The sequence below is a fragment of the Tachypleus tridentatus genome, unplaced genomic scaffold (assembly GCF_004210375.1).
Source record: "Tachypleus tridentatus isolate NWPU-2018 unplaced genomic scaffold, ASM421037v1 Hic_cluster_2, whole genome shotgun sequence".
NCBI lineage: Eukaryota > Metazoa > Arthropoda > Merostomata > Xiphosura > Limulidae > Tachypleus > Tachypleus tridentatus.
The window spans coordinates 12,447,527-12,591,705 of NW_027467782.1; the positions used below are offsets into that span (position 1 = coordinate 12,447,527).

Below are 144,179 nucleotides of genomic sequence, written 5' to 3' on the forward strand. Positions count from 1 at the left end.
AGTTACTAGACATAACAATATGTAAGGATTTTTAAGAGTACCAGAAAGTTTGAATATCTGTAGATCTGAGTAACTAGACACATCATAATGTAGGGATGTTGTAGAGTAAGAACAAGTTTGTATAACTGTAAACCTGAGTTACTAAACATAACAATATGTAAGGATTTTTAAGAGTACCAGAAAGTTTGAATATCTGTTGATCTGAGTAACTAGACACGTCATAATGTAAGGATGTTGTAGAGTAAGAACAAGTTTGTATAACTGTAAACCTGAGTTACTAGACACAACAATATGTAAGGATTTTAAGAGTACCAGAAAGTTTGAATATCTGTAGATCTGAGTAACTAGACACATCATAATGTAGGGATGTTGTAGAGTAAAAACAAGTTTGTATAACTGTAAACCTGAGTTACTAGATACAACAATATGTAAGGATTTTTAAGAGTACCAGAAATTTTGAATATCTGTAGATCTGAGTAACTAGACACATCATAATGTAGGGATGTTGTAGAGTAAGAACAAGTTTGTATAACTGTAAACCTGAGTTACTAGACACAACAATATGTAAGGATTTTTAAGAGTACCAGAAAGTTTGAATATCTGTAGATCTGAGTAACTAGACACATCATAATGTAGGGATGTTGTAGAGTAAGAACAAGTTTGTATAACTGTAAACTTGAGTTACTAGACATAACAACATGTAACGATGTTGTAGAGAGATAACACATTTGTATAACTAAAGAGCAGAGTGACCAGACATAATAGAATGTAAGGATGTAGATTTATTAGAAAAAGTTTAGATAATTGTGCAACTGACTGACTAGATACAACAGTATGGAAGGAAGTTTTAGTTTAACAACTAGTTTCGATAACTGTACAGCTTAGTGTGTTGACAAAATGGGAAGCAAGGATGTTGTACTGATAACTTTAGAGTTGAGTGAATAGACACAACAACATGTAAGGATGTTGTTCAGTTAGAACAAGTTTGTTTAACTGTACTACTGAGTGAATAAATACAACAACATTTAATAATATTGTAGAGTAAGAACAAATTTGTACAACTATAGTCCTGAGTTACTTGACATAATAACATGCAAGGATGTTGTAGAGTAAGGACACGTTTAGATTTTTGTAGATCTCTGTGACTAGACACGACAACATGTAAGGATGTCGTACAGTAAGAATAAGTTTATTTAACTGTATAGCTCAGGGATCACCAAATTTTTTTTACAGGGGGCCAGAATACTTGGGGAATGAGAAGCGTTGGCCACATGATTATTATGTTCAACACTCATAAGCTAGAACGAAAGCTCTCTGTAAAAGACTTAACACTAAGTTTAGGATGCCACATTAGCCATGTGGTAGTAGCATGCAATACACACATATAATAAAAAACAAACAGAAATACAACCAACATTTTTATTTACCAAAACGTTATCAAAGAAGGTCACATTAGCAAAAGCAATTGTCACATCGCACACAGTGAGTACATATCTGAATTTCACTAAGCCGCAAAAATGTTAGTGAGATTTATGAAATTGGCGTTTGGCTTTCAAAATATCCTCAATTTTCGGTTCTGAATTGCTATATCTAATCATTAGAATTGCTTTCAAATGTTCATCAGTGAACCTTGATCGAAGTACCGACTTCACATACTTCATTTTTGAAAATGCTTGTTCACAGACATAAGTTGTTCCGAACACTGATGCCATACCAGATGCGAAATTCTTCAGCTTTCGAAAATCATCTTCAGGAATGTAGTTGTAAAATGCAATAAGTTGTCTCTCTCTGTGATTTGCTTTGAACAAGTCATTTTCTTACAAATCCATGACCTCCTGCTAAAGTCCCACTGTCACGTCATCAATGACACAATCAAAAGGATTCTGAAAAAAGAAGTGGATCGGCTCTATATTTCTCGATAATAAATATATACATTTCTATTCTCAGCTTATAAAAACGAGACAAGACTTTACCGCAGCTGAGCCACCTCACCGCCGTGTGATAAAACAAGTGAATTTCTTCAAGAAACGCCTTGAACTAGCGATGATTAAGTGCATGACACCGTATGCAGTTCACTGCAGAAATGACTGAAACCAGACCCTTCTTTACTCCAGCCATGTTTTTTCCTCCATCAACTGTTCATCTCTAAGCTGATTCCACTGAAGGTTATAGTCTTGCAAAGTTGTATGCACTTCCATGAAAATGTCCTCTTCAGTTGTTCTTTCGTGCATGCTGCAAACTGATGTCAACTCTTCCGTGATCTGAAAGTCCAAATTAACTCCACGAATGAACAAGAGAAATTGTGACGTACTTGAGAGATCAGTAGACTCATCCTGTGCCAGAGAATACCATAGGGAGTTTTTAGCTTTTTGGCGTATCTGTAATGCGATGTTCTCTCCAAGTTCTTCTGCTCTCCGTACAACTGAAGTTGCTGAAAGGCTGATACTTTCAAAGAAATTGGCATTTTCAGGACACGGCTCATTTGCTGCTTCCATCCTACACTCTTTGATGAAGTTGCCGTCAGTAAAAGGTTTTCCTCTCTCTGCCATCCTATGCACTATTTTGTAACTTGTACGAGTGACAGATTCATTTTCAGTAAACTTTCTCGTGAGGAGATTCTTTCGAAATTCAAAAACACGTTTCATGGATTCAAATGTCTCAGAATGGATATTTCCTATACATTTTAACTATGTTGATAGATGTTTTGTTTCATAGTAACGCCAAAGATTGTACTCTCTTAAAACGGCAACACTTTGCATATCACACAAGTAGCTTTCTGTTTTCTTGTTTCCACAAAGAAGTGCTTTTCTCCCCATTCATCATTGAAAGCATGACACTCAAAGTCCACTTTTCTTCTTTTAAAAGCAGTCATGAAAAAAAAACAGGGTCTGAAAATGAAAAACACAGATCGCTGTGAGAAAAGTATTGTACTGGTCCAAGAACGCACAAACAAAATATATTGAAAGGTACCTTTGCCACGACACTTACCTGAGAATTTTTATTTTTTTATTTTTATTTTTCATTTTATTTTATTTATTTTTTTAAATGGTTATTACTAGTAGTAGTTGCATTTTCTCCATGGAGAAAACCAAAAAGAAGAAAAAGGAGAAAAATACAAAAAAATATGTATATTAAAGGAAAATAAAAAAAGAAATATATATATGCGTGTATATATATATGAAAAATAAAAAAAATAAAAATGTAAATAAAAAAAAGTACAGAAAATGTATTGAAAAAAAGAAAGAAATAACTAAAGGAAAAAAAAAACTTTTCTTGCTCGTCCATGCATAAACTGTGCCCTGAAATGGCCTGAGTATGGAGTTATACTTTATTTTGGCCCAAAGCTATTATAAAACTAATCCCTGAAAGACAGACGCCATCAACGTTCGAAAGGGAGGAAGAGGTCTGATGTACCTAACCCTCCTGGGTATTTAACATCAATACCCAAATACCTGCTCAGCGAGACTTACCTAAGAACGAGTTACGAAAAGCGCATAACACGAATACTGAGAGAAATGAGCTTGCTGAAGCGGTAACCTAAGCCCGCTGAATTTACAAGACGAGTCGAGGGTTAAGTCTGTACTTGTTTTCGAAATCCTAATGCTTTTATAGATACGTGCCTCGTTATGAATAAACTGGAAGCAAGGACGAAAGAAGAATTTTCCTATTAGTTAATAAAATGCGCGTGACAGCCTTGTTTCTTTTTATCATAACGTCTTGTGTTTGCTAGCTTAAAGTGACCATCGGTGTGATTTATTTTGTTATGACAGTAGAACATTTGATGAAATGCCCCTATTTATTTCCGGCCTGGTATGGCCAAGCGCGTAAGGCGTGCGACTCGTAATCCGAGGGTTGCGGGTTCGCGCCAGCGTCGCGCTAAACATGCTCGCCCTCCCAGCCGTGGGGGCGTTATAATGTTACGATTAATCCCACTATTCGTTAATTAAAGAGTATCCCAAGAGTTGGCGGTGGGTGGTGATGACTAGCTGCCTTCCCTCTAGTCTTACACTGCTAAATTAGGGACAGATAGCCCTCGAGTAGCTTTGTGCAAAATTCCAAAACAAACAAACATTTTATTTCCAAGCTGCTAGCGGGCCGGACAAAATGACCTTGAGAGCCGTTGTTTGGTGACCCCTGGTATAGTTTATTGGCCAAACACATAAGTAGGTAAGGATGTTATAGTTTAATTGTACAGCGTATTGACCAGACGCAGTAGAATGTAAGGATAATGGTTCAGCTGCGTGAATAGACACAACATCATACGAGAGCTGTTTCACTGTGTCGGTATTTGGGTATTGATGTTAAATACCCAGGAGGGTGAGGTACATTTGACCTTTTCCTCCCTCCCGAACGATTATAGCGTCTGTTTTTAGGTTTGTTTGTTTTTTAATATAGCTTTGGGCTAGAGTAAAAGTATAACATCATACTCAGGTCCATTTCAGGGTTCGATTCCCCTCGGTGCGCTCAGCAGAGAGCCTGATGTGGCTTTGATATAAGAAGACACACACAGTACTAGAATTTATTTGGCCCGGCATGGCCTAGCGCGTAAGGCGTGCGACTCGTAATCCGAGGGTCGCGGGTTCGCGCCCGCGTCGCGCTAAACATGCTCGCCCTCCCAGCCGTGGGGGTGTATAATGTGACGGTCAATCCCACTATTCGTTGGTAAAAGAGTAGCCCAAGAGTTGGCGGTGGGTGGTGATGACTAGCTGCCTTCCCTCTAGTCTTACACTGCTAAATTAGGGACGGCTAGCACAGATAGCCCTCGTGTAGCTTTGTGCGAAATTCCCAAACAAACAAAACCATTTCAGGGCTCAGTCCAAGAAGTTTTTTTGTTTTTTTTTCCTTTATTATTTCTCTTGTGTTTTTTCGTTTTTTATTTTTTTTTGTATTTTCATATATATATATATATATATTTTGTATTTTTCTCCTTTTTCTTCATAGAGAGAATGCTACTACTACTTGTAGTAACACACACAAAAAAAAGAAAAGAAAAAAGAAAGTAATAATAATAATTATTATTTAATACTTGAATAATAATTCAATAAGAGAGGAAAAAAATAATAATGATTAAAAAAAAGAAAAATAATAATTATAATAATAAAAAGGAACAAGGACTAAGCGTCTAGTGCATAGTGGCCAGCTTGTGTTACATTTCTTAAATATATGTTAAAAGGGGAGAGGTATTTAGGACTATTTACATCATGTACGTGATATCTGTCGAGATCACGCATTAAGTCATTTTTATGCCAATTCTTATTGAAATATTTTTGAGAATTATGCAAGAGTCTTTCAGATATTGTGTCTATGTTTGCATACTTGTGCATGAATGTGGTTGAGGTGCTACGTGGTACTTTATATGCTGAAGTTAGTACTGAATTTTGTATACGTTGAAGTTTCTGTACATGTGTGGGTGCTATGTTAATCCAAGCAGGTGATGCATATTCTATTGTTGGTCTAATGTACGTTTTGTAGATTTTAAGTATGTTGTCTGGTATTGTTCCTTGGATTTTACCTGAAAGACTTCTTGCATAGTTTGCTCTTTTCCAGATTCGTATCAGTATATTTTTAATATGTGGTAACCACGTTAATTTTGAATCATAGGTTAGACCTAGAAATTTAGCAGAAGTAGCAGTCAGTAAAAGTGATCCATTCATATAGAGTTTTGGTGGATTTTTTTTCAGCTTATTCAGTCTGCTGAATAATATGACTTGGGTTTTTGGAATATTGATTTTGATTCTGTATTTCTGGCAGTATTTTTCGATGTTATTTAGGACTGGTTGTAGGTTCGTTGCTGCTATTGACGGAGTGGGGGCACTTTTCCAGACTGCTACATCGTCAGCGAACTGTGATGCATAACCTAAATTTAGGTCTGACAGAGGCATATTACTCACGTACATGATAAATAACATAGGGCTAACAACCCCTCCCTGCGGGACTCCTGCTTCGGGTGAAAAGGACCCTGAGTGGGCCCCATTTACATTTACTTTACACATTCTGTTTTCCAGGAAGTTGGACAGCCAGCGAATAGTTTCCTGGGAGTAATGCCATTTCAAGTAATCTATGACGTAAACCATTATGCCACACTGTGTCAAAAGCTTTCTCAATGTCGAGAAAGCAAGCTACAGTGCATTTGTTTTTGTTGAAACTGTCGGTAATTAATTCTGTAAGTCGAATCAGGTGGTCTGTAGTTTGGCGTTTTTTTCGAAATCCGTTTTGAATTTCTGGTAATTTTGAATTTTCTTCTAAGTAAACTGACAGACGATTACTAATTATCCTCTCTAATACTTTGCCAATACAACTGGTTAAGCTAATCGGGCGGTAGTTGTTTGGTTTATTCGCTGGCTTTCTTTCTTTCTAGAACATTAATATTATTGCTTCCTTCCAAGAAACGGGGATATATCCTGCTGATAGTGATAGATTAAATAACGCTGTTAGGTGTTCATATAATCTCTGAGTGCCTTGTTTTAGGAAGATAGCTTGAATACCATCTTCTCCAGGGGCTTTGTTTTTTGTGTTGTTAATAGCAGTTACGACTTCTGTTACAGTGATATGTTTTATCAGTTGACGAGTGCTCCAGTCTTTTGTTTTTTTGGTGTGTAATAGTGTTGACTGGAAATTTAGGTGTAAAAATGCTTCTGTTTTGATCAATAAAGTTGGTAACTGTATTATAAAAGTATCTGTTCATGTCTGGTTCATGTCATCTGAAGTTGGCTTTTCCAGTCCTGGTTTCGAGTTATTTGGCGTCACGGCCATTTTCTAATTTTGTATCGAACTAGTTTTACTTTAAATCGTAAAAAGACATCATGTTAAAAAAAAAACAGTCTAATTTGTAAATACTTAAATCGCGTTAAAAAGGCCAATGACCTGAAAAACACTAAAAACATTTGTAAGATGGACATTGTCATCATTGCCAATGACACTTTTCAGTATCAGGAATAAACCTTGGGACAAAATATGTCTTAAAATGGTGCCGTCGTTGACAAATCGGAGAGTTGTCCGAAATAAAATTGTAGTACGTAACAGTACAAACTTTTGTTTTCAATTTACAAACCTCTTGAAGAGGTCTCATAATCACATATATTACATACAAAACAAATACAAAAATCAAATACACAGTTACATACAATTGAATGCACCTGATACTATCATATATGTAATTGCTCATATTAAAGGACACACAATCATGTAACGTTATGAACAAGGACGAACAAGTTTAGAATAAAATTGAAAGAAAGAATTGACATCATTATGAATAACATACCTGGAATAATCAAAACTTATTTTTTTTCTTAACTGACTTTTATAAAATGACAACAGATTTAAATGGATATTTTTGGCTAAACAAATTTTCTTAACAGTCACAATGCAATATTTAGCTAATGTAATCAAACACATACACTGTAGGCTGTCATCTTTTCTTAATCCTTCTAGGAAGCCCTGTACAAGAATTCGACGTTTCTGATTCATTGGTACTGATTTTTGTATGATAAAGGAAATAGCGTCGAATACTAATGTCCATAAGGGTTGAACCATTGGACACAGGCAATATAAATGTCTCACTGTTTCAGTTTCTTTCCCACAAAGTGTACATAAGCCAGTATCATGTTTTTCATATGAACAAGTTTATTGTTCGTTATTAAAGCATTGTGATAAAATAAATAATCTACATCAACAAAACAAGCCTTTGAATAGGTGATAAGTATGTTTATGTATTTTTTTCCAGTTGGTATCTCTTAAAATATCTTTCCATGCAGTAATTTCTTCAGTAGCGGGGATGGAGTTCCGGTACATTAACTTAATCGGTTTTTTAACAGGAAGATCATTTAAGTGGATAACATTTTCACCATATGAATCACACATCTCGAAAATAAACTTTGTTGTACCTGTAATTGTGTGAATCTCTCTTTCAACCAAGTCTTCCCATTCTTCTGGAATAGTATCATATAACTTTTTGTAATACTGTCTAACGTGAACAGGTATCACACTTTCAGATACATCCTGACAATAGTTTTTAAAGGAAACCAACGAGGGACAAATTCGTAAATGAAGTCCCTTAAGCGAATTAGTCCCGCGCTAATAATTTTTTTATTATAGAATGTGCTTAATCTCATAGTGGGAACAAAAACATTGAGAAACAGTGGTTGCCGGAAAACAACTTATGTGTTATTTGGGAAGATTCGACGACACCTATCGAGCGTTTTACATGACTCTAATACTTCTCAATAAAATGTAGGAGCATTCATCTTGTGTTGTGGGAGAATGTCACAACACCACACATCGTGCCCAAGATTTAAATCACCATATTTGCTTAAAAGATGGGCAAAGAGGATAAACAGAGATGGAAGTGTGTTATAATCTGTTGATCTGAAGAACCATTTAAACCTAAACGCCGCCTTTTTCATCTTGACGTCTGTTAAATTGAGATCACCTTTGTCTTTCGAAGATACCAAAATATCATAACGCACTTTATGTACTCCACCATCCCATATGAACCGTAAAATATCATGTTTAATTGTCAGATAAATCCTGTTTTCCATCGGCAAGACCAGAGGTCACTAAACTACAGCCCTCGACGTCATTTTGTCCGGCCCGCCAGCAACTAGCCGCTTGGAAATAAAAAGTGACATTTCATCAAATGTCCGACTGTCATAACAAAATAAATGACACCGATGGTCACTTCAAGCTGACAAACATAAGACGTTATGATAAAAAGAAACAAGGCTGTCACGCGCATTTTTTTAACTAATAGGAAACTTCTTTCGTCCTTGCTTCCCGTTTATTCATATCGAGGCACGTATCAAAGAAAGCATTCGGATTTCGAAAACAAGTACAGACTAAACCCTCGTCCTATCGACTCGTCTTGTAAATTCAGCAGCCGAGGGTTACCGCTTCAGCAAGCTCATTTCTCTTATAAGTCGGGTTATGCGCTTTTCGAAACTCGTTCTTAGGTAAGTGTCGTGGCAAACGCACGTTTCAATATATTTTGTTTGTGCGTTCTTGGACCAGTACAATACTTTTCTCACAGCGTTCTGTGTTTTTCATTTTCAGATCCTGTTGTTTTTTTTTTTCATCCATCGTTATGGCTGCTTTTAAAATAAAAAAAAGTGGACTCTGAGTGTCGTGCTTTCAATGAAGAATGGGCAGAAAAGTACTTCTTTGTGGAAACAAAAAAACCAGAAAGCTACTTGTGTGATATGCACAGAAAGTGTTGCCGTTTTGAGAGAGTACAATCTTCGGCGTCACTATGAAACAAAACATCTATCAACATAGTTAAAAAGTACAGGTAATTTCCATTCTGAGACATCTGAATCTATGAAACGTGTTTTTGAATCTCGAAAGAATCTCCTCACGAGAAAGTTTGCTGAAAATGAATCTGTCACTCGTACAAGTTACAAAATAGTGCATAGGATGGCAGAGAGAGGAAAACCTTTTACTGACGGCAACTTCATCAAAGAGTGTAGGATGGAAGCAGCAAATGAGCCGTGTCCTGAAAATGCCAATTTCTTTGAAAGTATCAGCCTTTCAGCAACTTCAGTTGTACGGAGAGCAGAAGAACTTGGAGAGAACATCGCATTACAGATACGCCAAAAAGCTAAAAACTCCCTATGGTATTCTCTGGCACAGGATGAGTCTACTGATCTCTCGAGTACGTCACAACTTCTCGTGTTCATTAGTGGAATTAAGTTGGACTTTCAGATCACGGAAGAGTTGGCATCCGTTTGCAGCAAGCACGGAAGAACAACTGGAGAAGACATTTTTATGGAAGTGCATAAAACTTTGCAAGACTAAAACCTTCAGTGGAATAGCTTAGAGTTGTAATAGTTGATGGAGGAAAAACACGGCTAAGTGAAGAAGGGTCTGGTGGGACTGATCAGGAAACAGTTGGAAGACCTTCAACTCCCAAGCGCTCTGTTCATACACTGCATCATACATCAGCAAGCACTCCGTGGAAAAGACTTAGATATTTCTTGCGTACTGAAACAAGTCATTTCTGCAGTGAATTTCATTCGGGGTAATGCACTTAATCATCGCCAGTTCAAGGTGTTTCTTGAAGAAAATGATTCGGATTTCTATGACTTGCCTTATCACACGGCGGTGAGGTGGCTCAGCTGCGGTAAAGTCTTGTCTCGTTTTTATAAGCTGAGAAGAGAAATATATATATTTATTATCGAGAAATATGGAGCCGATCCACTTCTGTCGAATCCAACCTGGTTGTCAAAGTTGTCAATTTTGATTGACATCACATCCCACATGAATGAATTGAACTTGAAACTAAAGGGGAAGAATAACCTTGTCTGTGATCTCTTTAGAATCATTAAAGGATATCGGAGAAAGCTGTCATTGTTTGAAGCACATTTGGAAGGAGGAAACCTCTCTCATTTTCAGTGTTTCAATGAGTTTCATGCTGGAATTACAGAAGATGTCAACCTGGAGTTTCAGAAAAAGGTTATTGGTGATTTAAATAAGCATTTAAATGCATTTAAGTGATTTTACAGAGATTTTCGAATATCGTCAGAATCGAAAGTGACATTCTCCTTTTTCAGAATCTTTTTGATTATGTCACTGATGACGTGCCACTGGAACTACTGTAGGGGATCATCGATTTGCAAGGAAATGACATGTTGAAAACAAAACACAGAGAGAGGCAACTTATTAAATTTTACAGCTGCATACCTGAAGATGATTTTCCAAAGCTGAAGCAGTTCGAATCTGTTATGGCATTAATGTTCGGAACAACTTATGTCTGTGAACAAGCATTTTCAAAAATGAAGTATGTGAAGTCGGTACGTCGATCAAGGTTGACCAATAAACATTTGAAAGCAATTCTAATGATTGGATGCAGCAATTAAAAACCGAATATTGAAGATATTTCGAAAGATAAACGCCAATTTCATAAATCTCACTAACATTTTTGTAGCTTAGTGAAATTCAGATATGTAGTCACTATGTGCGATGTGACAATTGTTTTTGATAATGTCACCTTCTTTGATAACCTTTCGATAAATAAAAATGTTGGTTGTATTTCTGTTTGTTTTTTATTATATGTGTGTTTTGCATGCTACTACCACATGGCTAATGTGGCATCCTAAACTTAGTGTTAAGTCTTTTACAGAGAGCTTTCGTTCTAACTTATGAGTATTGAACATAATGATCATGTGGCCCGCGCTTCTCATTCCCCAAGTAATCTGGCTCCCTGTGAAAAAAGTTTGGAGACCCTGTTACAAGTAATAGGCCTACTTAGGATCACGCTGAGCGTCTCTCGACAAGTAATTGTTCTCCCTACGTAACTTTGACTTTAGTTTGTTTTTGAATTTCGCACAAGGCTGCTCGAGGGCTATCTGTACTAACCGTCCCTAACTTAGCAGTGTAAGACTAGAGGGAAGGCAGCTAGTCATCCCCACCCACCGCCAACTCTTGGGCTACTCTTTTACCAACGAATAGTGGGATTGTCAGTAACATTATAACGCCCCCACGGTTGAAAGGGCAAGCATGTTTGGGATGTGAACCCGCGACCCTCAGATTACGAGTCGCACGCCTTAACACGCTTGGCCATGCCGGGCCTATAAGTAAATGATAAAACTATCTTACGACCTACTCCACTAATGTGATAATTAATATCACTAATATCTAAACCTCTGCGAATAAAAATCGCAACACCTTTTCTATGTAATTCAGTATGGTCAGAGATAATATCCCCTCCCCAATGTAAGTTAACTTGGTCAAAATAAGTATCATACCAAAATGTTTCCTGTAAACAAATAATATCATATTTTCTCTTTTTAAGAAAGGTTACAACTTTTTCTAGCATAAACATATCAGATAACCCGTTAACATTAACAGTGCATAATTTTAAATGGAAAATAACATTGTGTTAATAATATCTTTCTGATTATGTTTCCAGCTATTCTTGAGACGAGCCTGTTTTATTTTGTATTTTCTTGTGGTTATTTTCCTCAGTCGATAGCCTTTTTCTTGTTGCATTCTCGTACTCCATAACATTATCTTCTTTTCCACTTTCGGTAGAAATTACAACTTCTGATTCTGTAACAGTGGCGGGAACACTCTCCAACGGTTTTTCTTGTCTCGTGCTCTCTACATACGATTGTACGTTAGTAACTTGAGTGATTAAAACAGGCGAGTCCACTTCTACTCCGGACGCAATGGGGGTGTCGGTGAATTCAGGAAGCTTTTCTTTTTCGATATTAGTAAGTTGATTATTATCGTTAGTGCAATCTCGCGAAAAATGTCTGATCTCTCCACATTTCTGATATTTACGTTTAGGACACCTGCTGTACAAATGATCATCGGCCATACATCTATTAGACACTTTTACCTGATCATTGTGTTTTATCTGATAGAATGCAGCCTTTCTAACTGGATCTATAAGGCGTCTAGCATACGGTAAGGGATGATACACGTGTTGGTAACTGAACGTGTACATGTCTAACTCCTGTATATATACCATTAATACGTTTCCACACAATCGGACCTTTTAGAGTGCAACCTTGTTCGATTAATTTGTCCTTAATATGATTGTCCGTTATGTATTCTTGTACTTGAAAGAATGAAACAGTTACAACTTTGTTAGCGACACCAAGTACTTCTCAAACCTGACCGTTAATAAAAACATTATCATCAATTCTTGTTGCTCTGTCAACGTTACATTATGTTTATATATATTATTGTTTCGTTTCAAAATGTTCCTTATGAGTTTCTCGATAACTAATAAGGCTTGTTTCTGTCTTGAAAAAGAAAGGTTACTCGGAACGTCGCCATGACTGAAAAAATAATAAAAAATGTTATTGTATATAAGAGGATTTATATATCAATGAAAAAATAATTAAAAAATTAAAGTCATTTTAAAATTATCACAAAATATGAACTATTGGTTAATAAATAACTAGTTCAACAACCACCGCACGTGCAATAACTGATAGTCCAAGAACAATTGTTAAGCGTTACTGTATCATAACAACAAAACGGAAATTCGAAAAAGAACAATAATTCGAATAATGAGAAAAGTTTAAACCTCAAAAGTGTAAACACAAGAAATTATCGATATTAAATTAAGTGGAAGTAAAAACAAAACAAACAAATCTTATTAATACTTCTTAATAAAGAAGGTAAAAACAAAATGATTTGTATTTTACAAAATTCTCTAGAAGGAATTAGCCGGTAAAAATATACCTTAAATTTTATAAGTAAGCAGTTGCTGACTTGGGCTCAAGTAAAAATGCCTAATATAACTAAATTAATGTAATATAACATTCTCATCGTAATCTTCCCATAATCTCGACAAACGTTTACAGTTTTTTTTTCCATTAAATACATACCTATATATATATATATATAAGACCATGCAACGTTTCGACTTTATACTTAGGTCGTCATGATCCTTTCAGTTTAATCTTTGGTGAAATTGGAAGAAAAATCTTTAACATTTCTGAACGTTTTTCTTTTGACATCATAATATTATTATTCTTACGTTCGCTCAAAGTCTTAATTACTTTGAGGTGAAAGGTACTAGCAGTTTCGGCAACAATGTAAGTATAGTTATTGACATATGCGTATCACACTTGTTTCTGTAAAATTTTTCGTGTGCACTTATATGTACCACTACATTCCTTTATCAATAATATTAGCATGATATCCACAGAAGTAGTTAAACTTCAAAACTATTCCAAACACGAATCATGAAATTATCAAGTTACCAGAGAAATCAACATTTATTAATTTAATTATTGTGGTGATACCTCATAATTTTTATATATATATATAAATGTAAATCTCACAAATGTTTTCCTAACTTACATAGGATTACAGTACAACAACAAACACTGGGCATGAGAGGCTCCGCTTCTTAATATTATGGACAAAAGACATTATATGTATAAAAACTGTTTATGTATATCTAAAGAGACGAAGAGGAGTCACTGAGCGTTAATTTCCTCCCCCTCGTTGAAGTTGTAGATAATCTTTGGATTGTGATAAGGAGAATTAACTACTTAAATTATTTAAATATTTCTTCAAGACCCTGGTGTGTCTATTAGACGTACTTGTGTGGTTTATTGAATTCTATAAAAACTATTAAATAAAATAGTTATGTTGTAAATAATTACTTTCTGCAAGATATTTAACTTGAGCAAACCTTCTATCTTAATTTTATACCAACGTATATATGTGATATTAACATGAATTCTCAGCTATGAAATGTTCAAAACATTTCACTGTAATTATTTTAAGACACAGTTAAATATGCTTGTCTTTGTTGTAGATTTAAATACTGATTTTATTTATTCCTAAATCGTTTTAAAAACGTTCCGATTATTGTATATTTTTAAAACTACAAATTTTGTTTTGTTTTGATTTGAATAACAAAGTACACAGTTTGCCTCTGCACTGTGCCATTCGGGACATACAGGGTTTTAAGAAAGGAAAGGCCTTGATGGCGAAATGTAACTTCGTTTGTTCGAAAGTGAAATGACTTATCTAACCATACATTATCTTGTTCCATAAAATAATATCTATTCTCTTATCATAATTCAGCCTCGTAATTCAAATAACATACAAAATGATAAATCATTCTTTTCAAAATTAAAAAAGTTCTATAGTTGCTACAGAAATTGTTCACAAACATCTTTTCTTCTAATATCGTATCATCAGTTGAGCTTGTACTTCTCAGTTTATACCTAAAATCATATCCTTACTGAAATAAATCCCTCTATGAGTTAAACAGTTAGAAAGAATTGAAAACTTACATGACGCGTTTTCATCAGTAAACCATGGCATTGGGAAGGTAAGTAGTGGCAATGGTATACATCACGGCAACCGAGATTGGGAAAGAGCGATTGGCTAAAATCAATAAAAACGCGTTTTTACTCAAGTTAGAAGAGCAAATTGTTTCAATTTTATTTTAAATTATTGTGCTTTTCCTGCTTTGTGGCTAAGGGTGCCATGTAACACTCATATAAATAAATATATTCACAACCATTACTAATTGCGTTGGAACTGTACCTTAAAATAAAAATAAAAATTTGTAACTTTCATTAAGATGTACAAAATGGAATAAATTAAAAAGATGTTGATAGATATTAATATGAAGTTTTTAATGTTTGGAAATACAAATGGAAGTTTATTTTCCACATTATTTTAATTCAGTGGTACAATTTTCCCGTCGAGGCTGTTTATGGTTGTTAGGGCGTGAAATAAATATATATTCGTTTCTTATATGAGTATAAACGTAATACACAATCTATGGTAACGACACAAGGATGAATGTCTAGATACTGCCTCTTCTGTAACTCCTGGTGGTGTCATTCATTAGTCGCTGTTTCTATGCAGCGCACTTTTTTTACACAAAGTTATCCCTTTTCCACTTTATCTTTCTTTCAATATTTATCAAACATCTACAGATAACGACTTTCGAGAGTTCATTTTAACAGTTCATTAATACAGAAGTTCACGGAAGATGTCTGCAAATTAATTTATGTTTGTGAATACATGTTATAAAGGGCCTGTCGTGTTCATTTAAACGTGGGTTGAATGTTTCGTCTTGGTGAAACCATACCTTGTCTGGCATGCAGTGTATATAGGCATGGCAGTTACTTATCATTTGCTTTGAGGAAATGTTGGTAATTTTCTCGTTTTTGTGGACCTAAGACTGGGTCAATTTTATACGCCATTTTCACTTGAAACTCTCTACGATTCAGCTTTGGATTCTCGAAACTGAGAAAAGATGTTCGGATATATAGACTGTTACCATGATTTTAAAATAAAAAGCCTTTGTTTAAGGGTATTTAAACAACTAAGATTAAAAATACTTTTCCATCACTCAGGGCAATATTAAATAAAAAATTCAATATCCAAAATTTATTCTTGTTAGCTTGGTACATTCCAAATGTTTAATTAAATGTTATTAAGCGTATATGGTAGTGGTAAATAGTAAACATGTTTAACATATTCAAAACAGGAGATAAATACTTGTACAGCAACAGGAGATAAATACTTGTACAGCAACAGGAGATCTGCTCAAGGTTGATGTTGTCGACATTGAACGAAGGTTTCCATCAATCTCGTCTTATAATAACTGCTTGAATGATGATAAAAATGAAAATATTCAATTTCAACATAACTATATTCAACAACAGATAACAACTTACATAAAACGTAAGAGTGGGGATAAGCCTCCTCTGACGGTTTAGAGTAAAATTCCTGTATTTCTTGGGGATGTTGATCAAAAACAAAAATGTTTCTTCAGTTATTCTAAGCATGAAACAACAACTGGAAGCCTACTATATTATTAAATACATTTTTTTAAACCTAGAACCTTAGGGATTTTGAAGAATAGTGTATAATAATATTACGAACCTAAAGAGACATGATAAATAGTGTAGTGACAAAATCTATAATAGGCCTAATACTAATGTGTTATGACAAGAATTAGTTATAATGAAAACGTTTTGGAAAAGGCATTCATACCATAAATATTGTTGTTAGATTTATAAAATGCAAGCTTCTTCCACCAAGAACAGCATTCAATCAGCGAGTATTAGCTTAACCACCAGTCTCTTGGTAGTACAGAGATAAGTCTACAGATTTCCAACGCTACAATCATGGACTCGATTCTACTTGGTAGAATTAACAGATAGCCGAAAGTGGTTTTGCTAAATGAAAACCCACATTTCCCCTTAACCATAACGTTATGTGAGAAAAGTTCGATAAAACGTAAATACTGTAGGGTAGTTTGTGTGTTTCAAGAGTTAATAATATTATTTGAAGGGTAAATTAGACCTAAAATTAGCCTAAAAGTTTCTCTCTTTCTTTTGGATTAATCCATCGCCGAGTATGTATTATTTAATTTTGTTTGATAAGCACTGTACAGTTTTATTATTTTCATAACATTTGTTATAGTACTACAAATATTAACAAATGAACTTTTACAGTATGTATAAACATTTATTGGATTTCTCCTCTTCAGGTAATGCTGGAATAATATACATTATTGAACTTTGGTCTTTTAACAAATGTAGAAGTTACATATGTTAAAACAAACTGTTTTGTGCTTATGGTCAACTCATAGGCTACCTACCGACTAATGACAGAGTTGACCATGATTTTGTAACACCCCAAAAGCTGATAGCGTGAGTTTTGATTGACATGGCGTTTCGGATTGAGAGTCCAGCACCGAAACCTCCAGGGCATTAAATGCCCAATGAATACATTTTATTATATCAAAGTATTTCCCAAGCAAACGTATTTGGTATAATTCAATATCAAAATAGCCTATTTAATACAATTTTGCATACAAAAGTGGGCCTATTTTGTGTGTATCTAATATAAATGTTTAGAATCTGACGTCATTTGTGCTCGTGGATACTCAGCTAGATTGTTTGTTTGTTTTTTGAATTTCGCGCAAAGCTACTCGAGGACTATGTGCGCTAACCGTCCTTAATTTAGTAGTGTAAGACTAAAGGGAAGGCAACTAGTAATCACCACCCACCGCAAACTCTTGGGCTACACTTTTACCAACGAATACTGGGATTGACAGTCACATTATAATGCCCCCACGTCTGAGCATGTTTGGTACGACGGAGATGCGACCCTCAGATTACGACCTTAACCCAGCTGGCCATGCCGGGCCAAATACTCAGCTATTACTACTAGAACTTCCGAATCTCAAATTAAATAAATCAAGCAGTTTTTATTAAAAATATATTATTTTATATTGGCATATTTTATATTTATTTAGAGTTGTAATTTTCTAATACCTTATATATTTGTCATATAATATTTAATATTATGACGCATCGCTAGATATTTTAATGCCTGGTATAACTATGCCTTATAAAGAGAAATGCGATGCAGGATACAGTGAGCATAAGTACATACGTGTATAAAACAATGATGATTATAGAACGACGATTACTTAAGAAAACATGTTGAGAAATTTGTCGCTATATGTTTAGTCTGTAAGGAGACGTGCTGTCGATTTCAATAAAAAGTTTATTCAAGCTATGGATTAAAAGAAACATGTCGAGAAACTGTTTAGTTTCTAATGAGGTCAGTAAAGGGGTTATGCAAGCTATGGACGAACCAGGAAGAAACTGTTTAGTTTCTAATGAGGTCAGTAAAGGGGTTATGCAAGCTATGGAAGAACCAGGAAGAAACTGTTTAGTTTCTAATGAGGTCAGTAAAGGGTTATGCAAGCTATGGACGAACCAGGAAGAAACTGTTTAGTTTCTAATGAGGTCAGTAAAGGGGTTATGCAAGCTATGGACGAACCAGGAAGAAACTGTTTAGTTTCTAATGAGGTCAGTAAAGGGGTTATGCAAGCTATGGAAGAACCAGGAAGAAACTGTTTAGTTTCTAATGAGGTCAGTAAAGGGGTTATGCAAGCTATGGACGAGTGGAACCAGGAAGAAACTTTGGCAGCTTTACAGCGCTACAGTAACAGCTATAGCTACAAATGATTGATAAGTAACAAACTTCCTAAAATAGACGTCAGCCAAACGTATAAATAACAGTATAGTGACGGTCACTCCCACTATTCGTTGGTAAAAGAATAGCGCAAGAGTTGGCGGTGGGTGGTGATGACTAGCTGCTTTCCCTCTAGTCTTACACTGCTAAATTAGGGACAGATAGCTCTCGAGTAGCTTTGCGCGAAATTCAAAAACAAAAACAAACGAAGAGCATTGCTCTCTCCTGAGAAAGAACCTGCTTCAAGACTCCAAAAAGGCTCTCTCCCCAGGAAAAGAAGTTGTCTCTACTTCTATACGAGTTTCTTATTCAACATGTCTTTTACTGTAATGGGACATCAGACTGTTTTTCCCTTGAACTCTCTGTAAGTATTTAATGCCATTATTTCTAAGCATCGGTTATCATCTTAAGTATTATGAAATTAATGAATGTTTTGCAAAAGTGTTATTAAAATAGTCAAAGTTAATCTACTCAAGAAAATGTTTTTTTGTTGTTGTAACTATTAAGCTTATAAAAGTTAATAAAAGAAGTGTTATTGAAATCTTAGTCTCAGAGTTCTTTGTTTTAACTGTAAAGTTTCGAGTTAGTGCATTCTTACTTAAAAACAAATAAATCACACCACGAAGAATTAGCCGAAGCTCATACTGCCGGCCTGATCCAATCACTACATTACAATTACAAGGTTTGTGTTTCTACATTTTACACAATATGTAATTTAAAATAGTTTTATAATTAAAATTTCTACATTGGTAATCACATTAATACATTTTTTCATTTAAAATTGAAATTCCTATCATAATATAAACCTATTTTTACCCCTACTAGGTCTTTAACATTTACAGCGAATTATATGTTGAAAAATGCAAGCAGACGTAACAGTTTAAAAATTCAAGAATAGACAAATCTAAATTGCCAGCCCACTGATCACAAGAACGTGCTAATGGAGTTGGACAAAACGTGGATAAAACCAACTTGGTACAACATGACATCACATCACAATAATCAAATGAAAAATTTATATTTAAACTTTAATAACTTAAAACTAAAATTCGATTATTGCATGTCTGTCAAATTCTTGTTTGTGGATATTATTACAAATTTGATTTTCTGATGTTTTATAACTTTCATATTGTCGAAATTGTAAAACAGGGATTTTAAAAATAATTCTATAATTAAATTGATAATGAATAAATTTAAAATTATGAGACATTTATTTTACTAAAAACAATTGTTACTGATTGGAAGTAGCTACTTATATATGTATGTTTATAAATAAAACAAAGTTTTTGTGGTAAACTCAAATTTTACTTGAAACGCTGAGTGTAGGTTATCATCAACAAGAAACTTGCAGTGGTGTAACACCAGACTTTGTTTGTAATATTTCTTTCTTGCACTGTCTTATAAGTACTACAGCTACATAACATTCACTGTATGGAAAATAGTTCCATTTTGTAAACTTATGTGATCAGTATGTCAAAAAAACAACAACAATTCATCATATTTTTCATATAGGGGTTGAAGTATCTTTTGTGGTTAATATGGTTAATGTTAAGAGTGCAGGCCTAAGGCAAACATATAGAGTGCTGTGTAACATTTACACAGAAAGAAATGATACAATCTTTTTTTTCAAAATTAGCTTCTTGAGCCTTCAATAAAGCGAAATCTGGAACATTTTTTAAAAAGTTTAATCGTTTATCGAGCTCAAGCTTGATCAGTATGAGTCGGTGTGTACAATCATCAATAGTGTTGGTTCATTCGATGTTTATATGGTAACCATGAATTGTCAGAAAATGTATTACTTCGTTATAGGATTTTGAATCAAGAAGAGAGACAAAACATACCTTGGAATAGGACTTATTTCCACTGTTTTTTCATAGGTTTTCAGTTTTTAATTTAAAGACACAAGTACTTAATCAGTTAAATTAATTTGTTATTATGTTTAACAAAACAGATTATAAAATAATGAGGTCATTGGGAATATAACAATAAAAGAAAGAGCGAGATTGTTTATTTTATATCCTTTATACAATTTTGGATTATTTAACAATTATCTTTAGCTAGTTTGTTTGTTTGTTTTGGAATTTCGTACAAGGCTACTCGAGGGCTATCTGTGCTACTTCAGCTAGTACAAATCTGTAGTTGACAGGTCACGGATAGCCCACTGTGTAGTTTTGTTCTGTTTGTTTTTTTGAATTTCGCACAAAGCTACTCGAGGGCTATCTGTGCTAGCCGTCCCTAATTTAGTAGTGTAAGACTAGAGGGAAGGCAGCTAGTCATCATCACCCGCCGCCAACTCTTGGGCTACAATAAAGAATATTGTATGAGGTAGGACCATGAGAAGCTTTGAGATTCATTCGATTGTGAATCTGGATTGAGAATTCGATTCGTTAGCTGGGTTCTGATTTGATACTTTCAAATCTACACAGCTTGCGATAAACTTTGGAATTTAGATTATTACAGATTAGTTTGTTTAGATTGTTACTGAAACATGCTACTGATTGTCACAGTTGAAGCATTTACTTAAAGACAATGCACGAAAGAATTACTGAGCAAAGTTATCACAGCATTTGAGTGAAATACTTGTATGTTGAACACATTAATTCTGTAATCGTTAATGTGTAGAACATAGGTAGTACTATTCTGAAATATTATTTTGTGCAAACGCATGCTTGTGATCCACATTTGTTTTTATTTATGTAACGTGCATTTTTTGGCTAGCTACTTTCTAGCAGAACTGAAATTATTTTTTAAACAAAAAAAAGGAAAAAATATAAATTTGTACTTACCAGGGAAGTGTTCTTGAATACGATTTTAACTTATCAAAAATTACATAAAAATAGACGTTTGTTGTAATTAATGTATAAATAAATGTTTATTTTTTAGAATTATGGTGGTCCCCCGCTAGTACAGCGGTATGTCTTCAGATGTACAACGCTAAAATCAGGGGTTCGATTCCCCTCGGTGTTCTGACCAGGTAGCCCGATGTTGCTTTGCTATAAGAAAAACAAACAAACAAAATTATGGTGTTCTTCGAATGGCATTATCATAAATAAAATTTTGATAGGAATAAAAATTACATACTAAGTTATAAAGACGGATGAAATGTTTAAAGAGCCCAAGACCATTTCGATAAAAAGCTGTTAAAAAGAAAAAATGGTCTTGAGATAATATAATGTGAATTAGGGAGTATAACTATGAATAGAATAGTCTCAACAGTGGTATGAAAGAAAAGGATCTCGTTGATCAGTTTGTAAAGACATCCAGCAATGTGTTGTCGCTAGTGGCTGAACAACTATGATTTTGTATGTACAGAAATACTGCATACAAGCCTAAAGATATTATAATGCCATTGTTTGTATCATTTGTTAGGTCCCGTTTGAAGTATTTTGTTTATTCTTGAGTTTCTTACCTCCAAAAGGACAATGGATTGTTGAAAAGGCTGCTGATATGATGTCTTGGGTGGTATTTAGATTGATTTAGTGGATAAGACAGTCTTTATTGCTATGTTATAATAAATCGATTTTCGAAGCTTATCAAGCCATTACAGTCCATGTACTCACATCCAGTTTGGCTTATCTCACCACAATGCATCATAAAAAATAGATTTGTGACGTAGTTCCCATAGCAATGGTTCTGTCATGAGGCTGCCACTCCTCCGTGAGAACTTTCCATAAGTCAACCAGTGTGAAAGAACAACGGTTTTCTAGGGTCTGTTTAAATGGTCTGATCGTATAGAAATCTACATGCATTGTATCCAACGATTTCATCTCTACGTCTTCATATGGAGTATAAATATATGTTTCATTTTATAGCTGCTTTGAAGTACACGACGATTAATATATCGTTGAAGCAAAATGTGCACATGTAACTTGTGTCAGTTTTCCAGACAAAGATTCTGTTTGATTATGTTGCATACTGTTACCTAGGGCACACAGAGGGCTCTTAATAGTCTCTGACCTTAGTGTTCTTTGATCCTCTACTACAACAAGATGCAGCACTTTGTTTATCATGGCTACCCAGCTTGTTGTAGACTTTTTTCTCGATGGATCTGGTATCCTAAGCTGATCCATATTGTTTTCATTTTACAATGTCCTTAAGAACAAAGGATATATCCATTTTGAAAATATAAAATTCTTTATTCTGAACAAGATATAGTTGTATAAACATTTTAAGTCTTAAAAGATTGTCACGTACCCTAACTGAAATGACCTGTTTTTCGTGTAATAATACAATATAACGCCAAACAATTTTTTATACACCGTTTCACCGGAATTTTATATTGATTATAGTTTTCGCATGAATGGTGATTTGCATATTTAAAACTATTTTAATATAACGTACTCAACAATGAATACAAAGCAAAACATGAATTGTATGAAAATTGGTAGCCTTGAGAAACATTGCTTTAATTTTTTTAATTCGATCGTTTAGTGCATGAGGTTAAAATGTAATTAGCAATTTGATCAAGTATTCTTCTCTTCCTAACTCGTAAGCCTCTTTTAATCGTAGCAAATATTTTGTTTGTAATATAGCTATTGTATTAGCGTTACTAATCTGAGTATTTCTTTCAATTATGTTAAGACTAATGCAGAAGCAGATATTTTACTTGAAAGAAATAGTATTTTACTAACTTCTTTGTAAGGTTTGGTTTGTTTTGAAATTCACGCGAAGCTACACGAGGGCTATCGGTAGTCGTTCCCAATTTAGTAGTGTAAGAGTAGAAAGGAGGCAGCTAGTCACTACCACCCACTGCCAACTCTTGGGTTACTCTTTACTAACGAATAGTGAGATTGACCGTCACAATATAACACCCCCACGGCTGAAAAGGGCGAGCATGTTAGATGTGATGGGGACTCAAACCTGCGACTCTCGGAATACGAGTCGAGTGCCTTAGCTTGTCTAAGTTGAGCTAGCTAACCAATTTATCTACGAAACATATTTCATAGGGTTATAAGCTGGCGTATTTAAATATTTATACCACATCTATATATAAAAACAGCGAAAGAGAACTATTTCAAAACCATAACATCACGGTAAGTAAAGTGAACCGATGCCTAAGGCACTTTTATTAATTTCTAATTATGATTTAATATTAACCAGATACTTAACTTATTTTCGTCTATAGTTGTTTAAAATATGAATAAAATTATGCAGATTCTTGTTTCCACGATCATATTTTAATCTTTTCCTTATTTTTCTGATGTTACATTTAATATAATATTTACTTCTTGTTCGCTCTTTTGTAAATATTGTGTGTGTGTTACCTTATAGCAAAGCCACATCGGGCTATCTGCTGAGTCCACCAAGGTGAATCGAACCACTGATTTGTAAATATTATATCGCTGAGTGTAAAAGCTATTATAAGAGAAGAAAATAATGAAAGACAGAATAATGTTACCAACCTTCGTAAGAAGTAATAAGTTTCAGAGAATGCACGAGTTATGAAGCGTTTAGCTCGAATAGTTTAAAACTAGATTCAGGTTTATTCTAAGTTAGTTTTAATAGCAAATATGTATTATCGCATGTATGGTTTTATTCTTCAGACTACAAACTTTTCTATCACATCAATTTGAGGTATAAATCAAAAAGTAGTTTTTTTTTTAATTTCGCGCAAAGCCACATGAAAGCTATCTGCGCTAACCGTTCCTAATTTAGCAGTGTAAGACTAAATGGAAGTCAACTAGTCATCACCACCCACCACCAACTCTTTCACCAACGAATAGTGGAATAAACCGTCACATTATAACGCACCCATGTCTGAAAAGGCGAGCATGTTTGGTGTGAAGGGGATTTGAAATCGCTCCCCTCGAATTACGAGTCGAGTGTCTCCACAACCTGGCCATGCCGGGCCCTATTAAAAAGTAGGAACACTTCTAAAAATATTACAAACTGATACTGAAGTCACAGAACTCAGAATGAAGTACAGTAACAATTATATTTATTTAATAATCAATAACATTAACAATTTATTTGAACATAAACGCATCATAAAGTTCCTTAGCGTACTATTATTTGTAAAAAATGAATTACATTGGTATTATAGCAATATTAGTTTGGGATTTACTAAATACACCAAGGAGAATTCGAATCAATGAACACGAAAATGGTCAATGTAGTTACCAATGTCGTAAACAACGACCTTCATCCTTAGGGTGACGTGACAGACAGCTAAATAAAGTTGTGAACACGGGAAATTTGCATATTTGCCGGTAGATGGCAGCAGATAACCTTTGCTAATCTATAACCCATTGTTATTATTTTGCTATTAATTCGGTTTAAAAGAAATGATAAATCTCTGCAATGATGTGTCACAACAACGTTGTTTTCATGCCCACAACTCGCAGTGTATGGGAATTAAAGTTTTAATACCCATACCAACCGTACAAACATCCAACACTTTTACAGATTATTTTTAAATAAAACTTAAGTGTAGTTAGGAGTTTGATTGTGAAACAGTTAACTTCTTATCTCCAAATAAAATATTAGTAACGTAGGTTGAGGTCCCATTTTAAAAAAGGTCAAACTAGGCTAGACTCATTTTCATGCATCTGTGATAAGTTTTTTTCTTAAATGATTTTAGACAAAGATATAAGAATACACACATCTCATTATATACATATATAAAGACAGAAAGGTTCCCCTCGATGGTTTTGAATTTCACCAAAAGAAAAACAGTTTCATCATTAAAGTAGAACATTTATTCTTGTTGGTTCTGAAGTGGGAAACTTTCACCATTAGCAGTGTCTCATTAAACCTTACAAAAACATCATGTAGTATTTTATAATGAGACAAGTTTCATTTTAATCTAGAAAAATTCGTCAAGTTGGGTGTTTCTTGTTTTGACAGACTGTAATGATAACTATATGTCAACTCTTTAACATACGCGTAGATAGACAGACAGACAAATATCTAGATAGATAGACAAACAGACAGCTAGATAGACAATTAAACAGACGGAATTACAGACAGGCGATTAACTACACGGACATACAGATAGATAGACAATTAAAGAAACGGATGTAGAAACAAATAGACAATTAAACAGATTATGTACAGCTACACAATGAAACAGAGATGCGCAGATAGAAAATTAAACAGATGGATGTAGAAACAGACAATTAACTAGACAGATGTACTGATAGATAAACAATTAAACAGGCGTATGCACTGACAAATAGACAATTAAACAGACGGAGGTGCAGACAGATAACAGAATAAATTTATTATAATCTTTGTTTACATAATTATAAAGTAATACACATATATATTTTGTAAATTTTAGGTCAATTTAATGTTTTTTTTATTTATAACAGCTCTTTTATTCTAGAGTTGCACTTTATAAAAACAAATGGAAGATATAGAGAAACTTTAAATCATGTAATACAACATGCGTAGCTATTGTATTCACTTCATATCAAGTACTTTGTTTCGTTCATGAGTATCGGCATACTTTAAAACACAAAAGGCACCTCTACGAGTTTCATTAGTACTTCTAAAATCATTACTGCAACATTCTATATATAAGGAGACTTTTTCGATATCCCATATAAGCCCTGTACAAGTATCGTTACACGAGGTTAGGTCCCACTGGCGTTTTCTTAGGTCTCACTACTTCTTTCTTGTATAATTCTTATTAGGAACTAAACAAGTACCTTTACACCTGTACGAGTATCTTTACATCTGTTTAAATCAGTTGTACCTGTACAAGTATTTTTACGTCTGCTCAAGTCAGCTTTAGATCTGTTTATATCAAGTCATACCAAAACAACCCCACTATAACACACAAAACAACCCCATTATAACACACAAAAGAATCCCATTATGATGCCCTTTTGTGCTACCTCAGCAAGTATTTTTATTGGTTAACAAAAATACAGATTGGGGTATTGGTCTGTACTAAGTGGCACCACTACGTATTGATTACTATATATTGAGTGGCACCATTAGGTATTAGGATGTGTTATCCTAAACTGAGTAGCACCACCACCAAGTATGAATTGCTCTATACTGAGTGGCACCATTAGGTATTAAGGAATACTGTCCTGTATTGAGTTACACCACTGGATATCAGGGTGTTATTACCCTACAGAGAATAACAGTACTAATCACTTGATTCAGAGGTCATTATGCTGTAGCAGCAATTTGTTGGGAAGACATTTTACTTCATTTGTAAGTTCATCTTCTGTCAGACTGAACAGTTCCATTCCCCCTCTTACCTGTGCGGCCAGAGCTTTCCTTCTTTACTTCATTGTTCTAGATACTGCTCTGTTCCACGCTGTCCAAACCTGTAAAAAAACGTTCCAGAAGCTCTTCTATACTGAACGGTCCGTTCTCGGTTCTCCTTCGTTTCACGTGGTTCCAGATACTTCTCTGTACCGGATAGTTCCAGATTCAAATGTTCAAAGAAACATTCTCGAAATTTCCATGAAAATGTTCATGCACAGTAATGCTAGCAGTGTTTAGGACTTTAGATTTAAATGTGTTTTACAAACAGTTAGGTATAACCAACAGCATGGAGATAAAAATTGGCTATTTTTGTCGTTAATTAATAACTTGTTTATTTCTCAATTCAGCCTCAAACGTGGCTGTTTCTAATTGAAAGTACACACAGTTTATTACTGAATTGACATACCAAGCCTAAACAAAACGTGTTACTTGTTTATACGAAACTAATGACTATACGCTATAGACGTTTGTTCTAGGAGAGAGTCTCTGCCTTTTTTAGGTTATCCCGGTATGGTCAGGTGATTACGACAATCAACTCGCAACTGAGGGTCGTGGGTTAGAATCCCCTTCACATCAAACATGCTCATCCTTTCAGCTGTGGAGGTGGTACAATGTAACGTTCAATCCCGCCATTCGTTGATAAAAGAGTAACCTAAGAAGTGACGTTAGGCGGTGATGACTAGCTGCCTTCCATCTAGTAACTAAACTAATGCTATATTAGGGACGGCTAGTGAACTTTTCTTGGTATTTAGAGTGTTGTTTATACTATTGTTAAGTAATAAAAATTATATTTATAACATCGAACTCTATTTTAAGTTATTTAATGTTATGTTTCATGTTTTATTATTAGTATTTGAACGTACTTTTGTCATTCATTTTGTTTCTGACCCTTTTTTTTGTCATGAAAACAGCCTGTCATGATAGCCTTATTCTGACCTCTCTTCCGAATGAAAAGGATTAGATGAGTCTGGGAGAGCTGGTTCGAAGATTATTTAACATTCTTCTTGTATTCTACGTGTGATGTGAAACGGAAAGTTAATGAGGATCCTTTCAGCTTACGAGACTCCTGAACGTTATATAAAGATCTCATTATTCATTATTTAAAAAAGATTTTCACAAGAAGAGCTTTCTCCTCGTCTTGAGCAATCACCAGGACTTACGTAATACTGAAATATTTACATCGTAATGCGTTATTAAATCCCCTCGCAAATTAAAGTCACCAACACGTGTCTTTTGACAACGAAACTTCCATGTAAAAGTCGAGCCTTGTCACAATATTAATAGTTCTTCTTGTTATTCTAATAGACTCAGATAATCATCGAGGCTTAAACTGAGATTATCGAGGAAGAATATCAGTTCTAAAGAAAGAACTTACGTGTGACTTGAGGACCTAGTTAAAAAACCATAAAACTCAAACCTACACTTCCCTGAATTTCTCCCACACAGTTTTTCTCCTAGTATTGAGTTTTAAGAATCTCTTATTAGTATTACTGGTATACTATAATTTCCCTGTTATGTTTTCTTGTATTTGTTTGTTTTTCTTGACTGAAACTTGAAAGTTAGGGACATTGAAATTTACTGAGTTACAACGTTAAATTCCAGGTTTAGTTCCCGCAGTAGAAAAAAAAATGTGCAGATAACTAATCGTGTAGTTTTGTGCTGTAAACAAACCAATATATATTTCCCCAACTGAATAGTGATAATTTTACGGTCTTCAATCCTAAAATCCGCGGTTCGATTCCTCGCTGTGGACAGAGAGAAGGTAACTCATTGAGTAAATTTACGCTAAAACAACAGCAGGAAATCCATCTCACAAGGATCTGAGTAAATAACCTAATTAATGCATCACAGTCATTTAAAAAAACACTGATTAAAAATAATAACAATAATATATATATATATAAAGTAACTACTGCCAAGTTAGAAACACTATCGTAATTATGCACACAGAATTTAACTACGCTGTCGGTCTTGGAAACGTATGGCGATTTCCACACTTGTGTTATGAAAATGGTGGAGGTATGTGTCTTGTGGTTTAATCCAACATAATATACATGAAACCTTTACTTTACTAAATGTTAAATCGATGGTTGTGATAGATTATATGTTGTTGTTTGTTATTTAGGGGCATTTTTGTTTCCCTACCTCATCTGTTTAGTCTTGTGTGCTGTTCCTCTATTCTTCCTGGAAGTGGCCATTGGTCAGTACCTCAGCGTTGGTGGTATCGGGGTCTGGAATTTAGTTCCTATCTTTAAAGGTAGCTATTGTTGTTTACTTCTAGTGCCTTAGTATTTTTCACCTTTTCCGGATATATATAACTCATACTTACGTCTCAAATATGTCAACAGTTCTAACATTATGTAATCTATACTTTCACAACGAAGGTAGTCGTTGTACAGAGCCCATCACATATTCTTTTACCAACGAATATATATAAATGTTATTGTTATTACATTTATATATACATGTTATTGTCATTATACTCAGATTTAAATGTTATTGTTATGATATTAATATACTAGTGTTATTATTATTACATTTATATACGATATAAACACTAGTAAATATTTATGTTAGATGTTAAAGGTTGTTGGACAGAACCAATGGCATATTCTTTTACCAACGAATAGTGGGATTAACCGTACATTTTAATGCCCCTGACGCTGAAGACAAACACTAACAACCAGGCTAGGCAACAAATAAAACTTCCCATCTAATGTAACTGTAGTTTACGTCTTTAGTGAAAACAGTGTCATTGTTAATCAGTAACTGTCAAGCGACTTTTTTTTCGTTTATTTGCTATCAAGCTCTAATACTAGTTAATAATTCTTTAATCAAAACGTAACGAAACTAAATTAGTGTTAAATTTAAAGAAGTGAACTCTTTGTAATCAGTATTAATTTATCGTATTAATGTTATTAGGTCTGGGTGACAGCAGGAACGCAAGTGTTTTTCACCTTTGGTATTGGTTTCGGTTCCGTCGTAACTCTTGGAAGCTACAACAAGTTTAGCCACAACTTCTTCCGGTAACAAAAAAACAAACAAACTCTTAATACATTTTTTTTATTTGATTATTTAACAATGATTCGCACAAAAATGTTCAATATAATAATTCTCTGTACTCTGTATTCGTTATTCTTTCAATAGCTATTATTGTACACTTTGAACACATTCATTATTGTTTCTGTATCTTTATTTCTAGAGACGGATATATTCTATATATTGTTAACCCTGCTACCAGCATATTTGCTGGTACTATGATATTTTCCGTCCTCGGTCACATGGTCTACATGAAAGGCGACGGGGACTGAAGTTGCTGACGTTGTGAAGTCCGGTAAGATAATTCAGTCTTCTAGTGCTTCAGTTGTTTAGATAAACACTAAAAGCTCTGTTTCTGTACTAAATCAACGTATAACAGAATATTTCAGAACAAACCTTATTAATATTTTCTTGAATCTTGTTTCTAAAACATTTAAAATGAAACGTTTTTGGTAAGTTACAGTGTATCAACATCTTAATATAAACTGAGTATTATCAGACAGTGACCTGCTGTGTTATTTTCAGAGTACAAACACGCTCTTCAGGTCCAGGGTTAGCTTTCCTTGTTTATCCAGAAGTTGTTCTACAGTTGTCACCTCCCCCCCTTTATGGTCAATTGTGTCCTTACTCATGCTGTTAATTCTTGGAATTGACAGCCAGGTGAGCATATAATATGTTGATGTGTGTTATTTGATAGCCAGGTGAGCATATAATATGTTGATGTGTGTTATTTGATAGTCAGGTGAGCATATAATGTGTTGATGTGTGTTAATGTACGTCAACATTGTGAAATATTCAGAGACTAAACACTGTCTTTCGTTTTTGTTTCAAATTTATACGTTTCTGTTATCGTTTGCTTGGTGGGAGTTTTAACGTCTTGTGCGTGGTTCAACGTATGGAATCTCCTTGGAAGTGAAATAAACAATTTCAGCAGTATAAAAACGTGAGTAACGTTAACGTGCGGGTGTTATTTAGTACGTTCGTTACATTTTACCCAATTACACATTTAAACGAAGAACAAGAGATTTTCGAGAGAACCGATAGGTATGGGGGAAACAATTAGCAAGTTGCGACTGTTTTTGGGGATTTAGAAATTCTGCCAATCCCTCAATGAACGTAAGGCTAGTACGTGAAATTTGTAAAACTTGTAGTTGATGAAATGAAAGGATATCATTGTCATTAATTTCACTAACACCTGAGTAGTAACAGGAGCTAACGGTAGAAGCTTCGAACTGTTTTACTCCATGACTCCCATATATTATTCCCTGGTGTGCGTGTAACATACAGAAACTTATAACTTAAAACGTCCTCTCACGCAAGATGAAGTATTACGTAATCAAACTAAATAATAACACGTGTGTTTGAAACTTTATTATATAAAACATTAATTCACTAAATATATATACACTGCTGGCCAAAATCTTAAGGCCAAGGAACATCAGGAGAAATATGCATTTTGGGTTGTTAGACTCAACCACTTATTTGAGTAGAACTTCAAAAAATGAAAATAAGAAAAGGGAAAATAAAAATAAAAAACTTTTTATTTAGCATTTAATAGGGAAAATGTGAACATTATGAAATTAACCTAAATACTAGCTGGTCAAAAGTTTAAGACCATACCAAAAAGAAGTCCTAAACAGGGTAGGAAATGCCCAATAAGTGGTCTCAGTAGTGAGTTGCACGGCCGTCATTGCGAATAACTGCAAACATTCGCTTTGGCATGGTCGATATAAGATTTCGCAGAAGGCTGGCTGGTATATTATTCCAAGTGGTGAAGATGGCTTGACGAATATCATGCACTGTTTGAAATTGACGTCTATTTCTATAGATTTTCCTTGTCATCTACCCCCAAACATTTTCAATTTGGGTTCAGTTCGGGCGAGCACGCTGGATGGTCCCAAAGAATCATGGGCATTGTGGATTGCAGCGTTGTTCTGCTGAAAGACCCAGTTATTTCCACACAAGCGGGGCCTTCAGTCAATAAGGATGCTCTCTCCAACATGCCAATGTAGCCAGCTGCTGTTTGACGCCCCTGTATAACCTGAAGCTCTATTGTTCCATGGAAGGAGAAAGATTATGATGGAACCTCCTCCACTGTGTCGTGTAGAAAATTTCTCTGGTGGGATATCCTTATTGTGCCAGTAACGTTGGAAGCCATCTGGACCATCTAGGTTAACTTTTTCTCATAGAAAACAAACCATTCTTCCACTTTTCTACGTCCCGTGTTTGGTGCTTTTCAGCAAAGTGTAACCGAGCTGTTTCGTGGTGTGGAAGGAGGCTTGACCTTTAAAGACGTTTACGATATTTAAAGCCCTTCTCTCGTAGATGCTGTCTTATTGTTCTTGAGCTGCATTCTCTGTCCGTAAGGATCTTAATCTGGTTCGACGATCGACTATTGTCTTGCCGGACAACCCGTCGAATCCTCCTGCTCAACGCCGGCGAAATGGTCTTGGCTGACCACTTAAAATTCTCCTTCCGTATCCCTCAGGATCTTTTAAGAAATTTGCAACAGCAGTTTTACTGCGCCCAGTCTCACCAGCGATGGCATGTTGAGAGATACCTTAATTTTGCAGCTCGACAATGCTGCCACGTTCAGACTTTGTCAACCTTTTCACCTTTGTCATGTTTTTACCCAATGTGTGACACAGGAGATGTGAGTGGGAAATGTTGACAATGCTATTGCTTGAACACAAATGACTAAATCGCGACCCCCCTTGGGGTTCGCGAAGCTTTGGCAGGGGAGTCACGTAACCTTGTTAGAAGTAGCTTGGGATAACATTAATTTTATTTCATCAATTACATTTTCATGCTCTTACATTTTTTTTCGTTTCGGTGCAAAGCAAAACGTGTGCTATGTTAGTTCAATGTCATTAGGTGATATTATGGGTGTATGTATGCGTGCCTGTGAGTGAATGTGCCTGTGTGAATGTGTATGTGTCTGCAACTGTATGTATGTGTGTACTAGTGAGTAGCGAGTATGTGAGTGTACTCGCATGTACGTATGCTTGTGTCTTTAGCTGTGATTAAGTGTGTGTGTGCTCGCTGTCGACACGTGAGTCACATGTCCGTTGCTGATTGGTGGATGACGAATCGCGCGACTGGCCACGCTCCCTTCCCTCCCAATACTTACCCCATCATTACTCTACCTGCACCCCCCACAAGTAGTCAGTGTAAGATCTGCAGTTTCCAAAGCGTTCATTATTCAACACTTTTATTTTATTTTAACAAGGAGATAAGTAAGCAGTAGAGGTGAGTTGTGTTCATGGCTAAACGGCGCAGATACTCAGATGCTACCTCAACATTGGCTTCACCACTGTGCTCGCCAACGACAGCATCGAGAAACCACAGTGTGTTTTGTGCCATGCTGTCCTGAGTACAGAGTCAATGAAACCATCAAAACTCAAGCGTCATCTCGAGATGAAACATCCAGAACACGCAAAGAAGGGTTTGGATTTCTTCAAACGGCATGAACGGTGTCTTAAAAGCCAAAGAATCGATAGAAGTGGGTCGTTTCAGCAGCAGAGTGCAGCCGTAGTGGAAGCTTCATATGAGATTGCATTCGAAATTGCTAAATAAAAAAAAGCCTCACACGATTGGAGAAACACTTCTTAAACCCTGCATGATGAAAGCAGTAAATCTTATTCTTGGAGAAGCCAGTGCAAAGAAGATGCAGCAAGTATCCCTGTCAAATAATACTATACAGAGGCGCATTTCTAAAATGTCTATGGATGTGAAGGAACAGGTTTTGACTGAAATCAAGGGTTCCCCTTTCAGCTCAACGAGTCAACAGATGTAAGTTCATGTTCTCAGTTGCTTGTCTTCGTGAGATGCATTAATTCAGGTGACATCAAAGACGAATTCTTATTCTGCAGTGCACTTGAAACAACAAGAAAAGCTGATGATGTCATGGAAAAGTTTCAATTTTGTTTTTTCAAGACGAAGATCTTCAATAGGAAAACGTGTGTGGGGTTTGTACGGATGGGGCACCGGCTATGCTGGGATCGAAATCAGGATTCCAGTCGAGAGTGAAGAAGCTAGCACCTCAAGCAAAGGGCATCCACTGCATGATTCACCGATATGCTCTCGCCAGTAAGACTCTCCCTGCCTCTCTGCAGGAAGTGCTTGAATCTGTAATTAAAATTGTAAATTATGTGAAGACTCAATCACTCAACACTCGCCTATTCAAAGAACTATGCAAAGACATGAATGCTGACCACGAAGTCCTTCTCTTCTACACAGCAGTACGTTGGTTGTCGAAAGAAAACGTTATTAATCGTGTCTTTGAAATGAAAGATGAAATAAAGCTATTCCTGGAGACTCAAGAAAGGAAAGATCTTGTAGCTCACTTCGAAGATGAAGCATGGAACAAAAAGGTTGCGTAACTAGCTAACATTTTTGACCAGCTGAACAAGCTCAATTTGAAGCTTGAAGGAAGGGAAACACATGTTCTCCTTTTTCAAGATAGTCTTCGGGCTTTTGTTTCCAAACTGTAGAACTGGTGTCGGAAAACCAATCTTGGAAATATCGCTATGTTTGAAAAACTTTGTGGAGTGACGGATGAGTCTCAGATCCAACTGGATCAGTTCCTCAAGGATGAGATAACCGAACATCTTCAGTCTCTAGAAAAGGAAGTCGAGCGTTACTTCCCTGAGCTATCACAGGAACAGGAGGCTCTGGTAAGGAACCCATTTTGTACTGAACTTGATGTATACAGCATCCCAGATGATATCCAAGATGAATTTCTGGATCTAAGGAACAACTCTTCAGCTCGTGATCTCTTCAAGGTGAAATCCGTGACTCAGTTCTGGTGCGCTATGTATCAGTCATACTCCAAAGTCAGCATGATAGCTTTACGTGTCCTTGTTCCATTTGCTTCTACCTACTTGTGTGAGGCAGGATTTTCCACTCTTGTCAATATAAAAACAAAGAATAGGAACAGATTGGATGTTGGAGATGACATGAGACTGGCTCTAACAAACGCTCGGCCACGAATTTCAAAGCTTGCTGCTGAAATGCAACATCAGGCATCTCACTAGCTGGGTTGGATAGCTGTTCAAACCTATGTTAATATTATTTTAAGAAATATATGTTCTTTTTGTGAATTCAGGTTGGACCAATGAGATTTAATTTGCTAATAAATAATTACATAATTTTAAAATATTTTTTAGATGTTTCTTTCCCTCTCCTTCACAGAAAATGAAAGAAAAATTAAGCTGCTGATAGTAAGCCCTAAGTAGGGGGTCACATGGGTTTCAAACTTTTAGGTAAGGGGTCGCGAGTGCCAAAAGGTTGGGAACCCCTGCTCTATATAGATACGCTTTTAATTTCCTGTTCATGTAATTCAAGTGTCTGGTTTAATGAATTCATTATAGTCATCTGTTCACCTATTAAATGAATCATTTCTCTGGATACTTGTCTTTGATGTCATACTTTCTTGTTTAATTCACGTAAATCATCTGTGGTTGCAGTTCCTAACAAAACTTTCAGGACATTTCCACCTGCCTCTAGTAAACCACGTTTCTGTTGAGTCAGATCTGAAATCTAAACGCTATCTTTAATATCCTTTTATCCTAATAACAAATCTTCTATCTCAACAAGATATCGTCTAACTAAGATCTTATACTTCTGAATTAATCCTTCCTGTAAAATCCTCACTAAACGTAAAATACAACACGCAAAACAACTTACAGGCTCATTTTTATTTTGTTTTATGAAACAATTTTTTGCTATGTAGCCAGCCTCACCCCATTTAAAACACTACAAGTCCTCGCACTTATTTTGTCCGTCTCGCCAGTTTACTGTTTCATTTGTACTCTTACTTATCATACTTATTACAGACTGCTTGTGCCTGTATATCTGTTGCTCTCTTGTTTCCTCGATTAAATCTAATAAGGTTGCTCGTGGGGTATTGGAATCATTAACATCACTCTGAGCTCTATCACTAAGCGACCTTCGCTCATACTCAGACTTTAGTGTATCTTGGATAATCATCTAATCTAAGTTCTACGTAATCTATTACCTTGGTCTTGTAGCTTATGTCCAAACACTCGAACAGACTCGCCTTTTTCTTGATTCATATTTCGTAATTGTGCCATGATTGTGCTTGGCCTTTCTCTTCTCGTTTACCATATTCCTCTGTCAGCATACGTGTTACAAACTGAAAATCTACAGTTTCACGCAATGCCTCAATGAAACGTTTTGCTTTTCCTGCTGTTCTTAGTCTCAAAATGTCTGATTTCTGTGCGTCAGTCCAACCAGATATTCTAAGAACTTCATTTAATGCATCTACAAAACTTTCGACATCTTCGTCGAGCTTACAGTGAAAAAAAGATATCGTGCACGTTAAGTGTGTAGTGCCTTACGAACCTACTTGAGTGAGTGGATCTGACACAGCTTCCACATTATCATCATTCCTTCTGGTAGTAGTAGTGTCTAGTGTCTTACGAACCTGCTTGAGTGGGTGGATCTGACACAGCTTCCACATTATCATCAGCCCTTCTGGTAGTGGTAGTGTCTAGTGTCTCACAAACCTACTTGAGTGAGTGGATCTGGCGCAGCTTCCACATTATCATCAGCCCCTCTGGTAAGAGTAGTGTCTAGTGCCTCATGAACCTACTTGAGTGGGTGTATCTGATACAGCTTCTACATTATCATCAGCCCTTCTGGTAGTAGTGGTGTCTATGCCAGCAGTAGCCACAGTTACTTATTTAATTTTATTTTCTACTTACCCCACTTAAAGAACCTTAAGCTAACTTCTCTACCTCGACTTCTTTCTTTATTTTACCCAACCTGTTGTTATTTACTCCAAAATTATCCTCCAAGACTTCACCAATCACGTAACGGTGAGGAGGCAGGCCAGTGTTTGAATTAGCTTAGCTGTTGGAACTTCGACTGATAGTACATGTTGTTACACGACTTATTTATTTTTAAGTGAGGATGTAGTGGGTGAGTGGAGCACACAGATACTAACTCGAGACTAACTGCCCTCCTCTAGTCTTACACTGCTAAATTAGGCACGGGTAGTGCACATAGCCCACCTTTAGTTTTGCGTGAAATTCAAACCAAACCACGTCGATAGAACAGCAGAATTAGTTGTCATAAAATGGTTAATAAAGAGAAATTATTGTTAATCAAGAGCTTGAAACCATTGATGTTGAATATAAGCACAGTTGGGATTTCAAAGGTATTAAAGATACACCGCTGATGTATTTTCAAGGTAGTTGATGGGGGGAATAATCTTCCAAAACTGATATTTCTCAAGTACAGTTGACGAACTAACCGATAGATTGGACTAGATATTTGTTTTTAGTATTTTAAACGATTTATCTACTGAGCAATTAAGAAAGATAAATTAGAAGCGGAAATACTAAATATATTAAAATCCTGTATGGATATAGATTGACGTACCATAGCGAGTAGAAGACAACTAAAACACAATTTATAGATACATAACATTGAGTAGGAAGATGTCCAATGACTTTGTACTTAGTTATCGAATATCCAGTACGTTAGCTCAGTAGACAAACCACTTGGCCTTTGTACGGAATATCCAGGGTTCAATACCAATCTTACTAGTAAGCGATGTAGGGGTGAAGTTTGTAGAGCACTTGCATAATGTACGACAGATAATATGACATAAAAATGAAATCACCACACCAAGAAGCTTTATTCCAATTACAGGACGAGACTTTATTTCAGTAACACACAAACTAAAACATATAAAATCATAAATTCATTTGAAAAATGAAACTTGAATAAAATTCTGTACTTCTTCAGACAGAACAGTGTAAAAATAATACATATAGTGTCTTCTTCACAGATAATTATTGAATAATCAAGTATATGTTGATAAACCAGGAAGCTACGGACGAAAAGAAAAGACAGAAATACATCACTTCTAATTGCACTACAGTTGGTCAGCTGCAGAAATGATACACGTAAAGCAATGTTTCTAATATTGTATTTTTATATTGCACTGATTTCTGATTTGAGTGGCAATGAAAATATGGTGAATAATGGGAGATTTTTAATTTTATATTATTGGACTAAGTGAGAAATAGAAACCAGTATAAATAAAGAGAGCCAGCAAAATCATAATAAACAAATTTTATCATGAACCACAGCAGTGTTTCATAAAATGGATCACAACAAAACCGTATAGAATGTGACGACGAAAACACCTTAAATAGTAAATATTCAATCCAGTTCAAACACTTTAAACCCTTTGTTGTTTATAACTAAGACTATACCTATATAAAAATTTGTAAAAAAGAAAAGCAGTACAAAACGACCCATTTAAAAATGTTATATATAAGGTGAAAGAAGAATTATCAGCCCATAACAGATAAATATATTTATATGTAACATGTAGATATTAAATGCTTTCTACATTATACACTTGGTCACCTCTAGTGGCACAGCGGTGCATCTACTAATTTATAACGCTAGAAACCGAGTTTCGATACCCATAGAGCCCATGTAATTTTGTGCTTAATTCTAAACAAACAGTCGGTGTTTTTAAGAAGCCAGCCCCTATATTATACATGAAGAGAAGTAGTAAATAAATCAATACACATGATATCAACTTTTATTTCACACATCGTAGAATAATTACTTTAAAAGACAAGAAGAAATATTTATAGTTACATTTTAGTCTTACATGTTTTATTTGAAAGACTGCTGTCGTACTTATAAAATGTTATACTCACGTAGTGGAGGTTGTGTCTTGTATATAGTTTTCCTTTACTATATATACATAATGTCGTTACACGGCAGCTATTAATGTTCACTATATTTTCAAACAAATCTCCATCTGCAGTTTAACATTTTATATTTCAAACAAATGCGATCAAATAGTCAATAGTGCAGTAAATAATCACGAACCGTATCAACTAGGTATTAGTTATGTTTATTATCATTACAATGTATAAAGTTTGCTACCTTACCCAGTAAGCCTTTGCCCATAATCCAGTATACAAAATAAGATAAATAAAAACTGAGAATTTACAAATCTGCAAATAGACGCCATAAAAGGATTAGGAAAGAAAGGTCATTTTGAAAACACCAAATATAATTAAAGGTAAAAGCATGGAACCAAAATAAGGGTTTCTAGTTTCAGTAAATAATGTTTACAGCATCTCCAATCCGGTTTCCTTGTTTTGTTTACAATCAATATTTGCATATTTTTAAATTCCCATTTTCATATTTATTTTGTCTTAACAAGTACAGCAAAAAATATAGTTTATTTGCCACAAAAGACAGTCGTTTTTACTGGAGAGTTCTGTTTGAAGTTCTTGTGAATGTTTGAGAGAAAATCATCAGTAAGATTGGCTGTATTGAGCTACTCTTCAGATTCAGTTTGTTAGTATTGTGTTTCAGACAGTAAATATCACGTTGCTCAGTCTCCTTGATAACGTAAAATTTGTCCAGAATGACTATCACTACGCATATTTTTATTTATTTGTGGTTGTTCAGCCGTCCGTAATTTTGAAGTTAATACACTACAAATGAGGCAGCTTGTTAATATCATCCTCCGTGAACTCTTGAACAACTCTTTACCATGGAATATAAAGATGAAAATTCACAATATAAACTTTAGAGACAACAAGGGACTTGTGCAAAGCACTAAATAAATATAAATTAAACTCTACTTAAAAAGTAGCTTTTGTAAGATAAATATTAATTTTAAAGATAAATATATGTATATATACACTTTTTGTAAATGTAACCAAGAAAACCGGAACTACATCGTTCTTGGTCATTTCAGTCAGAATTAATGATATTAATTTCCAATAATAATGTTGACGTTATAGATAAAAATCAAGGATGAGATGGACAAAGTGAATTATAAAGAAAACCAGCAACTCTGAGTGAGGAAATAACCACTGTAAGTACTTAAGGAAGACAGAAAAAACAAAGAGGTTTTTTTCTAGACTGACTCAAGTTAATCGCTATTAAAGAGTTTGAATATTGACCTTGTAACTGGTATAGTGGAGGACGTTGTTTGACTGACATTAGAAAGTGAACAACCGTCAGACAATTATCCTTTCACTAATCACTGAAAAAAACCTAACGGAAATACAGTTTCCTACATGGCAAGAAGTCAAAACATCAGAGAAATGCCCTGCAAGAATGTTCTTTTGAAACGTGAATATGTCCAGCATGGCCAGGTGGCTGGGGCGGTCGACTTCTAATCTGAGGGTTGCGGGTTCGAGTCTCCGTCGAACCAAACATGGTTGTCCTTTCAGCTGTGGGAGCGTTACAATGTGATGGTCAATCCCACTATTTGTTGGTAAAAGAGTAGCCCAAGAGTTGGCGGTGGGTGGTGATGACCAGCTGCCTTCCCTCTAGTTTTACAGTGCTAAATTAGGGACAGCTAGCTCAGATAACCCTCATGTAGCTTTGCGCGAAATTCAAAACAAACCAAACCACGTCAATTTAACTATGCCTGCAACTGTATTTTTCCATATTCAGATATGAAGAAACGAAAGAACAGCTTCAATAATGTTTTAACATTTAAAGTGTTAAACTCAAACAACAATTAATTGACATAATTTTTGTTTAATGAATTATTTTATTTCACTTTCCCTTACTGGCTTCACACATTACTGGGAACTATAGAAAAACTTCAGGCTCTTTGCATGAGAGCGTATGTGTGTGTTTTCTTACAGCAAAGCCACATCGAGCTATCTGCTGAGCCCACCGAGAGGAATCGATCCCCTGATTGCATGAGGGAAATTTACATATTTTCAATGTACAATATTGTTGTACATTATTGGTTCATATAGATTTGAGTTATAGAAACACATGTGAAACACTGAGCGACATATTCTAATTTATTGTGGTTTCAAAGAAAAAATCTTATGTTTGGTTAAGTAATAAAAACTGAATCGTGTTCTGTTAGGAACTTGTTATCATTCATGTGGAAATGCTGTTACAGCTAAAATATTCTTCTTTAACAGACGATATTCCAATTTATGGTTGCTTAGAACCAAATTCTAATTGGTTAACGTTGACAATGTTTTAATATCTTAACAAAACATATTTAGCATTCTTTCAAATTGTATACGAAACATTTCTATCAAACCATCTAACAAATATTATGTAAAACCTAATCATATGTCACAGAGGACAAAGAAACTTCCTTCTGTCAAGAACAAATAAACAAAAAACATGAAAAAGGTCACAATGATTTGTGGAGGAAACTGGAAGAGATGTTTCATTTTACAATATTTCATTTAAAGGTGAGGACAGAAGTTTAGTTAAAATAATTTATTTGCTATTCATTGAATTTGAATGTTATTTAAGAAAAAAAAATGGCTTTTTAGGGTTTTGCAAAAGGGATTTATTTACACGTAATATTTGAAATTAAAATATATTAATAAGTTTTACTTTTCGCAAAATTGTAAAAATTATATTTAAAAGTTTGAAATAACGACAACTCTCTTAAACATGGACTTCAGTTTAAAATAAAATGCATTAGTAGGTATTTAATTCGTTGTTTTAGGCCAATCTATCTTTTCTATTACTAGAGGTCTTGTACTTTCCTAAAAATGATGATTTCTTCAATTGTAAAATAAAAGTTTATTTAGTACTTGTAGAAGAAAGTTCGTTAATTCTAAACTAGTTTTGTAGATACATATAAAATAATATTACACTGTCTTCACAAAAGGTATAGCACATAGGTGGAGAAAGATAAGGCTGATTATTTTATTCCTATAAGTGAACACTACACTCTTTGTTCCTCGGTGGTTTAACTAAAAGTTTACGGACCTACATTATCAAATTACACTGCTAAATTAGGGGCGGCTAGTGCAGATAGCCCTCATGTAACTTTGCGCGAAATTCAAAACAAATAATTACAGTGAAATATATCGAAACAGTTTAACTGTTTATTCGCTAACTGAGAAAGTTGTTAATACATATAGAGAACTCGATGAAACAAACATCGGAATTCCTCAGGATATCGTCTGCAGTTTGTGATTTGGTTCTATTTATCTCTCCCGTTTTTGTTTCTCTTTTATATTTGGTTGGATTTATACAAAGTTTCGTCTAAAGTATGATATTATAGTTTGCGTTTAGTGGTGTGAGTCCGTAGATATACCGCTGGGGTCTCACTGACTGGTTAATACATCAGAAACCTTTTGACGTATTAACTATATTACTACTGTTTGACGAGAGGCCTCTTTAACAACTGAGATGACATATGTAATGTGCCTAACGTATAACATATTCTCCTTTGCTTTCAGTTATGCGTTCTTATAATTACCATAACATGAAAAGTACTGAAATTTTAATATATTAACTGGAAATAACCAGTCTCAGGATATAAGAAATTATATGAACTGATTTCGCAGTTTTGTTAAACTGAAATAAGTTTTCCATAATTTAAAATTTATTATTTTAACTTGCTATTTTCATTTTTCATATAAAAGTTTGTTCTACTGTTACAATGTCCACTACTATACAAACACCGATGTCTAGAGATAAACGTTGTCAAACGTTGTGTGTGTGTTTATTATATATTTGTATATTAGTCACAAGAAAACATTATTTTGGTTTCACAAAAACTAACGTTTTGCACAACTATTATAAGTATCTGCTATTTTTAAAACAAAATTTATAAGCTATTAAACTTTCTGTATAAAGTCTCATATTTTTATAAATATTTTAATTCCATTACACGTCTACTATGTCATGTTTTCAGTTTTGAGGTACCGTGGTATCTGTTCCAATAAAGATGATTCAGTATGTGAAAACGTTAAAATACCCTGTAGTAACATAAAATTAATTACTAAACCAATCTCGGTTCTCGACTGCCTGTGATATTTGTGATTGGTCGGTAGCAATAAGGTTATACAAACAATGTATTTTATTGGCTGATTCACTGTGATGGCCCGGCATGTCCAAGCGTGTTAAGGCGTGCGACTCGTAATCTGAGGGTCGCGGGTTCACATCCCGGTCGCGCCAAACATGCTCGCCCTCCCAGCCGTGAGGGCGTTATAATGTGACAATCAATCCCACTATTCGTTGGTAAAAGAGTAGCCCAAGAGTTGGCGGTGGATGGTGATGACTAGCTGCCTTCCCTCTAGCCTTACACTGCTAAATTAGGGACGGCTAGCATAGATAGCCCTCGAGTAGCTTTGTGCAAAATTCCAAAACAAACAAACAAACAATTCACTGTGATAATTACCTGCTCCTAATATTATTGTATATGCATTTTGTTATTCAACAAAATGAAAACCACACAATACATAAATGAAGTTTACACTTATGCAATTTTTAATTTAATTGTCTGTCTAACAGTCGTGTCTTTAAAATAATCAAACCATTGAATATTATGGTAAAAATCAAGCACTTTTCTGTGGCATATAAAATGGAAGCTAAATCAAACCTCGTTTAAAAATATCAGAACAGGGTAAACAGATATTACAAATATATTTCTTTACCAATCATGTTGCCTATAAAACAAAAAATCTGATGAACCTCAAAATAACAGTAAAATCAGAGGAACCATTCCATTAGTTGATAACAGATGTAAGAATGGAACAATCTATTAACCAGGGTATCCAACAAATTTCACAAATGATTTAAAATTACTTCTAAAAAACAACAATAAAAATGTCCATAAGTTTCTTAGTCCACAGTCAGTATCACATATCAAGACATAAATGTTTCAGCTCAATGTTTATAAAAAAGGTTCTATTATTTTATAGTATTATAAACTTATACACCTTGTTTCCTTTTCTGTAGGCCCAGCATGGCCAGGTGGGTTAAGGCGTTTGACTCGTAATGTGAGGGTCGCGGATTCGAATCCCGGTCGTACCAAACATTCTCGCCCTTTTATCCGTGGGGGCATTATAAAGGCACGGTCAATCCCACTACTCGTTGGTAAAAAGAGTAGCCCAAGAGTTGGTGGTGAGTGATGATGACTAGCTGCCTTCCTTCTAGTCTTACACTGCTAAATTAAGGACGGCTAGTGCAGATAGACCTTGAGTGGCTTTGTGCAAAATTCAAGAAACTAATATGAACTGTTTGTTTCTTTCTGTAATGTGAGCAGATTTGATGCTACCTGTTTGATTTCAAAAGGTATGAAACCAAACCTGATACAGATCCCTTACAAGGTTTAACAGAGGATGAGGAAATAGTAGAAGAACAATGTGAGGATAAAAGATGTATGTAAAACTGTAGAAAGATGTTTAGGATGATGAAATGTGGGTTGTGTTGATGTGTGTTTTACTTGTAATAACTTATTTATTATAATTGAATTTTTATTATTAATAACTTTATATTAATAATATTGTAGTCCTCCAATGGTAAGTTTCTTGAAATCTATAACGTAATGTTCTCTACAGTAGTTATTTTATAAATTGTAAAGGGATGTTTTAATTAGCACTTGAAAGAAACATACATTGGAAATAAAATAAAACATCTTCAAACAAATATTTATCTGATTATGAAATGGAAAGAAGAGGTCTCACCCTGTGTTCAAAACATCAAATAATTGGAAAAACATCACACTAGTAAACAAATCATCATTCATTAATGTTCAGATTTTTTAAATGTAAAGAACAAAAACATTTAAGTTATGTAGCTAACAATGGTTTTCAAGTAATATTAACACCTTTTGTGTTAATTGAAAGGAGAGTTGAAAAATAATCTATATATATATATATCATTGTAAAAGAAATAATGGTGTGTGTAACTACTTCTTATTGACAAGTTAGTATTCTTATGTTAGCTTCTCTTGAACTATGTTGAGTCTAACATGTTTCTGACAATTCAACAGGAACTGATATAGAAATACATTACGTTTAATCCTGTTAACAGGTGGTTAACGTCTATTGATGTGTTAAACAGTTTTTTACCAAGTTTAAATATTTTTTCATGTTGCACAATGTTAAGAAGATAAATAGCCACTACCAAGTTAAGCATCAGTTTTTTTTAATAAATATGAGTCATACTAAACAGCTAGTACAAAATGTAAACAGCAATTCTTGTTTAACAAACTTTACACATACAATTAATTGGTACTACTTCTGAGCAACAGTTCCTGTTGAACAAAAAATGACACATGCTAATCAGCTGTTATCAAACTTGAATAGCAGTTATTATTGAACAAAATTTATGCATATTAAACAGCTGTTTCTAGAAAACAATTCTGGGACTTGTTAATGAACAGTGTGTTATCACCTGTTAAATTTGTATTGGCTTAGCTGAGTTTAAATTAATTATTACAGATACCATTCTCAGATCCTTTTACACAGTCAAGATGCGTGTACTCAGAGAATATAATATGGCTATAATTGCTTGGTATGAAAAATTTATGTTTTATTAAAGTTTTAACATTGTGAATATGGATTAATAAAATAAGTATAAGATTGAGTCGTCATGAGTACCTTACCATAATTGTCTCACATCTAATGTAAGATAAACATACTTTGTCAAGTGACAAAATTAAAACCATGTAACTTGTATAATAAAGTTACAAGAAAGAGGCTACATCAACACTGTGAAATAATAAAATATGTTTTATATTTGGTTACGGTTTTGTTAGCATTCATTTATTATTCCTTCTATTGTCTAGTTTATCTCTGAATTTTAATTGCATTAAAATAATAGCTTACCTTCTAAATGATCATGTTTAATTTGAGTACACATGCATGTAATATGAAACTGGCATCAGTTTTCCCTGGTGGTGATGTACAGATATCATAAACGTTGTACATTAAGAAAATTACAGTTTCATGGTTTGTAATCTTGTGATCTAACAAGTGAATGAAAATCTTACATTGAGCTTTCACAAGTTAGTTCACAAGATATTGATGAAGAATATTATTACTGATTATTACTAATTGTTGTTAGTGATTTTGTGATTACGTCTGTTGCTTTTTTACTCCTGATTCATTTATTCATTGAAATATTTATTATTCTGAATTTATATATTGTATTGTTCATTAACATTAATTTCAAGTCCTAGCCTCACACATATTCATTTACTGTGTGGTAAGTTATCAACTTTGTATTTCAGTAATTTAAAAATCACCTTTTGGATTTCTGTGATTGTCAAAGTATTATTTTTTTTGTTCTATTCTGGTTGTAGTGGCAAATTACTCTATACCATTGCAACATCTTTTTCTACTGATGTCTTTTTCCAAAACAACATTACTTCCTCTCACCCAAAGCTATTTCAGTCCTGGTTTGCCCTTTAAGCATTGCTATAAAAATGTTTGCTATCAGTGCACCAGTCTTTTCTACTCCTTTATTTTCTTACCATTTCAGAACATGTGCTGATCATGTGACCACCCTCCATCAATCATATTGTGTCATTTATTACTGGCATTGCTAACTACTTCTGCCACTCTAGCACTATGCTAACTTTCTCAGTTGGCATTCTATTGTATAGACATGTGTTTTTTAAATCATTCTTCATGTAACAAACTTTGGACCATGACTGATCACAAATTAATATCACTTTTAACTTGTGTTTGATTTCTATTGTTTCTACTTGTTTGTTTTAGATAAACTTCTATTTTTTAATTTGTTAATATGAATTTGAGATTTAACCCTTTTGCCCTGGGTATCCTTTACTGTGCATGAAACAAAGTTTTAGTGTCTTATGTTCACAATTTATTAATGAACTTTTTTGACATCATTAAATGAATTAACAGAGTGTAAAGTTTCAACTAATAATCTATATTTTAATACTTTAAGTTTTATAATCTTAATTTTGCAGGGCAATATTTAAAAAATACTGTGTTTCTCCGAGTGTGACACTTTTTCTAGACATCTTTTCTCATCTGTTTTATCCATCACACATTCATAAAGTACAAAATTAAAGTTACTCACTATAAAATCTTGATTGCTCAGACAAAACATAATTTTTCATAATTTTCAATTTTGTATGGTTACAAAGCTGTCATAGAATATCAGACCCCTCTTACTGCACCCACCTGTCACATCCTCTTTTTGTTAATAGTTGTTTTTTACATTTTACCTGTAACTAATAGAATATCAAGGTTTGATCTATTCTATGACATTTTGTATTAAGTTACAGACAAGTGTCAGTTTCTCTTACAATACAACATTTGTTACCATCGGAATCATGACAGGTAACTTGGGTGAATTTGTAACAGCTTTTGTTGCATAGTTAGAAAGCCAGAAATATTGTAATTGTTTGAGAAACTTATCTTCCTTTTGCATGTTATTAGTCTATGTTCTTTGTATTCGTTAATTAACAAAATATTTCGTACATTGCAATCATTACTATAAAAATATGCTTAAGTGTTCTCAACATTTGACACCAAGAAAAAAAATTAATTGGGTAAGTACTTTATTTCTTGTTTTTCCTGTTTATTCTTTATTCAATACTCTAAAGGTAATTAAAATGTAAAAATAGGGATTTTGTAAGGTTAGTTAAGATTAGATTAGGTGAAATAAATAATAATAATGTAATAAAAATGTTTTACAAGACAAGAATGCAAGCAACTAGGTAGTAAGTAGTTCATGGGTAGTGTAATTCAATAACATAATGAGAGCTACGTGCATATTGAGTGATGCAACTTATAATGGCACGAATAGTAGTTACAGTTCAAAGGGTAGTCAAACGGGGAGAAAAGTAAAGTTTAATTGTAAATGGATGTATACTGTTATGAGTATAGTTTCATATTACAATTTGAAATCATTCTAGAAAGAAAAGTAGAGTAATTTTAATGTATTTTATATTTTTTGGACAAAGTCTCCCACTCTCACCTCTAGAAGCAGAGACAGAACCTTCTGCAACTGTAATTAATGAGAACAGAGGCATCTATTTTACTCCAACATCATGAAAAGATCCCATGTGAGATGGACCTGTTCCAACCAATTAGTTTATTATTTTATCTATCAATACCTATCTGGGAAAAGCTGATGATTTTGATATTATGGGTATCACTGAGACTGGGTTAACTTTGAACAATTTTAGCACTTTTTATTTGAAAAGCTCGTCATATAATAATAAATAAGTTTAAGTCACAAACTAGAAACATTCCAGGTTTTCAACAGCAACTCCGGACGATCCTTACTTGCATATCTACTGTTTCTGTGTCTGCTGTTTGCTTCAATCCTTTTTTTTTTCACTGTCCTCCTTAGGCCACTGGGCATCAAAACCGGCACCAAATCCCACGTGCAGCAGTCTGTCAAAGTTGTTTAACTCATGACGTCATGGTTTTCTTGTCGAGAATAAACGACCTTACAGAGAAACAAACCAAGCATGAGTTGTTGCTAAGGGTAGAGTTAACAACAACGATTTGTTCTCAAGTTCCACATAACTGTTTCAGTAAGTCGGTCAATTAGAACATAGAAAAAGCTGACGAAAATAAATAACAGGTTAAATAATCATCAAGTTTCTCACGATACAAGTTAGTGATTTGATTACGATTGGTTTTGCATCAAGGGCTGTCATGGACTGATGATTGTGGCTCTCAACTCACAATGTGCAAGTTGAAGGTTCGAATCCCGTCACTCAATGTAGGATATCAAGATTTAGCACATATGATAGAAGAGAGGACCACAGAAATTGAGATGGAAAACTATAAAGACAACATCCAATCTTTGTGAATGTTAGCATGCTCAGAGACTATAATAGCTTCATTCTGAAACTTATACACTCATACCCTGTAAAGACGTCATCAACATCAATAAATACGTGGAGATTAGTTCACCCAATCATAATCTTTCTGCAGCACATTATTTGTTCTACTTTTAAACTCTCTAAAGTTTATTGTATCTTAATTAACTAACGTGTGGGAATGTCAAGTTTCCAAAAATATGATGCGTCTGTGAAAGTTTCTGTCATTATCCGAAGCGTAATTCAACCATCTGCTGTTTGTTTTGTTACGAGAAAGTTTCTTTAATTACGTTATGCTTTGGAATGAACTACAACCATAATGCTCGTTTACAAAGAAAATAACAATAACTTAATCAGGAGACTAATTACTTTGTTGTTGTTTTTTCAAAACAAATTTTACCAAACAACCAGATTGTAAACAGCCAAATTGTAAACAACCAGATTGTAAACAGCCAATTGCGTCAACATTATTCTTTATTGATTCCTCCAGATATATTTTCTAGAAACTTACAAAAGTAAAGTAGACATTTGGCAGATAAATTTATTTCTATAATTTCAACACGGCTCATTCTAACAGCATCAGATACAGTTTGGTAGAGTTTTACTTTGGGGTAGACAGTAAGTGTTAGTTAATATTGTTTAGAGAGAAACGTCTAACCTGATTGGAGGGCCCCGGCATGGCTAGGCAGGTTATGGCGTTCGACTCGTAATCTGAGGGTCACGGGTTCGCATCCCCGTCGTACCAAATATGCTAGCCTTTTCAGCCGTGGGAGCGTTATAAAGTGACCGTCAATCCCACTATTCGTTGGTAAAAGAGTAGCCCAAGAGTTGGCGGTGGGTGTTGATGACTAGCTGCCTTCCCTCTAGTCTTACACTGCTAAATTAAGAATAACTAGCGCAGATAGCCCTCGTGTAGCTTTGCGTGAAAATTCAAAACAAGCAAACCTAATTGGAGAATATAGCAAAACTTTTCATTTAGTTTCATGAAGGATTACAAAAGAACTTCTGAGCTAACTCCAAGAACACAATAAAATTACTGAGCTATCTATTTCAGTCATTGGTTATTAATATCACGTTTTATGGGAACTGATATTTTAAAAAAAAGTATTCTTACCCAAAAATTGAAAATGAAACTTTTAATACCATACACACCGGTTGTGCATTTTCACTTCCGTATGGAACATGTTATGGAGTCTAATAATTGTAAAATGTATTAAAATGATGGCGAGGAAGTTAGAGCACGTGGCTCCTTATGTGAAGTTCACGAGCTCGAAATCTCGTCCCAGCCAAACATGCTTGCCCTTTTCAGCCATTATAATGGGGACACTATAATGTTATACTCAATTTCATTACTCGTTGGTAAAAAAGTAAGTAAAAGCTGGCGATGGGTAGTGATAACTTGATACCTTCCCTAGCTGTGTTTCATTGCTAAATTCGGGACAGTTAGCGTAGACAATACTGGCGTACTTTTGCGCGAAATTCCGAACAAACAAACGTACATTTTAGAATATGACCAGTGGGACTGCTGCCCTCTATCGGAAACTTTTGAAGTTCTCTTATTAAGGAAAATTCATTTCGTCTTAGCTTTTGATACCGTATTCTATCTTATTTCATTCCTTGCAATCAAATTGGGAAGAGTTTCAGTATAATATAATTCTGGAATTGTTTTTCGTTTTTGCGATATTTATGATTTACTAATTTTTGTTTCCATTCGAAAGTGAATAAATGTCTAATTTACAGTGTAGAGAAAGAAACTTGGTTCCCAAAAATAAAATTTCGATTTTTTAAATCTAGAAACTGAAGATAATTTTAAAGAGGTATAAAATAAAAACATGTTCATGTGACGTGTAAGTTTTCGTGATTTAACTACAATTTTTAAAATGTTATAAAATACTTTATAATTACTCTTCTTTTTCATTTATTCCGGCAGATGGCGGGAAACTAGTGATTTAACTATAATTTTTAAAAGGTTATAAAATATTTTATCATTATTTTTCTTTCTGATTTATTCCAGTAGAAGGCGAGAAAAATACTACCTTGTATGATTACCTAAAATTTAATTATTATTATACATCTAATTTTTTATTAGTGTACCTAAATAATAAAACTTACTAAATACTAAATCATTTCGTCAGGATGCCGTTGTCAGGATACTCCTACTAAGGACTAGTTTTTGTCATGACCGAGGTTCGATCCTGTGTTTTCTTATACAGAAGGGTTGAAGATATATCAGTACGTATGCATATAATAAAATTAAATTGTTATAAACATGTAAATTAGAAATTATAGCAACAAACAGTAATTCATGTTGAAAAAATTAAAGTCTACGTGATCTGATGTTTTTATCAAAAATATTACACAAAATACATTAGAGTTTTTATCTAGAAATATCAATAAATAATGTACATTTGAAAGTTTATAATAATTAATTTCATCATCCCCCACGAGTGGCACAGCGGAATGTCTGCTGACTCACATCGCAAGTCTGAGGATTGCGTGTTCAAATCCTCGTCACATTAAACATGTTCGCCTTTTCAGCGGTAGGGGCGTTATAATGTAACGGTCAATCCCACTATTTGTTTGTAAACAGTAGCCCAAGCGTTGGCGGTGATGACTAACTGCCTTCCCTCTGGTCATACACTGCTAAATTAAGGACGGCTAGCGCAGGTAGCCCTCGTGTAGCTTTGCGCGAAATTTAAAACAAATAAAAAAAATATAAAAAATAGGGTTTCGATACCCGTGGTGGGCGGAGCACAGAGAGCCCATTTGGTACCTCTTTGCTTAAATCTATTCAAACAAACAATAAGTTTGAAAAAAAAAAAGCTTTAGGTCTTTCGTCGTGGTTATCTTGGTAAAAATATTATTAATTGCGTGGTTCAAACGGTCTAATTTTGTGCTTTAAAAATAAACAATTATAACAATAAAGAAAGAGAAAAAAAAGTTTTATTATCAGCATACTCCGCCATCTTGTGCTAGATTATGTTAAACTTTAGATAAAATTCAAAATTGTTTATGATTAGGTTTCATAACTGATAAAAGTAGTTTAATTTTCTATGTTTTCTATTGTAATTTCAGAATGTGGGAGAGAATAAAAATTGAAAAAAAAACTTAACTCATTTATCATTTCTATAAATGACATCGTCCATAAAATATTCTAAAATGGAATAATCATTGTGTCTTCACCAGTTTAGAAGGTGGACGGAGGATCATGTTTTTCTACTGTTCTCTATTCCCGCATAAAATTATTTTCCTAGTTCAAGCTTCTAATCGCCAGTCCATTTACTGATTTCATCAAGCCAAACAAGGTTCTATCTATATCTGTCTTTTTTTCTTTCCATTTAATTGTGTCCTGAGTAAACCTTCCATTTCTTAAATAATAGGCCCATAAGTAATTTTGTATTTCTGTGTAGTAAAATGAAACAGCAAAGGTTAATTTTGAATTTCAATAGCATCTGGTAAGTCGTGAAAATTGTTAATGAATATAAAACTAAAGTACAAGTAATGGTAAAATGGTGCAGGATGAATGTATCAAGTTTGGACAACGTGTTGGCCTTTACAACTTGTGGAAAACAAACAAACAAATATTATATATATTACATGTTTAATTAATTCTCACGAAGAAATAGAGGAACTATGAAAATGAGATATTTGAAACGATTAGTAAAATATATGAACAACACGATGTTTTTAATACTGTCAAAGCAATGAAGTAAGCATGTCACCGTAACCTTCGCAAAAGGGAGTCCGCGGGGCTCGACAGACTTAAGGACTGTCAACAAGGACAATAAACATGTGAAGTCCATCTTTTATATCTCTCCAGCGGTACAACGGCATGTCTTCACACTTATAAATCTAGATGTACGTGGTGGGCGGAGCACAGATGATTCATTGTGTAGTTTCGTGCTTATTTATCAATAAACCATCTTTTGTTGTACACTGACTGTGTCGGAGTTCACGTATCTGTTTTTTTTTTCATGCTTGTTTAAAGGAACGTTCTTCATAAGCAATTAATGTTCATAGAATATAATTTTTATATGTTATTATACTTAATTCTAAGACTATAGGAAAAACTGGTTTAGCAGCAACTTTGAATGTACAGATAAATATATTTTATGATGGTTCAAATTATATTTGCATATATAAATAGTAGTAACGTTGTAAATTACATCAAACGTATTTAGGTGGTTAAATTAGCGCTAAATAACAATTAACGAAAGTTGGTTAAAAAATTCAAAATCGCGATGCGTGTATAAAAAATAAAAATACAGATCATGAACTCGGGATGAAAAATTGACAGCCTTACTGTGAAGGTTTGTTTGTTTTGAAATTTCGCGCAAAACTACATGAGGGCTACCTGCGTTAGCTGTTACTAATTTAGTAGTGTAAGCTCTTGGGTTTACTCTTTACCAACGAATAGTGGGATTCATCGTCATATAATACGCTACCACGGCTGAAAGGGTGAGAATGTTTGGAGCGACGGGGATTCGAACCCGCGACCCTCATATTATGAGTCGAACGCCTTAACCCACCTGGCTGTGCCGGGCATTTACTGTAAAGGACGCTAGACTCGCAATCGTGGGTTCGAATCTCCGCCCCACCTAACTTGTTCACCTTTTTAACCTTGTGAGCGTTATATGTGGTAGCCACTCCCACTATTTAGTGATAAAAGAGTAGCCCAAGAGTTGGCGGTAGGTGGTGATGACTAGCTGCCTTCCCTCTAGTCTTACACTGCAAAATTAGGGAGGGCTAGGGTAGATGGCCCCCGTGCAGCTTTGCGCGATATTCAAAACAAACCAAATCATAACGGAAATTACCCGTAGTGACAACACAAAATACATTACTCACGATGGTATAAAATACCTAGATCTGCGTCACCAAAGTTTATGCATAAATATTCAAACATGTCAATAATAGTAGATAGACTGCTACGAAGAACAATAAAACATTTTGATAAAAATTGGAGAAAAAATGAACTATTATGTGAGATCGATAGATTGAATATTCGCGCAAAGCTACTCAAGAGTTATCTGCGCTAGCCGTCCCTAATTTAGTAGTGTAAGACTAGAGGGAAGGCAGCCCGTTATCACCACCCACCGCCAACTCTTGGGCTACTCTTTTACCAACGAATAGTGGGATTGACTGATACATTATAACGCCCCCCACGGCTGAAAGAGCGAGGATGTTGGTACGACCGGGATTCGAACCCGCAACCTTCGGATTACGGGTCGAACGCCTCAACACGCTTGGCCATGTCGAGCCGGTATACATTAGATTAATAACTAATAATTAAAGAAATAAAATAAAAACAGGCCACCTATGAACTAAACATCACATTAGTGAGGAACTTGAAAATAAACATTGAAAGGTAATTTACGTAAATATTTTTAGCTGATCCCCTATTATGGAAGTGCGATTGATGGAACTGTAAAGAGAAATGATATCAGTGATGTCGAGAAACCCACTTGTTGAGAAATTTATATGCAAAAACGGCTCGTTTGGGTTGAGAAAATATTTTACATATTTCTATGTTTTTGCATATAAAAAAAGAGAAATGATATGTTCTTACCAAATACATTGGTGAATGATGCATGAACATTGCACTGATAGGGGCCTGAGCAAGTGCGGGTTACTCTGGCTCTCATGTAATATTTATTGACACATTAAACAGTTCAGATAAACAAAGAAAAGGAAGAGGCCAAGTGCACTTGACCCTTCTGGGTATATATTAATACCCAAACGACGAGAGAGAGTGAATCGTCCGCAGTAATAGATACGTGTGTGTACAGGGTGTCCCAAAATATGTATACACACTTGAGTGATTATAAATACAATGTTTATTAAGATATATCTAGGTTTTATAATCCAAGTTTAAGAAGACAACTGTAGAATCTTTTGAGTTATCGCAGGTGTTCGAACTGATGACCGTTCTGATCCGGGCACCGCTGATAGCGCGGTGAGATTTAACGAATCATTTTATTTGGTACTTGGGCGCATTCTCTTTCAACTGCTTCTCTCAGTTCATTGATGTTTGCAGGTTTTGTGTTACAAACCTTATCTTTGACGTATCCCCATAAAAAAAAAGTCCAGAGATGTTAGGTCTGGTGAACGGGGGGGTAATTCACTGCTACCTCTTGGCCCAATCCATCTGTTCGGCAAAGTTTTGTCAAGATAGGCCCTCACATTACGATGGTAGTGGGGAGGTGCTCCATCTTGCTGGAAAAAAAAAACTCCTCATCTCCAAATTGCTCTCGAATGCGTGACACGCTAGATTCTTGCAACAAGTTCAAATAAACGAGACCAGTGTTTGTGTTTTCGAAAAAAAAAATGGTCTAGTTATGCCCAACGCTGATAATCCACACCACACTGTTAACCAGTGGTAAGTTTACGTGGTGTTCAACCGTAACAGGCGGGTTCTGATGAGCCCAGTAGGTGCAATTGTGGCGATTAACTGAGCCACTTAACTTGAATGCGGCCTCATCGCTACAGACAATCTTTTTTGGAAGCTGTGCATCCTCTACAGTTTTTGTCAGGTACCACTCACCAAATCCAGTCAGAATCATCTTCATTGAGGGTGTGGACTAATGCTGGAATAAAACTTTTCCAATGAGCGTGCTTCAATATGCGATGGACGCTCGATTTTGGGATTCCTGTTTGCCGAATAGATTTTCTTGGAGATCGGTGGAGACTTTCCCACAGCTCTGCTTCTCGTGTGGAACTGGTGGACGACTGCAAGCTTCCAGAATGCCCTTTATGGACGTCTTGAACAGTTCCATTTGCTTGAAACGTGTCTCTAATACGAGTAATGGTGAGTGGATATGTTTGAAATTCCTTTCTAAAACCGTCTTTACACTTCAGCTACGTTCTCACACTTCCAGTAACACTTTAAGATAACTTTCCTTTTATCAAAGCTTAGTTTTACTTCTTCCATTACTTCAAATCCGTTGTATCTGTAAAATAAGAAAGTTTGAGTTATAATCATTTAAAGTGTGTATACATGTTTTTGGGACACTCTGCATATATCCAAAACACATGTAATACAAACACACAGTAAATAATAATCTAAGCATAATAAAATTATTTATCAAGAAGCAAACACAACAATTTAAATAAATTATTAAATAAGCCCATAAGAAATAACAACAGGGAGCAGCTGGCATGGCTATTAACACTTTTATTGTTTGTTTTTAAATTTCGCGAAAAACCTACGCGAAAGCTATGTGCGCCCGCCGTTCCTGATTTAGCAGCGTAAGACAGGAGGAAAGGCAACTAGTCGTCACTACCCACCGCCAACTCTTGGGCTACTCTTTTCCAACGAATAGTGGGATTGACCGTCACATTATAACGCTCCCACGGGTGAAAAAGCGAGGATGTTGGTGCGACTAGGATTCGAACCCGCGATCATCAGACTACGAGTCAAACGTCTTAACCACCTGGCTATACCGGGACAAAAGATTGGAAACGTGAAAAACAGGATTCTTTCTGAATTTAAAATTTTCTCAAAATACTTTCATTAAAATGTTTGTAAGTATGAAATGCTCCTTGTTTTGGGGACCTTACGTATGACGAGTTTGTATAAATTTATCTTTAATTTTAAACGATTTGCTTCACCAATATATAATTCACCACAATTTAACCAATATTCTGAAGAATATGTTATGTTTGTTGAATTGCAGTTTAGCAAATTATTAAGAAAAAACAAAAATGTCTTTATTATTTTATTTATTGTTTTTATAGTTTTCATACACCGAAATTATACAAATGTATTTCTTTCTTTCGCAACAGAAAAAAAAAATCTTCATGACGGAAACCCCACTTGAAATAAAAATGTATCTCAGAACGGCTGGTATGGGTATTAATACTTTTATTGATAAGGAGAAAACAACGTTCCGAGGTCATCGTCAGGTTAACAAAGATAACTTAAGAAGGTAGAAACGTTGTTTTCTGCTTATCAATAAAAGGGCCCGACATGGCCAGATGGGTTAAGGCGTTCTGAGGGTCGCGAGTTCGAATCCCACTCGCACCAATACATGCTTGCTTTTTCAGCCGTGGGGGCATTATAATGTTACAGTCAATCCCACTATTCATTGGTAAAGGAGTAGCTCAAGGGTTGGCGGTGGGTAGTGATGACTACCTGTTTTCCCTCTAGTCTTAAGGCCTGGCATGGCCGAGCGCGTAAGGCGTGTGACTCATAATCCGAGGGTCGCGGGTTCGTGCCCGCGTCGCGCTAAAACATGCTCGCCCTCCCAGCCGTGGGGTTGTATATAGTGACGGTCAATCCCACTATTCGTTGGTAAAAGAATAGCCTAAGAGTTGGCGGTGGGTAGTGATGAGTAGCTGCCTTCCCTCTATTTTTACACTGCTAAATTAGGGACGGCTAGCACAGATAGCCCTCGAGTAGCTTTGTGCGAAATTCAAAAACAAACAAACAAACCCTCTAGTCTTAGATGATTTATATTGTAAATTCTCTGTATTTTCAAATATTTTTCATTATGCATTTAGTATCATTTTACAATTATATTAAGAACTTTAATGTCTCATAATCTAGTTATATCAAATCCCATACTTAAATTTATCTTTAAAAAAATCATTGTGTACGAGACATATCTATACCACTATTAAATAGTATTTCATAAGTGTAAGTAGTTTTACTATACAAATTATCAAGAAAACCTTTAGATATGGGATTGAGAATGAACTTTCAGCTTCATTTATAATAAGATATTATGAAACTGTATTTATTTCTATCTTTTAACACGTTTAATTATTTGCATATCGACCCATCTCTTTGTACAGTTCATCTGTGTCTTTCTCACATTGCAGGCTAGTCCTCGAAAGAACAAAGCCAACAATAGACAAGAGGTAATACTTTTTTCACATTCCTCGCATCTCTGTTTATTGTTCAAATAACAATACCAGTGGTATTTTACTTACTGACTGATAAAAGAAATATGCAAACAATTCACAACACAAGTATAATAATGTATTTTAGATTTTAAAACTACTAATTAGAACACTATGTTTCTCTTCCCATTTATTCAAATGACATACGAACAATGTGAAATATTATATCGTGGTCAATGTTGCTTATTACACCATATAGTTAAACAATAAACAATGAAAGAAAACTGTACTTTTTAAAACAAGTGTTGGTCACAATGAATAACATTGTAAAATGTCTTCAATATTACATCTTTAACCAATTATAAATATTATACTTCAACCAGTAAGAATATACACATTTAGTTTATGTAATGTAGATTGTGCTTAATAGTATTTTTCATATATTATAGTAAATAATTCAGAAAGACAAATAAACATAAAATGATATTTAAAATATATTACTTTTATACTTTTATCATATTATTAAAGTTATTTGTAGAAATAAAATAAATAACAAATGTCCACACAATAATTTAACAGCTCATGTTCTAATAATTAATAATCTTATTTACTGAATGTAATTCACATTTCACTAGATGTCAGGGCAGTTTAGGTGTATGATGTCACCCTTATAGTGTTTTCAAGTTGTACATAAATTATTTATCTATTGAAAACACTATAAGGGTGACATCATACACCTAAACTAATAAAAAGTAAATAATAAAACAAAAAAAATTATTTTTATCAAATAACGTGACACTTTAGTCAATTAAAAGTGTTTGTAAAATAGAAATTGGCCTATAAACTTAGTTTACACCATTGTGTTATTTAGTAGTAAATCATATATTAAGACGTTCTTTTGCTTAATGTTTCAAGTGGGGTAAAACCCAACAGCTATGTGGGTATGCGTGGTACTATACTTTTATGGCTTAGGGTCCGTATAGTGTCCTCCCTATTAATTGTATGACCCTGGCATGTGGTCATCAGTTGCATACCCACACAGTGAGTTGGGGAAGACCTCTAAATATTCTAAAAGTAGAAAGAAAACATATCTTTTATTTGTTAGACTCCGTTATTTAAAGTACGGTAACATTTATTGATGTTGAAATTGGAATTTTAGGATTTTCGTTATACGCCACTGCAAGGGAACAGTTCAATTTGTTCTTTCTTATTAACTGAGAAGCTCCGGAAAGGGGCTATCTGTGTTTAGCACACATTTAGTATCTAAACTTGTTTTCAAGCATTGTAAGTCCACATACATACCACCGTGCTACTGGGAAGACTGGTTTCCTCAATCATTTTTTACGCTAAGAAATATCTTCCGTAAGATGACAAACTATGCCACAAAAACGCTTGTGAACTTTCGTTCCAAACAAATGTGATGTCAAAGAGTCATTTTACATGTACTGCATGATAACAGTAGAGTCACAAATTAATTATAAAACACGAAGTACAAGTTCAAGACAGGAATAAGAAACTTTCACCATTATACTTAACTAAATGTTTTCAAACGGAACTTACTGGCTCATATCAACTTACTTCAGTTGAAAAGAAAATCTCTATAAGGTCCGGCATAGCCAGGTGGGTTAAGGCGTTCGACTTGTAAACCACGGGTTCGAATCCCCGTCGCACCAAATATACTAACCCTTACAGCCGTGTGGGCTTGCTGCCTTCCCTCTATTCTTACACTGCACAATTACGGACGGCTAGCGCAGATAGCCCTCGAATAGCTTTGCGCAAAATTTAGAAACAAACAAAACTTCTACGTCCTTCAATTCACGTTTTGTTGAAACAAATAAGTAGAAGGAAATGAGAACAAAAAGGTTAAAAAACATAAAATCCCATGTATGGTATTATACCCAGACGTACGCCTATGCCACTGGGGGGAGTTACTTAACATTAAGAAAATCATTTGTTTTAAAAATTTATGTCAGGCCAGGACATGAGATTAATAAACCTCACTCGTGTATCACCTGTTGTGGTGGACACAGAACACTAGATTTCCTACCCTTGTGATGACGTTTGTCCATAGTTGTTCTTTATTCGGCAGTCTCTCTCGCACCTTCTAAGCCTGATATACATGCACCACAGAAAAGCTTCGTGATGTGTTTACTGGCGCCGCCTACCTGCAGTAGTGCTCAACAACACAAGTGTTTAAAATAGTTTCTATTTGCTGGTGTTTATGGATATTTTTCAGGCACTAAAGTAACTCTTGGCATACTGTCCATTGTGATAATTCACTCCTAACTACAAATAGGCTCCAAGGCCTTTATTCTGAGACGCATATCAACAATACAATAAAAAATACTTTGGCGTAGAGGTCGCACCAACTAGAACGAGAAATCTGAAGCCCAGACACGTGAATATATTATAGTGGTATTATTATTGCTACTATTGTAGTTATTTCTTGGTAATCGCAGAGCTATACAGTAGGCTATCTATTCTGTGTTCATGGAGGGGACTGGAACGACAAATTTTAGCCTTATAAACCTCATATTTGTCTTCTATCCAGCGAGAAATATAATACATGCATTCAACTAATATTTATAACAACAGATAAAAATTAAATGTTCTTTCAAGATTTTCTTTTGTGAAAGTATTGCAAATAAACATTCTTTACAAGGTCCCTTGGTGGGTTAGTGGTAAAATTACAGACTTACAACGCAAAATCCGAGGTTAAGTTCTCTTCAGTAAATACGGTGGAAAGTTTATTAGAACTTTGCTTAATTAGCCAATCAAATGCCATCTCTGATGGGATGACGGTGTGGCTATCCACTTAAAATTTGGGATTAGAGACCTCCGTCAATGGACAAAACATATAACCCTATATTTTTTCAAGCAAAGCTCTGGAGGCTAACCGTTATATCTGAGGTTTAAAATATTAATTTATTCGATTTTTGTGTTGGACAGAGTACAGATACTGCACTGCGACACTTTGCGCTTAACAACAAACACTTCCAGCTGTGAAACAAGACCAGATGTCGTTATTACTCGATAACTTCTTAATGATTTAGTAACTGTTTTTTGTGATTTTGATCAAAACAGAGGTCGAAAATCTTCTCTCATAATGTGTGACCTGCTATCTAGTGAGTAAAATAAAACGTAATGACTACATCTGTTTGTTTTTTAGAGATCATACCCTTGTAAAATAGGAAATAAAACATATGGAATGGTAGTTATTCGTAAAATTTCTATGAGGTATATGTAAAACGAAATAAATTTGCTAATCAACGTAATGATTTAAATCGTTTTAAACACTGTCCATCTACACTATCACTTTACTTGTTTACGTACTTTTTACTGTACCTAATATTTTGTTTTTGGATACATTTATAGCAATTCTACGAATAACCAACGATTTATACTTTTTGTTAAAAATGTGATTTTACCCTTTGTATTAAAATTAGATTCTGTTTAGTTTCATCAAGGTTCGTGTTATGATTGCCAATTGTTTCTTCTGCTGCATACCTTGACCACTGAGAATGTTTCGTTTTTTATTTTTAACACGCTTCAAAGTATCTAGTTATCTCATGATGTTCCTGTTGAACTTGTGTTGCCATACACATGATGTCAACATCTTTACATCTGGCCTTCTTCCATTGGTACTGCTCTTGCTGTGATGGAGACGTTACTCTCAGATTAGTAAAGCTCAAACGAATCTTCTCAAGGCCAGATGGTTGGGTCATCTTGAATCTTCCTTTAATATTCCGTTTGACTTGACATTAGCAAAGTATGGTTTAAAATGCTTTGTGGTTTGGTTCCTTTCCTCTCTTGACGTTCTTTGGTTTGATGTTTTTGTCTTCTCATTATATTATGAACGATTTTTTGTTACAGTCCTGCTTATATTATACCTAATTTGTAATTTCTTTATCAACAGGTCTTACCTCTTATGCGGTATGTCGGTGTTGCATTTCCCCCTGGAGAAAAGTTGTATATGGATTATTGATCGTCTTAGCATTTTATTTGAGGAAAGATAGGGCTGAGCTTGTCTCGTGGCTCGCTCTACATTTATATTCTGATAATAGGTATCTTGAGATTTCGTGTATCAGGATAAAATGTTTATCACTACTGTTTATCTTATCTGTGTAATGTCTGTTTTGGGATGGCAATCCCTGTTTGTCCTTTCTTTCACTACTCGTTGGGTGTGGAACTCAGGGTTTTTTAGCTCTCTACTTTCCTTGTTGTTTCCCATGTACTTGGATTCTCTTCTCCAGTATTTCCAGCTGTTCATCATTGTCAGAGAGGTTAGTGGTTTTGATGTTTTGTCATTGTAGAATCATTTTCTTTATCATTTACTGGTCTCTCGACATTTTCACTAAACTGGGGAACATCAACTTTATCAGTTGATTACTTTTGCAACATCAACTGATTTTACAGTAACTCCAATTAATGAATTATTTTATATGGCATAATTTATAAATACTCATAGGTAATTGATTATATTGATTAATCAAGTTAATTTTCCAGTTCTATAAATTATCATTTATACAACTGAATATAGCTAAGAACTACGGAACTTGGTCTTAGGAAAATTTAACTATCACGCTTGCTGCTATAGTTTGCTTACTTATAGCCATTCAAGAATTTGTGCAACTTCATTCAGAAACTGTATATTTTTGCCAATGCTAACAATTATTACCTTTTGCTAATATAATCAAGTCCGTTTTGCAGAACTGCCTTATTACTAGTCAAATTTTCTTCTAGTCTTCCATTGCAGTCAACAGCAGTGCTCGTGACACTCTCAACACTAAGTCCACTGTGCTCACCGTAGTCACTCAACTCTTCTTCTTCGACTCCATGCTCAGTTATACTACCACTGGTGCAATTAGCTGTGTCACTGCTGTTCTTCTAAGTCTGACTCAGAATGACCTGAATCATTGTTTTCATAACACACAGAAATTAGTTAGCAATTGATAATGACAAATTTTTTGTCGTACGTTTATTCGACCAAACACATGAACTGGTTTGAAATGATTAAAAAAGGCCACTGATTTTATACTTTACATAGAACATGAATGATAAGAACTTGGAGGTCATAAACAGCACAAGTACGTCGTATACCATACACCTAAATATATCAAAATAATATCAGGATTTCCTAAAGCCTTTTGAGATGTTGACCCCTTTAGAAATTTATAAAGCGGTCACTGATTCTCAAATTCTTAGAACATAAATTCGAAGTGAAACTTCAAAATATAATCAACTTTTATGATGCAATCATTAGGAAACATAAAATGTGAAAAAGAATGAGGTTTTCTCTAAAAGTTGCCTGATGAATATTGGACTGTAGGGTTCAGAGTTTGAGTCTCTGAAGTTTCTAACATTAAACCTATTTCTCTGTCTCTTCAGAAGTCCAACCATTTACATGACTAATTGCAGTTTTAACAACATACAAACTTGGAGAGTCATACAGCACTTAGATGCATAGGCCAACTTTAGCACAGGAGTTCTTTCTGTCCTCCTATCAACACTTAAGTCCTTATTCACCCCTTTACAGTCTCACCAAACCAAGGGGATCAATATCAACCAGTCTGGGAAACCCTAATTTTCATGATAAAGAATTTTGACACACATTTGAGAAATTACAAAGTTTTATATTTAAATATCCATAACAAAGATATAAATGAAAAATATAAAGTTATTATTGAAATAAACCTCAAAAATGTGACAAGAAAAAACAAAGAAATAATAATATCTGATCTATTAGAAGTCATAAAAATGAAGAAGATAAATTGGAACTATTTTAAACTGTTCTGGTCATCGTTATGACGAAGTCCAAAACTTGATAAATACCATTAATAACTTTAATCCAACATGAGGTTGTTTGACATAAACTATTGCAAAACATAAATTATTTTCAGAGTAAAAAAGTCTCTGTCATAAAGAACGTAATAATATTGAACAATTTTATACAGAAATAATACAATCTGTTAGACACTTTAAAATATATACTTACAATATTTAAAAATACCATGCAATGCATCTGAGATAAATAATAATGATACGATAAAATCTGTGTCACTAAAGTTACTAATGACCAGACAATATTTTTTATAGTAAAGCTGTATTTTATACAAACAAAATTGAAAATTACCAATCCTGAACTTTTTTTTAAATAAAAATATCATATTAACATTATTGTGAGATATCTAACCAGTCACAAGTTGAAATGGTGAAATGTATTAAAATCTTGAAGAATATTTATCTGGGAAATGTAATGTGACATCGTGGTTATCGTTAAGCTTCCACAAAGCTTTGTTAGCATTTAATCACTATGTTGTACAGCATAACTGTCACAGTTTTACATTTTAACATAAAGGGTGTTTTACCATTTCACTATGAATAATTTACAATTATAATATTTTAAGTACTTCTGGATATGAAATTTCATTATCTTGACTTCCAAATCACTTTTATAGTATTTAGTGCAAACTACAGACAAATACCCAAATTCAAACCTACAGCTTTATATAATTACATTTTCATGTTTACAAAATACAATTTCATGAAAGTTCTTAAATGGTGTCACATCTGTGCTAAAGTACAAACATTTAAACCTAATGGCTCAGAAGAGCTAATTTGACAAATTATAAACTGTGCCCAAGTACAACTGGTCACAGTGATGACCCTGTAAATATTTTCTGAAAACTGTGAAAACAGAACAGCTACATTTGTACAGATAGTTGGTGCTTTATTGACACAGTTTTGCAGGCCTGATAAAAGATATGAATATTCAATCATAATGAAAATAAATACATTTTTTATTGAGATTTGTTGTATACCTTCTTCAGTAATTAATACTTTTCAAATTTTCTGGCTCTTTCTGTTACAAAGATTTATTCATAACCTACCATCATGAACTTTAACAAAGGTATCACCACCAAAGTGGTCAGAGTAGTTAAAAATATGTTTGCTAACCATATTCTTAGACTTGACCAATCTATCTTCACAAAATAACACGTTGTTTTACTATTCTTTGATTGTTTGTTTAAACAGAGTATTTGTGATGAAACTTAGTTGAATGGACGATAACTGCTGTAAAATCACAAGTGTAGAGGATGACATTTTGAAGTCTTCCACTTGAAGACCAGAGGTGGAAGACTTTCCAAATGTTATCATCTACACTTGTTTTTCTCCAACAGGCAGTTGTCATCTATTCATGTAAGTTTCATCAAGTTATTTTACTTGTGTTATTTACATACAATAAACCTAACAAAATAAATAAGGATTTGAATCAAAATAATATATTGGTGTTACCTTCACTACCCTCTAAATTTAACTAATGTCTGGTCGTAAGAGAAACTTTTCATAGCTTTCAAACAGATATAATTTAATACAAAAAACACCTTTTAACAATTAGAAACACACCTAAAGAAACTAAAAATAAAAGTATCAGATCTCTAGTTTAGTTTTATGTTTACTAAACTTTTCACAAGATTCCTCTGTTCATCTCTGAGGACCTCTGCTTAAATATTTTACTTGCTTCACACTGATGGAAACAGTTTATAATATGCTCCATCTAATGGCATTCAAACCTTATTTGTAGCTATATTCTTTATGCTTTTCTTCATTGTAGTTCAGACTACATGCTGTGACATTATAAAAGGGTGGAATTGAAAAACTGTAATAATAAAAATAAGGAAAGAAACATAAAATGTTTAATTATGTATTTAAAGTATGATAGTTTATTTATCTATAAACCAATGTTTTGGGATGGAATGAAAATTTGAAAATAATTTAAAGTTGCACCATTTACAAGAGATTCCCCTCAAAGCTGTATGCAAACAAGTGTTTACATTTTTTAAATTTTCTTTCCAATTTTTATTTAAAAAATGTTACAAAATGATAAAATAACCAATTCTAAAGTATTTTTGAGTTAGAAAATGTTGAATTAGAGTTTTCTATGATAACTATATTGGGTAAAAATCTTTTTACCTTTTACTAATTGAACTGGCGTGTGTGTTTTTCTCATAGCAAAGCCACATTGTGCTATCTGCTGAGTCCACCGAGGGGAATTGAATCACTAATTTTAACATTGTAAATCTGTAGAGTTACCGCTGTACCAGCGAGGCACAAGAGAACTGATAGTTATCTACTTTTATTTCATGTAGTAGTTAAATTAAAATAAACAAATTTTAACACCTTCACTTAATTCTGAATCTTCCTGACTAGTACTACACCTTCACTTAATTCTGAATCTTCCTGACTAGTACTACACCTTCACTTAATTCTGAATCTTCCTGACTAGTACTACTTTGTTTTCTTCTCATAGACACTCGGCGACAAAGATCGTTCCTTGATTTTCTTTAGAAACCTCTGAAAAATAAACAAAGAAGAAGAAAGAAAGAAAATTATTTTTCAATGGCACGAAAATAACAAAATTTACTAGCAATAAACAAAACAGGTTTTTTTTCCAGTATGTCACTGTCCAAAGTTACAAAGTTCCTTTAAATAAGAGTAAATATGCATAAATTGTGTGTTTGTTTTGAATTTTGTGCAAAGTTACTTGAGGGCTATCTGAAGTAGCAGTCCTAATTTAGCAGTGCAAGACTAGATAGAAGGCAACTAGTCATCACCACCCACTACTAACTCTCGGGCTACTATTTTACCAACAAATAGTGGGATTGAGTCTCACATTATAACAACCTCATGACTGAAAGGGTGAGCATGTTTGGTGTGACGGGGATTCAAACCCGCGACTCTCGTGTTATGAGTTGAGTGCCTTAACCACCTGGCCATGCCAGACCAAATATGCAAGGGATCTTCAAGTCAATAGACAGGACTTAAGTATTTTATCACAGAATTACACGATCCTGACCATTATATATCACACTGATTACAAATATCCCAGAACATTTTAACAAGCATCTCAAAATCTTTGGACCATCAGTTTTATTTGGTAGTCTCCACAAGGGGAAGTTTTAAGGTGTTAAACAGTTTTAAGAATTTCCAAAGACTAACTACCACATAACATTAATTTTTTTAAATGCATGTGACAATCATTCTCTTGTAATTCCATTGTTGGTTAGGGTGGTATTACTTGCATTTGAATATCACTCTTATACATTCTAAATTACTTTTTGTGTTATTACTTACTTACACAGGACCTCATGATTATAAAGAGAGCAACATGCCTACCTTAAGCTACAGGTTCAGTATGAGAAGTTAATTTTTTATTAATGGAAGCTCCTTGAAAAAGGCATACAAAAGAGATGATGAGTTAATAGTGTGAAACTGTCCTCGTTTTCTTGTAAGGAAATTTTTTATTGGAAGTAAAAAAACTGATATATAAAATATTTTACAGACTCATCTTGTGTTATCCCTATTACTAACAGTAAACCTTCTTGAATTTACAATTGAAGGCAAAGAGAGCTTTGAGAACATGGCTGTATCATGCTAAAAATATCCCTGGAAAAATGTTAATTTACTTTATTCAGTGAACTTTCTTCAAAGATAATAACAGCTGGGGCAAAATCTTGCTATTTGCCAATCAGCTATTTAAAGGGGAAGATATACATACAAACGTGATCACCAAATGGGAATGACTAGGGTTGTAAAATTTGTACAAGGATTATAACATAGGATGGGAAATCAAAAGATGGAATCTCTAACAGAAAAGTGTAAAAATGTCTTAACTGAAGATAAATAGCAATGTATAAATAAACTTCTGTTTAATCCAGATTGTTAAATCCTCATTCTTCATAATGAACATTATGAAATGATTCAAGCAAATAACTCAAAATATTCAAATATCCTGTATCATGTTAAAAATTCAGTAAATTTTCTTTTTCCTTCACAACCACTGTACTTAATATCACATTAGGACATATGATTGCATGAACAAAAGAAAGAGGAACACTAAAAAATTTATCAGACAAGGATACATTGCTACAGCTGTACCAAACTATCCTTAAAACATCTCAAACTGAATGTTATGAAATAAAATATAATGCCACAATAATAATGTATGTTGAATAAAGTTGTAATGTTTACTTCCATAAAAATAATTTTACGTCATTATAAGCAGAAGTATCAAATGAGAGGAACATCTTGATAGTATATCATAAAAATTGTCTTCTTATTTTAGTTGTTAAAAACAAACAGTAACAAAGGCTGTAGATTATATTCATCACGTTTTATGACCTACAAATGAAATGATGTCTGACAAAAGTACTTGAGGGAGAAGTATATGTATCTAGAGTTGCATAGTAAATGTTACTACAAAGAACTGTGACTATACAGCAATATCTGTAAGTCACACACAGCCTATAATAAAACAATCTACAAAACATTTTTTGGAAACTATGTACTAGTCATTTTGTTAACAACTGTATTATTATTTCTTAACTTCAAAAACAACAACCAACATCTTATTGAAGTATGCTTGTTTGTTATTGGATAAAACAACATAGTTTCATATAATATAGTACTCTTAAATACATACAAATTACTGTTTAAAACATTAAAAATTAACACCAGCTAACAAAACAACACTAAGTATACAATTAACTTTTAATGTATTCTATCCATTCATCCATCCAATATTTTCAGAAACCAAAACAAGTAATAAATATACTGTGTACATAAACATGTAAATATTGCTCTATATACAACTCAAGCAAAAAAATGGTGTTATTAAATAGGATAAATTTACCAATAACTTATAAACTGATTTTATGGAAATTGTTTAGTTTGCACACAAAAGGCACTTGAAAACTATCTCCCAAAAACTCAGCAACAAAGGTATAAACAGATAAGTTACAATAAACTATTTTGTGGAAAACAAATGTAACCCACAAACAAAAAAAACATACAATGTAAAACACAGATAAATATCCTTCTCAGTTACTGAACAAAAAAACATTCCACAAAACTTGATTTCTTCAAACTGAAAAACATCAACATCTAACACAACCAGAAAAATAAGTATGTTATACAGTTTCTTTGTAGCAGTTATAAGTTTATAATGATTAATAAAATATTTTCCAAACACACACACACACAAAAATAGTTCTGACTTGTTTTATTTGAAGTCTACTTATAAATATTATGTTTTAAAGTTGGTTTCTCTGATCAATTTTTTATCATTTACACAAAAGCAAAAGCATGACAATATTATCAAATTTTATAACCTTTTAACTAGTGTTAAAATCCCCAATTGAGTTAAATGGTTTTAGCTGTTTCCAGAAGTGTAAAACTAAGCATAAAGAAGCACTTCATAGTTCAAAACATCAAAGCAATATACACATATTTACACTAATTATTCATGTCCACAGTAACATACTATTCTGAAAAAAAAATTGCCTACAGTCAAAACAAAGTAATACAAAAGGCTGGGACAAGAAACAACTAAATGTTGAACATTCAAGAGTAAGCAGTTTGAATCATGATGTGACCATTGAAGTCCAACCTGACAAAATGGATTGTAAACAACTAAGAGTTTTTTGTGAAAACATTTAAGAAACACAGAGGCTGATACCTTACAGAAGTTTCCACCCTTCATGATGGTTATTAGCTTACAAATATTTTGAACCCTTAAGACAACTAATGGTCACAGAAAATGTTAACCCTTATCACTAATCTCTGTAACTGTTGAAGGCCTGTGCAAGGGAACTTGCACTATCATTAACAAATTGTTTTATATTAGTTAAAAGGCCACTCTGACTTTTTTTCACAACAAATAACAAAAACAAAACATGATAATTTTTTACTCACTATCTAAACATGGCTATCTTTTGTTAGAATTTTATATTGCTCTGTACCTTTTTTATTTGTCTGAATCTCTTGAGTTTCTTATATGATTCACAATAGGTATTCCATGAATTAAAAAAACAACAACATGATATAGTACTATACTTGTACTAACATAAATTAATATGTAAATCATGAGTACTAAGTCTTCTGTTTACAATCAGTAACAGGAGTAATGTTACAAAAATTCTTCTTCATTAACAAATGTTTACTAGTAGTTCTAGTGTTGTAAACATCTACAAGTTTGGGACCTTCAAAATTGGAATTTCATGTAACAAACAAATTAAACAAACAGAAGCAGAAACAGTATAGTGCTAGAGAGAAAAAAAAACCCTTAATGTTTAATTACATCTCTCCCATGAGCAGTCAAATTTATAAATGAAAAAGCATGAATGAATGATATATGAAAAAAATGGATCTTAAAAAAGTATGTATTATTCACACAAACAAAGTAAATTATATTACACTTAATGACTATTAACTGCAATGGACTATTACTGAAAAAAATGGATCTTAACAATTTTTCATGAAGTATGTATTATTCACACAAACAAAGTAAATTATATTACCTTATTATTAACTGCAATGGACTATTCCACTAAAACCTCTTTGCAAAGGAAAAGTATTTAACTACACCATCTACCAGATAGTGGGTTTTATTTAATGTAAAGTACAAAAACTGTTGAAAATTATACCCCATAATAACCTGATGATGTATCATTCATTATGAGCCTAAAATGCACAGTACAACATAGCTAATAATTATTTTATCTAATTAGTCAATTACAATTCAACCAGTAGCATACTTATATGACAAGTAAAATGTACAACTTTAAATGTTTCATAAAAGTTAAGCACAACTAACTTCTTTCAGTGTCAAATTATTAGAGAAACATGTCAAACATTATTCCCATTTTTAAGATTCTTTAAAAGTCCTTTTCCCATTTGTAGACTATCCTACCAAACATTTCTTACAAGCATGAGATGTGCGAGATTTATTTCAAAATAAACTGAACACTGGCTTTCAAATACGCAGCACGTAAATATGTTTAATATTGAGTAAAAACCAGCTGCCAGCTCTAAGTGTCTGATGTAAGTAGAGGATGAAAAGTCTGTTTATACAATGACAAACAAATTATACTACTTTGTAATATTACTACAGACATATTTGTCTTGTATATGTAACAAATAAACTGAATTATTCTATAGTAGTAACATCATATGCTCTTCTGCATTAGTTTGGTAAACAACTTTGTCAAATTATTTAGCACCACAAAACAGTCACCTTATAGCAACATCAAGGTACAGCACAGTGACAATCATTTAGCCACTTTTTCATGGTTGTAGTACTGTTTGTTTGTTTTTAGCATCTCCCACTACATTAGAGTATTACCATATTAGCACATAACCATTTTTTATTCCCTTGTCATAATACTGTGATTTTCTAGTGTCTGGGACCACACTTGAGAAACTGTATTAAGTACCATTCTAAAAATCTCATAAAGGCCCTTGGTGTTTGTTTTGAAAACACATCTTTACAGATATTGTTTATGACTCTCTTAACACAACTATATCAGTGTGTTGAATCATAAAGAAGACAGTTTAGATCTATCATAGCTGCTATTTATTATACTACAAGGTTTGTTTATATTCTAATATCTGTATGTAACTTTACAATTAGTTGTTGAGTTATATTCAGAAAACACGAGGAATTCAGTTGTGTCACAACAACAGTTTATAAGATGATTCAAGTTCATTTTCTACTATCTATATATTACCTTGAGACCAAACAGTTATGAGCTAGCTATTAAATCAAATGGAAAATTAGAACAGAACTATTACATGTACCACAATAGCAACATGTTAATTTACCTAGTGATTTCTTGAAATGTCTACATTCATACTATAATGAAGTTTTTTTCCCTAAATTTCTAAATCAGCTAGAAACCTTATGAATTTTATTTTTTTATATTAGAAAATATTTCAGTGTTTGTCTTATATTGTAATATTTTACTTATAATTTCACTCAAGGTATAATTATTAATAGACTAATACACTAAAATCTGCCAGACAACACTGACCCGTGTTTAATGTCTTTTTTTATTATTTGTGTTATGATTACAATTTAATTATAATATCAAACTTCCCTCAGAATCACACTTTCCTATTCTATAACACAATAAATGGGCTAAACAAAAAGTGATTTAAAACTGAGAAATAAAGCAACACATGGGTCAAATAATTTTAATAATTTAGTGTTATAAACGTTTTTGTCTCTCACAAAATTTTAAAACTATATAGCCAAACAATTAAAAACTGGTCAATATATTTTGTTAGAAATAAGTAGAAAGTGCACTTCTTGGCCTAATTTCCTTGTAAGGCAAATATTAATATGGTAAGCTCTGCTGCTAGAACTATCCATTTTTAACAAAACTGTGGTAATGATGAGAATCTTTATATTTTATTAATGTTAACTGAAAGCCTGGTTCACTCACTTCTCAGAATAATTGATATCAATGTTCTTGACATTGAACAGTCACATTTTACTAATTCATTAAACACACAAAAAACTGAATGGATACTTTCCATCAAGCCAGTAATTATAGGAAACCAAAATATGTAACAAAGGGAAGAATTAAGTACAATTATACTAATCACTGTTTGATGTTAACTGTCTGAGCTGTTTTAGGGCAGTTTCTACCAACTTCTTCTTGTCTGCTTCTCTCACCCTTAAGGGAGTAAAGAACATTAATTCACACTAAAAGTATGGATAGGTCAAATTAATAATATTTTAAAAAATTAGTAAATTATATTATCCTTTTCATTTACAAGCCTGAACAAGACCTACCTAAAAAAAATAAGACCCTTTAAAAAATGTTGCATTATTTTAAACTTGTATTTTTTAGCAATAATTTTATTTCTAAAACAACTTGAAAGGTAGTTATACACTTTTCATAAATAAATAAACATTGCAATTGGTACAAAAGCATGCATTATAAAATATAAAGTGTAAACACACCATTGTAAAGTAAAAAAAACAAACAAACTTTTTATCTTTATAACACAAATTTGCCCTAAACAATGTTCTAGGTAACACTGCATAACAAATCATTTGCTACAATAGAAAACTCAAGTGATTATTTGGTAATTAAATAGTTTTGGTTTCAGACACGTAATCAGAATTTGTCCATCACCTCCAGATTTTAAGATACTGTAGTATCTCACTACTTTATCAACAATATGTGTAATACCATACAATCAGTTCAGTTCAATAGGTTTATACTGTGAAATTAAGTTTACATAGAAAGTTTAATGAACAAAAGGAATAAATTTTTTGATAACTTCAGACAGTAACTGTATTGGTGTAAAACTCCATATATATTGTTCATGTGTGCTGCTTGTTCTTGATAAAATTATAATGACTTGCACCAATTTTGCTTCATTCCCATGTTCACCTTTTCTGCCCAGGAACATTTGAGGAGTCCCTCAACAGAGCTTAAAATGGGCAGAGTGATACACCTCTCTCTCAACTGCTTTTCACTCACTCACTCAGTTGGTTACTTTGTCTGGCTCTGTGCACACTCAAAACAAAATCCATCTTCCTCACATCATACCTGTGATATAATCAAATAAAATCAAAATTTTGTTTTTAAAATATTTTAAACTAGTTCTCTAAACATAATTCCTTTATACTTTTTAGAAAATTAGTTCATGTACTGACTGCTTTCACTTCTAGTAAAGTCCAAAAACCACCTAAACAGTTTATGCTACATTTGTGTTGTACAGTTTCCAAATCTGGCTTCACACAGTGGCTAAATAAAAGAAGAACAATTGTGTCATTGACAATTTCAATGATACAGTGTGAGCCCAAAGATCATCTAACTTACTGTTATTTTTGCATTAATATTTCTGGATATTCAGACAAAACTAAACAATACACTAAATATCCAGAGATTGCATCTGTGATGAAACCAGTATCTCATGGGGATGATTTTCTTGTGTCACATCCAGCAGCAAAGTGGGAAATAGAAGTTATACTGCAAAAAAGACAATGAATCATCTTTACTTCCTTCATTTAATAATTTTACCCCCTGTGGCATCTCAGCATAAACTGCCTCATCTGATCACACAAGATGAACTAAATGATCAGATTTGTGACTTGTTTTATACTGAAACAGCATGGGGAACTTTCATTTACGGCAATGGAATTTATCATAAAAGTCTTGCTTCTCACTACAGCATGCAAGATACTTTGTGTTTCTGTACAAATGTTGATGCACTAATTGAAGAATCAAGTACTGATTATACTCTCAAGAAAGAAAACATTTTACCAATTCATCTAAAGTTAGTGTGAAAATTGTGCTTTTACATAATGGGAACACTAAGCCATTGGTTCCTGTTATTAATGCTGTGAACATAGTAGAACATGCAGCTTATTCCTGAAGCAATCAAATATCCACTTCTGCTAAGTCTATAAAGCGAGTAAACCAAACACTGTAGCTTTTTGTCTGTCTGGGATAGCCAATATCATAAAATTAATTAAAAAAAACGGAATGGCCAGTGAGAGAATTACGTTCCAGGAAAACAGAAAGTTGAGTTCCAACTTTCAGTGAATCATCAAGATATGTTTCTTTCATCACTCCATCTATCTTATAAGTTTCAAAAAGTTAGTGAAGTAAAAACTAAAAGGTGGTATCTTTGTTGGGCCACAGATTTGGGAAGTGCTGATGAATGGTGATTTTGAAACACTACTCAGTCAGAAAGAACTTACTGCTAGGAAATCACTCAAACTGGTTGTTAAAGTTTTCTTAGGAATTTACAGAGATGAAAACTATGTTGTGATGATTAATGATATCCCTGAGAACTAGAGGAAAACTGGGTCCAAGATGTCACTAAATTTACACTTCTCACATTTTTAATTAAGCTTATTATCAAATATCTAGGTGCAGTGAGCAATAATCTTGGTGAGCACTTCCCTCAAGTTATGTCTATAATAGAACAGTAATATCAAGAAAGACAGTGGAATACTGTGATGATGGAAGATTACTGTTGATTCTTATAGCATGAAACTAAAAACATACATAAAAGATACAACAAGTCTGTCAGGTATTTTGTAAAAAGAAATAAAAAATAATACCATGATGAAAGTTTTAAATATAGCTTAAGTGTATTTTCAGTATATAATTACATGTTGTTTTTGAACATTCTTAAATGCAATTTTCAATAAATAAATAAAGTTATCAGAGTGTTATTTTCATAATATATAAGAATATTTAGAATAAACCTAACATAGCTCAAAAACTAGAGGTGATCAGTAATATTCAACAATTTTTAGAATCAGGATCAACAAACTACTCATGAACAGTTGTATTTTTATTGTGGTAGAGAAGCTTCTTTTGTGCACAGTGTAACTTCTAAACATATAATTACTGTGCAAAATTACTCAAACACTTATATGCTTTACATATTTCTACAAATTACTTTCATTGAATGACTTAAGGATATTTCAACACACAAACAAAAAACATGAATTTTATCTCCTAACTAAAAGCTGGTAGTTAAAACCATATGTAACTTCTGTTATAAAGAAGCTTACACATAGAACAACCTTAAATATAAAATTTTCAAAATTACTTACAGATCAACCTATACAAAATATATACTTCATGATATTCCTACAAGTATCTATATTCTTAGTTATGCCAACTAACAAGACATGCTTTAACAGATATGAGGTGTTCTTTCATTATAAAAAGCCTAGACACCTAGTTATCATAAAAAAAGGTGAGGAAAACTATTGTATTTATATGCAAGAAAGTATCAATTAATTGTGCAAATTTGTGGTAAGCACTGTTAAATATATGAATAAACAAACATTCTGAATTTTAGTGGTTTTCTCCTAAATGAAACTAATTATGGTTAAATTAACTAACACATTCATGATCATTAACTTCAAAATGTAAAATAGAATTTTAGTTATGAACATTATACCATAAATTTAAGATTTTATTTCTATCTACCTCAGAAAAATAATATATTGATAATATTTATCTACTTTGTATTCAATGTTTTATTACTCTCACATTATACGTGGAGATGAAAATCTAAGAATGTTTATTTAATTTGAAGCATTGGAACCTATCATCTTGTGAATATGTGCAAATTGTATGCATGTATGATTAACTGACTACACAACAGACATTCAACTATTATTAAACTCTAGACAGTTAAAACTGATTCATTAATAATTATGGTATTAATACAGAGAATTCTCAGGTTATGTTTAATATATTACAATGATAAAAAACATCTATGGAGAGAAACTTTTTGGTAATAAAATCTACAACTGTTTCCAACTTCTGATCAAAACAAAATACCTACATAGTTCAAATAAAAATTAAATGAGTAATGAATATTATGTACATCTAACATATCACCATACTAATGATGATCAGAAGGGTGTCATGGAACCCTCAATGCAAGCAAAGTTTTTGCTATAATCCCAAACACAAGATTCAGCTGCTTAGAAGGTTTAGTTTTGTTCTAAACACATACCTTAAGATAACAATGCAAAATAATCCTCATAAACAAATATATATATATCAAACAATTTAACCAATACTAAAAATAAACTAACATTAAAGAAAGAAAAAATAAAACATTACTTTATTCAGAGTCTACAACTATTTATCATCTTACCTTCATTCTTTCTAAATTTGTATTTACACCTGTTAAAGGCTAGTTGAGAAACTAAATAAGACTTAACTTTTAATTTAAAAAATGAAACTTGACATCTTGCAGGACACGTCTTGGAGTAAGACATCAATAGTATCAGGTATCTTAAGGGCAACATATGACTAGGTAACTAAACATACAACTTTTAAGGTGGCTATATGTTTTCATTTTCCTTTTTTAAAAATCAAAACATGCATAATAATTATTGGAAAGACTAACAATTTATAATAAAGCAGTATAGAGTGACATTTAAAATTAACTTTGATTACTTTTATGTTCCACTTACTTTTCAAGCAGAACTACAGCAACTTGTGGGTTTACCCTTCAATACTTACTATTTTCTTGTCCATAGTCATGAAAGTAGGTTGCCCAGTCCCATGTCATGAAAAGATCTAGAAGTTATAAGAAAATATAACTAGAAAAATTCTACAAGAAAAATTCCAGTGCACCAAAATAAAGTAAACTGTTATATGTAAATTAACTAACAAAAATTACAAGAAGAAGGAATTGTACACCGTAAGTCAGAAAGTAATAATAAGAAATCAGTTTTAGTGAAAGGAGACTGATGGACTCTGTGACTAAACTAAAATAATTGGAAGATGTGATATCGAAAAATATATGTAACTATTTTACGTAGTGGAGTTTCCACAGTTAATACATCTTTAATTATATTTATTTGTTTGTTTTTGAATTTCATGCAATGCTACATGAGGGCTATCTGCATTAGCCATCCCTAATTTAGAAGTGTAAAACTAGACAGAAGTCAGCTAGCTATCCCTAATTTAACAGTGTAAGACTAGATGGAAGTCAGCTAGCTATCCCTAATTTAACAGTGTAAGACTAGATGGAAGTCAGCTAGCTATCCATAATTTAACAGTGTAAGACTGGAGGGAAGTCAGCTAGCTATCCCTAATTTAACAGTGTAAGACTAGACGGAAGTCAGCTAGCTATCCATAATTTAACAGTGTAAGACTGGAGGGAAGTCAGCTAGCTATCCCTAATTTAACAGTGTAAGACTGGAGGGAATTACGTACTTTACATTCACACTTAGACACAACTAGCTATCATCTAATCTTAACATTAGTAACGGAAGGTGTATTTAATGGGCTAAATATAAGCATTGGGTGTAAAACATTATTGTAACAAAGGCTTAGTTGAAACACTACTCCACTGAAACCCTTGGTAATTTTTATCTTACTTTTGTCTATACCTCAATGTTAATAAACAACTGAAAAAAATATAAATAAAATGCTATCTAACTTATCATGGTGCAATAAGTGAGCCTAGGGTATTATTTGTTTTATAATTAAGCTTAAAAATGTACTGTGCAATAACTTACTCTAAGCTCAATAAAGACAAAATATCAATTCTAAATCTATATAATTTCTGAATTAAATTGTTTTGTTCTATCACCAAAGTTAACAAGAAAAAACAAACAAACCAATATGTATATTAAACATTCACAACATAAATACCATAGTTGACCTAACAATATCAATTGGTAGTTTTGTTACAAAACAATGATATAAATTGTAGACCATTACTATTAAAACAAAGAAGCATGACACAAACTGTTTATTATATATATTAACACCAGAGGGACATTTAGAGTGTTCCTTCTACCACACACATTATACTCTTTAACACTGTAACTACCTGACAGCCATAAAGCTTCTTATTTCCAAAGAATGCAACATGTAGATCTTCAATGTTTTCAGTTTACTAAAATGTTTAGTTAAAATAAAGTTATTTCAATTTTAAGTCTATCTCATGCTACGTTTATCATTTTTATAAAGTACTTCATAACTTAATGTTTCATGAAAAATTCAAAATCTTCCTATTAACAGTAAGCAGCGCCAATCTTTATACATATACTCAAAAGGTGATATACAAAACTAACTTTTATCTCTGTATTTCTATAGACTGATGGAACTTTTAGGTGAATAGGTCTATTCAGATACCAATAACTATTTTGAATCTATTCAATGTTACACAGCGTGGCTTTCAAATGCATCACTAAACTTTTGGAAAAGAAATATCAATAACTAACATACTGAGCAAGAGCAAGAATTTAAACTGAACAAAATACACTATTCATTTCAAGCAGGCCAAACTAGCCTAACAATCCTTTGACTGTTTATGTACATGTAAAACTGAATGAGTGCTTAAATCTTTATCAGTACAACATATAACCCAATAAAGGTGACATAAAATATCTTAACTCGATTGACTATTCCTTTTTTAGGATAATAAAGAGCAATGATTAGTAGGGCACATTACAAGTACAAATGTTGATGTCATTTATGTAAATAATAACAGAAAACATTCCTGTCATGTTTAGATGTACATAAAAGAATGTGTGCATTACATGAAAGATGGCAGTGACAACAGTTTAAAAAATGTTAAAACAGGTTTCACAGAATAGAAAAATAAAAAGGAACGGGTATTACAGAAAATGATAATGTAAATAAATGTATCGGAAACAATACTAATATATGGAAAATAGAAAAATTAATAAAAATATAGGTGATATTAATATACAGGTAACAAAAACTAATATACGGGAAATAAAAAAATGAATAGAAATATTGGTGATATTAGTATATAGGAAACAATCCTAATATACGGGAAATAGAAGCTGAGCCTTAAATACAGTACTGTAGTCCATATATAGAACAAGCAAAGCAGTGACAGCACCAGATCAGACCAACTTAATGTCAGCAAACTTGTTCCTGTGAATACCAACATGACCAGTTATCCAGAAAAACTGGATGTGAATAGAAGATAGAAGAAAAATAGGCCAGCCAGTGTTGAATATTGTGAAAATAAGGTGAGAATTAACACAAAGCGATTCTCTGACCAGTAGAGAGTGAAGAGAGTTGGTATAAATAGAACAGTGAGTGTACTGTGTAGCTTCGATATCATTCAGAACAAAAGAAATGCCATATAACTTGACAGTGAACACAGAAACTGTAGAGTGGATATTGTACAAAACCACCTAGCTGCAACAAACCATGGCAGATCCAATAGACTTAACTGATTTTAAACCATCTGTATAACTGGGAATGAAAGAATGGTTCAAAAGATGTTTGGCAATGAAAACAGTACAACCAAATGCAAGTATCAACCTTCCTCAGATGACTCAGAGAAAGGCAACAGGCAGAGGTGGTAATAAAACATAGTGTGGTGGGCTGATTGATGGAAAAAGCAACATCAATCTGTGACATACTGAACTCAGTCAGCTTCACCTAAATATGAAGACCAAAGGGAAGAATGGCAGACTGTATATTCCCAAAAAGTATAACCAGTAGAACCCAGTGTACAGACTCTGAACTGGAGACATATGGAAAGACCCTGTTCAAGGCTGAAGTCTCAGATGGTGAATAGGGTACAGCATCTTCAAGGCCAAGGTCCTGGCAGAAACTTAAATAAGAGACAAATAGTTCAGTTTTGAACAAAAAATCAATCTGCTCCACAAGAGGTGGAAGAAGGGATCTGGATGTTGAAGATATTCAGTGCCGTTGTACACTTTGTATTTCAGTCGGTTGGTTAAGTTTTACTTCTGTGTATATTTAACAATTACATCATTATATTGGGTCAGAAAGGCATTGTAAAGTAATAAAATCAAAAGCAGCCAATCAGGAAATGTTTAGAAAACTGAGGCTGTGCAAAAATAAAAATTGTTATTGCATTTTCACAATCTGCAATTATTTTGTATGTCCAACATTTGTTTCACTACTTTCATTACAGTTGGTGTTATGGTGGTGAAGATGAGAGAGCAAGTTTAAAGTTCTATGAAAAATAAATAAAATGATATTCATTAAGATGGTATTATAAGTAAGGTAAATTAAACATAAAAACCATGAAATGAGCACAATTAATTTTATTCTTAGCATGAAAAATCACACTTTACACAGAATTACTTGACAGAGAATTCACAAATTAATGGATGAATGTTTTATGAAAGCAATTTACTTGAAATATAATTTCAGTTAATAAATGGCTTGTAACTTTTACATAAACATTTGCCAAAACTCATGATGATACACTTTGTATATTTAGAACATTTCAGTAGTTCATGTAATTTCATGGTTACATGGAGATTACAGAACTGGTCAGAATGACCAAGCACACATACAACATACAGGTTGAATAGAATATAATTTAATTGATAATGGAATATGTATGTGGATCACAATCAGTAGCCTAAATGTTTTGAAGTGCATTTTTTTAAAATTCTTCAGATACACTTGCCATTTTGGAAACTTTTTGTAAGCCTAATTTTCTTTTCACTTTTGATAAAACACCACCAGTGACTTGATCAGGAAAACTGCTCTTTATTGGATGCTGTAAAAAATTACTTTTCATAAATGTACTTGCTACAGTTAATTTTAAACATGAGTGAGGAATAAAATCATGGAGAATGTTTATAATACATAAAGTTTGTTTTTCAATGGCCCATAATTAATCTTTTTGTTAAAATACAGTTTACTACTAATTATTTGGTATTGGATACTTTTGTATTAAGGTGGTTAATTACCTCAGACACATTTCAGTTACATTGTTAACCATACTGTTGGCAAGTCTTTCTAGAATTTTATATCAAATCTTATTTCTTTATTGAAGAAATTATAACAAAATAAATAGATTTTATAATCTTAAAATCCCTTTCTATGGGAAAAGATTAAGTATAGAAAATCTTAGTGATTTACATAAAAAACATAATTAAAGAAAAAGTTATTAATTCAAATTCTGTTAAACACTTATGAAACAAAAAAGTAACTTCTGAATTACAAAGTGACAAGTGCCTGAAGGATCAAACTACTTCATGAGAAAGATAATCAATATATCTTGCTCTGATCCACCAAATACTTATGAAGCAGTATACAACTTTGGTATTCCTGCACAAGAAGGAATGGTGATGTATAAAGGACTGTTCAGAGTGATGCAACTTAAACTGATTATCAAGTAATAAAGAGGAAGTTATCTTTCTATTCAAGTCACTAGTTGGTCCTCGATAGTCTTCACTTGAAATATTGTGTGAGCTTTGTCTGAGTAATGACACTGATTTGTTGTAAATTGTTCTCACTACAGCTACTAATATTACTCCAGAGAAGGAAAGGTTATATTAAGATCTCTTTATAAAAGATCAACAGACAGGGTTTTCAGTATGTTTAAAAGTGGGTGATACTAATAAATCAGGGAGATAATCCTGTCAGTGTACTATGTAGTGCTGGATTGTGACTCTACACCATATTTTATGCACAATATCTTAAGGAAGATCCAGAGGCATGCTCTCCCAGAAATATTTAAAATAAGAAACGCCATTCTCTCTATTTTCTGGTCTCTTTTAAAATAAGGGTATAAAAAGTGATTTAATTTGCAATGAACATGTGATTTAGCATTTCCTTCATTAGGTGTAAAACAACGTTTCATAAATGTTATATCTTTTCTCTTTTTGTAATGTGAAGATGCCTTTGAAGTAGGCAAAACTCTTTGGTAAATATAATTTTTGTGGGGGAGTGGGTGGGGTGGTTTGATTTACTGACTGAATACGAAACAACATGACTACATTTAATTTTGTATGATTGAGTAGAGAATGCCCATTAAGTACATACTACTGACCATACAATCTACATTACATTTTTCTCTCTCACAATAAAGTATTTAAAATGACTTTAAAACATATTCCTATAATTAAGAACATGAAAAGTTCAGTTAAAATAATGTTGATGACTGAAATTTTACAAAATAAAAAAGCTTGTTGACAAGAAATGTACAAAACCAAAGAAACTAGATAGAATTAGGTAGATTCTCTGTTTTCAACTGAAATACGTGATTGACTTACCTGGCAACTTATGAAAAGCATGTTAAGAGCATTAAAAAAAAGAAGAGAGAGAGAATAGACTTTATTGAAATATATAAAATATTCAGGAAGGATGAATGTGTTGTGATTTCTTGTGATATATCTAAAAATCAAAGGATAAGAATAAACAAGTTTGGGATTTTAAAAAGACACACTAGATTTCAGGTAAGACCAATTTTATCCTCTTAACAAGGTGTCATGCATAAACAATAAATTATCACTAGCATTAGTGTACAGCAACACCTTGCAAGATAGGAACAGACTCCAAGAGTGCATCCAGTGGCAAAGACAGGGTGGGCACATGCTAATCAACCAACAATGCCACCCCTACATGTGCTCATCCATCACACAGCCTGTCATTTCTGTACAAAAAAAAAATACTGAAAGGTAACTGTATTGGCAGGTTACTGGTATATTTCCTGTAAGGAAAGACATGCAGAATGGTAGGAAGCAATCTGTGTTTTGATGTCATCCAGATTACAACGTAAACCTCGACAGTTCCATTGTATCAAGTTGGACATTATTACTCATGTGCAAGGAAGTTGGGTGGAGAACCCTTCTGTTTTCGTCCATGTCTTTTGTTCTTTACTGTCTTTATTTGAGGGAGGTCTGTCAACCTCCATGGATCCTGTCCTGGGTCGATTGGGTAGGTCTATGCTGTTTAAAGAGGATTCCAGTGACTGGGGACAAGAACAAATGATCCTTTTGCATCTTGTGGTGGGAGAAGGTGATGCACCCAAAGAAATGCCTGTACCCAGAACCAGAGGAAGTGGATCTTGGGATTTGTTGGAATGTATGTTAGGGACAGAGATGGATGTTAAGCTAATTCATCAACTTTTTTAACAATGCAGGTCAAAATCCTTTTCATTTGGTTTGAGAATGATTCTTTTGGAGACACAGAGATATCTGTCTGCACTCCCACTGTAGTTGTGGGATGACATGCAGCAGCCATACATCTGAGATGAAGTGCTGGACAGCAATTTTCAAGCCTCAGGATAAGTAATGTTATGAATCGTTTTCAAATGATGCATCTCTTTTTCTTCTAACCATTCTGGGCAAGAATGAGCACAGTTCAATGAACCACAACATGACGTCTTTGAGCGACCGAAACACTGACACTGGAAATATCTGAGAGGGTTTGTAATGTATGGCTATACCCTGCAATCAAGATAACCTGCCTTGATTGTGGCAGGTTGATGTGGTAATATAAATATCAGAAAAAGGATGTGTTACACTCATACTGGTGGAGAGTTGTTGAATGCTAATTTACACATGTGGCATACATGTGTAATTAGATAGTAATTCACAGCTAGTAGTGAGTGACAATCTGTTCATGAGAAGGAAATCATATGAAAAATAGCTATAACTGTGAAAAAGGGTGGGTAATTGCGCTGGAATTTCAATGTGTTTTTTCAGTAAAAACTTTACGTGTTATGTTATTTTCCCCATTCTAACTCTACACCTCATATACCGTGAAAAGAAAATATATTGCCCTTTTTATTTTCAAGAATGACTTCACGACACATTTGACTATCTTAAAGAGCTTTAAGCCCTTTACAATATATGTATATTTATGCTTAAATTTTATTGCTCTTTGAACTGTGTCTAACTAATGATATCACCACACAAGTTGTGAACCACTTTGTAAACATGTAGCTTATGTTACCTGAAGAAATTATGTAATGCATTGGTTACTAATGAGCATTCCACAGGAAAACGTTTTTTGTTTTTTTTTATTTAACGTAATCTAAATCTTATATTTTATTTACCTTTATAATAATAAATAGTACACATGAAAAACTAGAAATATAGTACTTACCTGGGCCTTTTTTTAATCAACTCTCAATTAAAACTATTATTATAATGGTATTACTGCACTAAATGATTTTTAGATAATCAAAATTGCAACAAAGAATACAAAATAACATGCTTAAAGCACATATTGTCCTAGGACTATCAAAATTTTCTGGCTTTCTTACCATTCAGTAAGACCCAATAAAAATTTAGCTAAACTTGCCAATGTGTTTCCTGTGGGAATAAAATTTGCACTGGAAGCAAAATAAACAAACTCCTGTACAGAAAATTATGTAATATAATATTTGGATTTCTGTTGGTTAAAAGTAATATAGTTTTAAATATCAAAGAGAACTAAATATTGGAAACTTGTGAAAGAGAAAACTTAATTATGGGTGTGGCTAAAGGGACTTGATTTTCTAGTTTATAGCTCTGTAACCAAATAAGATTGAAGGCTATAAAAAAATTATACTTTGTCTGAGTAATAACAATATTACAATGAGCGACTTATGTCAAATTTTGTAGTTCTTCAAGAAGTGGTCAATAAATGAGAAAAGAGGAAATACTTAAAATGCAAATATCACAATTCTGAAACAATGGAAAATTGAAGACATTTTTAAATGTTGTCCTATAAAACTAGGAAATTAAAACTATATAATTTCCAAATTTGTATTACAAGCTAAGTTTTGTTGCCAAGTTTACTTACCACGATAATAAAAGTAACTTAATTAACCATAGTTAATATTAAGCGTCTGCCCAGAAGCGGTGTCTTTGTTCAAGGGCATGACGTAGCTGACCTTAACAGATTAGTAAAGGAGGGGCCAGCAGATACCTTAAAACCAGGAAAAATTAAAATTCACCTTCCAGGAAGTGAGCAGCAGCCTAAAGCCATTGTGGTAAGAGGGGTTCACCAGACCATTAACTTAGAATCAGTCACACAAGCTTTAGATGAACAAGGCATTCCACACAATAAAATAGAACGTATAATCTCAAAGAAAACACAGGCACCCACGAATCTCATACGCATTGATATTGACGACAGTTACAACATATAAAAATTAATAAATAATGGAATAACGCTTTGGTATAAAAAATACCAAGTAGAGCAACTGAAAACTCCGGTAGTTGTTGTAACACAATGCTACAATTGCCAAAGATATGGGCATGTCTCAGCAGCCTGCTTAGCAACACCGAGATGCTGCGGATGTGGCGGGGAACACCATATCAACCAATGCAAAAAAGATAAGGAAACACCTAAATGTTGTAACTGTGGTCAAACCCATACAGCAAATTACAAAGGATGTGATAAATACAAACAAATAAAACAACGTATTTATCAGATCAGAACACCAACAGAACAAAACCAACCTAATACAAACAGCTTACCTAAAACAGACATATCAACAGAATTCAATAAAACAACAAAAAACCACGTAAATGCTGAAAGTAAAACAACCCCACAAACAGCAAGAGCAGAACATTAAAACCCAGGACAAGAACACTTTAACACAAACACAAAAACCAGAAGAAAACAGCACCACCATACAAGAAACAAATATTAACACATCAGATAAAACAAGCCTATTCACAACAATAATCAAAAACATAATTACAGAATTCGTAACAGAATACACTAAACCAAACCAGACAACTAACTGTTTTGAACTACTGATCAATATCTCCAAAAAACACATCACACCCGACATAATATCAACACTTACTGGATACATGCTCACAGCACAATGTTCACAGTAGTATATATCAACATCCAAGGTGCAATAGCTTCCAAGAAACATGAGATCGAAGACCTAATACAAGAAACTAACCCCCCATATTATAATAGTAAGCGAAACTCTAATATACAATAACAATAGATTTAAAATAGCAAATTATTCAACCATAAGAAAAGACAGAACAAATAAAAATGATGAAAACAGAGGCATAATGCTTTTCTACAAAGTGGAGCTTTCAGTAATAGAAATTAAATTTAGCAGCAGCAATGAACATGATACTGTAGATATCCTGCAAAGGAATAAAACTGAAGTAACAGTAGCAGGAATTTACTGCTCACCTAACAAACAAATAGATATAACATTACTTAGCAACATCCTTTCCCACAACCAAAACTCCATAGTTATGGAGGACTTAAATAGTAAAAATGTTACCTTTGGATGCCGAAGCTCAAATTCCAATGGTAGAAATCTAATAAAATTCATAGACGATAATAATATAGCTTTAGTAAATGATACCACCCCCACACATACAGCGTATGCCACTAACTCCAGTGACATACTAGACCTGTGTATGTGCACATATAACCTAAGCCAGAAATTAATAAAATTTCAAGTGGGAAAGGATGTTGACAGTGATCACCTCCCAATATATTGTGTCTTTGATCTCGCCCCCACAAAAATATAACATATAGGAAAGAAAAATTTAATTACAGAAAAGCAGATTGGCAATATTATAAACAGGAATTAAATAACCTGTTACCTAATAAAGTTATAAAAGAAGTTAAAACATGTCGAAATGGATAACTACTGTCAAACAATTACGGAATGCCTTCAGAAAGCAGCCAAGTTAACAATACCAAAACAACAAACAACACATGTAAACCCACCACAGAAATGATCAATATAATCAAAAAACGAAGACAATTAAGAAGCCAGTACATGATTACAAGAAACAGAGAAACCAAAACGCAAATAAACAACATTAGAAATCACATCAGAACACAAATAAAACAACAAAAACAAAATAAATGGGACAATTACTGCAATAAACTAAATGATAAGACTGACTCGAAAAAATTCTGGTCACATCTTAAAAGACTCACAAATGAAAAGACAAACACAAAGAAATATCCTCCACTCGAACATAATAACACTATAGCACACACAAATAAATAAATAGCCGAAGCTTTCAAAGATGAACTCCAAAATATATTTGAAACTCACACTGATCCAGATATGAATACATTTTTCTACAATAGTCACTAATCACATAGTAAACAATAAACATCAATTTGAGCCAATTTTTCCAGTAAACATAACTGATACAAATACAAGTTCCGATACAGATTATGAAAGCACATTAATAACAAATGAAATATCCCTTCATGAATTACTAGAAGCAATAAAAAACACAAAAAACAAAGCACCAGATGAAGACGAAATACAAGCTATCCTCCTAAAAAAGGGCACTCCGAAATTGTTTGACCACTTAAATTCACTTTTTAACTTATCACTATCCTCAGGATACATCCAAGTTTCTTGGAAGCTTGCAAATATATTAATGTTCTATAAGGAAGGAAAGCCAGCGAATAAACCTAATATTAGCCCAAAAGTTGGCGCTGGGTGGTGATGACTAGCTGCCTTCCCTCTAGTCTTAAACTGCTAAATTAGGAATGTCTAGCGCAGATAGCCCTCGAGCAGTTTTGCACGAAATTCAAAACAAACAAACAAATATATACATATATAAAGTATAATCAGTACATGTGTATTTTTATCAAATCAACACTGAAATGGTGAAAATGTTTTTATAATAAATTTGTATAAAATACGCAAATATTTGAGATTTAAGTAATAATCTTTTATTGTGAAAATTATATGTATTTTATCCAAAAACGTCACAAGCATAAGCAAAATAAGTAACTGAACAGTTTAAGAACTTTTTTCATCTTCATTAATATCAGACCCTTTGGCTTCCTATTAATGGCCAGTGATCCCAAAAGAATGTATGTATATATGTGTGTGTGTGTGTGAAATTGAATGCTTCGAATGAACATCCTTAATGAGTTGTGTTATATGCCACAACAGCAGTTTCTTTGGTACTACATTGTCAATCAAAGACTATAGCTTTAAGAACTAATATTTTATTCTTAATCTGCTAAATGTATTATTTCTATTGCTAATATTCTTAAGGTTACGTTTTAGGACTTAATTGACACCTAATGAAATACAATTTAGATTTTAGAAAGGTGCTCATACTGATGTCCAAGCTTCAAATGGTACAGCGGTTTGTTTGCAGGCTCACACCACTAAAACCAGGGTTTCGAAGCCCATGGTAGGCAGAGCACAGATAGCCCATTGTGCAGCTTTGTGCTTAATTCTGAACAAACAAACAAACTGATATCCAACGAATTTTCACTCGGAATTTGAAAAGTTTATTACAAAACTATACTGCTTTGAAAATGTAAGTCTTTGTATTCGAAATTTTGAGTAACTTACAAGTTATTGTATCACAAAACAATATGAACTCAAATAATAAATGAGCCATTTATCCCAATCTCATATACACTTTGAAGTACTTTAATTTATAGTTTGTAATTGCAATAATAAACTCACAACTACCGCTACTACCAGCTTTGATCAACATCCGACGTAGAATTTTAGCTTTACACATTTCGTGGGCATTTGTTTGTTTGTTTGGGAATTTCGCACAAAGCTACTCGAGGGCTATCTGTGCTAGCCGTCCCTAATTTAGCAGTGTAAGACTAGAGGGAAGGCAGCTAGTCATCACCACCCACCGCCAACTCTTGGGCTACTCTTTACCAACGAATAGTGGGATTGACCGTAACATTATACACCCCCCACGGCTGGGAGGGCGAGCATGTTTAGCGCGACGCGAGCGCGAACCCGCGACCCTCGGATTACGAGTCACACGCCTTACGCGCTAGGCCATGCCGGGCCTTCGTGGGCATGAGCGCCAGTTTTAGTACTAATGCAATATTAAACATTACAGATTAAAATCACATTAATTACTTACCTTAGGATCTGGAGACAACTATTGTGATATCATCCAAGTCCTATTTGTCACCTTTTAATCTTATAATACTGCTAGAATTACAAAATATTCCATTCTTCTAACAATGACAAGAATATAAGCATACGTACGCTTTTTTAATATTCTTAATATGACGAGAATTTTCTTGCAGATTCGCTTGGCACTTTTTTGGAATTGTAGAGGTCGCTCGATAACACATGTAGCTTACTACGCAGGTCACTGACAATTTTCAAGCAAAATATTGCATTCAATACGTTGGGGTTAAAAGATATGATGCAGTAAAATATTTATAGATTTATTTATGTGAAGTGATCACCCCAAGGAAAAACCAAACGAATCAGGAAAGAAAATTTACAAGAAGAAAAAAAGTGAAACATATTTAAATTTTATTGTCGTGTACAAGGACATTGTAAATATTAACCAGTGCAATATTTGTACTTGTAAAAATGTACTGTAACTTGAATTTATCGTAGCTGCTGCTAAGCCTAATGCTGGTCTGTGAGGGTTAATACGAAAACGAGTTAGTTAACCACATAATTAATAATTGTTCATTCTCATTACAAGTAGTGTCTGCCGAATTGTGTAAGTAGATTTGGACAACATTTTAAAATGAAATTATTAGTATAAAACTTATAAGTTGGGACTACATAAATTGTAAATTTACAATTTTTAGACTTTAAAGGCAATGGTGAAAAACGTGCTTCGAATTGTGGCTCTATTGTAATCAGAAAAAGGTATTTCTAGTGGTTGAGTGAGTCCTACAGGTTATTATGGTTTTATTCTTACTGTCACTTGTACACGTGAAGCAACTAGTAAAGCTTCAAGAGCACTTAACAGGGCAAGTACTTCTCTTTATAACTTAATTGTATTAATGACTCTTTATGTGCAAGTTTTAAACTATGAAAACTAGTTTTTATAATATTAAATAGTTTTTCATTAAAACAAATTCAGATACAAGACCAAAAACAGCATGGGTAGATAATTGCACTTTGCAGTCACTTCGGATCTTTAGTTAATTGGTTGATACCTTTACCAAAACCTGATTGGCCAAAATACAGATAACTGTTGCACACTTTGTGAAAATTTGATCTACAGCTGGCCACAAAACAGATGTCAACATGCTACAACATTCAGTGATTAAGTGTGCTGATCCTGTATTGATAAAGTAACATTGATACAGGAAAAGAAGAAAGTGACTTGTAAGTTCAAAGTGACAGTGTAGATGTAATGGTTCAGACTTAGAGGTCAAAATTGCATAAAAAACAGGTGTGAAAGAACTGCAAGGTAATTTAAAAGTATGAAGAAAGAGAAAATAAAGGACTGATTCATCTATTCCACTGGAGAGTGATGAAGACGAAATGTCTAGCAGAACTTCTGAGGATCCCATGGAGTTTGTGACACTGAATGAATGATGCAGATAATCCAAGAATTGAAGTGTAAAAGCAAGACGTTGTGGTATTTCAACATGGCACAGGAGCAATGCCGATTCAATTTGGTATTGAATGCACAACAACATTAAACTTTCCAAATCAAGAAGCTCGATGAAAAGCATCAAGTTTCAGTGCTCTTGAAAAGAACAGTTGATTGCTTGCATTCTGCATGGCAGGATTAAGGATTTTTTAGTACTACATTACTTCCAGGAGATCCAGATGATCTTATGAACATGACTGGAAATACAATTAAATCTGATGATACAAAACTATTCTCATATGCCAATAATGTGCAACAAGTTTTGCCAGAAAAAGTTATACTTGCACTGATATTCTAGTCAATGATGTTTAAAGAAATGAAAGATAGATTGAAGAACAAACTTTTGAAATAGCTAGATGAGAATTATCCCACTGATGTGAAGGTCATGGCCTTTGTACCTACTCTGAAAACAAAAAGCAAGAATGAGAACAAATAGTTAATAACATAACATACACATCTTCCAAGTTTACTACTGTGTACTATGGGAGTCAAAAAACTTTCAATAGCATTACTAAATCTGCATATTTTTTTCATAAAACTTTGTAGGAGATTTTTGTTCAACCAGAAAACTCTAAAAGTGAGTTTTAGCTCATTCTAGAATGATTTTATTTATTAAGGATAGCCATTCAGCACAAATCCTGGGTGTCTGGCTTGTGGAAGCAGTGTTAAAAATTTGCAAACAGTCTAAAAAAAGTTGATTTATTTATATCAACCATTTGTAATTTTAATGTATATGAACAGAAACTAAAATAAATGGTTATCTGTGTTGATGGTGGCACTATTTTTCTCTCACTTTGACTATCTGAATTAGATTTACATTGCTTAGCTTTAGGCCAGACCATAAAATAACTTGTTGCAAAATTCATGGTTAAATTTCAAAATTTCTTAATCAGAATGAGAATTGATACATGAGTTAGTTTCATGCAAAGTAATCAATTAATTTTATGAAAATAATCAACTTGTGTGTCCAATTATTACCATCTTCAATATTCAGTAATCAAAAATTAATCTTTTTAGAGGCAGTTCACGTCTTGCACAGAAAGCTGTCTTTATGTCTGCCTTAGAAATTTCCATGCTACTTGTGAAGTTCTACTGATTGTGTGAGTGACTAATTTCCTCACACAGGTTGTGTAGTAATGATGGATTACAGTCATGTTGACTAATTGTTTTTCAAATTACATTGTGATGCTTCTTGTTTGGTGATATTGTTTTGTCTGGTGCACATGAGATGGTGTGTCAGGTAAAGATGAGACTGTTTCTTGTTTCTGTTTTTTTATAGTATTCTTTGGCTAGTGTATCAAATCTGATTTTGAAATAACCAAATACTTTGTTGAGGTCAGAAAATGACTGATTTGGGGTATATTCAGTGGTGATGCACATCAACACACACACATCCTAAATAGATCAGATGAATTTAAATTGGGTTTGATAAAGGCAAATTCTGGGTGTTATTTACTTCATTTTACTGCTTTAATATCGTGCTGAAAAGGTGTGGTCAGTTCTTATAAACTTATGAGAAGACAGTGCATTAGCATTCAAAATATTAGTCAAACAAGGTATCCAAGGCTACCTTAACTTTTACCAGTGTTTGAAACTGCAGAATTTTCTGTTGACCTTTTAACATGTCTTTAACACTTTGTAATTTCATAATTATCATCAACATTGTCTGTAGAAAAGTATGAAGAAAAACAGTATGAAAGGCTGTGTAAAATAATACTTCCATATAGTTATCTTATAAGTACCACATTAATGTCAAATTCATAAAGTGTAATTTTCATCTTAACAGCTGTCACATTTTCTTTATTTTTAATGAACATTTATTACATAATATGTTTTGAATATTTTAAAACTCTAATTATCTTTGTAATGCATAATTTGTTTACTTAATCAGTGAAATAGTATGCCATGTTTATTAAAGTTATTGATACAAAGGTTCAAACAAATTGTTGGTAATATAAGAGTAATCACACTCTACTCACATTACCTTAGGTAGATCAACAAGTAGGAAGAAAAATAAGGAAATTGAGGACCTGAACTTGACATTAAAATCTGTAACAACACAGAAAGATGAGAAAGGTAAAATACTACTCTTTATATTAAGAAATAGGTTTTTTTTCTGTCACCTTGCTTGTGGAGAATGAAGTTAATGTTAGATAACACTGCACAACAAAGTTTTTGCTTCTTGAACACTGTTGGGTGTTCCTTATAGATGTTTGGCTGCTGATCATGAAAATCATGTCCACGTTTGCCCATTACGTATAGTTTCATTGAAATCTTCAGTTTTGCTACAATGGGAAAACAATATCAGGGCAACTGGAATTTGTCAATGCTTGCTGACTACTCTTGAACACTGGAACGTGATGCACTGGACATTGAATACAAACAAAAATTAGGAGCAAAACACTTTTAATTATGTTGAACTTAATAGTGTATTACAAACATAAACACAATTAAATAAGTTATTGCCAGTAAACAGTTAACTGACTATTTCTCAAAGTTTCTACTGATGAAGCAAAACCAAAACTATATTTGTGCATACCCACCAGATACCTGCCACAATCAGCAAAACCTTTTCAGGAAGCAAAAAATTAAAAAAAAATTGTTGTGCAGTATAATTTTTGTATGGAGTGTAAAGGTTTATTATTTTATTTTTTACCTAATACAAATGCTAGATTAGACAAGCTTTCCCATAAGTTATTTCTATGTAATTTGATAGAGAGTGTGAGCAGGAAATTCTGAAATTTGTATATTCCCATTGTTGTATCACTTTCCAGTAACATAAAAAGTATGTGATATGTATCTTAGGACAACTGGTGATACCAAAACAAAATTGAGAACAATGTTTTGACCTTCTTAGGTCATCTCCAGATTAACAAAGAAGGAGTTTGCAACAGTTGTCCTGAAATACATTTTTACTTCAAGTTGGTTTCTCGTCATCACGAAATACGTGATATATTGTTAATCACTTAACCTCTCCCTACATGTTGATATGGCATGTTTTTGTAAACATATAAATACAAAGATTTTTCTTTTTTTCCATTGTTGCTTTTGCTTGTTTTGAAGTGGTGTAAAATGAGCAGGAGAATATGTCAATGTGAGGTTTAATAGTACTAAAAAACATAGGATTTTATAGTTAACTGAAGACTTTTAAGAATTACTACATAAAATGTTATTAATACAGATTATCTTTGGATACATCAATGATCTGGCTGTCTAAGTTGGTGATAAAGGTTTTTTAAGATATTATTTTTTAGAAATAGCAAATAACATAAGTTGAATCTTTCAAACTGAGTTATTCAAGAAAAAGTTAAAATACTTTCCAGAATTATTATGGTTTTTATACCTTATGTATTATATAGAAACTGAAATACATCATGATGTATTCTACCATATTAATATTGCTCTCGACATGTAGTCTTAAATGTGTTTAAAGATGGAACCTCTTTGCTTTCTACTTTTAGAGATACATTTCCCTGACATAAGTGAGGATTTTTTTAGCATTAGTCATATATAAAAGAATTTCTAAAGTGTGGAACATCAGGTTTACAATTTCACCCATTTAAAGTTCTAAATATTTATTTTTCATTATTTTTTTAAGGTCTGGCACTAAAATTGTACTAATGTATAACTTGTAATTATAAATATTTATTCTTTATCAGTGAGAGTTAAATATTTTCTTTCGGAGTGGTTGGAAAGAAATACAGTTTTATTCCATATGAGTTCTGCAGTTATAACACTTAGCAGAGACATAAATCAGGTAGATAATTGTGACTAACCAAAAATAATTGGCTTTATAAGTACAATGACATTATTTACGTAGCTAAAACTCATTCAAAACAAAAAGCATAAGCTATTATATTACTGTAATTTTATTGAATGTTATTTTTATACATTTTAAAAATGCATGCTGGTACATTTTATCTGTTTTTTATAACTTTAAAAATTAAAACAACTTATGTAACAAGTGTGTGGTACAAGTATTGTGTACATATTAACTAAAAGCATGAATTATTATACTGTACATAACTATCTTTAATATTAAATGAGTGTTCATAATTTTTGTGTGTTTTTCAATAGTTAGGTCACTGATATTCTTAGGGTGAATCAAAACAAGTGATAAAAGTCTGCTTAATGTAAATCACATACCACAGCATTGAAGTGTTTTATCTTGTTACTCTCAACACGGCTACAGTTCAGTTATATTCATCTCTTGCGGAAAGGTGATATAACTATTTTAATTTCAGGAACTGATCCTAAATCTGTACTGTATGTTTTTTATAAGTAAGAACAGTGTAAGAAAGGTGACAAATGCAAGTTTTCCCAAGATGATGTTGAAAATAAGAGTGAAAAGAAGAGTATTTATGTAGACTTGAGAGATGAAGGTAATGTATTTTATTTTTTTATCTATGTATCTATTATCTACTAAAAACGTAAAGTATAAAGGTTTTTAAATCAACTGTATGGTTTTCTGTGTTTGCATTATTAGTGTTAGACTACTGAAGCATTTTAAGAGTTTAAATGGCAATCTTCAGTTGTACCTTTTAGAAAATTAATGTAGATAAATCTAATTCTGTTAAGGGTTTATATCTTTCATTTCAAATATAAAAAGTTTAAATTCTATATTTTTTGGTCAAGATGAATTTTTATCTAATAAATAATTTGGATTTCAATCAATTATTGCATACTGCACTTGATAAACCAGAATAAACATATGATATCATAGAAGAATATTCCTGCAGCTTTCAAATAGTCAAAAATATTTTCAGAAGTAAAACCACAACAACAAAAGAAACAAAATTCCTGTCTTTGGTATTTTTCCTCTTTTCCCTGAGCCTGACATTGAGGTCACTTGTTCACATTTATGAGAGCTCTGGGTATCTAATATGTTGACAAACCAAATTACTGCTGCAGTAATATATGATCAGTGTATTGACTATAGAATTTCCCATTATAGCTAAACATGCTACTGGTAAGATTTTCCAGGAATTTAATTCAACGTTATATACAGACTAATTCTAAGGAAATTAGATTCATGGGTTTAGCCACTGATTTCTTCTTCTTTTCAGTAAAACAATGTTTCTAAGTAAGAATGTAATCAATAAGAAGACATTTGGAGTCTGTTTTTCTTTGTTTTTAACACTTTTTATTTTAGCCTGTCATATTCCACACCATTTCAAGAGTTTTAGTTTTCCACTACTTTTCATGCTTCCAAGTTGTTTGTTTTGGGAGAGAATTGCTCTTCTCATACTTTTGTTTCTGTTGATACCAGTTCTACCAGGGGACCGGTACATGTTGATAAACTTTACCACACTTCAAATCTGGTTGATATACCTATGGTAGTTGTGACTCAGATGTCATTTGTGTGGCTTTACTCTTATTTACACATGGGAGAATTGAGTATTTCATGTCATTAATGTATGGATTTTGGTAAGTTAGATATTTATATGTCTTTATTCACCTAAGTTATTTTAAATGAATTGTAAATGAGATGTTGATTATTAATTGTGTTATTACTAGATACATTTAATCACTTTGCAAGTACATTAATCTTACATACTTTGTGGTCTCAACAGATTTCTTGGCTTTGTTAGTTCATTATTAGTAATTTAACTAGGTATGTTTAGCCTAGATTATTTGTAAGTTACAATTATTACTACTAGTAACATATAATTATTTTATTTTTCAAAATTGTTAATCATGTGCTAAACCATTTTCCCTTCATAATCCACAATTTAAAATTCTTCCCCACAGTGTCCACTTCATTGCCCTATATCATGTTTTCCATTTCAGGACTTTCCTGTTTGTTTGGACAAACCTCAATTCTTTTTTCACTCTATGATAATTTGTGCTCTTCTCTCTATGAATAACTAGATAATGTTTGCTTCTGCTCATTCACAGTCCATAGACCACACTCCACTGATTCTACAAGATACAATAGAGGAGGATTCCTCATGACAGTGGGGGAAATCCATTCTTAACTCCTCTCAATAACCCATTCATTTGGGTAGTTTTCTTCTTTTCAACCTCATTTGGGCCCAGCCTTCTCCTTTTCAGGTTTGGAGCAAGCAGTTCACATGTTCTTCACCTCACATTTCTTGCAGTTAAATGTATTCTATCTTTGTGGAGATGTGAACTATGGATCAAACTTGTATGTATTCACTTTAGTGGGAACTGAGAGATCAGTGAAACTTCTCACCCATACACACTGCCTGCATCCATATACTAGTAACAACATTTACTAGTTCATGTCTTGCATTATGTATTGTATGTTATAAAATGTTTTTCATTTTAAGTTTAATTTTCTTCATTAGTAAAACTTGTGATTTCTTTACTAATGTGATGTTAACGTGCATCTGCTTACAGAAGAACTGAATCATTTAACCAATCAAAATAAGTGTTTGTAATAATTATTTTAGCAATTAATCAAAATTATGATTGAATCAGTTGTCATGTTAATAATAAACTAATTGAAATTAATGTTTCTAGTTATTCCAAATATCCAGATGATCAAAATATTTGTTAGGTACAAACTTACATAAGAGGCAGGTGTGGGGATGCTTTACGACTGCCATTTCCATTAAATTTACTATTCCTGTCATTGTTACTGCAAAGCTACAGAAGCTATCTATCACTGCACCAATTTTGAACCATTGACTGTCAGCTTTCTGGCTATTTTAATAATAAGGTGTAAATTTATTGTATTTTGATTTTTTCTCAACACTGTGTAATGTTTGTACATTACAATTGTATCACTATTATTTAAGGTTGTATAAGCATGAGCAGATCTGGGGCAGGAACCCAAGTGGTCCAGTCATTCATATTTTTAGTAGTTAATAACTTTATTCTTCAGTTTTGTATAAGAGAATGCAGGTGAGGTGAATGGATCCATCGGGTAAACTTTATGCACATTTTTCAGAGATTAATAATAATATTGTTTAATATTATATTTAAATAGACATTAATTTAAGGTAGAGATCAAGGGAGTTGAAACCCCATCCCTTCTAGCTCTTTTTTAAAGTAATACCTGTATCATTTAATGTTTTTATCTGTGGGGTCTTAACTCCTCCCTCCATTTCCCCCCATTCATTTAATTAGGAAAACAGTCAATAGTATTGAAAATAAATATTAGGTTTCAATATCTGTTTGATTGGTCTATTAATTACCTTTATTATTATTTATTTGAATTTACTTTATTTTGAATCTGTAACAGTCAGGTGTAGATTCAGCCATTAACTTATGAATACAATAATATGAACATCAACTGAATGTTTCCCTGGTAAATTATCAGGCCTTGGCTTTTTTCCAGAAATTAACAGTGTGCATGCATTCTAGACTTTATGGAGATTTGTTTTAATAAAGTTAGCATTATTTTTCTGAATTTATAATGCACAGTGGAGGGATTTAGACATTTTCATTGTTGGTTGGTTAGCTTGGCATTTCATGGTGCAAAGCAACTAGGCTGTCTGCACCAGACATTTTGGAAATGAAGTTAGAAAAAATTACCTTTTTATCTAAATGGTAATAAAAAACTTTATTTTAACCAAAATTTTGAAAAAATTTATGGTTATTATTTCTTACATCATTTGTAGCCCTTATATTTATGACACTTGTAGCTCTTGTAACATATGCCTACTTTAAAATCTGTTTTTATTGTTTGAAAGTTATAATGTCACAAGTGTTTTAGTACTGTTGATATCCAAAATAAGTAAAATGCAAGTGACAAAAAGAATTGAAAACAAACTGATGTTTGCAAACACTAAAATGTGAATAGAGGTGTATACATGGTTTTCCTTTCAAAATATAATAATTTATTTCAATTAAAGTTTAAAATGTTTGTTTTTATTTTCCAATTGATCACATTAGTAGAAATAAAGATATAGATTTTAAATTGTTCATTACAACCTATATGAACTAATAATAATAGACTTTCTAATTAATTTTATCACTAATGACTTGTAACACAGGTATAAATAATAAAAACAGTGAATGTGATGTACACTTGTTAATTAAACCACTAGAAGTCTAATTGGACCCCCTCTTCATAAAAGAAAGAAAGAGAAACTATTCTTGCTATGAGAACAGTTGTTAAGAAAGTTTAAATGTACTTGGATATAGCACATAGACTATCATGTGTTGATAAAGTTAAAATATAGGTTGTTTTTTATAGCTTTGTAAAGTTTCTTTTGTTGTGAATTCTGAATGTATTTGTGTATAAAATTATATTTTAAAGCTAAAGAAATTTTATTCAAAGAGAAAATGTATGATAACTTTGCATAAGGTAAGTAAGCTTATACAGTTTAAAGATGGGTTGAACTGATAACAAATCTTATTAAAAGTTTAACATGATAATGAATGTATAGTGTTTGGAAAAAGTTTTGTCATCATCAGGAAAGATAGGCCTTGTGCAACACAACAACATGGTATCCAGCTAAAGTGAAGCCCTTTCAGATACCTTATGCAATGAAATACAGTGGAGCGCCGTTAAGATGCAGTATTTGGGGAGTCAACCTTGTTAACCACGGCTTAATAGGTCCACGGATTAAACCTTTGTGACTGAAAAGCCGAAGTCGCCAACAGCTCAGAAACTGAAGTGATGTCTATTGGGTGTGTGGCTAATATTTATACAATTCCATAAAAATATTGGATTATCGAATTTAAAATAATACTTTAATTATTGATCACTTTTTTCACGGATTTACCGCGGATTAAGTTTAATGTATGGAGAGGTGTGATTCGGTAACAATGGCAGCCTCCATAAAGCTGGCATACAGAGCGGATAAGGTAGATTAACGGTCAATTTCTACTGTAATATATTCTAGTTATTTCCCAAATTAAAGCAAATCCTTTTAAATATCTCCTTGAAGTTATAAAGCCAGGATTAAATTTGTAAGCCACACGTTTTGCACTTTCTTAAATTAGCGGTGAGCAGCGATAATCCTCGCTCATATTCGTCATGTCAGTGTCAACGACAAGGAGAGTGTGAGAAACTTTAGAAAGCCAGGTAGTAGATTTAATACATCAAAATTCTGGGACAAGACTTGCTACAGCGGCTTAAGCAATTTCGCGGTTTAATGGCGCTCCACTGTACCTTACAAAGCAGGAAGCTGAGGCAATGTTGGAAGCTGGAATTGTTAAGCCTTCAAATTTAGCCTACCATTTACCAGTTTTAATCACAAAAATTAGAGATAGGTTAACTGTTTCTAAATAAATTTCCAAAAGCTGAATCTTGTGATGAAGTTCAACTCTGAAACTATGGACAACCTAGAAATTATAAGGTCAGGTTCTCTTCAAAGATCAACCTCAGTAAAGGTTATTGCCAAATCCTAATGAAGACAGGATTTACAGAGAAGACAGCATTTTAATACTAGATGGATTTACCAATTTCAGCAGGTGCCAAGTCAACTCTGCAGAAACATTCAACTGTATGATAAGGATGATGCTGTGCAACACCACCAATATCAAGCACTATGCAGATGCCATCCTGACACTGTGAAATGGGATAACAACAAAATGTTTTGTTACCAACTGGAATATAGAAAGTTTAATAACTAAAATATCAGAAAGCTCACAAATAAGTCTGTTTTAATATTTATACATTATGAGTGTCAGTATCAGTTTTTTTAAATAGATGAATGTGTTTCATGGTAACCACAAGTTTCATCACATGTTAAGTATACCATCACTGAGATGTTTTGAGAGAACAAACCAAATGCATCACCTTTACAGTTACAAATTTATATATGATCTGTACATGTCTGACTGTCAAGTTTTTAAATGACAAAAATGTATTTTCTGTGTGTTTAATGCTTAAAAACAACATTAAATAGAAATATTTTATAACTTATGTACTTTCCATCTAAGTGGTATTGTAAACAAGTTAGAAAATCTTGATTTTCTGTATTAGAACTTACTTTTTTTAGTGGGGGTTTCTTCTTAAAATGCTTAACAAGTTTACAATTTTGTAAATTAGTTCTGTTTAAGGATTTAAACATCTACAGTTTGTATTTATTACCACCAGTTAAGAGTACTTATGAAAGAAGCAAAATTATGCAAAGGACAACATTAAATAATGTTCCTCTTCTTTTTTTGTTACTAAATCCCTAATAATCTCATTAGATAAGAATTGTGTGCCCTACTTTGTGGAAAATAATTCCTTGAATTCCTTGAACTGATCAATTACACTCAACCCATTAGTACCACACCTTTTATAACCCATACAAGAAAAGCACATGCTTACTCCTTAATTTTTTCAACCACAACATTATTCTAACGTGATATCATTTTTAATTTTTTCTTTCACTCTGTTTTTTTTTCCACTAATTTTTAAATTACCCTTAATTTCACATGACAGCTTTCATCTTTTTAACAGTTGCCATTTTTAGTTAAACAATTTATTTATCTTCATTATTTGAACAAAATAAACATTCTAGAACATTACTTAATAAATATTTACAATATCACAATATCTTGCAATTTCCTACCATATTCACTAAATAGTAAAATTGTACAATTTGATGACAGTATTTTATTTGGTGAACATATTAAAAATATGTTTACAAACACTGCAACTTAATAAAATCATAATGTGTTTATTAAAAGTAAAACAGTAACTATAAACAGAGCATCAACCAAATAACTTTATTATGCTTTAAGCAATCTCAAGTTATGCAACCTCTTTGCTTCATACAATATACATTTCAGTGTATAGGTATATTATTAAACCTGATGATGACAAAACTTTTTCCAAACACTATACATTCATTATCATGTTAAACTTTTAATAAGATTTGTTATCAATTCAACCCATCTTTAAACTGTATAAGCTTACTTACCTTATGCAAAGTTATCATATATTTTCTCTTTGAATAAAACTAAAACTATAGCTTTAAAATATAATTTTATACACAAATACATTCAGAATTCACAACAAAGGGAACAGAAAAGATAAGTAATTAATATGATTTTAATCTGTAATTTTGATATTGCATTAGTTTTAGAACTAGCTCACACCCACGAAATGTGTAAAGCTAAAATTCAATGTCGGATGCTGATCAAACTCAAAACTAGTAGTAGAGGTAGTTGTAAGTTAATTATTGCAAATACAATTTAAAGTTCTTCAAAGTGTGTATGAGACTGGGATAAATGGCTCATTTATTATCTGAGTTCACAATATTTTGTGACACAATAACTTGTAAGTTATTCAAAATTTCGAATATTTGTTGGACATCAGTTTGTTTGTTTAGAATTAAGCACAAAGCTGCACAATGGGCTATCTGTGCTCTGTCCACCAGGGGCATCGAAACCCAGATTTTAGTGGTGTGAGTCTGCAGACATACCGCTGTGCCATTAGGGGCTTGGACGTCAGTATGAGCAATTTTCTAACATCTAAATTGAATTTTATTAGGTGTCAGTTAAGTCCTCAAATGTTACCTAAGAGTATTAATAATAGACGTAATACACTTAGCAGATTAAGTGAAAAATGTTAATTCTTAAAGCTTTTGTCTTTGATTGATAATATAGTACCAAAGAAACTGCTGTTGTGGCATATAATACAACTCATTTAGGACATTCATTTGAAGCATTCTTGGAAATTTCATACACACACATATATATTCTTGTGGGATCACTGGCCATTAACAGGGAGCCAAAGGGTCTAATATTACTGAAGATGAAAACATTTTTAAATTGTTCAGTTACTTATTTTGCTTATGCTTGTGATTTTTTTGGATAAAATACAAATAATTTTCACAATAAAATGTTATTACGTAAATTTCAAATATTTGCACATTTTATAGAAATGTAATATAAAAACATTTTCACCATTTTAGTGCTAATTTGATAAAAAATACGTATATACTGACTATACTTCATATATGTATATATACAGTCATAAACTATAGCAGTTTATAAAATAATTTTTAAAAATATTTTAAGTGTAATATTTTTATCATTTGAGTTATCTATGATTACACAAGATAACATCTACACTCTCACATAATTTTGAAAGGTATTTTTTTGAACATTTAATTATTTTCCTATTGTAAATAATATGATATGATGATGGATTTCTGATGAATCTTTGTAGGTAATGGAGCCTTTTTTAACAATAAAATATTGTTTTCACTGCATAATGCTCCTGTCTTACTGGTAAATATCAGTTATTCTCTTTGAAATGAAACATCTGTTTTCAATTGCCTAACTTTAAACTTCATACAACTTTTGAACCACTTACTTAATCAAATAAAATTCTGGTTCTTATTCCATAGTATCAACTATTATTTGTATCTTGATAAAATTATTGCAAATATTAACAACAAAGGCACCATATATAAATATACTCTTTAAAAAAAGAAAGGCAAAAGGGATATTTTTGTTATTTTAAAGAGAAATATATGTAATAACGTTACAAGCTCAGAGTATGTGATGTTACACGTGTTAAGGCACTGATTGTCAGACCAAAATGACAATAAAAGTTGTGCACTTTGAAAACGGAGGAAAACATCGGATTTTCGCCAAAACGCATGCGTATCCAATAAATTTGTTTGAGAAATCTGCAAAAACGGCTCGTTTGGGTTGAGAAAATATTTTACATAGAAGAGCGAACAACGTTTCGACCTTCTTCGGTCATCGTCAGGTTCACAAAGAAAGAGGTAACTGACCGAAAGCTACCTGAGTGTCGGAATGTAGAGGGCGGTATTAGATGTTTGAATATATAATTTATTTATTTTATTATATTAATATAGCACCATCACAAGGCTATGGAATCGTCACCAACAACATGGATCAACTCGTGACCGTCCACGATCTGGCAGACCTCGTTTGACCACGCCCGCACAGGATCACTACATCCGGTTACGTCACCTTCGGGATAGGACCACCACTGCGACGTCTACAGCTTCAACAGTCCTTTTGCACATTCGAGGGAATCTTACGGACTTCGCCTTTGCAGACTTTGGATGTTCAGCAGTGACTGTGCAAAGTTTCACACATGTCACACAGAACTACCCGGAATAAACTTGTTAACAATATGTCTTATATTCTGCCTTTTGCGTTTTTTTTTTGAAGACTATATGTTTTGAATCCCATTAGAAAATAATAGTGGTGTAAAGGTTTAAAATTATTTAAGTATGATTATTTACACACATTGAAAAACCTTCAGTAGTTTAATGTATTTGATTGAGGTGAAAAAAGCTAAAAGAATTAGGAATCGTGTTTTTAGAGAAATTTATAATTTGAAAACAAGAAGGCTATTTTAACCTTGATATAAGATTTTGATGTGGGCTACCATTGCATTTAATAGCTTATAAGGCTCACTGGCATACAACAACTACAGTAGTGGTTGGAATACAATTGATGCAAGTAGTTTGTTATAACAACAGTTTTTATGATATGAAGTTTGTGAATGCTAACTTAGAAAAGGTATTCACTCCATAACAACTGTTATACAAGTGTTCATTGTCTGTTCCCTAGTAGGACAGAGGTTAGTGTTTGAATTTATAATGTTAAAGTCAGGGTTTTGATTCCCCTTGGTAGACACAGCAGATAGCCCGTTGTTGCTTTGCTATAACAAAACAAACACATTCTGTCTGATATGTCTAGAATATTATCTACCATCCACTCACCGTATTGTCTGACTGAAATTATATATGAATGAAATCATTAGATCATTAATGCATGTAATAAACCTTTGAAGTCCAAAGTACATGTAGTTTTTAAATTAATTAATGCATTCAGAGGGAGATTTTAAGTTTCTAACTTGTTATATTATATTCTTAAAGTTTATTTGTAATTTTTCTCTATTTTTTTCACACAACTATTTAAAAGTTATTATATTTTATTAGAATATCTCTCCTTTATGACTGAACCTTTTTACATTTATTATTCATGTAAAATAATAACATTTGGTCAATCTAGAATCTCGTAAAGCTGAAAAAATATATATCTGAGACAGCTCATATCATTATGTTTTCATCATCAACTTTGAGGGTTATTTTTAGGAGTCACAAGACGATGAAAAAATTCCGTACGTATAAAAAATTTGCTTATGTGTTCATGGGCTATGTAGCAGTGGTAGTGGATTTATCAAGTGGAAGCTGACGTATGCTCTCCATAGAGAGCCATTGTGTGGGTTTTCTGTACATTAAAACACAGCTGGCTACAGTACAATGTTTTATCACATTTTAACACTACTGGTATGTATTTTTTTTTCTGGTCATAATCAGCTATGTTTTTTGAGTGGTTGTGATACATGCTTTATTAAATAGTGGGGTTTAACTACATTGCTTTATTAGGTAATTATAGCCTTTAGGTGTTAATTATCATCCCTATCTGGTAAAACATAACAGAAGTGATCATGTTGTATATTTTGTTTTTTAGTGAGGTATGAGTTTAGTGCATTATGTAATCATAGTATTTGATTTTTGTCCTGTTGAGATGTTAATCCAGTGTTTTGGTATCATGAAAATTCTAGTCAAAAGTAATAATATCTAGATATTTTCAAACATTTGTTAACTTTTCATACAATCGTTGTCTTCAGTAATTTTTTACTCGTGAAAAAATTTAAAGGAACTCAGCATTAACAGTTTTTATACCCCTATAAAAGTGTTTCTTGTGCATAACATCAGGGTCAGAAAAGCAAGAACTTGTTTATCCTTTTTAATAATACTAAAATATTAGTGTATAAACATTTGATCATTTTTTAGGTTTTGTAATGTCATTAAAACTTTTAATTACTTTTCCATTATTTACAATTTGTTACCCTCTTGTAAGTTACAAAAAACAATGTGCTCATTACCTTTGAAGGAGTTTCAAAATGACAGGGTTTATAATTTTGTTGTTTTCTGACAATAATTTTATAATAGCTCAGGCTGCAAGCTAAGAAGTGATGCATTAAATTAATCCTGATTCTCCTTTATTATGTTTATAAAGAATACTTGATTATGAGTTCTAATAAAAAATTGCCAGGTTTATCAACAGCTTTACTTAAAACCTTTAGATACCTACCTTGTAGCTTAATATTGGAAAATGTCACTACTACAGCAGCTTCTTGGATATAAAATATGGAAATTATCAGTCAGGTTTTCAAAGAAATCTATGCAGTCTTGATGACATTCTGTAAACCCTGACATAATGTGATTGGGATTAACTTGTTGCTGCTTGCTGGTAATATCAGCAGCAGGTTACCACAGATATATTTTGTTCTTACCATACATATACAGTAAATGCCATTGAAATAATGTGCTTTATGTAATTTCAGATTACTGTACCTATATAAGCAGCTGTTTTATGTGGGACGAAATTCTCCTGCAGGGTTAAGAACCGAAAAGAACAAACCAACATTTACTATTATAGAGTATATATAGCTGCAAATCTACAGTATGACTTAAATGAGTCTTACAAATCATAATGATCAAGTCTGATTGTAAGCACTTGTCTGTAATGGCAGATTCATTGCTCTTAACTTTAACCCTCTGTTCCTGGAAACATTTCTTGAGACGTCTCTGAACTAAGTAGTTTAGAAATAGTAGATATTTTATTTTTACCTAAAACATTGAATGAATTTTTATTTCTTAAAAAATTATAGAAGTTGCTGTTTAAGAGATGTTTTCTTGTAGGAAAGACAAATAGAAAGTTCACTAACATAAGTTTCAGTATTAAATGATAAAGAGAAAAACAAACAAACATGCAAATCAGGTACATATTGTAATGATGCTAGGAAAACACTAGGTAAAAAAAATCAATTAAAACAAACAAAATATAGGAGTTTAAGAGTGTTTACAAGAGAATAACTTATTGTTTAATTTTAAAAGTATAATAAAGAGAACAGACTACTAATATTCATCACTGGTACAACTCACTTACCATTTCAAACAATACAATGTTCCTCTTCTACAAGATGGTTCGTGTTTAACCTTCCAGTCCTCTTTACCTCAAAACTAATATCTGTAATGTTAAACATCTTTTTTCTTGATCATTTAATGGGAGTGTGTACAAAGAGAGCATACTCATATCAAGAATTTCAACTTACATTCTTAGTCCAGTGAATAATGTCACTCCATGACCTTTGTTCACTGACAGCATTGGTCATGAAACATTGGTCAGACTTGCGGGGGTCAATTATCTGTTATAGCCGTTCGGTTACTCCCTAAGGACAAGGCGCTGAGGTCATGGTAGCATTGCAAAACTGGATCAAGTAATAGACAATTTACCGACTTTGTTCGGTGAAGTACTCGTGTAATGTGCGTTCTGATTACTGATTTACAGCATATAATGTTCATTTCACAACGTTCACACAATGTTACATGACAACGTTGATTATTCGCTATGAAGTGACTGCATTTTGACGATTTCATAACAGCGTTATGGTATAACGTGACCAAATCACAACCAAATTGTGGCAACACATGACGTTGCAACTCTCATATATGGGACACTGGACATTACTTGGATAAGAGGGGAAAACATTTCATTCTGAAATTCATTCCTAATTATGTAACATCAATTTGGCGCCCCCACCCCCGACGCTGCGCCCGGGGACAGATGTACACCCTTGACCCCCCCCCCCTTCCCTAGCTACGCCACTGGCGAACGTGTAATCTTTTTAAGCCAAAAATCATGAACGGTAGAACTTTCTATTTAAAACACCAATAAAAAGTATTTTAATTAGTAAAGAAAAATCCTACCAGGAATAATATATTTTTGTGTGATAATCCTCCATATGAAACAAGCATCTCAACGTTACTTGTTTCAGATTACCCTTAGTAACTACAAGTACTTCTCATTACTTTCGCCCGGCATGGCCATGTGGTTAAAGCACTCGACTTGTAATCCAAGGGTCGCGGGTTAAAATCCTCGTCGCACCAAACATGCTCGCTCTTTTAGAAGTGGGTGCGTTTTAACGTAACGGTCAATCCCACTATTCGTTGTTAAAAGAGTAACGCAAGAAATTAGCGGTAGGTACTGATGATCAGCTGTCTTCCACCTACTCTTACATTACTAAATTAGGGACGACAAGCGCAGATAGCCCTCAAATAGCCTCAAGCGAAACAAAAACAAATATTGATTTTCATACTTGGATTTTGTATAATTATAGTATATATGTCGATGTGTTTCTTAGTGAATGCCTGGATTTGGTATGATTATAGTAAATATGTGGATGGATTTGGTATGATTATAGTATATATGTCAATGTGTTTCTCAGTGAATACCTGGATATGGTATGATTATAGTAAATATGTGAATGGATTTGGTATGATTATAGTATATATGTCGATGTGTTTCTTTGTGAATACCTGGATTTGGTATGATTATAGTAAATATGTGGATGGATTTGGTATGATTATAGTATATATGTCGATGTGTTTCTTTGTGAATACCTGGATTTGGTATGATTATAGTATATATGTCGATGTGTTTCTCAGTTAATACCTGGATTTGGTATGATTTTTGTATATATGTCGATGTGTTTCTCAGTTAATACCTGGATATGGTATGATTATAGTAAATATGTGGATGGATTTGGTATGATTATAGTATATATGTCGATGTGTTTCTTTGTGAATACCTGGATTTGGTATGATTATAGTATATATGTCGATGTGTTTCTCAGTTAATACCTGGATATGGTATGATTATAGTAAATATGTGGATGGATTTGGTATGATTATAGTATAAATGTCGGTGTGTTTGGTATGATTATAGTATTTATGTCGATGTGTTTCTTAGTGAATACCTGGATTTGGTATGATTATAGTATATATGTCGATGTCTTAGTGAATACCTGGATTTGGTATGTATATATGTGGTATGATTATAGTATTTATGTCGATGTTTTTCTTAGTGAATACCTGGATTTGGTATGATTATAGTATATATGTCGATGTGTTTGGTATGATTATAGTATTGATGTCGATGTGTTTCTTACAGAATACCTGGATATGGTATGATTATAATATAGAGGTCAATGTGTTTCTTAGTAAATACCTGGATTTGGTATAGTTACGGTGTTCACGTCAATGTGTTTCTTAATGAATACCTGGATTTGGTATACATATGTTGATGTGTTTCTTAATGAATATCTGGATTTGGTATGATTATGGTATATATGTCGATGTGTTTCTTAGTGAATCGTTTCGGTAATCCAATTAGGTATTTGCTTATGTATTTGACATAATAATTGCAGGATGACAAAAGTGAAGTTATTTATTTCTAAAATTTTAATGTATTTGTTTGTTTGACATTATGCCTTTTTTATGAAGTGTCCATTATTACTATTTTTTGCATCGATGTTTTTTTTTTAATTTGAAAATTGGGGTTTCGTCTTATATCTTTATAGAATTGCTTTGTTTTTCTTTAGTAAATGTAAGACTCAATATCTTGGTATAATAATTTTTAGCCATCAAAATACTTTGATTTCACGAATTCATGTTCATTCCGACATACATCTATTTATTAAATATTATTTGTGTTACATTAACATGAATAGTACATAGTATTTCTGTAAATATTGCAATCTCTTTGAAGTTTGATTTAGTTATTAATATTTTAACTTCAACTGCATCATAACACAATTTTATATAAACTCGTTTTATAGTATTTGTCTGTATTTGGAAAGATTATGGAAACAATATATATTTACATAAGTATAATATAAATGGTAAAACAACATGCGGAAACTAAAATGTCTTTGTAGTTTTTCTTATATGAATGAAAGCAGCTAGAAAAGGTTAATGGCATTGGTTCACTTCAATATATTTACGTACAAAATTATACATACGTATTATAATGTACATCTGACGAGCCGATGATTTATTTTGCGTTGTTGTTTTGATTAAGCACAAAGCTACAATGGGCTGTCTGTGCTTTGCCCACCACGAGTATCGAAACCCGGTTCTTAGCGTTTTAAGTCCGCAGACATACCGTTGAGTTACTGGGGGACGTTTATTTTTATTTTTTGCGATGTAGTACAAGTTCAAATAGCCGGAACTTTTAATTTTAATTTAAAAGTTAATTTAATGTGAATGTGTATCAAATTTATAATAATTGCCAACAAGATTCATACACACAAAAACAATATCAAGTCCTCTATCTGGCATGATAATAACTTTCAAGTTGATATAGATGCAGTTCACTTAACGAGGAAACTAGCTAACTCTATTATTCGCTGGACTCACGCCGTTTATAAGCTGACTTTTAACCGCGGAAAATATCTAATGTCCTCGTAAAAATACTATCGTCTAAAGTTAAATGGTTTGCAGTGTTCGACATCAATGAACGTTCTTGGTCAAATATAGGTAGTTTTTTTTCGATTAATAAGCGTTTATAACAGTTATCAGTTCTGAGGTTTATAGTATACTAACTGTTACAAACTAACAATATATGCTATTTCTCAGCGAGTTTGATGACTATCTTTCATAATCATTAGACAAGGTTCAAATTTCAGTTGGCAACAATACTGGCAGTAACTAGAACTTAAACACACATATCTGCAATTGATGATTCTTTACTCTAGAATCTTCTACAAATTTATAAAATAGAGGAGAATTTCGCAATACATATTTAACACAAGAAGTGGCGTATATTTCTAAATATTAATATACATTTAACTAAAAGAATCGTTCATATTAAAATAAATATATGTTAATGAAATGCCGTTACAATCGAAACTACGTGAACTAAACCCAGGGTTTGTTTGCTTGTTTTTGAATTTCGCACAAAGCTACTCGAGCTAATCTGTGCTAGCTGTCCCTAATTTAGCAGTGTAAGACTGGAGAGATGATAGCTAGTCATCACCGCCAACTCTTGGGCTACTCTTTTACCAACGAATAGTGGGATTGACCGTCACATTATAATCGGGATTCGAGCCCACGACTCCTCAGATTAAGAGTCGAGTGCCTTATCCACCTGGCCATGCCGGGCCCAGATTTTGGAGATGACAATGTTTAAGGTACTAGCAAATATTGTTTCCAATATTTATGGTCTTTTTGAGTTCTTCATTATTCATCATCTAGTAACCTAAAGAAAATAAAAGAAATCTATACAGTAAATAGTTGGTCAAAATCATAAATTTGGCCAAGGAGAACAATATTATTCACACACTCAAATAATCTTGGTTACAAAATAATAAGTTTAAAATGACTTGAAGACTTTATAAATATTTCTCCTCGGGAAATATGTACGTAGTGCTGTGGCGACATGTAACTGATAAGTAAATAAATATTTATATATACAATCCAGTTATGTTGCGTGTATAAAGCATTTTAATATACAATGTTTGGGATTAAAAAACCAACTGTGTGCCTTTGATAAGAAGAAAGCCACCCGGCAAAGAGCATGGTAAGTCAGTGGATGTGCAACGTGAAAACACGGGTTTCGACCTCGACGCAGATAGCCCTTGAGTAGCTTTGCGCGAAATTCAAAAACAAACAAACAAACAAACCGCCCCTTTAGGCATAGAACATGAGGTTTAGGTAATTCATTTTATTTTATCTTTTCAACATTATCAATGTCTCCCACTGGTACAGCGGTAAGTCTACGGATTTACAATTCTAAAATCATGGGTTTGATTCCCTTCGATGGACTCAGCAGATGGCCTGATGTGGCTTTACTGCAGGAAAACACATACGCATCACTGATAGCCTGTATTTTTAAGAAAACAAAAAAGCAGCAAATGTTTTGAATTTCGCACAAAGCTACCCGAGGGCTATCTGCGCTAGCCGTCCCTAATTTAGCACTGTAAGACTAGAGGGAAGGCAACTAGTCATCACCACCCACCGCCAATTCATGGGCTACTCTTTTACCAACAAATAGTGGGATTGAAAGTAACATTATAACGCCTCTACGGCTGAAAGGGCGAGCATGTTTGGCGCGATGGGGATGCGAACCCGCGATCCTTGGATTACGAGTCGCACGCCTTAACGCATTTGGCCATGCCGGGCCTAAAAATAATTAAACATGCCATTATTGATTCATTTTTCTAATTACTTGTCATTTGCTACCCAGTGGCTCAGCGGAATGTTTGTGGACTTACAACGCTAAAATTCGGCTCTCAATAGCCGTGGTGGGCTGAGCCTAGATAACCTATTGTGTAGCTTTGTGCTTAATTCAAAACAACAACAACAAACTTGTCATTTAGGTTTTATTGCATATAACGTAACTAATTTTATTTGAATTAATTTTGGAAAAATTAATAAAAAATAAAGTGGTTGCAAGAATTATGAAAAATGTGTTAAAAGTGGATTACTTAAACATTTGTTAATTTTAGAAAGTATATTCATTTTTCTTTTCGTTTTTGTAAAGTGTCGCTTGTTCCTAGCTGAATTTGATTGGTTATATCACATTGTTCTATTCTGAGATATTGAATTGCGATTGCTTAGCGAAATAGAACGTTTTAACCGTTGTGGAAGAATCATTTAAACGTAAGTACTCTTAGTTATCTATAACAACATAAATTTGAGAAATTCAGAAAACTCTTGGTAATATCAAAAGCTTTACCATCCTTTTACGTTTTGAAAATCCAGAACTTTTATTTAGTTTTGTGTTTTTAATTTAGTGATTTATTGAGTTTTAAGTTTACGCTCTTCCAAACATTAGGCTTAAGATGGCTAATGTGATTAGAAAAAGCTTAAGAAATGGACTACAAAAGGTTTCATCAAAAATTGTAATGTAAGTATGTATGATTCACATAATTATGTTTGATTTATATTAATTTGAAAAAAGTAGGCTACTATGTTTAACCAACACATTTTTCCTTTAACTATAATGGTATGAATTAACAGTGAATTTTTATTATGCATAAAAAGCGCTTCGTACGTCATAAATGATGCATCAAACAATCAAACTGCTTTCTGGAACACGTTCTCATTATGCGGTAAGTTACAGCTACTACTCTGTAGGTAGGAATTTTATACCAACTGCAGAACTTCGTGCTTATCGTGTATGAATTAGCTTATCATTTATCCATGAAAAAAAAAATTAAGTTAGTCTGGTGCTGCAAAGGAGAATGTGTTGAATCAAAAGCAAGGAATAAAACGAAAGTACAAAAACAAATACATCGAATACGGTTTTATCGCTTTGGAATCGGAACATTCTCAATTACCATTCTGCCTACTCTCCAATGCAGCTTTATCGAACGAAGCGCTTGTTCCCAGCAAAGTGAAGAGACACTTGGAAACAAAACATTCAGCTGTGAAGGATAGACCAAAAGATTACTTCGAGAATCTCGCGGTTCAACAACATGAGCGATCAAGGAAGCTTGTGAAATAGATGAAGCTGTTCGAAAAAGGATTGATTGCAAGTTATAAGGTTTTTCAGTTGTTTGCAAAACGCAAGAAAGCGCATGCGGAGGCCAAATCAGTCATTGTGCCAGCATTAGCAATCATTGTTGAAACTATGCTTGGAACGGATGCTGCCAAAAAGGTTAAGTAAGTTCCACTGTCCAGTGACACAATTTCACTCAGAATTGTAGACTTATCGTTGGATTTGAAGGATCAAGTTTGCGAACACTTGGAAGCGCCTGAAGATGAATTGTCTCTGCTCTGGTCTCTTGAAGTTGATGAATCTTCTGACGTTAGTGGAAAATCTCAAGTTCTGACTTTTGTTCGATTCATAAAAGATGGAAAATCGTAAACGAATACTAATTTTGCAAAGATTTAAAAAGTACAGGAAAGGCCAAGACATTTTCGAGTTGGTGAATGAAAACATTTTGCTCTTCAAATTACATTGGAATAACTGTGTCAGCGTTTGCACCGATGGCTGTTCTTCAATGTAAGGTAAAAAGAAGGGATTCGTCATTCTGGTGCGCCAACAAAATCCAAACATTAGGATTGTTCACTGCATGATTCACAGAGAGGTGCTCGCCTCCAAATCTTTACTGAAAGATTTGCAGTCTGTTATGAATCAAGTTATTCAAGTAGTAAATTTCAAGTCTCGGCCACTTTAGTCTCGACTTTTCTCTCTTCTCTGTAAGGCGATGGATTCAGACTACAAAAAGCTTTGTTTTTTGTTTGTTTTTGGAATTTCGCACAAAGCTACTCGAGGGCTATCTGTGCTAGCCCTCCCTAATTTAGCAGTGTAAAACTAGAGGGAAGGCAGCTAGTCATCAACACCCACCGCTAACTCTTGGGCTACTCTTTTACCAACGAAAAGTGGGATTGACCGTCCCATTATAACGCCCCCACGGCTGAATAAGCGAGCATTTTAGCGGGACTCGGATGCGAACCCGCGACCCTCAGATTACGAGACCTAACTGATTCTGAAGTCTGGGGACCAAGCAGACCTAAGAGCCTTACACCTTATTGGACAGAGTGGCAGAATCCACTAATGATTAGCTAAGCACCACTTTTGTACCAGTGGTGCAGACATGGCAGTCAGCTTCCAAAACATTGTTATCAAGAAAGATGAATGGTAGGCCCTTCAGTATCAAGAACCCTCTCCCTAAGTGTCTTATCATAATGTGTCTATAAACAATGAGCCACAAGTAGTGTATGTGCATTGGTCTGTGCAAAATATCACTATATCTCTAAGCCAGAGAAGCCCTGTGAGAGTTGAGGTTGTCCTAAAGGACAGCTGAATGTTGGGTGGCAGAGAAACACGTCTTCCAGAACTCAGTACCACAAATAACAAATACAACACCTTTGGAATCATTGTTGCTAGTAGCCAACAAACTGTGAAGATCTTATTGTCAGTAGTGTCATCAATAACAACAGAGGGATAAACAAAGGGATCACTGGACTACTGGCAGTGTTAAATATGAGGCCAGTGACCAAGAGGTTCTGAAGATTGCATCAGTTGCAGATGATGGCTGACTTGTAAATGAAACCATCAACATTCATTGCCATAGTCCTGACAGTGATGCAAGTTCAATTTTTTAAAGTATGCACGTCAGGAAATATCCACAAAAACTTGGACCATGTATAACTGCAAATATCTACTGCAGTAACACCACCAGCTGCTGACAGAGCTGGCTTAAGCCAGCCAAAGTTTAGACTGAGCTAGAGAAATAATAAGAGACACCATAGCAGCCAAGTGGTGTTCCACTGCCACTATAGAGGGTGTGATGTTGGATATGAAGTGTGAGTGATGAAAGCTAGACCTCATTTCTGCTGCTTAGGTTAGTATAAATTTTCCCCATGTGCAGGAGGTGGACAAAAAAAAGTTGCCTTTTTAATTTGTTATATCTTTTGTTAGATAACAGAAAAATATCTAAAACATACGTTTTTAGAACACACTTGATGAGATCTGTTCAAATATGATCTTAAATCCTAATTTTAACAATTGTAGGCAACTAGGAATAAGAATATCTAAGAAACTGTAGCAGGGTGCACATCACTTCTTATGATAAAATGTCACAAAATCATAAAACGTTCAGGTATTTACAAAAGCCATGTAAAATTAGGATTTGATATCATATTTGATAAAATAGCACATTCTAAAAACATAGTTTTTACAAATTTTTCTATTATTTATTAAAAGACATAACAAATTAACATTTTAAAAGGGGCAACTTCTTTTGTTCACTCCCTGTATGTGTATATATATATATATTTAATTGAGTGATATATAAGCATCGTGGTATTTTCTCTTTTATTATTTGCTTTTCTCTTCTGATATATTGTTTTTGGTATTTAAGAATGAGTAATTGATTAAAGTATAAATAATTTGCAGTGGCTGGCTAGTGGGTTTGATTTATTTGGTTTTATAATGTAAACATACCAATTTCAGTACATATGTCCCTACATTTTTTTTATTATAATCATTATGTTAGTACTGAATTTCTTCAAAAGATTAATTTGTTTAGTATGTATTATTAAGTGTTATTTTATATATACTTTTAAATTTTTTTAGAAGTAATTTTATTTAATGTATAAAGGCTTAATTTTTGATCTAATGCTGATTTGTTCTTCATTTGTCATAGAGCAAAAGAAGTTATTAATTTATCTATCTTTAGTTCATCTAAAGAATAGCTTCCTCTTATGTCATGAGTTGTTATTCAAGGGTTATTTTGCATTTCATTGTTTGCAGTTTTATGTATTATTCTTAAACATTATTTTTCATTGTAACTATACATTAAATGTATATTATTTAAATCATTTTTTGTATTGAGATTGAAATTTGTATTTTCTGCTATGTTAAAATTTATTTTGTATAATCATTATGGAAGGGTTTTTCTTTATTGCATTTCTTTGTTAAAAGTTTCTGAAGTGTTCATTATAGGGTTTATATAGTTGTTCTGTACTTTGGTGGTAAATTTCTGTGTTGTAAGGCGTGTTAATAAAATTATGATATTGAATTCTTTTTATGGAGAATTTTTAAAATTAGGATGCTGTATCGAGTTCTTTGTCTAAGGGTTGTGCTGTCTTTGTCATAAGTGTTCAAAAGAATGGTAAAAACTTAACACACTGTGTAACCATGGTTCAACTTTGAATTTTATATTTTTGAAAGTTAAAATTATCTACTAGTTTGAAGAAAAGCCTGAATTAGGGGAGAGAGAAAAATATTGTGTGTACAAATAAATGCATGTAATTTAAAAACAACAAGGAATATGCCAGTATGTTGAGACTGTCCTATCCACTGTACTAAACCCTAAAATAATAACAAAACACTCAAAGCCATCCCTTATTATTCAGATATGTAATGTGTCTTCCCCTTAACTTCCTCAGATTAACTGCATGTACTACATCTGAAAGCAATCCTTTTGAGGGGTCAGCTACCCTGTTAGAAAAATGAAGTTGTCTTAGTTAAAGACAACTGTTACGTTTATAATTTCCCTTAACAGTCTTAAACACCTTAATCAGTATTTGACATAGTATGTTTTTTGAATTTATAATTTGTTCTGTGTGTGTGTGTGTATGTAATTTGATGTTGTTTAAGTTATCTTTCTCCTTACCATTGTATTGAGCTTACACCTATTCTGCTCATGGTGTAATGGGCCTCTTGATGAATCAAGACTCATGTTAATGTAACACTTGTTACAAAGAACAAGAGAACTCGTAATTAATATAACACTTGTTACAAAGAACAAGACAATCAGACAATTAACACTTGTTACAAAGAACAAGAGACACTCATGTTGATATAACAAAGAACTTGTTACAAAGAACAAGACAATCATGTTAATATAACATTTGTTACAAAGAACAAGAAAACTCATTAATATAAAACTTGGAACAATAAGCAGGAGACACTCGTGTTAATGTGACACTTGTTACAAAGAACAAGACACACTCGTTATAATTTAACACTTTTACACAGAAAGAGACACTCATGTTAATGTTACACTTGTTACAAAGAACAAGAGACACTAATATTAGGTTAATACTTATTGCAAAGAACAAAGAACAAGAGAAATCGTTTTAATATAACACTTGTTACAAAGAACAAGAGACATTCATCTTAATGTAACACTTGTTGCAAAGAACAAAAAACAGTCATGTTAATCTAACACTTGTTTCAAAGAAAAGAGAAATCTTGTTATTATAACACTTGTTAGAAAGAACAAGAGACATTCATGTTAATGTAACACTTGTTACAAAGAACAAGAAACAATCATGTTAATCTAACACATGTTTCAAAGAACAAGAGACACTGATGTCAATACAACAAGTGTTATATTAACATGATTGTTTTCTTGTTCTTTTAACAAGTGTTTCATTAAAACGAGTTCTATTGTTCTTTATAAAAGTGTTTCATTAACATGAGTTCTATTGTTCTTTATAAAAGTGTTTCATTAACATGAGTTCTCTTGTTCTTTGTAACAAGTGTTATATTAACATGTTCTCTTGTTCTTTGTCACATGTGTTACATAAACATGGGTGTCTCTTTTTTTTGTAACTAGTGTTACTTAAACGCGAGTTCTCTTGTTCTTTATAACAAGTGTTATAATAACGTGAGTGTTTCTTGTTTTTTTGTAACAAGTGTTACATTAACATGATTGTATCTTGTTCTTTGTAACAAGTGATATATTAACATGATTGTTTCTTGTTCTTTTATTAACATGAGTGTCTCTTGTTCTTTGTAACAAGTGTAACATAAAGATGATTGTCTCTTCTTTTTGTAACAAGTTTTATATTAGCATGAGTTCTCTTATTCTTTGAAACAAGTGTTATATTAACAATAATTGTTTCTTGTTTTTTCTAACAAGTGTTACAATAACACGAGTTTCTCTTGTTCTTTGTAACAAGTGTTAGATTAACACGAGTATCTTTGTTTTTTGTAACAAGTGTCACATTAACAGGAATGTCTTGTTCTTTATTACAAGTTCTCTATTAACACGACTTCTCTTGTTCTTTGTAGCAAGTGTTACATTAACATGAGTGTCGTGTTCTTTGTAACAAGTGTTGTATTAACATGTTACTTGTTACAAAGTACAAGAGTTACAAACTAGCTCATGTTAATGTAACACTTGTTACAAAGATCTAGAGACACTCATGTTAATGTAACACTTGTTGGAAAGAACAAGAAACAATCATATAAATCTAACACTTGTTACAAAGAACAAGAGACACTCATGTTTATCTAACACTTGTTACAATGTACAAGAGACTCTCATGTTAACGTAACACTTGTTACAAAGAACAAGAGAACTCGTATTGATATAAAACTTCTTACAAAGAACTAGAGACACTCATGTTAATATAACACTTATTACAAAGAACAAGAAACAATCATATCAATGTAACACTTGTTACAACGAACAAGAAGTCGTGTTAATATAACAGTTGTTACAAAAAACAAGAGACAATCATGTTAATGTAACACTTGTTACAAAGAACAAGACAATCATGTTAATGTAACACTTGTTACAAAGAACAAGACAATCATGTTAATATAACACTTGTTACAAAGAACAAGACAATCATGTTAATATAACATTTGTTACAAAGAACAAGAAAACTCATAAATATAAAACTTGGAACAATAAGCAGGAGACACTCGTGTTAATGTGACACTTGTTACAAAGAACAAGACACACTCGTTATAATTTAACACTTTTTACACAGAAAGAGACACTCATGTTAATGTTACACTTGTTACAAAGAACAAGAGACACTAATATTAGGTTAATACTTATTGCAAAGAACAAGAGAAATCGTTTTAATATAACACTTGTTACAAAGAACAAGAGACATTCATCTTAATGTAACACTTGTTGCAAAGAACAAAAAAACAGTCATGTTAATCTAACACTTGTTTCAAAGAACAAGAGAAATCTTGTTATTATAACACTTGTTAGAAAGAACAAGAGACATTCATGTTAATGTAACACTTGTTACAAAGAACAAGAAACAATCATGTTAATCTAACACATGTTTCAAAGAACAAGAGACACTGATGTCAATACAACAAGTGTTATATTAACATGATTGTTTCTTGTTCTTTTTAACAAGTGTTTCATTAACACGAGTTCTATTGTTCTTTATAAAAGTGTTTCATTAACATGAGTTCTATTGTTCTTTATAAAAGTGTTACATTAACATGAGTAAAAGTGTTCTTGTTCTTTGTAACAAGTGTTATATTAACATGTCTCTTGTTCTTTGTCACATGTGTTACATAAACATGGGTGTCTCTTGTTTTTTTTGTAACTAGTGTTACATAAACGCGAGTTCTCTTGTTCTTTATAACAAGTGTTATAATAACGTGAGTGTTTTTTGTAACAAGTGTTACATTAACATAATTGTATCTTGTTCTTTGTATCAAGTGATATATTAACATGATTGTTTCTTGTTCTTTGTAACAAGTGTTACATTAACATGAGTCTCTTGTTCTTTGTAACAAGTGTAACATAAAGATGATTGTCTCTCTTTTTTTGTAACAAGTTTTATATTAGCATGAGTTCTCTTATTCTTTGAAACAAGTGTTATATTAACATCATTGTTTCTTGTTTTTTCTAACAAGTGTTACAATAACACGAGTTTCTCTTGTTCTTTGTAACAAGTGTTAGATTAACACGAGTATCTTTGTTTTTTGTAACAAGTGTTACATTAACAGGAATGTCTTGTTCTTTATTACAAGTGCTCTATTAACACGACTTCTCTTGTTCTTTGTAGCAAGTGTTACATTAACATGAGTGTCGTGTTCTTTGTAACAAGTGTTGTATTAACATGTTACTTGTTACAAAGTACAAGAGACTCATGTTAATGTAACACTTGTTACAAAGAACTAGAGACACTCATGTTAATGTAACACTTGTTGGAAAGAACAAGAAACAATCATATCAATCTAACACTTGTTACAAAGAACAAGAGACACTCATGTTTTATCTAACACTTGTTACAATGTACAAGAGACTCTCATGTTAATATAACACTTGTTACAAAGAACAAGAAACACTCATGTTAATGTAACACTTGTTACAAAGAACAAGACAGTCGTGTTAATATAACAGTTGTTACAAAGAACAAGAGACAATCATGTTAATATAACATTTGTTACAAAAGAGACAAGAGACAAAGAACAAGAGACATCATGTTTATGTAACACTTTTACAAAGAACAAGAGACATGTTAATATAACACTTGTTACAAAGAACAAGAGACACTCATGTTACTCATGTAATAACTTGTTACAAAGAACAAGAGAACTCGTGTTTATATTAACACTTGTTACAAAGAACATGAAACACTCATGTTAATGTAACACTTGTTACAAAGAACAAGAGAACTCATGTGTTTATGTAACACTTGTTATAAAGAACATGAGACAAGTGTTCATATTAATGTAACACTTGTTATATTAACATCAGTGTCTCTTGTTCTTTGTAACAAGTGTTATATTAACATGATTTCTCTTGTTCTTTGTAACAAGTGTTAGATTAACATGACTGTTTTTTTGTTCTGTTACAACAAGTGTTCTTTATTACAAATTAATGATTTCTCTTGTTCTTTGTAACAAGTGTTAAATTAACATGAGTGTCGTGTTTTTGTAACAAGTGTTGTATTAACATGTTACTTGTTACAAAGTACAAGACTCATGTTAATGTAACACTTGTTACTTGAACAAGAGAACTTGTATTAATATAACACTTGTTACAAAGAACAAGACACTCATGTTAATGTAACAATTGTTACAAAGAACAAGAAAATCATATCAATGTAACACTTGTTACAAAGAACAAGAGACACTCATGTTAATATAACACTTGTTACAAAGAACAAGAGACACTCATGTTAATGTAACACTTGTTACAAAGAACAAGACAATCATGTTAATATAACATTTGTTACAAAGAACAAGAGAACTCGTGTTAATGTAATACTTGTTATAAAGAACAAGAAAACTCATTAATAGAAAACTTGGAACAATAAGTAGGAGACACTCGTGTTAATGTGACTTGTTACAAAGAACAAGACACACTCGTTATAATTTAACGTTATAATTTAACACTTTTTACACAGAAAGAGACACTCATGTTAATGTTACACTTGTTACAAAGAACAAGAGACACTAATATTAGGTTAATACTTATTGCAAAGAACAAGAGAAATCGTTTTAATATAACACTTGTTACAAAGAACAAGAGACATTCATCTTAATGTAACACTTGTTGCAAAGAACAAAAAACAGTCATGTTAATCTAACACTTGTTTCAAAGAACAAGAGAAATCTTGTTATTATAACACTTGTTAGAAAGAACAAGAGACATTCATGTTAATGTAACACTTGTTACAAAGAACAAGAAACAATCATGTTAATCTAACACATGTTTCAAAGAACAAGAGACACTGATGTCAATACAACAAGTGTTATATTAACATGATTGTTTCTTGTTCTTTTTTTTTAACAAGTGTTTCATTAACACGAGTTTTATAGTTCTTTATAAAAGTGTTTCATTAACATGAGTTCTCTTGTTCTTTGTAAAAGTGTTACATTAAGTGTTACATTACATCGAAGTGTCTCTTGTTCTTCGTAACAAGTGTTATATTAACATGTCTCTTGTTCTTTGTCACATGTGTTACATAAACATGGGTGTCTCTTGTTTTTTGTAACTAGTGTTACATAAACGCGAGTTCTCTTGTTCTTTATAACAAGTGTTATAATAACGTGAGTGTTTCTTGTTTTTTGTAACAAGTGTTACATTAACATAATTGTATCTTGTTCTTTGTATCAAGTGATATATTAACATGATTGTTTCTTGTTCTTTGTAACAAGTGTTACATTAACATGAGTCTCTTGTTCTTTGTAACAAGTGTAACATAAAGATGATTGTCTCTTCTTTTTTTGTAACAAGTTTTATATTAGCATGAGTTCTCTTATTCTTTGAAACAAGTGTTATATTAACATCATTGTTTCTTGTTTTTTCTAACAAGTGTTACAATAACACGAGTTTCTCTTGTTCTTTGTAACAAGTGTTAGATTAACACGAGTATCTTTGTTTTTTGTAACAAGTGTTACATTAACAGGAATGTCTTGTTCTTTATTACAAGTGCTCTATTAACACGACTTCTCTTGTTCTTTGTAGCAAGTGTTACATTAACATGAGTGTCGTGTTGTTTTGTAACAAGTGTTGTATTAACATGTTACTTGTTACAAAGTACAAGAGACTCATGTTAATGTAACACTTGTTACAAAGAACAAGAGACACTCATGTTAATGTAACACTTGTTGGAAAGAACAAGAAACAATCATATCAATGTAACACTTGTTACAAAGAACAAAGAAGTCGTGTTAATATAACACTTGCTACAAAAAACAAGAGACAATCATGTTAAATAACATTTGTTACAAAGAACAAGAGACACTCATGTTTATGTAACACTTTTACAAAGAACAAGAGACACTCATGTTTATGTAACACTTTTACAAAGAACAAGACAACTCATGTTAATGTAACACTTGTTACAAAGAACAAGAGAACTCGTGTTAATGTAACACTTGTTACAAAAGAAACAATCATATAATGTTAACACTTGTTACAAAGAACAAGAGACACTCGTGTTAATATAACACTTGTTACAAAAGAACAAGAGACATGTTAATGTAACATGTTAATATAACACTTGTTACAAAGAACAAGAGACACTCATGTTAATGTAACACTTGTTACAAAGAACAAGAGACACTCATGTTAATGTTAACACTTGTTACAAAGAACAAGAGACACTCATGTTAATGTAACACTTGTTACAAAGAACAAGAGACACTTGTTACAAAGAACAAGAGACACTCATGTTAATGTAACACTTGTTACAAAGAAACATGTTAATGTAACACTTGTTACAAAGAACAAGAGAACATGTCTCTTGTTCTTTGTAACACTTGTTACAAAGAACAAGTGTCTCTTGTTTTTCAGTGTTAATGTAACACTTGTTACAAAGTGTTAAGAACATGAGACACTCATATTAATGTAACACTTGTTATATTGACATCAGTGTCTCTTGTTCTTTTTGTAACAAGTGTAATAATAACAAGATTTCTCTTGTTCTTTGAAACAAGTGTTAGATTAACATGACTGTTTTTTGTTCTTTGCAACAAGTGTTACATTAACATGAGTTTCTCTTGTTCTTTGTAACAAGTGTTAGATTAACATGAGTATCTTTTTTTTTTGTAACAAGTGTTACATTAACAGGAATGTCTTGTTCTTTATTACAAGTGCTCTATTAACACGACTTCTCTTGTTCTTTGTAGCAAGTGTTAAATTAACATGAGTGTCGTGTTGTTTTTGAACAAGTGTTGTTTTAACATGTTACTTGTTACAAAGTACAAGACTCATGTTAATGTAACACTTGTTACAAAGAACAAGAGAACTCGTATTAATATAACACTTGTTACAAAGAACTAGACACTCATGTTAATGTAACAATTGTTACAAAGAACAAGAGAAATCATATCAATCTAACACTTGTTACAAAGAACAAGAGACACTCATGTTAATATAACACTTGTTACAAAGAACAAGAGACACTAACACTTGTTCATGTTAATGTAACACTTGTTACAAAGAACAAGACAATCATGTTAATATAACATTTGTTACAAAGAACAAGAGAACTCGTGTTAATGTAATACTTGTTATAAAGAACAAGAAAACTCATTAATAGAAAACTTGGAACAATAAGTAGGAGACACTCGTGTTAATGTGACTTGTTACAAAGAACAAGACACACTCGTTATAATTTAACACTTTTTACACAGAAAGAGACACTCATGTTAATGTTACACTTGTTACAAAGAACAAGAGACACTAATATTAGGTTAATACTTATTGCAAAGAACAAGAGAAATCGTTTTAATATAACACTTGTTACAAAGAACAAGAGACATTCATCTTAATGTAACACTTGTTGCAAAGAACAAAAAAAAACAGTCATGTTAATCTAACACTTGTTTCAAAGAACAAGAGAAATCTTGTTATTATAACACTTGTTAGAAAGAACAAGAGACATTCATGTTAATGTAACACTTGTTACAAAGAACAAGAAACAATCATGTTACAAAGAACAAAGAGAAACAGACTAACACATGTTTCAAAGAACAAGAGACACTGATGTCAATACAACAAGTGTTATATTAACATGATTGTTTCTTGTTGTTCTTTTAACAAGTGTTTCATTAACACGATTGTTCTTTATAAAAGTGTTTCATTAACACGAGTTCTATTGTTCTTTATGTAAAGTGTTTCATTAACATGAGTTCTCTTGTTCTTTGTAAAAGTGTTACATTAACACGAGTGTCTCTTGTTCTTCGTAACAAGTGTTATATTAACATGTCTCTTGTTCTTTGTCACATGTGTTACATAAACATGGGTGTCTCTTGTTTTTTGTAACTAGTGTTACATAAACGCGAGTTCTCTTGTTCTTTATAACAAGTGTTATAATAACGTGAGTGTTTCTTGTTTTTTGTAACAAGTGTTACATTAACATAATTGTATCTTGTTCTTTGTATCAAGTGATATATTAACATGATTGTTTCTTGTTCTTTGTAACAAGTGTTACATTAACATGAGTCTCTTGTTCTTTGTAACAAGTGTAACATAAAGATGATTGTCTCTCTTTTTTTGTAACAAGTTTTATATTAGCATGAGTTCTCTTATTCTTTGAAACAAGTGTTATATTAACATCATTGTTTCTTGTTTTTTCTAACAAGTGTTACAATAACACGAGTTTCTCTTGTTCTTTGTAACAAGTGTTAGATTAACACGAGTATCTTTTTTTTTGTAACAAGTGTTACATTAACAGGAATGTCTTGTTCTTTATTACAAGTGCTCTATTAACACGACTTCTCTTGTTCTTTGTAACAAGTGTTACATTAACATGAGTGTCGTGTTCTTTGTAACAAGTGTTGTATTAACATGTTACTTGTTACAAAGTACAAGAGACTCATGTTAATGTAACACTTGTTACAAAGAACAAGAGACACTCATGTTAATGTAACACTTGTTACAAAGAACAAAAACAATGTTAATGTAACACTTGTTAAAGAACAAAAGATATCATGTTAATGTAACACTTGTTACAAAGAACAAGAGACACTCATGTTAATATAACACTTGTTACAAAGAACAAGAGACACTCATGTTAATATAACACTTGTTACAAAGAACAAGAGACAAGACTCATGTTAATGTAACACTTGTTACAAAGAACAAGAGAACTCGTATTGATATAAAACTTGTTACAAAGAACTGAGACACTCATGTTAATGTAACACTTGTTACAAAGAACAAGAAACAATCATATCAATGTAACACTTGTTACAAAGAACAAGTTAAGAAGTCGTGTTAATATAACACTTGTTACAAAGAACAAGAGACAACTCATGTTAATGTAACACTTGTTACAAAGAACAAGAGACACTCATGTTAATGTAACACTTGTTACAAAGAACAAGAGACACTCATGTTGATATAACACTTGTTACAAAGAACTAGAGACACTCATGTTAATGTAACACTTGTTACAAAGAACAAGACAATCATGTTAATATAACATTTGTTACAAAGAACAAGAGAACTCGTGTTAATGTAATACTTGTTATAAAGAACAAGAAAACTCATTAATAGAAAACTTGGAACAATAAGTAGGAGACACTCGTGTTAATGTGACTTGTTACAAAGAACAAGACACACTCGTTATAATTTAACACTTTTTACACAGAAAGAGACACTCATGTTAATGTTACACTTGTTACAAAGAACAAGAGACACTAATATTAGGTTAATACTTATTGCAAAGAACAAGAGAAATCGTTTTAATATAACACTTGTTACAAAGAACAAGAGACATTCATCTTAATGTAACACTTGTTGCAAAGAACAAAAAACAGTCATGTTAATCTAACACTTGTTTCAAAGAACAAGAGAAATCTTGTTATTATAACACTTGTTAGAAAGAACAAGAGACATTCATGTTAATGTAACACTTGTTACAAAGAACAAGAAACAATCATGTTAATCTAACACATGTTTCAAAGAACAAGAGACACTGATGTCAATACAACAAGTGTTATATTAACATGATTGTTTCTTGTTCTTTTTAACAAGTGTTTCATTAACACGAGTTTTATAGTTCTTTATAAAAGTGTTTCATTAACATGAGTTCTCTTGTTCTTTGTAAAAGTGTTACATTAACACGAGTGTCTCTTGTTCTTCGTAACAAGTGTTATATTAACATGTCTCTTGTTCTTTGTCACATGTGTTACATAAACATGGGTGTCTCTTGTTTTTTGTAACTAGTGTTACATAAACGCGAGTTCTCTTGTTCTTTATAACAAGTGTTATAATAACGTGAGTGTTTCTTGTTTTTTGTAACAAGTGTTACATTAACATAATTGTATCTTGTTCTTTGTATCAAGTGATATATTAACATGATTGTTTCTTGTTCTTTGTAACAAGTGTTACATTAACATGAGTCTCTTGTTCTTTGTAACAAGTGTAACATAAAGATGATTGTCTCTTCTTTTGTAACAAGTTTTATATTAGCATGAGTTCTCTTATTCTTTGAAACAAGTGTTATATTAACATCATTGTTTCTTGTTTTTCTAACAAGTGTTACAATAACACGAGTTTCTCTTGTTCTTTGTAACAAGTGTTAGATTAACACGAGTATCTTTTTTTTTTGTAACAAGTGTTACATTAACAGGAATGTCTTGTTCTTTATTACAAGTGCTCTATTAACACGACTTCTCTTGTTCTTTGTAGCAAGTGTTACATTAACATGAGTGTCGTGTTCTTTGTAACAAGTGTTGTATTAACATGTTACTTGTAACAAGTGTTGTTAATTAACATGTTACTTGTTACAAAGTACAAGAGACTCATGTTAATGTAACACTTGTTACAAAGAACTAGAGACACTCATGTTAATGTAACACTTGTTACAAAGAACAAGAAACAATCATATCAATCTAACACTTGTTACAAAGAACAAGAGACACTCATGTTAATATAACACTTGTTACAAAGAACAAGAGACTCATGTTAATGTAACACTTGTTACAAAGAACAAGAGAACTCATGTTAATGTATTGATATATAAACTTGTTACAAAGAACAAGAGACACTCATGTTAATGTAACACTTGTTACAAAGAACAAGAAACAATCATATCAATGTAACACTTGTTACAATGTAACACTTGTTATATTGACATCAGTGTCTCTTGTTTTGAACAAGAAGTCGTTGTTGAAACAAATATTAACACTGTTTTTTTGTTGTTACATTAAAAGTTTCTCTTGTTCTTTGTAACAAGTGTTAGATTAACATGAGTATCTTTTTTTTGTAACAATCATGTCTTGTTCTTTATTACAAGTGCTCTATTAACACGACTTCTCTTGTTCTTTGTAATTAACATGAGTGTCGTGTTCTTTTGAACAAGTGTTGTTTTAACATGTTACTTGTTACAAAGAACAAGAGACACTCTCATTAATTAATGTAACACTTGTTACAAAGAACAAGAGTAACACAAAGAACATGTCAATCTAACACTTGTTACAAAGAACAAGAGACACTCATGTTAATATAACACTTGTTACAAAGAACAAGACACTCATGTTAATGTAACACTTGTTACAAAGAACAAGACAATCATGTTAATATAACATTTGTTACAAAGAACAAGAGAACTCGTGTTAATGTTACTTGTTATAAAGAACAAGAAAACTCATTAATAGAAAACTTGGAACAATAAGTAGGAGACACTCGTGTTAATGTGACTTGTTACAAAGAACAAGACACACTCGTTATAATTTAACACTTTTTACACAGAAAGAGACACTCATGTTAATGTTACACTTGTTACAAAGAACAAGAGACACTAATATTAGGTTAATACTTATTGCAAAGAACAAGAGAAATCGTTTTAATATAACACTTGTTACAAAGAACAAGAGACATTCATCTTAATGTAACACTTGTTGCAAAGAACAAAAAACAGTCATGTTAATCTAACACTTGTTTCAAAGAACAAGAGAAATCTTGTTATTATAACACTTGTTAGAAAGAACAAGAGACATTCATGTTAATGTAACACTTGTTACAAAGAACAAGAAACAATCATGTTAATCTAACACATGTTTCAAAGAACAAGAGACACTGATGTCAATACAACAAGTGTTATATTAACATGATTGTTTCTTGTTCTTTTTAACAAGTGTTTCATTAACACGAGTTTTATAGTTCTTTATAAAAGTGTTTCATTAACATGAGTTCTCTTGTTCTTTGTAAAAGTGTTACATTAACACGAGTGTCTCTTGTTCTTCGTAACAAGTGTTATATTAACATGTCTCTTGTTCTTTGTCACATGTGTTACATAAACATGGGTGTCTCTTTTTTTTTGTAACTAGTGTTACATAAACGCGAGTTCTCTTGTTCTTTATAACAAGTGTTATAATAACGTGAGTGTTTCTTGTTTTTTGTAACAAGTGTTACATTAACATAATTGTATCTTGTTCTTTGTATCAAGTGATATATTAACATGATTGTTTCTTGTTCTTTGTAACAAGTGTTACATTAACATGAGTCTCTTGTTCTTTGTAACAAGTGTAACATAAAGATGATTGTCTCTTCTTTTTGTAACAAGTTTTATATTAGCATGAGTTCTCTTATTCTTTGAAACAAGTGTTATATTAACATCATTGTTTCTTGTTTTTTCTAACAAGTGTTACAATAACACGAGTTTCTCTTGTTCTTTGTAACAAGTGTTAGATTAACACGAGTATCTTTTTTTTTTTTGTAACAAGTGTTACATTAACAGGAATGTCTTGTTCTTTATTACAAGTGCTCTATTAACACGACTTCTCTTGTTCTTTGTAGCAAGTGTTACATTAACATGAGTGTCGTGTTCTTTGTAACAAGTGTTGTATTAACATGTTACTTGTTACAAAGTACAAGAGACTCATGTTAATGTAACACTTGTTACAAAGATCTAGAGACACTCATGTTAATGTAACACTTGTTGGAAAGAACAAGAAACAATCATATCAATCTAACACTTGTTCAAAGAACAAGAGACACTCATGTTTATTAACACTTGTTACAATACAAGAGACTCTCATGTTAATGTAACACTTGTTACAAAGAACAAGAGAACTCGTATTGATATAAAACTTCTTACAAAGAACTAGACACTCATGTTAATGTAACACTTATTACAAAGAACAAGAAACAATCATATCAATGTAACACTTGTTACAAAGAACAAGAAGTCGTGTTAATATAACAGTTGTTACAAAAAACAAGAGACAATCATGTTAAATAACATTTGTTACAAAGAACAAGAGACACTCATGTTTATGTAACACTTTTACAAAGAACAAGAGACACTCATGTTTATGTAACACTTTTACAAAGAACAAGAGACATGTTAATGTAACACTTGTTACAAAGAACAAGACAATCATGTTAATATAACACTTGTTACAAAGAACAAGAGAACTCATGTTAATGTAACACTTGTTATAAAGAACAAGAAAACTCATTAATAGAAAACTTGGAACAATAAGTAGGAGACACTCGTGTTAATGTGACTTGTTACAAAGAACAAGACACACTCGTTATAATTTAACACTTTTTACACAGAAAGAGACACTCATGTTAATGTTACACTTGTTACAAAGAACAAGAGACACTAATATTAGGTTAATACTTATTGCAAAGAACAAGAGAAATCGTTTTAATATAACACTTGTTACAAAGAACAAGAGACATTCATCTTAATGTAACACTTGTTGCAAAGAACAAAAAACAGTCATGTTAATCTAACACTTGTTTCAAAGAACAAGAGAAATCTTGTTATTATAACACTTGTTAGAAAGAACAAGAGACATTCATGTTAATGTAACACTTGTTACAAAGAACAAGAAACAATCATGTTAATCTAACACATGTTTCAAAGAACAAGAGACACTGATGTCAATACAACAAGTGTTATATTAACATGATTGTTTCTTGTTCTTTTTAACAAGTGTTTCATTAACACGAGTTTTATAGTTCTTTATAAAAGTGTTTCATTAACATGAGTTCTCTTGTTCTTTGTAAAAGTGTTACATTAACACGAGTGTCTCTTGTTCTTCGTAACAAGTGTTATATTAACATGTCTCTTGTTCTTTGTCACATGTGTTACATAAACATGGGTGTCTCTTGTTTTTTGTAACTAGTGTTACATAAACGCGAGTTCTCTTGTTCTTTATAACAAGTGTTATAATAACGTGAGTGTTTCTTGTTTTTTGTAACAAGTGTTACATTAACATAATTGTATCTTGTTCTTTGTATCAAGTGATATATTAACATGATTGTTTCTTGTTCTTTGTAACAAGTGTTACATTAACATGAGTCTCTTGTTCTTTGTAACAAGTGTAACATAAAGATGATTGTCTCTTCTTTTTGTAACAAGTTTTATATTAGCATGAGTTCTCTTATTCTTTGAAACAAGTGTTATATTAACATCATTGTTTCTTGTTTTTTCTAACAAGTGTTACAATAACACGAGTTTCTCTTGTTCTTTGTAACAAGTGTTAGATTAACACGAGTATCTTTGTTTTTTTTGTAACAAGTGTTACATTAACAGGAATGTCTTGTTCTTTATTACAAGTGCTCTATTAACACGACTTCTCTTGTTCTTTGTAGCAAGTGTTACATTAACATGAGTGTCGTGTTCTTTGTAACAAGTGTTGTATTAACATGTTACTTGTTACAAAGTACAAGAGACTCATGTTAATGTAACACTTGTTACAAAGATCTAGAGACACTCATGTTAATGTAACACTTGTTACAAAGAACAAGAAACAATCATGTCAATGTAACACTTGTTACAAAGAACAAGAGACACTCATGTTAATATAACACTTGTTACAAAGAACAAGAGACAATCATGTTAAATAACACTTGTTACAAAGAACAAGAGACACTCATGTTAATGTAACACTTGTTTGTTTACAAAGAACAAGAACAATCATGTTAATATAACACTTGTTACAAAGAACAAGAGACACTCATGTTAATGTAACACTTGTTACAATTAACAAGAGACACTCATGTTTAATAACACTTGTTACAAAGAACAAGAGACACTCATGTTTAATGTAACACTTGTTACAAAGAACATGAGACACTCATGTTAATGTAACACTTGTTACATTGAACATGAGTGTCTCTTGTTCTTTGTAACAAATGTTATATAACACAGATTTCTCTTGTTCTTTGTAACAAGTGTTATATTAACAAGATTTCTCTTGTTCTTTGAAACAAGTGTTAGATTAACATGACTGTTTTGTTCTTTGCAACAAGTGTTACATTAAGATGAGTTTCTCTTGTTCTTTTGTAACAAGTGTTAGATTAACATGAGTATCTTTGTTTTTTTTGTAACAAGTGTTACATTAACAGGAATGTCTTGTTCTTTATTACAAGTGCTCTATTAACACGACTTCTCTTGTTCTTTGTAGCAAGTGTTAAATTAACATGAGTGTCGTGTTCTTTTGAACAAGTGTTGTTTTAACATGTTACTTGTTACAAAGTACAGAGACTCATGTTAATGTAACACTTGTTACAAAGAACAAGAGAACTTGTATTAATATAACACTTGTTACAAAGAACTAGAGACTCATGTTAATGTTAACATGTTACAAAGAACAAGAGAACTCGTGTTAATATAACACTTGTTACAAAGAACAAGAAACTCATATCAATCTAACACTTGTTACAAAGAACAAGAGACACTCATGTTGATATAACACTTGTTACAAAGAACTAGAGACACTCATGTTAATGTAACACTTGTTACAAAGAACAAGACAATCATGTTAATATAACATTTGTTACAAAGAACAAGAGAACTCGTGTTAATGTAATACTTGTTATAAAGAACAAGAAAACTCATTAATAGAAAACTTGGAACAATAAGTAGGAGACACTCGTGTTAATGTGACTTGTTACAAAGAACAAGACACACTCGTTATAATTTAACACTTTTTACACAGAAAGAGACACTCATGTTAATGTTACACTTGTTACAAAGAACAAGAGACACTAATATTAGGTTAATACTTATTGCAAAGAACAAGAGAAATCGTTTTAATATAACACTTGTTACAAAGAACAAGAGACATTCATCTTAATGTAACACTTGTTGCAAAGAACAAAAAACAGTCATGTTAATCTAACACTTGTTTCAAAGAACAAGAGAAATCTTGTTATTATAACACTTGTTAGAAAGAACAAGAGACATTCATGTTAATGTAACACTTGTTACAAAGAACAAGAAACAATCATGTTAATCTAACACATGTTTCAAAGAACAAGAGACACTGATGTCAATACAACAAGTGTTATATTAACATGATTGTTTCTTGTTTTTTTAACAAGTGTTTCATTAACACGAGTTTTATAGTTCTTTATAAAAGTGTTTCATTAACATGAGTTCTCTTGTTCTTTGTAAAAGTGTTACATTAACACGAGTGTCTCTTCTTCTTCGTAACAAGTGTTATATTAACATGTCTCTTGTTCTTTGTCACATGTGTTACATAAACATGGGTGTCTCTTGTTTTTTGTAACTAGTGTTACATAAACGCGAGTTCTCTTGTTCTTTATAACAAGTGTTATAATAACGTGAGTGTTTCTTGTTTTTTGTAACAAGTGTTACATTAACATAATTGTATCTTGTTCTTTGTATCAAGTGATATATTAACATGATTGTTTCTTGTTCTTTGTAACAAGTGTTACATTAACATGAATCTCTTGTTCTTTGTAACAAGTGTAACATAAAGATGATTGTCTCTTTTTTTTGTAACGAGTTTTATATTAGCATGAGTTCTCTTATTCTTTGAAACAAGTGTTATATTAACATCATTGTTTCTTGTTTTTTCTAACAAGTGTTACAATAACACGAGTTTCTCTTGTTCTTTGTAACAAGTGTTAGATTAACACGAGTATCTTTGTTTTTTTGTAACAAGTGTTACATTAACAGGAATGTCTTGTTCTTTATTACAAGTGCTCTATTAACACGACTTCTCTTGTTCTTTGTAGCAAGTGTTACATTAACATGAGTGTCGTGTTCTTTTGTAACAAGTGTTGTAACATGTTACTTGTTACAAAGTACAAGAGACTCATGTTAATGTAACACTTGTTACAAAGATTAGAGACACTCATGTTAATGTAACACTTGTTACAAAGAACAAGAAACAATCATATCAATCTAACACTTGTTCAAAGAACAAGAGACACTCATGTTTATCTAACACTTGTTACAAAGAACAAGAGAACTCATGTTAATGTAACACTTGTTACAAAGAACAAGAGAACTCGTATTGATATAACACTTGTTACAAAGAACTAGACACTCATGTTAATGTAACACTTGTTACAAAGAACAAGAAACAATCATATCAATGTAACACTTGTTACAACGAACAAGAAGTCGTGTTAATATAACACATTTGTTACAAAGAACAAGAGACACAAGTAACACTTTTACACTTGTTAAGAACAAGAGACATGTTAATATAACACTTGTTACAAAGAACAAGAGACTCATGTTAATGTAACACTTGTTACAAAGAACAAGACAATCATGTTAATATAACACTTGTTACAAAGAACAAGAGAACTCGTGTTAATGTAATACTTGTTATAAAGAACAAGAAAACTCATTAATAGAAAACTTGGAACAATAAGTAGGAGACACTCGTGTTAATGTGACTTGTTACAAAGAACAAGACACACTCGTTATAATTTAACACTTTTACACAGAAAGAGACACTCATGTTAATGTTACACTTGTTACAAAGAACAAGAGACACTAATATTAGGTTAATACTTATTGCAAAGAACAAGAGAAATCGTTTTAATATAACACTTGTTACAAAGAACAAGAGACATTCATCTTAATGTAACACTTGTTGCAAAGAACAAAAAACAGTCATGTTAATCTAACACTTGTTTCAAAGAACAAGAGAAATCTTGTTATTATAACACTTGTTAGAAAGAACAAGAGACATTCATGTTAATGTAACACTTGTTACAAAGAACAAGAAACAATCATGTTAATCTAACACATGTTTCAAAGAACAAGAGACACTGATGTCAATACAACAAGTGTTATATTAACATGATTGTTTCTTGTTCTTTTAACAAGTGTTTCATTAACACGAGTTTTATAGTTCTTTATAAAAGTGTTTCATTAACATGAGTTCTCTTGTTCTTTGTAAAAGTGTTACATTAACACGAGTGTCTCTTGTTCTTCGTAACAAGTGTTATATTAACATGTCTCTTGTTCTTTGTCACATGTGTTACATAAACATGGGTGTCTCTTGTTTTGTAACTAGTGTTACATAAACGCGAGTTCTCTTGTTCTTTATAACAAGTGTTATAATAACGTGAGTGTTTCTTGTTTTTTGTAACAAGTGTTACATTAACATAATTGTATCTTGTTCTTTGTATCAAGTGATATATTAACATGATTGTTTCTTGTTCTTTGTAACAAGTGTTACATTAACATGAGTCTCTTGTTCTTTGTAACAAGTGTAACATAAAGATGATTGTCTCTTTTTTTTGTAACAAGTTTTATATTAGCATGAGTTCTCTTATTCTTTGAAACAAGTGTTATATTAACATCATTGTTTCTTGTTTTTTCTAACAAGTGTTACAATAACACGAGTTTCTCTTGTTCTTTGTAACAAGTGTTAGATTAACACGAGTATCTTTTGTTTTTTTGTAACAAGTGTTACATTAACAGGAATGTCTTGTTCTTTATTACAAGTGCTCTATTAACACGACTTCTCTTGTTCTTTGTAGCAAGTGTTACATTAACATGAGTGTCGTGTTCTTTGTAACAAGTGTTGTATTAACATGTTACTTGTTACAAAGTACAAGAGACTCATGTTAATGTAACACTTGTTACAAAGAACTAGAGACACTCATGTTAACTAACACTTGTTGGAAAGAACAAGAAACAATATCAATCTAACACTTGTTACAAAGAACAAGAGACACTCATGTTAATGTAACACTTGTTACAAAGAAAGAACAAGAGAACTCGTATTGATATAAAACTTGTTACAAAGAACTAGACACTCATGTTAATGTAACACTTATTACAAAGAACAAGAAACAATCATATCAATGTAACACTTGTTACAAAGAACAAGAAGTCGTGTTAATATAACACTTGTTACAAAAAACAAGAGACAATCATGTTAAATAACATTTGTTACAAAGAACAAGAGACACTCATGTTTATGTAACACTTTTACAAAGAACAAGAGACATGTTAATATAACACTTGTTACAAAGAACTAGAGACACTCATGTTAATGTAACACTTGTTACAAAGAACAAGACAATCATGTTAATATAACATTTGTTACAAAGAACAAGAGAACTCGTGTTAATGTAATACTTGTTATAAAGAACAAGAAAACTCATTAATAGAAAACTTGGAACAATAAGTAGGAGACACTCGTGTTAATGTGACTTGTTACAAAGAACAAGACACACTCGTTATAATTTAACACTCATGTTTTTACACAGAAAGAGACACTCATGTTAATGTTACACTTGTTACAAAGAACAAGAGACACTAATATTAGGTTAATACTTATTGCAAAGAACAAGAGAAATCGTTTTAATATAACACTTGTTACAAAGAACAAGAGACATTCATCTTAATGTAACACTTGTTGCAAAAAAAAAACAGTCATGTTAATCTAACACTTGTTTCAAAGAACAAGAGAAATCTTGTTATTATAACACTTGTTAGAAAGAACAAGAGACATTCATGTTAATGTAACACTTGTTACAAAGAACAAGAAACAATCATGTTAATCTAACACATGTTTCAAAGAACAAGAGACACTGATGTCAATACAACAAGTGTTATATTAACATGATTGTTTCTTGTTCTTTTAACAAGTGTTTCATTAACACGAGTTTTATAGTTCTTTATAAAAGTGTTTCATTAACATGAGTTCTCTTGTTCTTTGTAAAAGTGTTACATTAACACGAGTGTCTCTTGTTCTTCGTAACAAGTGTTATATTAACATGTCTCTTGTTCTTTGTCACATGTGTTACATAAACATGGGTGTCTCTTGTTTTTGTAACTAGTGTTACATAAACGCGAGTTCTCTTGTTCTTTATAACAAGTGTTATAATAACGTGAGTGTTTCTTGTTTTTTGTAACAAGTGTTACATTAACATAATTGTATCTTGTTCTTTGTATCAAGTGATATATTAACATGATTGTTTCTTGTTCTTTGTAACAAGTGTTACATTAACATGAGTCTCTTGTTCTTTGTAACAAGTGTAACATAAAGATGATTGTCTCTCTTCTTTTGTAACAAGTTTTATATTAGCATGAGTTCTCTTATTCTTTGAAACAAGTGTTATATTAACATCATTGTTTCTTGTTTTTTTTCTAACAAGTGTTACAATAACACGAGTTTCTCTTGTTCTTTGTAACAAGTGTTAGATTAACACGAGTATCTTTTTTTTTTTGTAACAAGTGTTACATTAACAGGAATGTCTTGTTCTTTATTACAAGTGCTCTATTAACACGACTTCTCTTGTTCTTTGTAGCAAGTGTTACATTAACATGAGTGTCGTGTTCTTGTTTTTGTAACAAGTGTTGTATTAACATGTTACTTGTTACAAAGTACAAGAGACTCATGTTAATGTAACACTTGTTACAAAGAACAAGAGACTCATGTTAATGTAACACTTGTTAATGTAACACTTGTAACACTACAAAGAACAAGAGACACTCATGTTAATCTAACACTTGTTACAAAGAACAAGAGACTCTCATGTTAATGTAACACTTGTTACAAAGAACAAGAGAACTCGTATTAATATAACACTTGTTACAAAGAACAAGAGACACTCATGTTAATGTAACACTTGTTACAAAGAACAAGAAACAATCATATCAATGTAACACTTGTTACAAAGAACAAGAAGTCATGTTAATATAACACTTGTTACAAAAAACAAGAGACACTCATGTTAAATAACACTTGTTACAAAGAACAAGAGACACTCATGTTTATGTAACACTTTTACAAAGAACAAGAGACTCATGTTAATATAACACTTGTTACAAAGAACAAGAGACACTCATGTTAATGTAACACTTGTTACAAAGACAAGACAATCATGTTAATATAACATTTGTTACAAAGAACAAGAGAACTCGTGTTAATGTAATACTTGTTATAAAGAACAAGAAAACTCATTAATAGAAAACTTGGAACAATAAGTAGGAGACACTCGTGTTAATGTGACTTGTTACAAAGAACAAGACACACTCGTTATAATTTAACACTTTTTTACACAGAAAGAGACACTCATGTTAATGTTACACTTGTTACAAAGAACAAGAGACACTAATATTAGGTTAATACTTATTGCAAAGAACAAGAGAAATCGTTTTAATATAACACTTGTTACAAAGAACAAGAGACATTCATCTTAATGTAACACTTGTTGCAAAGAACAAAAAACAGTCATGTTAATCTAACACTTGTTTCAAAGAACAAGAGAAATCTTGTTATTATAACACTTGTTAAAGAACAAGAGACATTCATGTTAATGTAACACTTGTTACAAAGAACAAGAAACAATCATGTTAATCTAACACATGTTTCAAAGAACAAGAGACACTGATGTCAATACAACAAGTGTTATATTAACATGATTGTTTCTTGTTCTTTTTAACAAGTGTTTCATTAACATGAGTTTTATAGTTCTTTATAAAAGTGTTTCATTAACATGAGTTCTCTTGTTCTTTGTAAAAGTGTTACATTAACACGAGTGTCTCTTGTTCTTCGTAACAAGTGTTATATTAACATGTCTCTTGTTCTTTGTCACATGTGTTACATAAACATGGGTGTCTCTTTTTTTTTTGTAACTAGTGTTACATAAACGCGAGTTCTCTTGTTCTTTATAACAAGTGTTATAATAACGTGAGTGTTTCTTTTTTTTTGTAACAAGTGTTACATTAACATAATTGTATCTTGTTCTTTGTATCAAGTGATATATTAACATGATTGTTTCTTGTTCTTTGTAACAAGTGTTACATTAACATGAGTCTCTTGTTCTTTTGTAACAAGTGTAACATAAAGATGATTTCTCTTCTTCTTTTGTAACAAGTTTTATATTAGCATGAGTTCTCTTATTCTTTGAAACAAGTGTTATATTAACATCATTGTTTCTTGTTTTTTCTAACAAGTGTTACAATAACACGAGTTTCTCTTGTTCTTTGTAACAAGTGTTAGATTAACACGAGTATCTTTTTTTTTTTTGTAACAAGTGTTACATTAACAGGAATGTCTTGTTCTTTATTACAAGTGCTCTATTAACACGACTTCTCTTGTTCTTTGTAGCAAGTGTTACATTAACATGAGTGTCGTGTTCTTTGTAACAAGTGTTGTATTAACATGTTACTTGTTACAAAGTACAAGAGACTCATGTTAATGTAACACTTGTTACAAAGATCTAGAGACACTCATGTTAATGTAACACTTGTTGGAAAGAACAAGAAACAATCATATCAATCTAACACTTGTTCAAAGAACAAGAGACACTCATGTTAATCTAACACTTGTTACAAAGAACAGAGACTCGTGTTACTCTAACACTTGTTAATGTAACACTTGTTACAAAGAACAAGAGAACTCATATTAATATAACACTTGTTACAAAGAACAAGAGACACTCATGTTAATGTAACACTTGTTACAAAGAACAAGAAACAATCATATCAATGTAACACTTGTTACAAAGAACAAGAAGTCGTGTTAATATAACAGTTGTTACAAAAAACAAGAGACAATCATGTTAAATAACATTTGTTACAAAGAACAAGAGACACTCATGTTTATGTAACACTTTTACAAAGAACAAGAGACATGTTAATATAACACTTGTTACAAAGAACTAGAGACACTCATGTTAATGTAACACTTGTTACAAAGAACAAGACAATCATGTTAATATAACATTTGTTACAAAGAACAAGAGAACTCGTGTTAATGTAATACTTGTTATAAAGAACAAGAAAACTCATTAATAGAAAACTTGGAACAAACAAAGTAGGAGACACTCGTGTTAATGTGACTTGTTACAAAGAACAAGACACACTCGTTATAATTTAACACTTTTACACAGAAAGAGACACTCATGTTAATGTTACACTTGTTACAAAGAACAAGAGACACTAATATTAGGTTAATACTTATTGCAAAGAACAAGAGAAATCGTTTTAATATAACACTTGTTACAAAGAACAAGAGACATTCATCTTAATGTAACACTTGTTGCAAAGAACAAAAAACAGTCATGTTAATCTAACACTTGTTTCAAAGAACAAGAGAAATCTTGTTATTATAACACTTGTTAGAAAGAACAAGAGACATTCATGTTAATGTAACACTTGTTACAAAGAACAAGAAAATCATGTTAATCTAACACTTGTTACAAAGAACAAGAGACACTGATGTCAATACAACAAGTGTTATATTAACATGATTGTTTCTTGTTCTTTAACAAGTGTTTCATTAACAAGTTTATGTTTCATTAACATGAGTTCTCTTGTTCTTTGTAAAAGTGTTACATTAACATGAGTTCTCTTGTTCTTTGTAAAAGTGTTACATTAACACGAGTGTCTCTTGTTCTTCGTAACAAGTGTTATATTAACATGTCTCTTGTTCTTTGTCACATGTGTTACATAAACATGGGTGTCTCTTGTTTTTTGTAACTAGTGTTACATAAACGCGAGTTCTCTTGTTCTTTATAACAAGTGTTATAATAACGTGAGTGTTTCTTGTTTTTGTAACAAGTGTTACATTAACATAACTGTATCTTGTTCTTTGTATCAAGTGATATATTAACATGATTGTTTCTTGTTCTTTGTAACAAGTGTTACATTAACATGAGTCTCTCTTGTTCTTTGTAACAAGTGTAACATAAAGATGATTGTCTCTTGTTTTTTGTAACAAGTTTTATATTAACATGAGTTCTCTTATTCTTTGAAACAAGTGTTATATTAACATCATTGTTTCTTGTTTTTCTAACAAGTGTTACATTAACATGAGTTTCTCTTGTTCTTTGTAACAAGTGTTAGATTAACATGAGTATCTTTTTTTTTGTAACAAGTGTTACATTAACAGGAATGTCTTGTTCTTTATTACAAGTGCTCTATTAACACGACTTCTCTTGTTGTTTTGTAGCAAGTGTTACATTAACATGAGTGTCGTGTTCTTTGTAACAAGTGTTGTATTAACATGTTACTTGTTACAAAGTACAAGAGACTCATGTTAATGTAACACTTGTTACAAAGATCTAGAGACACTCATGTTAATGTAACACTTGTTGGAAAGAACAAGAAAACAATCAATCTAACAAGTTCAAAGAACAAGAGACATCATGTTTATCTAACACTTGTTACAAAAGAACAAGAGACACTCATGTTAATGTAACACTTGTTACAAAGAACAAGAGAAATATTAATATAACACTTGTTACAAAGAACACTCATGTTAAGTAACACTTGTTACAAAGAACAAAAACAATCATGTTAATGTAACACTTGTTACAAAGAACAAGAGAACTCATGTTAATATAACACTTGTTACAAAGAACAAGAAACAATCATGTTAATAACATGGTTTGTTAACACTTGTTACAAAGAACAAGAGACATGTTAATATAACACTTGTTACAAAGAACTAGAGACAATGTTAATGTAACACTTTACAAAGAACAAGAGACAATCATGTAATAACATAACACTTGTTACAAAGAACAAGACACTCATGTTAATGTAACACTTGTTACAAAGAACAAGAGACACTCATGTTAATGTAACACTTGTTATGTAAAAAGAACAAGACAATCATGTTAATATAACATTTGTTACAAAGAACAAGAGAACTCGTGTTAATGTAATACTTGTTATAAAGAACAAGAAAACTCATTAATAGAAAACTTGGAACAATAAGTAGGAGACACTCGTGTTAATGTGACTTGTTACAAAGAACAAGACACACTCGTTATAATTTAACACTTTTACACAGAAAGAGACACTCATGTTAATGTTACACTTGTTACAAAGAACAAGAGACACTAATATTAGGTTAATACTTATTGCAAAGAACAAGAGAAATCGTTTTAATATAACACTTGTTACAAAGAACAAGAGACATTCATCTTAATGTAACACTTGTTGCAAAGAACAAAAACAGTCATGTTAATCTAACACTTGTTTCAAAGAACAAGAGAAATCTTGTTATTATAACACTTGTTAGAAAGAACAAGAGACATTCATGTTAATGTAACACTTGTTACAAAGAACGAGAAACAATCATGTTAATCTAACATGTTTCAAAGAACAAGAGACACTGATGTCAATACAACAAGTGTTATATTAACATGATTGTTTCTTGTTCTTTTTTAACAAGTGTTTCATTAACACGAGTTTTATAGTTCTTTATAAAAGTGTTTCATTAACATGAGTTCTCTTGTTCTTTGTAAAAGTGTTACATTAACACGAGTGTCTCTTGTTCTTCGTAACAAGTGTTATATTAACATGTCTCTTGTTCTTTGTCACATGTGTTACATAAACATGGGTGTCTCTTGTTTTTTGTAACTAGTGTTACATAAACGCGAGTTCTCTTGTTCTTTATAACAAGTGTTATAATAACGTGAGTGTTTCTTGTTTTTTGTAACAAGTGTTACATTAACATAATTGTATCTTGTTCTTTGTATCAAGTGATATATTAACATGATTGTTTCTTGTTCTTTGTAACAAGTGTTACATTAACATGAGTCTTGTTCTTTGTAACAAGTGTAACATAAAGATGATTGTCTCTTCTTTTTTGTAACAAGTTTTATATTAGCATGAGTTCTCTTATTCTTTGAAACAAGTGTTATATTAACATCATTGTTTCTTGTTTTTCTAACAAGTGTTACAATAACACGAGTTTCTCTTGTTCTTTGTAACAAGTGTTAGATTAACACGAGTATCTTTGTTTTTTTTTTGTAACAAGTGTTACATTAGTGCTCTAGGAATGTCTTGTTCTTTATTACAAGTGTTCTATTAACGAGTTCTCTTGTTCTTTGTAACAAGTGTTACTTGTTGTTCTTGTTCTTTGTAACAAGTGTTGTTATTAACATGTTACAAAGTAGAGACACTTGTTAACTTTGTAACAAGAAACAATCATGTTAATGTAACACTTGTTCAAAGAACAAGAGACACTCATGTTTACATAACACTTGTTACAAAGAACAAGAGACACTCATGTTAATGTAACACTTGTTACAAAGAACAAGAGACACTCATGTTAATGTAACACTTGTTACAAAGAACAAGAGAACTCATGTTAATGTAACACTTGTTACAAACAACAAGAAACACTCATATTAATGTAACACTTGTTACAAAGAACAAGAAGAGAACTCGTGTTAATATAACACTTGTTACAAAGAACAAGAGACAATCATGTTAAATAACACTTGTTACAAAGAACAAGAGACACTCATGTTTAATGTAACACTTGTTACAAAGAACAAGAGACACATGTTGATGTTAACACTTGTTACAAAGAACAAGAGACACTCATGTTAATGTAACACTTGTTACAAAGAACAGAGACAATCATGTTAATATAACATTTGTTACAAAGAACAAGAGAACTCGTGTTAATGTAATACTTGTTACAAAGAACAAGAAACTCATTAATAGAAAACTTGGAACAATAAGTAGGAGACACTCGTGTTAATGTGACTTGTTACAAAGAACAAGACACACTCGTTATAATTTAACACTTTTTACACAGAAAGAGACACTCATGTTAATGTTACACTTGTTACAAAGAACAAGAGACACTAATATTAGGTTAATACTTATTGCAAAGAACAAGAGAAATCGTTTTAATATAACACTTGTTACAAAGAACAAGAGACATTCATCTTAATGTAACACTTGTTGCAAAGAACAAAAAACAGTCATGTTAATCTAACACTTGTTTCAAAGAACAAGAGAAATCTTGTTATTATAACACTTGTTAGAAAGAACAAGAGACATTCATGTTAATGTAACACTTGTTACAAAGAACAAGAAACAATCATGTTAATCTAACACATGTTTCAAAGAACAAGAGACACTGATGTCAATACAACAAGTGTTATATTAACATGATTGTTTCTTGTTCTTTTTAACAAGTGTTTCATTAACACGAGTTTTATAGTTCTTTATAAAAGTGTTTCATTAACATGAGTTCTCTTGTTCTTTGTAAAAGTGTTACATTAACACGAGTGTCTCTTGTTCTTCGTAACAAGTGTTATATTAACATGTCTCTTGTTCTTTGTCACATGTGTTACATAAACATGGGTGTCTCTTTTTTTTGTAACTAGTGTTACATAAACGCGAGTTCTCTTGTTCTTTATAACAAGTGTTATAATAACGTGAGTGTTTCTTGTTTTTGTAACAAGTGTTACATTAACATAATTGTATCTTGTTCTTTGTATCAAGTGATATATTAACATGATTGTTTCTTGTTCTTTGTAACAAGTGTTACATAAAGATGATTGTCTCTTCTTTTTGTAACAAGTTTTATATTAGCATGAGTTCTCTTATTCTTTGTAACAAGTGTTATATTAACATGATTGTTTCTTGTTTTTTGTAACAAGTGTTATAACACGATTAACAAGTGTTAGATTAACACGAGTATCTTTGTTTTTTGTAACAAGTGTTACATTAACAGGAATGTCTTGTTCTTTATTACAAGTGCTCTATTAACACGACTTCTCTTGTTCTTTGTAACAAGTGTTACATTAACATGAGTGTCGTGTTCTTTTGTAACAAGTGTTGTATTAACATGTTACTTGTTACAAAGTACAAGAGACTCATGTTAATGTAACACTTGTTACAAAGAACAAGAGACACTCATGTTAATGTAACACTTGTTACAAAGAACAAGACACTCATGTTAATGTAACACTTGTTACAAAGAACAAGAAACAATCATATCAATCTAACACTTGTTACAAAGAACAAGAGACACTCATGTTTATGTAACACTTGTTACAAAGAACAAGAGACACTCATGTTAATGTAACACTTGTTACAAAGAACAAGAGAACTCATATTAATATAACACTTGTTACAAAGAACAAGAGACACTCATGTTAATGTAACACTTGTTATATTGACACAAGAGACACTGTTTCTTGTTCTTTGAACAAGTGTTAGAACACAAACATAGATTAACATGAATGTTCTTTAACACTTGTTACAAAGAACAAGAACTCGTGTTAATGTAACACTTGTTACAAAGAACAAGAGACAATGTTAATGTAACATTTGTTACAAAGAACAAGAACACTCATGATGTAACACTTGTTACAAAGAACAAGAGAACTTGTGTTGATATAACACTTGTTACAAAGAACTAGAGACACTCATGTTAATGTAACACTTGTTACAAAGAACAAGACAATCATGTTAATATAACACTTGTTACAAAGAACAAGAGAACTCATGTTAATGTAACACTTGTTACAAAAGAACAAGAAAACTCATTAATAGAAAACTTTAATAGTAGGAGACACTCAAGTGTTAATGTGACTTGTTACAAAGAACAAGACACACTCATGTTATAATTTAACACTTGTTACACAGAAACAAGAGACACTCATGTTAATGTAACACTTGTTACAAAGAACAAGAGACACTAATATTAGGTTAATACTTATTGCAAAGAACAAGAGAAATCGTTTTAATATAACACTTGTTACAAAGAACAAGAGACATTCATCTTAATGTAACACTTGTTGCAAAGAACAAAAAACAGTCATGTTAATCTAACACTTGTTTCAAAGAACAAGAGAAATCTTGTTATTATAACACTTGTTACAAAGAACAAGAGACATTCATGTTAATGTAACACTTGTTGTTACAAAGAACAAGAAACAATCATGTTAGTGTTATCTAACACATGTTTCAAAGAACAAGAGACACTGATGTCAATACAACAAGTGTTATATTAACATGATTGTTTCTTGTTCTTTTTAACAAGTGTTTCATTAACACGAGTTTTATAGTTCTTTATAAAAGTGTTTCATTAACATGTGTT

The 144,179-nt window shown here is 32.5% G+C and overlaps 2 protein-coding genes and 3 long non-coding RNA genes across 74 annotated transcripts; 3 read left to right on the forward strand and 2 right to left on the reverse strand.

Moving 5' to 3' along the window:
- The first annotated feature begins 28,834 nt into the window (after nt 1-28,834).
- Nucleotides 28,835-30,005, forward strand: LOC143243135 (uncharacterized). The gene is made up of 3 exons (XR_013024008.1): nt 28,835-28,960; nt 29,626-29,729; nt 29,906-30,005. It is a non-coding gene; the product is annotated as an uncharacterized LOC143243135 (long non-coding RNA).
- A 17,655-nt stretch (nt 30,006-47,660) lies between these two features.
- On the reverse strand, nt 47,661-88,282 carry LOC143243129 (uncharacterized). Of its 50 annotated transcripts, none has more exons than XR_013023966.1 (7): nt 85,541-86,908; nt 84,082-85,196; nt 76,051-76,107; nt 72,436-72,594; nt 65,410-65,545; nt 61,869-62,098; nt 60,095-61,549 (listed from the first exon to the last, which is right to left on the reverse strand). XR_013023966.1 is itself a non-coding variant. In XM_076486912.1 (5 exons), the coding sequence occupies exons 1-4, from the start codon at nt 85,664-85,666 to the stop codon at nt 76,096-76,098; spliced, it is 318 nt and encodes a 105-aa protein (XP_076343027.1). In that variant the 5' UTR covers nt 85,667-86,915; the 3' UTR covers nt 70,693-71,709; nt 76,051-76,095. The 50 variants fall into 50 exon arrangements, 8 of the variants coding, with proteins under 8 accessions (XP_076343027.1, XP_076343025.1, XP_076343028.1 ...); XR_013023940.1 differs by lacking the exons at nt 60,095-61,549; nt 61,869-62,098 and adding exons at nt 62,141-64,850; nt 79,970-80,062 and having other exon boundaries at nt 65,165-65,545; nt 85,097-85,183; nt 85,541-86,915; XR_013023943.1 differs by lacking the exons at nt 60,095-61,549; nt 61,869-62,098 and adding exons at nt 62,141-64,850; nt 65,165-65,371 and having other exon boundaries at nt 85,032-85,183; nt 85,541-86,915.
- A 75-nt stretch (nt 88,283-88,357) lies between these two features.
- Nucleotides 88,358-104,599, forward strand: LOC143243128 (zinc finger CCCH domain-containing protein 15 homolog). Of its 21 annotated transcripts, none has more exons than XM_076486908.1 (5): nt 88,379-88,742; nt 91,620-91,706; nt 93,875-94,012; nt 94,900-95,057; nt 102,374-104,599. In XM_076486908.1, the coding sequence occupies exons 4-5, from the start codon at nt 95,035-95,037 to the stop codon at nt 102,642-102,644; spliced, it is 294 nt and encodes a 97-aa protein (XP_076343023.1). In that variant the 5' UTR covers nt 88,379-88,742; nt 91,620-91,706; nt 93,875-94,012; nt 94,900-95,034; the 3' UTR covers nt 102,645-104,599. The 21 variants fall into 21 exon arrangements, 4 of the variants coding, with proteins under 4 accessions (XP_076343023.1, XP_076343021.1, XP_076343019.1 ...); XM_076486906.1 differs by having other exon boundaries at nt 93,913-94,012; XR_013023923.1 differs by having other exon boundaries at nt 88,388-88,998; nt 91,624-91,706; nt 93,917-94,012; nt 102,374-104,376.
- Nucleotides 104,600-106,008: 1,409 nt separating this feature from the next.
- Nucleotides 106,009-108,353, reverse strand: LOC143243133 (uncharacterized). The gene is made up of 2 exons (XR_013024006.1): nt 107,477-108,353; nt 106,009-107,361 (listed from the first exon to the last, which is right to left on the reverse strand). It is a non-coding gene; the product is annotated as an uncharacterized LOC143243133 (long non-coding RNA).
- A 2,518-nt stretch (nt 108,354-110,871) lies between these two features.
- Nucleotides 110,872-114,918, forward strand: LOC143243134 (uncharacterized). The gene is made up of 2 exons (XR_013024007.1): nt 110,872-111,046; nt 111,222-114,918. It is a non-coding gene; the product is annotated as an uncharacterized LOC143243134 (long non-coding RNA).
- Nucleotides 114,919-144,179: the final 29,261 nt, after the last annotated feature.

Coding starts and splice junctions, on each gene's coding strand:
- LOC143243129 (XM_076486912.1), bottom strand. CDS start 85,666: ATGTCACTGGAGTTAGTGGCATACGCTGTATGTGTGGGGGTGGTATCA. Junction 85,184..85,540: donor TTGAGCTTCGGCATCCAAAG/GTAACATTTTTA, acceptor TTCTTGTATTAG/GTCTTCGATCTCATGTTTCT. Junction 80,063..85,096: donor GTGCTGTGAGCATGTATCCA/GTAAGTGTTGAT, acceptor AATTTTTTACAG/CATCCAATAAAGAGCAGTTT.
- LOC143243128 (XM_076486904.1), top strand. CDS start 88,931: ATGGTTTTATTCTTACTGTCACTTGTACACGTGAAGCAACTAGTAAAG. Junction 91,707..93,916: donor AACACAGAAAGATGAGAAAG/GTAAAATACTAC, acceptor TTTATAAGTAAG/AACAGTGTAAGAAAGGTGAC. Junction 94,013..102,373: donor TGTAGACTTGAGAGATGAAG/GTAATGTATTTT, acceptor ATATTAATATAG/CACCATCACAAGGCTATGGA.